This window comes from Corvus cornix, chromosome 5 (genome assembly GCF_000738735.6).
Source record: "Corvus cornix cornix isolate S_Up_H32 chromosome 5, ASM73873v5, whole genome shotgun sequence".
Lineage (NCBI taxonomy): Eukaryota > Metazoa > Chordata > Aves > Passeriformes > Corvidae > Corvus > Corvus cornix.
The window spans coordinates 44,773,258-44,892,574 of NC_046335.1; the positions used below are offsets into that span (position 1 = coordinate 44,773,258).

Below are 119,317 nucleotides of genomic sequence, written 5' to 3' on the forward strand. Positions count from 1 at the left end.
GAATAAATATTCTTGTTTTGAAGACATCAAACACCCAAACTGGAGTCTGTTTCTCCCAGCAAGTCCGTTGCAAAAGAATATTAATATTTCTTTCACAAGAATGTAATGCTATAGTGACATCAAAATCTTTTATTGATACTGCAAGGGAATTCTTGGTTAAAACACTGATCTCTCTAAACAAGACATGCTTCATTTTAAGTACTAGAATCTTTGCAGTGATACCTGTGGTTTACCTCAGACTGGTGCTTCTGTGGATGATTAAATAGTAAGTGTGCAGGTAAGGTTTGATGATAATTGGAAGAATCTGTTCAACCCCTGAATGTCTAAAATGGGCTTTTTTTTCTAAGTGCCAGAGCGTAAAAGGTGCTTTCAAACAGTGTCCTGTCTGATCTGCTCACAAAAGAGAGGCAAAGAAAAATGTTGCTCCATAGATTTCCTACATTGTGGTGCAAGGCAAAATAGCATCTGGAATTTTTGCCTGTTTCTGGTCCTCAAGGCTCAAGTCTGGTTGGCTCCTGTCTTTCCTTTGCATATTCTGATTCCAGTTCAGGACAGTTAGGAAGGGGTCTTCTCCTAAGGCCACCTGAACCCAAACTGCCAAGTGGGACTGCACCAAATAATACCTGGGAAGCTGATTAATTAGTATTTGAGCCTTCTTCCCATGTGCAGTGTACATAAAGGAACAGGTCTGTGGATTCAAATCTGCCTCTAACATCAGCATTCCCTGCCTATGGAGAGATGTTCTTTGCAACTTAATATCTTAAAATTCTTGAGTTTTTCAGATACGAATTCCATAGGTATGTGCAAGATGAGTTACAGAAATTCAGGTTTTTCATGAAAGATGTTTCTGAAAGGCACTGGAATTTTGTAAACAGGATTTTTAAGGTTGCCTATTCAGTAGCCAAAGTGTGTATTGAGAGCAGCAAGGCTTACTCTGGAAGTGTGACTTGGGAACATGACACTGTAATCATAGAATCATAGAATATGCTGAGTTGGAAGGGACCCCTCAGGATCATCAAGTCCAACTCCTGGCCCTGCACAGGCCACCCCAAGAGTCACACCATGTGCCTGACAACGTTGTCCAAACACTTCTTGAACTCTGTCAGGCTTGGTGCTGTGACCACTTCCCTGGGGAGCCTGGTCCAGTGCCCAGCTACCTCTGGGGAAGGAGCTTTTTCCCAGTATCCAACCTAAACCTCCCCTGACAGAGTTTCATGATGTTCCCTCAAGTTCTATCACTGGTCACCACAGAGAAGAGATCAGTGTCTGTCCCTGCTCTTCCCCTCATGAGAAAGTTGTAACTGCAATGAGGTCTCCCCTCAGTCTCCTCCAGGCTGAGCAGACCAAGTGGTCTCAGCTGCTCCTTGTATGGCTTCCCCTCAAGGTACTTCACCATCCTCATGATCCTTCTTTGGACACTCTCTAACAGCTTTGTATCATTTTTATATTGTGGCGCCCAAAACTGCCCCAGCACTCGAGGTGAGGCCGCCCCAATGCAGAGCAGAGCAGGACAATCCCCTCCCTTGCCCGGCTGGCCATGCTGTGTCTGATGTACCCCGGGGCACGGGTGGCCCTCCTGGCTGCCAGGGCACTGATGGCTCAGATTTAATTTCCATTAATGAGTTGATGGATTGGCAAGGTAGGTGAAAGATTGGTTTTCAGTAAGTACAAGTGGCTCCACATCTGTTGGTAGAATGCCACAGCACACAGTTGTTCATTTTGGAACAATCTGATTTATGGTACAGCTGAATTTGCAGTCCAGTTTCAGATGACTTCTTCTTACTTAGAGTAATTCCCAATTATCCTCAGTCAATTTATATAATTCAAGATTAGGTCTTTTTTGACATATGTCGTTGTGACTATTGCCTAACTTCTTCAGGGCCATTTAGAAATAAGAGGGTGCCTCCTGGTGTTGAAAATACTGAATGCCATTGTTACTGTGAAGTATGTTACTGTTTATTGTCATTCTTTAGGAATATTTTTACTTGAAATACAAGCAAAAATCATTCTGCCATTGACAAATTAACTTCACAGTGTTAAATCTGAATAAAATCCTTGCTTTATAAAGCATTATTTATGTAGAAAAATTAGAAAATGTATTGTGTCTCTTTGGGATTTAAAGTAGATTTTAAAGCATGCCTGTTAAAACTTAAAACTTTCTATTCCAGGCTGAGGTAAGAGAGGCAGTTACTATTGTTACTGAGAATCACTAAGACACAGCAATTCTTCGGAGTACAGATGTTTATGAGTCTGACTGCAAGTTATTAGCATTGCACAGTGTAGCAGAGGAATCCAGATGTTCACACAGAAATCATTCCAACCCTCTGGTAATTACATGCTGTAACTGATAGCAAAATTATATGCTAGAGAAAATGAACTAATTTGTACCACACTAGCATGGAAAGTCACACTTAGTAAGTGTCATATCAAGAATAATAAGGTAGTTCCTTGCACTCACAATCTGAATTTTATCTAGCTATACTGCTACATATCTATATCTATATAGTGCTGTTTTATATATAAAATATAATTTTATGAAATTATAAAATATATAAAATATATATTCTATTTAACAGCTGGAAACAAAACAAACAAACCTATGTGAAGATTGCTTTATCCGAAGCAAAACTCTAGATTTATCAATCACAATTAAATAAATGAAATGAGCAGTTACAATGGCATGTTAGGGAGCTACAGTTCGAGATCTCAACAGGTGCTTCCAAAAATTAAGGGTGAAAAAGCAAACATCTTAATGCACAATGATGCTTTTTTTTTTTTGAGACGTTCCAGTCTGTGATTATGAAGCTTTATAGGATAGGTGGTACTCTTATGAAAATCTTTATATGCTTGGAATTACAGTTTATTAGATTAAAACTAATCATTAGTTACTCATTCCAAGTTATCTGCCAGCTGGAAGTAGGTACTCAAATACTGTGTATAAACAGTTGTGGCACACAGAACATAAAATCAGTTCATTTAATTCCTGAGTATCGTGACCAAAGTAATTATCTTCAGTCAGGTACAAGAAAAACGAAAATTTTCTCTAGATAATTTGAAATGCTATAGATAAAATTTTTTTTTTCTTTTTCTAGATAATGTACTGCCAGATATTATATCATAGATTGTTGATTTGCAGCTGCATGTGTTTGTGTTCTTAAGCAGCAACAGGGCAGATGAGCCAAAGGTAATGGAGACACCACCACTTATTATTTCAGTTTATTTTTTAACTGAAAAATTTCTAGACACCCCGGGGACATAAGAGTGATGGAGATGTTAAAATTATTGCAAGTTTTAATACAGATTTCTTTCCATATAAAGCACATTTGGCACAAGCCACTGAATACTTTTGCATTTACCCTCGTTTGCCACCAAGGGACACTGTTTGTCTATAAATGAAGAGCAGCCTTGACGGCTATGGGATTTTCGTTAATCCTGGGATTCTGGATGCCTCAGTAGTACTTAGAAAATTATGTGAACTTGAAATGCCATCAAGTTGTTTAAAAAAAACCTGGTTTTTGAGGTCCTAAAGTTACTGCTATTTAGATGGAGTAGCAAGTTTTCATCTAAGCAGCAACAAAATGTTTGAGTTTTAATGTACTTAAGTGTTTCTTTACCTAAATATAGCTTCCTCAAAATATTTTTTACATGCTTTATTTCATTATTTAATATTATATTTTTATATGGTCTTTCATTTTGACGGAAGTTGAAACACAAAGCCTTTTCATATTAAGCACCATACAAGCACAGCACTCTTAACAGCGACAGGTGCTGAGTGTGGACATCTCTCAGCAAATGCTCCAAGTATGGAGCCTGTTTGCTTTTGTTTGTCAGAAGCCATCAGAAGGATAAAATAGATATATTCTAGTTAAAGGTCATGTTCCTCTTTAAAATTCAAATTGTCATTTATTTGCTGTATTGGAAGGGAATAAAAACCTGAGGAGCAGCGTGCTGAAATATGTTCTTTAGTTTTTATTTGCTTGAGCTTTTTTATGTTCTACTCATCTTCACAGCAAGTACAAGAATTAAGACAAATTAAAAGTTTCTAGGGACTATTCTCTTCAGCTTTTGATTTGTCCTTTGGTTCCCTTTTTTCTTCTTCTTCTTTCCTTAGATGAGATGGAATTAAATACAAGTTCAAGACTCATCTTGTAATCTTACAACGTTAAGTACAACATACCTTCCTTTTCCTCTTTTTAAGATGGGTTGTTAAGGCTGTGTTACTGGAAAGTAACAATTGTACATATTTTCTAAGTGGTTTAGCTAGCATTCAGTATACTTTCTGCATATAAGGGTTTCTGGTTTCAACAATTGCTAGAAGTAACACCAGAATTAAAAATACCGTTTTCTATAAGAAAAATACATTTATTTCACTTGTGAACCTTTAAATTTGGTATTATATAGATTATGCTATTTCTGAGAACCCTTGTAAGACTCTTTTGGGGTGAAGAAAAGCACATTGACGTTTACCAAAAAGAGGAGAATATTTTCTTCCATTAGGATTTTTTTACACATTTTTCTTCTAATTCAGGTTTCTTAGTATCAATGCAATTGTGCAGTTCATTTGCCCCAAAAACATTTCATTATCTTACTGAATTGATGTGTTTCTAAATCTAATTAGCATGTGTTTATTTTTAACACTAATGATTTCCTTTAATAATACTTAATTGCAGATCATTTTTAAATAAGAGGCAGACTTGTTAGGTAGCAGCAATTTAAAAAAAAAAGATAAACCCAGTATTTATTGTTTCAAAACTATAGAATAATTTCCTTGTATTTTTAAATGTTTTTTCTCTTTTTTTTTTTTTTTCCAACCTGTGTAGCTTACCTTTTGTTTTAGTGGCTACAAATTCCAAGAAACCACGTTAATTGGACAAAATCTCAGTACCTTATATTGTAAGTAAGACTTTAACAACGTTTAATGGGTACTAATAGCAGTGTGTAGTTGAAAGGACAAACATACAGGACACATACTTTAAGAAAAACATTATGTTTGTTATGTTAAAAATTATTCATCTGATATTGAGCTAGAAAGATCCACAGTTGATGCAGATTTGTGTCACACAAGCTCAGAATTTCCTGCAGGGGTGTAGATGACTGCATATAATCCATATAATGACAGCATGAAAACTAAGAAGTGGATCTGGAAGCATATCTGGAGGCTCCTATGTAGAATGCAAATGCTGTATACTAAGATAAAATTTCACTGTCTTGCTGCTGCTTTTGTGCATGAATAATACACACAGAGATGTATACATTAAATTAAATTTGATTCTTTAATGGACTAGGTGTATTTTACCAAATGTAAAATTGATAGAGAGAAGCTCTGGGTCTAGATTTGAATGTGATTAAATTACACAGTAACAAACCTTTTTCTGCAGTAGAAACTGAGCATTCTGCCTAAAAGTAGAACTTAAATTTCAAAACTTAATTTAAACAAGTTTAAAAAATTTTAATGTTATTTTACATGGTTAGTCATACATACTGTGATTGCTTTCCCAATGGTGATTTTTGCACCAACTGCAGTAATTGTTACAGCAATTGAGTTCATGACATCGAGTGATTAAAAGCCAGTAAAGTAGAAAAAAGAAGAATATACAGTATGCACTGGTATCAGCTTCATGTATAAAAAACACAGTAATTTTTTTTCCATTAGTTACAGTATTTGAAATATGTTATTTTTAGCCTAAACAAAGCTGAGTGTTGCTTCTGCATTATTCTTACATAAAGAAATTTAAGGATGTCATTCATTCCCTTTATAGAATTTTGGATTAAAACTAGTCATGTGATGACTGAAGGATAATTTTTATTCTTTGAAGGAAGTATTCTACCCCAAATTTAATTTCAGAAAGTTTTTTACTTGAACGAAAAGACAGTATCCCAAAGTCAGACAATAATTAAAGGACATGAGGCAGGATCTGACTGTTGCATGCAGATGGAGTAAGAGTCTTGTTGTTTAACCTTTCCCTGTCTGCACCCATTGAGCAGAACTGATATAGTTTAATTATGGAGTGAGAAAACAGTCTTCCACGTGATAAATTAGGAAAAACTCAGAAACAATCTGTTAGAAGCAGAAGCTACTCAGTGTAGAAGAGAAATACACTCCCTAAAATTCCCAGCATGATTGAGTTTCAGTAGGATTATTACCAGTAAACAAGAAATTAGGGTTAGGACTAGTGACATAAACATGGATTAAATGTAGAAATTAGGAATATAAATTAAAAATGAAATGTAAAATTACTGGGAGGAGTAGAAAAAGAGAAATACCTTTTAAGATGAACTTAGAATTCTTGAAAAACTGAATTTCATGTAATACACTCTCATCATCAGATGCATCTTTATTTGAGAACACACAGCAGGGGACAATGCCATAATATAAAGTGTCAAGTTATTAAGTTCAAAAGAGAGATGAGCTCAAATGATGATGGGGAAAAAAATAGGAATTTTGACTAGTCAAGAGGTAAGAAAAGAGTAAATAGGAAATAATAAATAATAAAGAGGGAAAAAATTAATAAAGAGGAAATAATAATAAAGGGGATAAATAATAATAATAAAGAGAAAAAAATCACAGGGAAAATTTAAAAGAAATAATACAGAGAATTAGAATGCAATCCACTCCATGAGATATTTACACAAAAATTGAAAGCTGCTATGAGCTGCCCTCCCTATTAGTTAGGTTTGGAGTTAATCCCTGCTTGATTAGACCAGGTGTCATCAAATTTAGTCAACTATGCTTAAGGTTCTTTGGGATTAATATTTCCCTTTCAATGTAGAGATTGTAAAAAATTGTAGCTCATTCTGACAGGAAACCCCTTCTCTTTTTGCACTACATGGTCCACTTGAAAAGCTGACATACCTGGACAGAAAAAGAAAAGGGTAAAAGTCAAAAGGGCCCAAGTTTTACTAAAAAGCAGAATGCAGAGGAACATGAAAGGAAATGGAGATATGAGAGACACACCTCAGGAAGAGTGTCAGCTGGAATAGAGTAGCAAGATTTGAGAAGCAGCTTCTAATTCTGTATTAGTTCTGCACTGGTTTGAGGCAAGGGGAGGCGAAAAGAAAGATGTGAATTAAATTGTGAACCATTGGCTACCACTATTTGTTCATATCATACAGCTATGAAAAAGCTTTATACTATTCTAGGGAACATTAGAAAGTATATTTTTAGTAGAGAAAGGAAGATGTTTGTAGTATTTTATAAAATGCTGGTAAATCTCCGTTTGGAGTACTGTGTACAGTTCTGGTCATCTGTGCTCACGAAAAAGAAACTTGATTTGGAACAGATGCAGTCCTCAGAATCTCCTGGGATAAATGAGAGAATGGAATATGTGTCTTTAATGGAGAGAACAGAGGAGTTTGATTTAGTCTAGGCAAATTAAGTCTGAGAAGATATATGCTTCCTCTTTATAACTGAATTCAGGAGATCGATATTGAAGAGGACTAGAAGCTGTTAAAAGGTTACATATCACTTAAATTTAGAATGGAAAGTATGTTTTCTTAACTGTTCAAGGAGTAAGGTTCTGAAATGTTCTTCCAGAGAGGATAGTGTGAGCCAGGAACCTAAACTATTTAAAAATTGAGCTTCAAAAATTGTGTAATTAAAACAAATTTCCTGGAGACAATAAATCTCTGGTATAAAGTTTGGGTATCTATACATATTGGTATATTCAGGGGATTCTGAAAGGAAAGACACTAGATTATACCATTTTTCCTTGCATGAATCTCATACTTCAGGACTTTTACTAGTCACCCATGGCATCCAAAAAAATACTTCTCCTCATTGATATGTCATTCTTAGAACCACTAAGTACTGAACACTAACAGATGCTGAGGCAAAATGCAGGTAGTGTGTGTTCACCTTCCTGGTGAATAGTCCTGTTGAATAGTTGAATAGTCCTGTTTAAATGCTTAAGCTTGAATTGGCCAAACGCTCTTCTGGATCATGAAAGAATTTTCAACTACAAAATAGGAGTGGTTTTTTTGTTTGTTTCTTTCTGTTTTGTTTTGTTTTCTTTGATGATTCTCTGTGAGGATTATCTTTTTTTAATGTTCTGCCAATTTAAAGTCTTAATTGATGCTGATGCTCTCACTTTCCAGTTCTTTCTGTGGCATGGTACTGGTTTTAATCTCTTGATCCATGTGTGAAATAGACAAAAAAGTGCTGGCAAGTGTTTGGGGAATATGAAGCCAGAGTTCTGTGCTTTGTTCCAAATAGAGACAGATGTTGCTTATTGTCAATAAGGGACTGGGTTTGAAGATGAAACCCTGTGTGCCTGAATTCCACAGCAGTGAACTGCAGAGTACCTGGGCAAGCAGAGCAGAAGAGCTCTGCTTATTGTAATAAGATCTATTGTAATCTACACTCTGCTTGTTGCCAGATGAGTCCATAGCAATGAGGGAAATGTGATGCCAAAGCAGGAATTCCAACCAGTGAGCGAGGAGCAGCAGGGGATGTAACCAGGCACGGATCTATCTGTGAAGCAGCTTGGGAAGGAGCAGGGTCTGAGTTTAATGCAGCTCTGGAGTGAAGGGAGGAGGCCACCAGCAAGGCTTCCTCAGGCTCTTTCTCACACAAGTCTGACCCAAGGCTGCAGGGATGCCTTTTCAGAGTGGGCTTCTGGCACAGGCAGCCAGGCCCCAGGAGGAGGGAAGGAAGTTTCAGGGTCTGTTGATGCCTTGGAGTCCTGAGAGTATGGCCAGAACCACAGGTTTGTTGTGCTGCTCCAGCTTCTGCTGATGAGGCTGAAACATGTAAAGCAGTTGCACTTTTTTCTCCTTCCCTAATAAACAGCTCATCCCTATTTTATACTTCTAACTACCTGTTTTATTAGGCTTTGTATTTAGTTCAGAGTTTGTTTTCTTTTTTGTTGTTGTTTGAAGGGTTGGGGGGCAGGGTGTTGCATCCTGGCTTGATAGTTTTACCCTTTTGTCAGTGACCCTAGTCAGTTTTTTCATTCTTCACTCAAAGGGAGCTCAGGATAGTCCCTTTCAGTATTTTTAATCTAGAAAGTTTCTCCTTTAACTGTTGTTTTAATATAGCCCCACATTGGCCAGCTTCTGTTACCTGCAGTATCTGATTCTTTCTCACAACCTGTTGTGTTAACCCTGGCCAGGTCTGGCCTTCTGTATACATACCTTTGTAATTAATATTGCTGAAAGTGATGAATTTTGTACTTGATATAAAATTATTATATTCATCTCATTCTATTATACTGCACTATTAGGGGGAGCAGTCATTTCTTACTGAATGACAAAACTCTACTCTCATTTAATCCCCATGTTTAGGTGATTTTGGTTTATGTTTTTCAGTTGCAGGAATAAGCAAAAAAAGGGAAAGAAAGGATTACCATGGCTGCTGTAGTGACAGTTCTGTGTGTGTTTGGTACTCTGGGTGTGTCTGTGTTTGTGTTCCTGCAGTAAAGCCGTGGTAAGTCAGCTCATCCTTTAGAGCTCCTTGTGATCAGTTGATCTTTACCCAAATGCTCTTCATTCCATCTGTTGCAGTGTGGCAACCTGCTGTGGCGTATTTTATGCTGTTCATTCATTATGGTGCTTTTTTACAATCACAGTCAATGACTAATTAAGCTCTGTCAGGCCTTCTGAGAGGTGCTAATAAGTTTAAAAATTTATTTGTTATTTGCACACAACAGACAGGGGTTTGTGGCTAAGGAGCCAAGGAGGCACTTTAAAGAACTGAGTTCCCTTTTGCACTGTGTCACTGCTTCTGGGCTGGTCTTGAGATACTCACTGAATTTCCATGGCTTTGACTCAGGAAAATATTTGAGTGAATGCTGAATAATAAAGTCAGTCATGTTGTTAAGGGCCTTCTTGAGTTAGGACTCTCTGAAGTGGGCAAACAGGCCCCTACCTCCACCTAGTTTTCCATTTATGAATCTGTAACTCATCCAAAGTCTCTCCATTTACTTCAGCAAGCTCTGAGTTGGGCCTTTAAAAGAATAAGGAATACCAGATCCTGACCAGGTACCTTGCAGAAAGGCACCTGAGCCCAGCTGGGGTCTCAGAATATAAATATTCAGAACTAGAATATAAATTATATGTTTGGAAAAAGGTGTGTAGTTAATTTGCAAAACCCAGTAGCTATCCTGTAACTACGTGCCAAAATAATGCTTTCATAAATCTTCATTACAGAGTGGATATTTGCCATTCAGTATTACCCACTTCAGAGACCAAATGTGACTCATTATTAAATTACTTCAATCTGTGCTGATGTAGAAGCACCCCTGACACATCTCTTTGTGAGCCATTTCTTCAGAGTAATTGCATTAGTAATAGCCGATTACACAGCAATCTTATGTTCCTACAAAATTAAGGTAATTACTGTAGCTAAAAACACATCCCTCTGTATTCTGTCCTAGCAAGGAAGCTGGTAAAAGGCAGTGTAATGCTTCAATTCTTTGTAACAAGAGAAACATTAGGGTATAATTACATTATTGATGCGGCGTAGGAGAAGTTTTCATATTTGAAAGGAGCATGGAAACAAAATAAGAGTTTGAAGCTATAAAATCTTAGTCTATAAAGGGAAAAAAAAAAGATCGTTTGCATTTAGATGCCTTAACAAGTATGGAGGAAAAGTATTTGAAATACCTGAATGAGTTTGTGTTCTGTACTTTGAAAATATTACGTCTGTCTTTGAAGTAGATTTTATTATGCAAAAGTGCATTTTTCTTTGAACCAGATTCCAGAGAAACTGATACGGTTATACTTTTATACAAACTAAATAGGTATTAATTCTTTAATTTAATTGCAAACCTCCTGAATGGTAGGGTCAGATTCTAATTAGACTGCATGCTATAGAATTTGATTTGTATTTAATTTTCACCTCTCTTTATGTCTTTGAGGGAAACTTGACATTTCACATTTTCTTTAATACAATATTAGAAGTTTAATATAACAGCTGAGGGAGAACAGACAGGACATTCCCTGTAAATGTAGCTAAGTAATTAAAACTTGAATATTCTAGAAGAGATATTGAAAAATTAATCTCTTCAGAGACATTATGCAGTGGCAAAATTCATAGACAGAGGATACCACTAGGTCATGAGAGTGGCAGCTTGTGTTTGGGTGGGGGCTGATGAGAGTCTGTTGCATGATAGAAGTTCTCCTTGCAGATTTTCTTTCTGTTGGATCAAAGTGCTGTGGTTGAATTGCTGATGGCCCTCAAGTAGAGAAGAAATGTTCAGTTCTTGCAATGTATGATATGCAAAACTCATGAAATTAACACGGTGCTCAAAACTGTTTTGATTACAAAGACAAATCCCAGAAACTAAATATGGATTGTTCAACTGACACAGCAGAATATGAGAATGTGTCAGGTTAAATTAAATTCCTTTTATGTAAGTATCTTAGCAACTCTGCTATATATTTTGCATTTATTAGGAATATTCATGGTGAATGAAGGGGCTCTTTTAAAACTTTTACAAATTAGAAATCTTACGGGATCAGAGTAACAACTTCAGAAACGTTTTTTGCAGGAAGAGAAATTCTGGAAGAAAATACTGTGTTTTTCTGTTACACACCAACAGCACTGGGGACAATGGACAGCATCTACAGCAGGAAGCTATCCAAAGCCACATTTTTAAAGATAATGTGATAACTTGCACAGGCTGTGTTGTAAAAGATATTTGTCATCTGTTATGTTGTGGGATACAATGTTTACATGGAGACACCTCACTCACTTCAGCAGCCAAGCATGTGGGAGTGATAGGCCCAGGAACAGAGAGAAGCTTCATACAATCATGGTGTTGAATGAATATTGTTGCATCATAGGACAGGTTTTGGAAGGAAGTGCTTTGAGGACAGCAAAGACATGTTTATCTGATATTTTGAATACTGGTACTTCCCACAGACAATTTTGGAAATGATAAGGGGAACTGTAAGCTTTTCATTTACTTACACTGTCTCATGCATAATGTAAGGAGAAGAAAAGATGAGTCATATTAGTAAGCCTTTAGCTTTCATAACTCTCAGATGTAACTTTGATGAGGTAAAATGAAGTTTCATCCTGGAACAAATTGATTTAACACTTTCAGGTCTTCAAAGAAACTTACACTGTGATTTCACAGTAGTTACATTCAGTTGACTTTTTAAATTATTAATTTTCAGCATTAGGAGAGGTCTGCAGCAAACAGCAGGGAAACTTTGTTTAATTAAAAGCAGCTTATGTATGTATATTGTTCTATTAATCTTTTGATGTTCAGAATGTTCATTGGTATTGAACTCAGGTTGTTTTAGTCTAAAGCCCAAATCAGAAAAAAACCAAAAATGCATGTATTTCCTGGGCATTCTGCAGAGAGCAATGCTTGGTATCTGTGATTAATTTTCCTAACCTATTATTGCTGCACTGAGAATAAGAACTTTCCTCTGACATAAGCAGGTGTTGGGTTTGGGTCCTACATCTGTACAGCAGCTGCTGCAGATGTACAGCTGTTTATTTTACAAGCCTGGATTATTGTTCCTGCTAAGCCTTGAAAGCATCTACTTGTCTAGTCCCATAGCAGGAGATGAAACCCAAAACATTCTGTTATTCTATGATACTTACACTACTTCACCTTAGCTAGTCAGGGCTGTTTCTGTTCTCTGCTGTTGCAGTTCTTTTGGGTGTGGGAAATGCATTAAACTGTTTTCAGCCTTTTGTCTACTTCAGACATACAGAAAATCACAAAACTTCTAACTTGGTGGGGGTTTTTTTCCAACAAATAATTGAATTCTTAGAATACCAATGGTTTTGGAAAGAGAACAGCACAGTGTTCTTAGTGAATTATGCTCTTAGAGGACCCAGATTGGCACCGGCAGCAGAGACAGAATAATTCTGACCACTTTGAAAAATCCTGACCTCCCTCTGTTATCCTGTAGATTTAAATCAGCATACCAAACCAAGGAATGGATTCTCTTGGGTGTGAATAATCCCATGTAGTTAGAATAATTTACACCCTCAGAAGAGTATTTTACTTTTAAAGTGATAAAAAGCAGTGGATCTGTAGCTAGTATACTGGTAAATTATGTGGAGTTTTTCTTTTGAAATTGCTTTTGAAAAGCAAAACTCCTCCAGAATAAGCTTGTAATATTGTCCATCACTATCAGAGGCACATCTTCTGCCATCTAGTATAATGGGAGTAAGAAACAAACAATTCAGGGAAACTATTCCATCAGCACAGCACCCAGTTCAAGGCAACAGGTGTGAGACTACCTGCTGTTGGACTGCACTAGTTTTCTGCCAGCACAGAGGATTCAAAAGTGTGGAGAAGACATAACTTGCTGCAATTCCATAAAGTTTTTCTGACACCTGGGGGACAACTGTGGAAGAATCATTTACTCCTTATCCTGGCATTTACTGTTCCAGTGAGAAAGAAGCAGCTGGAATATGGCATTATTAACATCTTAATTCTAGCCAAAGATTCTCCTGCTTTGATGAATAATCCCATGCTGGTTAAATTCACCTCAGGATTAATGTATATCTGTCTTCAAAGTATTTTGATTTCAAGTTGAACTGCTCCAAGATCATTGTAGTAATGTTTTAATCTAGAATAAAACTTCTTAGGCAAGCCTGGCTTTTGAAAAACCAGAGGATATCTAGTATTACAGGGATGACTCCTGGATCATCACTCACTCCTTTAAATTGTCCCTGAGATATTGTACATAAATCTTAAAAGTCAACAGTAGGTCAGATATAATCCATGGTCTCCAGAGCAAATGCCACCTGAATAATATCTGGAGTAGGTGTAGCATTCTCTGTTCTTTAAGTGACTTATTAATTCAAATGTCTTGGTTTCAAGGATATTTGTAGAGGGGCTGCCGACTCAGTGACATTCTGTTTTCAAGCAGCAGCAAACTTCACATTCCACTCAATCATTACTCACAAGCACTTGTCTTTTTTCAGTTATTGTAATAATATAAGAATCTTCTTAATATAAGAAGAAGATTGCATGCCACGTAGGTTCCTCTAAGTGTCAGTAAAAAATAAACTACCTATTCTCTACATAGCCTTAAAAATCCTCAGAACTGGTGTTTAAAACCCTGCAATAAGGTGCATAGTTCTGTTTCCTGGTAAAAGAACAGGTAATTATGTTTGTCTGTTTCTGAAAGCTTGACTACAAGCAGAAACATAAGATAAAAGGTAGGGTTTAGCTGCATGCTAATGGTAATCTTATAATTCTAACACATCTGCTGCCACTCCCTTCTGTGATTCAAATAGTGGCCAAGTGTTTAACCTGTAAAATAGTTGAAGATCATAAAATTTATAAATCTCATTTCAGTTGGTCACGGTCCTTTCCAGCCCTCTGTCTCACACTGTTTGTGTGCAGATTTGTTCGTAAAAATTAGGTATAAAATACTAACCTACTATTGTGATTGACGCTAGAAAATTATGTGCCAGGCTCTGTTATATCAGGGTAATTAATGATAGGTGACTCCAGGAGATCTGGAAATAATCTGTACCTGAAAGAAAAAGAATCACAACACAGAAGTTGACTAACTGTCAAGCATCCTCAGAAGGTGGTGCAAACATGTGATCGTCTTCTTTGGCCCTTTCTTCTACTACAGCAAAGAATGGGCTATAGGAAGGGGTTTTTTGAAAAAGGTCTCCTTTCTTAACTGATTCCATTTATTACCTGTGCAGTTTTCTGTCACATTATCATTTTCAGTTTCTATTAGTTCAAGTTCTATCTGCATTCATTGCAGCCATAATTTATGTTTATATTGTCCCCTAGCTTGTTATATAAAAATACATTCTTCCACTTTTTTTATTTCTATTCCTGTTTCGGGACTTTGATAGTTTGATTGCAAAAGCAATGCCTGTATGCATTTCAGTGATTACTCGAATGGTGGAATTCATTTGCAAAGTAGCTTGTTCCTGTTAAAAGTCACCCCATTGTTCACATAGGACCAATAAAGGTAATTGTGCTGTTATTGTTATGATTTCTAGATTTAATAATGATGAGAAGAAAAAAACCCAAGAAGTTATTTAACATATTGATCTTACATAACTCTTAAAATTGAAGTGTGTTTCAACCACAAAAGAATAATTGCTCTTTGTATAACTATATATGCGATATATATGTATAACTATATATGAGTTATATTAAAATATGCTTTGTTCAGTGTTTCCCAGGGGATCTCATCCACTAATTCTTTAAACAGCTGGAATTCACTGTTAAGTTCGGGATCCTGACTTTACTGTTTGCCAGGCCTGTGTTCCTCAAGATCACAACTAGAGCCTGCTGACTACAGCCCAAGCTGCCTCCACTGAGCTCATCTCCATTTGTGAGCACCAGGTCGACTTCTCTTCTGGTTGGTTCATCCAATGCCTGGAGCAGGAAATTGTCCATTACATGCTCCAGGAGTCTTGTGGATTGCTTACAGGCAGCTGTACAGCAGAAAGGCATCAGTTAAATCAGCAATGAGCAGGCATTGCACAACTTCTTCTCTGTTGTAGATTGTAGAAAATCTACACCTCCAAAGAGGTGTGTGGACTATCACCTGGCATTCCTTCCTGCCCAGAATGGGATTAAATTTAGCAGGTGGATCTCACCTCTCTGTGCTGACTGTGACCTGCATTCTGGACAAGAACCTAAACACTGGTTGAGGTAGAACACATTTATTCTTTGCACAAGTTTCTGTTGTTTACTGAGGATCAGATTATGCACACTATGTTTAATGTTTTGATCAAATGTTCATTTTTTGTTTGAGGGGATAAATTAAAAGTTCTGGTTTAGGACATAGCTGAAATAACTCTGCAACAGAGGGGTACCCCAGGTAAGCACAGACTACTAAACACTGCACTTGTTATGGAGATCAAAGGGATACATTACCCTAAACTGGGTTCTTCCACCCAGTGTGCAAGAAATCAATCCACACCTGGGGTCGAAGTGTGTGTGATTTATTTACAGCTCTGCACGGAAAGAGGAGTTAGGTGGCAAATCCACAAAGCTACACACGAGGCACACAGAAGCAGGCACCCTTAGGGGTTACAATCTTTTAAGGTACTAGCATATCTCACTTGAGTCACTGTTTGGCTATGTTCCTATTGGCTCATCCTTTCCCTACTTCAGTTTCAAGGCATCAGATCCCAAGAAGTCACGGCATATGTTCAGTCTTTTGACTGAAAAGTCTATGATCTTTTTGTGGTCAGGGGGGTGCCTGAACAAGGAGTGTGGTTTTTTACTATTATAATGAGCAAAAGTTCATTGCTAGGGCAAGTTCTCACCACAGAACCAGTCAAAACTGGAGAGCTGTAACTCATCACAAAGCATCCTGGATAAGAAGGGTATTACCTATTTTTGGTTTCCCCTTTCAAGGGTCTAGGCCATCAGTTTTGTCTCCTACATTCCTGTGGTTTTTGCTTCCATAATTTAATTGCTATGTTCTTTAGCTTCTTTTTGGAAGTTTGCTCCTGTTATTCAGCAGCACCCCTCCCATAAGTGACTACTTTAAGGTATCCCTTTGCTTTATTTACAGACTCCTGTGCTGCACCAATGTGGATCACACTGAGAATGCAGGGGAATTACCTGTTTTCCCATGTGTTTCAAGGATGATGCATGCTGAGGTACAAGGTGACACTGTGCAGTGATAGAACACTTGTAAATAGTGAAAATGGGATCACTTTCTATGTCTTAAGCTCAGCAAGTGAAACTTAGCACAGCTTACATTTTTGTTTCTCTGTTAGCAGGCCTGGCAACAGAGAAAATACCAAAGGTGAGGGAAATACAGGAGTATCTTCCTCCCAAACTTTCCACAAAAGTGTTGTCTAGTGGAAGTTCTGAAAATGAAGAGTAGAACTTTTTTTTCTTTCCTGTCTTTTCTTCAGCAAACTGCAGTGATCTGTAATAGCTTGTCCAAACAAGCTCCCATAGGTCATTTCAGTCACGGCTTTGATAATTTATTAAAAATTTAATCTCATTTAAATCCATCCCACACACTAATGATAACCTAATTATTACATGGAATTGGCAGGACTTTCCTCAGTACCCACTCATAAATTCTTCTTTAGGTTAGTCCTCTTTTGATACTCAATGCTGGATTGAAAGGGGGCTGATTATGTTACTGTGATGAATACAGAGGGAACATCAGATGAGTTATGACAAAGGAAGACACAACTTTTTAAATTGGTTTCTGTGAACTAGCTGTTTCACAGCATCTCTATTGGGATGAGCATTTCAGGACAATAAGAACTCTAATAACATAATGTAGCACAATACCAGTGTATTCACTGCACAGAAGAAAGATGTGGCATTTACTCATACAGAATATGCTTTTATAAGGGAAGAGCCGAGGGCACCCACATCCCCTTTAATGTCTGTCAGAATTGTTGCATCTTGAATGCACTCCACAGAGCTGTTGTTCAATTTAGCCTTTTCCAGGTAGCCTAATTTGAGTATGTATAGACACAGTGAGGAATAACATTTATGTTAAAGGAGAGGCTGCTACCTGAGCAGTTGCACACAGACCACCACAGACTTCACCCGCTGTGACCTGAGTCTCTTTGCAGTGAGAGCTCCATGGGTGTCCCTTTGGACTTGGTCTCACACACCTTCACTCTCAGGTGCCCTTCCTCCTACAGATTTGACCCTGGGTCCCCAGTAGCAGAATCTCAGGCACTGGATTTATAAAACTAAATAATTTAATGGTGTGGTACAGCAGCAGGTCAGCTCCAGTTGGGTGCCTCTGTAGAGGGACCCAGAACAAAGCAGTTATTAAGACAATTATACCCTTCTAACTCATGTTATACCCTTATAATCCACCCCTCATCTGCTCTTCAAGCACTTTGCATGTACATCTTGGTCGAATGGTAATTTTTGGTCTGGGGTCTTTTAATACCTTATTGGATTTTTTTCCCTGTATTCATGCAGGCAGGTTCATACCCTATTCTTGTCGTGTCAAGTTGTAGCTTCTGCTGATGGTTATAGCCTCCTTATCTTCTTGTTTGTGCTTCTGCTGCACCTGGTAGAGCATGGGAAACTAAAAATGCCCTGGACTCAAGATAGACATTACTTAGCAACAGCCAAAATGTAAGTATGTTGCCAATTTCCTTATACTCAAGACAAAACACAGCACTGTACCAGATAGTGGGAAAATTAGTAAGAAGATGAACTCTATTCCAGCTGAAAACATATCTAGATGTGAGCTCACAGCTTGCAGCTTAAGTTTTCAGCAAATCCAACTATTCCTGGTGAGCAGGTAAAGTTAAGCAGAGAACATACTAAATCACGCAGTATTATAAATCTATGTAACTCATTCTACTTAAAACGTACTTATGCTCAACATTTTTTATTTCTCAACATGTAGGCAGCTCTGTCTTATTAACAGGCAAAGGGATCATATAAGCTCACTGTTAATAATAGCAAAGGACTGAACTTGGTGGGCTAAGAAGTTTTTGTATGGTCCCATCCCCGAAAATAAACCCGTGCTGTGCAATTCTGCATGCCCATTGCCCAGTACTAATGTCTGACTCTGCCTTGACCTATCTAAAAGATGCTTATTCTTACTGCAGCTGGCACTCTTGAGGACTAGAGGTCCTTGTTCTGAGAACCAGTCACAGAGTTCAAATTCACGTGCTGGACTACCCCACAGGTAGTCTAGTTTTTCCCTGTTTATGGGCTTGAAGGCCACTGCATGGTTACCTCTTTTACAGGAAGAGGTGTGGTAAACCTTAGAATGGTTAAAACTATGATCTTTAAATGGCTCAATGAAGTCACAAGAGAAAAAAGTTACAAAATTATAATTAAAACTTAAATATATTGTTGAAGAGAAACAGCATATGTGAGATTTTTAAGGAGATGAGGAGAAAAAAGAAAGCCTTGTGACAAAACAGACTAAATGCTGTCCTGTTAAATGCTTAAGTGAGAATCTCTTTGTACCAAGACAACAGAAAATTGCTGTGGGTCAAGGTAGAGTGATTTACTTTTTTTTTCCACTGCTACCTTCTGCAGAGATGACAAGCATAAAAGTCACATCATTACAAAGTCAGTTTCTTCAGACTAAACGAACTCCTTCACGAATGGGCAGTGATTTATGAGTGGAGTCCTTTTGGTGAAGGGTGTGTGAAGAGCATTCGCTAACCATGGATTAGACAGCCAGAAGATAAGTGAACTATTACTCACATGATTCAATGATCTAAATATCACAGGCAATTGATGCAATCATTCTTCTTTATTTGGTCAAGGATAAAAGGCCTGATTCTAATGCTTTTAACCGAGGTAATATCTAGCTGTGGAAATAGTGCCTGGACTTTACGTGGGATGACTTAGAAGTCTGGACTCAGAAGTGATGGTAAAATTTAAATTAATAATTTTCCTTTTCTTCCACACAAAACAGCCTGTGTAAAACACTATGCTGTAAAGCCTGTCATGGCTAGCAGGGTTTAAGTGGAACACAAGAAGAATTACTGATCCATTGTGAAAAATGTGCAATGAATTTTAAATTACATTGCAATAATGTTCTTCAAGTATATCTTAGAGTAAGTAAAACCTTGTAATGAAATTGCTTGCCCACGTAATAATTGCTGAGCTCTATGATTAGAAATTGAAGTGTCACTTTGCATATGCCATAGCCTTTATTCTGCATGAATATAACACACATCCATCATCTGAAATATTTTTTTCCTGCAATTTTAACACCAGTGTGTTCCTCGGAGACCACAGACATATGCTCTGTTTTAGAACAGTGTTCTAAATCAGCAATGTTTCTGTTGATTTATGCGAATGATCAGACAATTGATTTATGCCTGGGACTGATGCACTCCAAGCCCAAGTATCAAAATTTATTACACTCTGAATCAATAGATTTGCCTTACAGAAAATAAATATATATAAATAAATACATATCTCATATATATATATATATATATATGTATATATATATATATATAAATGTGCAAGCCCTGCTCAGCAATAACAAAAACAGCTCTACATTATCAAGCAGAAATCCAAAACACAGCTCCATGATAGCCACTGGGAAGAAAACTAACTCAGCTCAAATCAGAACAGCTATAATCTTACTTATTTCTAATGCAAAACTTGTAAGTGTTTTTTCCCCATTATTTCTCACGAAAACCGTGGCAATTTACCCAGAGAACCAATGCTCGACTCTTGTGGGTTTTATTACCTGCCTTTACTCCAATGGTGCTCCTTATGTTTGTCATGCTACTACAAGAGCATTTTTTAAATCACAGTTTACAGTCAGTGTGTATCACTGAGCCAGGGCATTTCTCTCTTAGCCAGCACACGGTGTTCTGCTAGAAGTTTTCACTTCCTCATTTCCAAAGGCACCACTGTCCTTTGTAATTATCATTCCTAGCGAATCAGACATCTCTACAGAGTTAGACCTGCTCTGCTAAACACGCCCGAGCTCTCCCGTGAAGAGCACTATTACCACCTTGTGGCTATCTAGGCCGCCTATTACACTCAGAACAATAGTGCTTGAGCATATTGCAGCCTTCTAAACTGTCAGCCTTCTCTTCTTTATCTTTGCTTTCACCTGCATGCACAAAAGCTAGAGAACTAAAGCCTTAAGAGCAAACAGCCCTAACATGTGCTACATAATAATTTAAAATCAAAGAAAACAACAACAACAACAACAAAACCAACAAAGAAAGAAAGCACTAAATCTTGATCCTCCAAATATCTGAAACTTTTCCTCTGGAAAGTCTTACCATGTTTTCTCCAAAGTTTACCAAGTTGTGGTTGTTTACCTTTAGGGAAAAAGTCCAAAAGGGTTGTGAAACAGGGCATAGTAACTCTCCTGAAACATACTGGTTTAGTAACAGCAAAGGGAAAAATTATTCAATTTTATAATTTAAAAATTATATAATGTTCATGGTCAATAAAATTAGTGCTTGGTAGAAAAGGCACAACTGAACAGAAAATGAGCCCAGGAATACAGTGTACCTGTCCCCTCTGGTTGTGATTTTGCTGGGAAATGGCACCAGGGAGCTCAGAAGAGAAGTGCCATAATAGCAGGTAATGAAGAAAGATTGTGCGTAGAGGGCTTCCTGGCTCTTGTCAGAACACACATGTATAGTCAGTGTTCATCTTTTTATTCATGCTTTCCTTCTTCTAAACGAAGGCACTTCCTGATGCAAGCCATAGTTTCATCTTTTTATGTGATTTTAGGATTATTGATCCTAACACAAATTGAAAGTTCTGCAAAAATCTTTCCCAGGCTGGATAGAATAAGGGTAAGGTTTTCAGAAGGTGATGCAAGTCCCCAGCACAATTTTCTAGGACAATTTTAAGCATTATTATACCAAAGCCTTATAAAAATTCAGAGGAAATTTAGGTGATGCCTGCATCATCCAGGCTTCTGTCAGCAGTGAGGGCCCCAGGCACGGCCATAGCACATCCACACCTGACTGGCTGTATTGGCCACTTGTGTTGGCCCAGAACCTGCAATTCTGTTGCTGTGGACTTGGCTTGACACCTTCATGGAACAGTTTTCGCCTTGAGATGTTGGTGAGTTCATCCTTATTTGCTGGATAACATCACATTTATGCTGAGAAATAGGTAAACCAATAGTAACTAAGACAAAACTTTGGTAGTGTAAGTTAATAGTGTTCTCCGTGCTTCCACCTATAGAGAGAATTTTGACATCCTGACATTTGTATAAAGCTGGATTTATAAGAGCACATAAGTTCTTGCTTTAATAATGGTTCACATTGCATATAAATAATTAAAATTTCAAATCTTGCTGGTAATTCAATACTTCACTTCCTTGCATGGTCCTATAAATCCAATAAAGGGTGTTTCTGCTTCTCAAAATAGGTTAACACCTCAAAAAAAAAAAAAAAGTCCTCAAATGACTCTTGAAAATAAAGGATTAAAATCCTATATTGCTTTAATTCTTCTGAGGAATATATGTCAAGTCTGTCAACAGATGTGATTCCACTATCAATTCACAAAAAGTAGCATGGTAAAAAATATTAGGGTTTCTTCCCTACGGAAGAAAGCATCCTTTCTGTCTGGCTGAGGTGAAGAATAATGCTTATGCTTAATAACTACTGCAAATGACAGAAGGAAAAAAGTTACATCTTCTTCCCTTTATCCAGTCAACAATATCTGGCTTATCAACTCTGTCACAAATATTAATTATTGGTAATTACTATGTTTTGTGCTAATACCTAGCTAGAATGGGAAGAGGAATATCAAAATAATGATTAACATTTCAAAATTATGTCTAATTAAGCAGATGTCTCAGGACTCTGGTGAACAGTAAAATACTGTCTATAATGTGCTCTGCAAAAGGAATTCAAACAAAAATGGACTAGAAGGCAAAGAAAAATGTAAATATTTGGGGAAAAAAGTGCTATATAGTTTGAACTACATGCAATTAATTAAAATTTCACAGATGTGGGGAGTATAATTTCTTTAATGGGTAGAATCAGTAGATGGTTCTGATGGCACGAAGTGACAGAAGGAATCCATGAATAACATGCTTTGCAGCAGGTAGGAAGGAGGAGTATTGTGGAATTGATGGAATAAGGGTGACTATAGTTTTATTTCTGAAATAATTTTTTACATAAGATCTGAGATTTGTTAAAACTAATTTCTTTTAATAATGTTGCTCCACTGGATAAAGTCAAACCTTAGCTGATATAAATAAATGTACTTTCAAGGTCAACAGTACCACTGCACTTAGTCTCACAGGTCAGGGTTTAGCCTTTATATGTTGTATTTGATGAGCTGTATTTTTAAACAGTGCCTAAGTGGGTAATCAGCAGGAAAGCCAAGCAGGCACAATTTGCAAAACCATGTTTTGCAAAGTCATACAGAAATGTAACGTTGAGCTGTAAAAGCACGGTTATTTTCCCTGTCTGCTTCTACTGGATCTCTAAGCCTTGGGGCCTGGGCTCATTCTACTTGATTTGAAGGAGGCAATCCAAACACCTAATTTAAAACTCAGAGCCAGCACCCACGCTCTGCTAGCAGGCAGCAGATTCAAATCTTCGCTTTGCCCTCTTCAGTTCCAGTGCCCAGAGTGCCCCTGGAGAGTCCTGGAAGCAGTCACTCAATAGAAGTGTCCTCAAACATTGATTGGCAGAAAAGATGCATGAAATTCTTACAGAAATCTCTGGAGAATACTTTTATAGGTTTTTGCTTGCTGCAGGGAACAGTAGGTATGAAAACCATCAGAAAGCTAATGATTCCTAAATCTACTATCTTTTAGATTAGAAGTTGAAGAAGAATCAGATAACCTTATCAAACTGCAAAAAGATCTCAGGGAAGTAGATTGTCTTTCTACAACACTTTTATCTGAATAAATAGTAAGCAAAGAATACTCCTTTTGAAGATATGACATAGGAACTTTTATTGATGTAAATAATTGAAGCATCAGTTTTAAGTTTTGTCAAGAAATGCTACCTTTAATATTGATACATGTAAATAATAGGCATGACATTCATCAATCTGATCAGTTATTTTCCAACAGAATGATTTTTAATGAAATAGAATAATTTCAAGGAAATGCATTGTCTCATGAACATTTTGAAGGGGAAATTATTATGTTCTGAATTAATTATATCTATGTTGGTAAGTGGTAAATAATCAGTATTTCTTTTAGAAACTAAAAAAATCCAACTGAATGGTAACAGGTATTTCAGAATTCCTCCTCAGGTAGACATTCTGTATGAGACTCATGTCTCCCAGCACTCAGAAAGGCTGTATGATTTATAGATACTTAATTAGTAGAAAACCTGTGGAGATAATGAAATTAGAAATGCGTAAGTGGAATCTCAAGGGAATTTGGTAAAGTTTTTGGGAATAAATTTTTGATAAAGTTTTTTTCTCTTTTACAAGCAAGGAGATAAAATAATTCTCATCTTCAATTTAACTCTGGCTTTTAACAGCTCATTTCTAGGAGGTTCTGAGTGTGGCACATGCATTGACAAATGTCCAGTGCTCTGAGGTATTAAAAATCTTAACAAATTGATATTTGTATAGCCAGCTACTGAATCTGAGTAGTAAAGGGACCCATGAGGTGCAGTTTTCTATGGCTGGGTCACGCTCAGTCCTCATGGAATTAAGTATCAGAATTATTATTTGAATTTATTTAAAAACAAGCGATAGAACACAGAATAGTGACAGAAGCACTGCACCGTTAACGTACTCTGTGAATTGGTGAAAAATTGTTCTGCTAATAACACTTGGGTCTAAACTTCCTTTTAACCCTTTTAGCCTTAGAAAGCTCCTGAGGTAATCTTGCATTCTGAACAAACTGCAAAACACTTCTCTAAAAGGCTTCCATTTTGTGTCACATATCCTGAAATAATCTAAAAATACTTTTGTCACTTTTTTGGGGAGTTATTAATGTCAATATCAAGCCCCCTCAAAGATCCTCAGTACTCTGAGTCCTATCTAGTTTTTCTAATGTCCTATGCTAATGTTGCTGTCTGACCTTTACAGGAGTAGACAGGTGGGAAAATACATGTATCCTGTCAGCTCCCTAATGACTTCCTAACCAGAACAGACCCTTCTGTGCCAGCTGTGCCACCCAAAATTCCCCCTTTTACACTGAACTGATTTGCATTTAAAGAAGTTTTAGTGAGACTACCTGACAGGTAGGTGAAACACTGTATAAAATTATAGGGGTTTTTTTGTTACAGGTAGTGTTCAGAATTCAGTATTTCTCCAGAATTTTTAGCCAAATACATGTGATTTCCAAGTTTCTTTTGTAAACTGTCATCAAATGCTGTGCAGCTGAAGGAGTCCTGTTTAATTAATCCCTGGATCAGGTTCTAAGGTTTCTTTATAGCTCTGTGCTCTCACGTCCCTAATTCAGTCTAAAAAAATTTAATTAAACATTTGAGCCTTGAAGGACTTTTCTTCCATGAATATAAATGCTTCAGAACCTATGGCCTCCACAGAGTCCTGTGCCACAATTTCATCATGAGATGTATGGAAAAGGCCTTCTGTTTCTTTCAGGGTGTGGAGTTTAAAAGTGTTACTTGATAATTTTATCATCATTTAGCGTTTAATCATTAAATCTTGGGTGACAAGAAAAAGTGAATTTGCTAAGCACTTTTAGCACAACATTTAAGATTCTCATCTCCCACCTATTTAGTTTCTCTGTGTATAAAAATCATTGTAAAAATATTTGTCACCTTCCCCTATGGCTTTTCTGGCCCAATAGTGCTTTTTTCTTTGCAGTGAACTGCCCAGAACTGCTGTTGGTATCAAAATTGGGAACGGTACATTTTCGTTGTAATTCCTGATGTTCCCTTTGGCTTTCTATCCACTGTTGAAGTTTAAAAAAGCATTTTTAGAGGACTGTGTACAATGAGTCTGAGTTATGTTTCCAGACATAATTTGGAGCACCAGTATGCGTATGTAAAATTAGAGTTGTTTTTCTCTGCGTACATAATTTGCTTGCATCAGCATTTAATCTCATCTTCCATTTTATTGTCCAGTCATTCAGCATCATGCAAGCCTTCTGCTCATTGTCAGAGTTCAATTTGCATGAAGGGTAATTTCATATCACTGGCAAACATCACAAGAAAGTTTTAATCTTTTTTTTAAATTTGACTTCTGTCTGTTGTGTAAATATAAATTTGAGCTAATCCTACACAACAGTGGAATGTAATGTATACAAATAAGCAAGTAAATGATATAATGAGATGGCAAAAGTGGGATTTTTTATTACTATTTTCTACTGAAACTTATCACATCCTTTTATTGTCCATTTGCCCTGTTGAAACTTTCTGTTTTCAAATTGTGGTTTGAAGGACATTTTTATCAGGTGTTTTTCCAAGAGGTCGATTACGGAGATGTTATTCCAAATATTTGCAGAATTTATGTTTGAGATGAAGTGCTTTAAGACATACTTTAAATAAAATGAGTGTTAATAAAATAATAATGTTACTGAAAAAGTGAAATTGATCCAGAAGAATGGCCCTTTATTGTCATTTTCCCCCTTCATATTTGCAAAGGTAAGAAGTGTTACAGGGTAAAGAAACAAGCTGAAAATTTTACCTGTCTCTATTTCAGAATATTATCAATACATGTTTGAATGCAGAAATTATTAATGAAAGTATATGGACTGCTTTTGGTAATTAATTTATAATAATCTGATTTCTATAATACTTACGTATAACAGTGCAGCACAATATCAAACCTTGTGAGCCTCCCTGCTTAGACAGTGCTGTAAATCTTCCTGATCCTGTGAGTTTTCCATTATTTCAAATAATCTCAAATTTCAGAATTTCGAATAAATATTCTAACAGGATGAGTCCAACTCTAAGGAGCTCGGGGTATGCTAATTTGTTTAAAGTAATAACTGTTTACTAATTCTATCCTATTATTTCTAATTTTTTACCCTATTTCAAAAAGAAAGAAATTCAGTGCTAAGTTGAAATTCCTTTTATTCGATCAGAGATTCAGCTGCTTTGCCAGAGATGGTTTGCTACTGAGTTCTTCAAATGGATCCTGGGTTTTAGCAGTCCATGAACCAAGGTCCATGTAAGTCAGTGAAAAGAAAACCTCTTGACTTTAGTGAGCTCTACTTCAGGGTTGTGTGAGAAGTGTGGATATTACTAGTGGGAATGAGAGTTTGGACTTACTGAACTATACTAATGTACAGAGGTTAAATTTCACTCTATTCTTTCTTCACATTTTGGGAAGCCCATAAATTTACCAAAAAATGTTGAACTAGCAGCATGTATATTAGCAGTGTATATTTTTTTCATTACTCTTAAAATAAGGAATCCAATAAAACATAGTGTGGAGGGCTTGCTCAGAAGCTCACTGGATCTGATGAAAAGTGTACTTTTCACACTTTGGAAAGGAAAACACCAGACATGAGATCAGAGGCTTAGTGATTATCAAAGGAAGAGCACAGCCTGAATGACAAGGTGGAATAGCTGTGTCAGTACAAAGTAGACACTAGTGGCTTGGCTTTTAGAATTCTGCTATGCTAGAAGTGAAAAACAGATTAGATAACAAAGGTCTGCAAAATTTCTGTCAGTCTGTGCACTCCAGTGCACGTCAGCATTTTGAAAGGATGATATTTCATTGCACTGTGCAGAGGCTGAAAGTCATCTGAATATGAAAAACGTCTCTAAGGTTCTGTATCATCTCAAACCTTTCCTCAGTCTTGACATGACATTTATTGTGTGCAGGCCTAGCATCCTGGTCCAGTATCAAAGCTATTTTGCATGGATTAAACATGGATCCAAGTGCTTTGCTAGACTCAGAATAAAGCATCTCATAAAGTGTATTTTTAACCTTGGAGCAGCCAGGAGCTTTTCTTCATGAAGGAGCACAGCCCCAGTGTTCTTTCTGACATGGGAATCCTACAGGTAAGATTTGTGTAACCCTGCACAGAACAGTTAAATTGGCACTGCATCAAGATATGCCCCAGCCAATGGGCTGGTATAGTACAGGTGAATAATATGAAATTTATTATGAACATGAGTTTGTTTCATGTCTATGAAAACAGTGTTTCCTTGAAGCACAGAAGTACAGACAGATCTGTGACCTAAAATGATTCTGCATGGCAGCACTTTGAAGTCACTGTTATTTTTCTGTTACCTTAAGCAGACAACATATAGTATTTATGTTTTATTTTGCTCTAACATTGCAGAGTATAGATGCAGTGTAATCTTCCAATTAACCCCAGGCTTTGTATATGATGCACTGTGTGCTGATACGTATGCAATTTTAAAATGAAACAACTTAGTTGCTCTTTATTTTTATTTTATCATTTACCTACAGAAAAATTTTACCAAAGCAAAATTATACACTGTAACATTGCAGGAGAGGGAGGGAAGGGAATAAAAAAGCAAAAATAACCCAACAAACCAACCAAAGGGCAGAATGCTGTTTACCATTTAGCAGATAAATGCAAACAATTCTTCTTAACTTCAGGTCATTCGGGTCTTTTGTTTAGAATTCAGTCTAAATCTACACTGCAACAAAATAAAAATGCATTCTTCAAGACTGGTTCATTTCCTCTGGTGTAGGTAGCTTGTCCAGTGCTCCCATCTCTGCAAAATAGGGGGAAAAAAAGTAATTAACACATGTGTAAGTATGCATATTTATCTTACCAATTGAGTAATGAAATCCAGTTTCAGTAATAAAAATTATTTTAATACTTTTCTCAACTATAAGAGGCAAATCTTTGAACTTTTCATATTTTAATTTATAAAATACTGGGTTTTTTTCTTTTGAATGTCAAAAATATCTTCCTGATATAATTTCAACATTTTAGAAACAGCAGTGACAGAACAATTAAATTATATTAATTTTATTATGTCAATTGATATTGCTGGATCCCAGCATCTCAAAAGACTTAATATTATCTAATTACAGCTGCCATCCTGCATGTTGCTCTTTATGAGAAGCACTTAAAGTTGGAGGGAATAATTTCCAAAAGAAAGAGCTGAAGGCCACTTTTAGTTATCACCAAGGTACTTTTTAGCAGTAAAAAGACTGCCTTTTTCTTGCAGATTAGTATGTGTGTCTAATCTGAATAACTATTCTCTGAATCTGAACCCCATGAGTGGGATTTTTCCGCCTTCCCCAGCAAGGAACATACCTAAACCAATGAATTCAATGTAGTAAGGTTTCATTTATGTAAAAGTATTAAAGGATTTCTATCATGGAAAAAATACGGTTTTCACCTGCTAGATCTACAGTTCTGGTTTGTGTAAGAGTTTGTACTAAGCCTTTCCAATAACTATTGTTAAGAGATAACATGTGATAACATTCTGTGTCTGTTGCAACCTGAGAATACAAGAACTATGTCTGTGTAAAGCCAGACCTGGAGATCCATTCTTTTGTTTTTCACAAGAACATGGTAATTACACCACCTTTTCTGGACAAAAACAACTGTTTGTCATCACAGCCCTAAGAAGGGAGCCTTTTTTGCTCCTTTGTTCCAGGGAAGAAGTAATCTGTAGTTCTGTGAGATGCATTTTGTTTTCTTGTCTGATTTGGCAGCTTTTAGCCTACTCAGAGAGTGTGTGCTTGAGCTTAACTTCACACCCTTTTTGTTGTGTCCAAATATTGATTTTGCCTCCTAGGCTCACACAGCAGAGTAAAGGAGTGTTTTGGGCTCTTTCTTCACAGTGGCACAACAAACAAACTACACTTTGTCCACAGTAAATATACATGCTAATAATCTACTTTAAGTATATATTTGAATTATTTCACGCCCTTAAGACTAGCTATAAAGAGGTTTTGTTTTCAAATGCAAATTCAATTCAATAAACATTGAATTATTTTCCTTGGATGGATACAAATAATTCAGAAAACAATGAGTAAAAAGCATCCCAGGTATGCAGAAAATGAACAGATCTGTTGAAAGTCTCTTTTAATAACAAAGTTAAAACACAAATGAACACACAGTTCTACAGCATACACTTACTACAAAATTGCTCACAATTTGTTGTATACAAATGCAAGAATATAGAAGTTACTAATTTATTGAGTTGTCTACTTTCTGAGACAGAAAAATCCTCAAACATTTGCAGTACAACAACAACTTCCTACCTGTTGTTTTCTTTGCAGCTATACATTATGGTTTTATACATTTTGTAGACAATTTTAGAAGAGCTGAAGAGGTTTTTAAAAGCTAAAAACCATGTTTGTTTGTGGTTTTTTAAAGCAAAACTAGTGAAAACTCAGAAGCAGACAAATTTCTTCTTCACTGAATTCCATAGTGAAGTTACCATTCTTAGAGAACCAGCTGTAAGCTCAGTATTACAACTCCTGTCACAACTGTGAGGCTGTACAGGGTTTTTACTTAAGAGCATTCTGAGCTGTTTGCCAACATTCAGCTAAGTGTTGTTGCAATTTTATCATGCAACTTTATTGTAGAATACATGCAAAAAGGGAGATGTACTTCTTTTGTCAGTAACAAGTGATGGAATGGGATCAGAACTCTGCTACATCAGATCTCCACTGAGGTGCAATTTTGCAGGATCCACCTGCACTCTGTGTGTGTGATCCCAAAGGTGCTGTTCAAAGTCTTGCACACTCAAATCTGCAGCAGATGTGTACATTAAGGGATAGTCTTGTCTCCTCAGTAAATTTCATACCCTGTGAAATATTAGAAGGTATTCACTAACCTTTAAGATGCAAGTAAGTCAAAAATTCAATTACTGTGCGCACAATGTTTTCATCAGCCACGGGTCTTCCAAGATTCCCTGTAAAACAAGCTGGGTGTTACTGAGAGTTAACATGGCTCAAAGATACATCATGTGAGATATTGTGGCTAAGTTTATGAGTACTCTGGGGAGGGAAAAAATCCCCCAAACTATCTGAAATTCCTTTTTCCTTAAAATCCTTGATGAAAAACCTCATTTCATGGAAGAGTGAAGCCCGTATAAGGTAGGTAACTGCAATTCTCAGAATCAAAATCACCCAGCTTTGTATGCCATTGATGCATAGCAGCTGCTATGGTAATGGTATTGTGGTCTTTGGGTATTATATTAAGGAAATGGTTGTGGTCTTTGGGCCTTATGAGATCTGTTGCAGAAGAGAGTTACCCTCTGTTCCCAACTCTCTCCCTTGTGTCCACCTGAGCCTGCAGGGATAGGCTAAATTTTAAATTTAGCCAACAAAATCATCAACTTTACAGAACAGTTAAAAGCTCTTCATATAGTTTTTCAAATGATATAGAAGTGATTTGTAACCCAAAAGCTAGGCCTGCGTGTTTTTCTAAAAGTCCAGAAAGATTATGTTTTTACATAGGAATCTAATCCAATATACTTGTCTTTGATCTTGTGAAAATAGCTTTTTGATGCTATTTTAATGGCCTAATGGGTGCTTGTTATTGTACTTTTGAGAAGGATGTTTTCTGCATCTGTTAATGGGACGAAAAAAAGGAATTAGCAGGAGGTTGGAGGAAGACACCTTGATGTTTTTAGGAGGATGGAGAACTGCTCTCTATTAAGAACAAATGGTAAGTAATTTCCCCAAGATTTTTAGTTCTCTGCACACAGACATGGGTACCAGAAGGAACAGTCCATTATTACATCACTGAAAACATTATCAGATGGGTCAGAAGGCAGACTGAGCTCTGTAGCACAAATTAAAAACATTGATGAGGGTTGTAAGGGACACAAAGGTTTCTGGTACATGGAGAATAAGCATTTAAGAATGCATTTAATATACCTGCACCTAAAAATCTTGTCTTCCAGTCTTTGAGCTGACACAAAGATGTTACTATTATTTGCATTAGTAATACTCTTTTATTTGAATTTTTCCTTAACTTTTATTCCCACCTAACCTGTTATGGATTTTTGTTAGCATTGTGTTAGTCACTTTCCTACCCAGATTTTATTATCTATGTGATATTTATTGGATAAATAATTTTCCTCAGTGACTTGGGAATATTGTACTCTGCTATTGACCGTAATTCTGCACATTCAATAACTTGCAGATTTCAGTAAAGAAATCCTTATGATCTTGTGATTTGAATATTTGACTAATTATTTTCATAGATGGTTGTAGTTGTGGTTTGGTTTTTTTTTTTTTTTCCTGGCCCTAGTGTTCAGTCCCTAATCAGCTTACAAATTTTTCTAGGTTATCTGGAGAGCTTATGAATTTTGCAACATTCCTTCAAGGAGAGCACAGTCCTTTGCATGAACTCTTATATTAATAAAATAATATGTGCGTATATTGCCATTTTAAGGTGGTTTTGCAAATAATCAGGAAAATCCTTAATTTTCAATTAAAATAAGATTCTGATTAACTTATGCATTTTATATATATATGTATTTAAATCTCCTTTGGGTAGGAACTCTGTAATAAACTTCAGCTTCAAAGAAACTTTTGGTAAGGGAAGAGAATGAAGTTCATAGCAGAGGCAGCTGTATAATTTTGAAGTCTCATCCTGACAAGTTTGGTTGGGTTTGCCTGCAATTGTAAAGGCACAACAGTACCCAGCAAGAGAGTTCCATAAATCTGTAAGTTCATATTCCTGTGACAGACCTGGTACATGCACAAATGGCAACGTTGCAATGTGCTCTCTACTGCTGGATTACAAATCCCTTACTTTCACATTGTCTCTGAATGGCCAAATATTGTTTTTACATCGGTATTTGAGAAAGCAGGGTTGGGGTTTTTTTCCTTAGAAACCAACAAACAAAACCAAAGCAGAGCACCAAAAAAATACCACACACAAAACCCCACTGTATAACTGTGTACCAGACCTGAACTGACAGTCCTTCAGAGAGTGTCACCAACTAGGAAAGGTATTCATGTTTCTCTTCTCTTTACAAAGCACGTACGTATGAGATTGTAATTAAGCACATTTCCTTTATTTATGAACTCATTTAGTGTTAACTGCATTTGTGCTGTTCTGGTTGTATTTAAAATAGGCTCCAAAACCTTTGTTTTGCCCCCATTAGTGCAGTGGTCACTTTTATCAGCCTAAGGATGAGATTCATCCCAGCTCACTTTAGATGTCTGCAGCAGGTTTAGTTTCATCCTCAGGAGATAAAATGGGTTTTTCTCGAAATTTCTGCATTTTATCCTGAAATAGGTGTTCAAGATAAAGCCTAAAAATTGTCAGCTTCTTTTCATAAAGGGAATCTAGACATATGTTTTAGAGGCCCAGCTTTGGATGACAAATCCAGAACAAGGCTGGTCCCTTTTCATTGCCACTTATTAAATTCTGACGGATGCAACATCAAAACAGGTTGACTTCAGTTGTGACCAGGTTTTCAATCTTTTAATGAAGATAATCCACCTTGCTTAATCATAGGAAATACTGAGACTTTGTATTTTCTATAGCCTTCATTAGTGAAAGATGCCTATATGCACCCTCTTTTTTGCCAAAAAACAATTAACTCTGGAGTGGCTGGAGTGACATTTGAAACACTTATTTGCACATATGAAAAGAGAAAAAAATCAAAGTTTTTTCAAAGCAATATGATCTATTCCACATTTAAAGAAACAAAATTATGATACATTTTCCTAAGCACTTAGATGTTGTAATCTGTGACCATACAAAGATCACACCATATGGCCAAATGTCTTTTTTTTTTTCATTTCATATGTTTATTAGGATTTCTGCTGAAATGCAGAAATAGTTTTGTATCCAGGTAATCAGTTAATTCAATAGTAATTAAATTACTAAACATATAAAATAAATCAAAAAGGCTGGTTTTCAGATTTTCATTACCTGCTTTAATATCCTCATCAGGTGGTATTTCACGTTTACCAGTGAAACCATGCTTGTCATTAAAAGATCTGTGGTTATCTACTGCATCTGATAAATAAATTAAAAATCAGAGGAGTTAATTGACTTAGCAACAACCTTTCCTTGCTTTTCATGGATTTCAACGAAAAGATCATGATGGCCAGTTTTGATGTACAAAATTACAAGGAAGAAGTTAACGTGTCATTAAATACAGTAACCTTTCTTCTAAATTTGTGCTTATGATTTGTCTCAATTACAGACCCAGTCCTGTGCTACAAACTTGCTGAAGCTATTACTGGATTTAGAAGTTGTAAAGAAAAACTGTGTGTATCTGCATGTACACTGGGAAGCTGTTCTTACTACTCTTTCCTCTGTCTTTAAGAGAATGCTGCTGGTGAGTTTGCTTAAAAGAAAACTGCGGATCATTTACGTGAATAACCTTCAGAAACTATCTTACATGCCCCTGGTGCCTCTTCTCTCCCCCTTGCAATGGGCATTTCCTTTATCAGTAAAAGCTGATCAATACGACCTGCAACAAAGGATGATTCCTATTATCCAGTCTTAGATATAAGATACAAGTCTTTGACAAGCAAATTTCCCTACTGTACTTTTCCCAATTTTCTTAGATCTGCTTTGGGCAAATATACTTCCAGACATTTACAGAACCAGTTAATACATTTAAGATGCATTAAACTTCTTTTCTTTTTTTTTAAGTATCCTTACTGCTAGCTAAAAGAATGAAAAGTGTCAAGAGTAAGCATCTGTAGTATTTGTCTGTGTGTTACTGAGACTGAAAATATAGAAACTTTGGTAATGAATGTTACCACATTCATGAGAATTAATAGTAAAAAGAAAAATATTTGAAACAGCTTAGTACTGCATTACTTTTCTTACAACCTGCATTTGTTATCTCCACTGTAAGCCAGTGCTCCTGTATTTTGAACACCTTATATATTTATTTTTCACATAGTGATCTATCAACAGTCTTGAGTTTGCAAGTTACTGTTTTATTTTGCTTCAATTAAAAAGAATGTAGTATAATAAAGTCAAGTAGTGAAATATTTTGTAAAAAGATCTAAAGGTGAAATCTGAAATACATGGAGAAGTGCCAAATGCCACATTTTGTCATTCTGCCCTTGACATCTAAGATGCTCTAAGATTTTTTAAAACTTCTGGTGGTGACGTATTTGTCGTATGACAATTACAGTTCAGAAGCACAAAATGTGAGCAGATGAGTTTGTGGACATAAGGCCTCCCATAACACTTCTTTAGAAAAGAACAGCTGTTGTCTAAGATAACTCAGTTCTATGATAGCCATGTAACAAACATCTAAACAAGTGTTTTCCCAAATGAATTTCTTCAGTCTTGCAGGTTTAGACAAAATTGCTATACTCAGAGAAAATAACACAGTTTCTGCATTTTGAAGTAATGAAAAAAAAAGTGCCTCACTTACGTGGCCCAAGGAGGTAACCAGCACTATTCAAAGTCCAACCCCTTTTGTCTTTTGCCTTAAAGAAAAAAAAAATGCAAGTATGTTATTGCACAACCTACACTCAAAAGGACATTCTCTTAGCAGAGTCTTCTGAAGGCTCAAAATCCAGAAAAAAATATTTTAAAAATAAAGCAAATCATACTGAAGCAAATAATCATGGTGAGCTCTCACCCTCTCCCTAAATCTATAGTGCTGCTATTGACATCCCTGCGATTTGAAGGTTTCACACCACGTAAGTGATCACTGCACATCACACTTGGGAGGCAGAAATTTCAACTTTATACTTAGTTTATATTACCACCTGATAGCCACCTTAACAAACAACAGTGCTTCTTTTTATTGCTTGGATTTACCTGACAGCTTCTTCATAAAAGAGGTCCATATGTACATCATCTTTCTGAGAGAGGTGGGACACCCATTCAACTTTGGTCTATCAACTAGACATTCTTAGTCATAGTATTTGCTATAAGGGATTTTAGTATTTAAAATCTCCAAATTCTTAGCTGGGAAAAAAAGAGCAAACTGTTTATAGCCCGAAATGGTTTTGAGTGCCGCACCCTTTGCAATCCCTATACCTCAGAGCAGTGTGGATCCCCGGGAGGTTCCCAGTTCCTTGCCAGCTGAGACACAGATACTTACTGAGAAAACCAGCCCGAGTGTTTCCGAGAGGGTGGCACAAAGGATTAAAGACAGAAACAGGAAAGTGGTGCACCTCTGCATCTGGAAAGAAACCGCAACGGGGTAAATGCTTTGCGTGGCCCGGGGCACGGGCGGCTGGGTGGGCAGTGGGGGCGAACCTACTCCCCAGGGCGGCTGCCAGGGCTCGGCTGCCAGGGCTCGGCTGCCCCATTCCCGCTGGGAGCAGGGCCGGGAGGGGGTACCTTGAGCTGGGGCGGTCAGTCCCTCGCAGTGCTCCCGTGGCGTGGCGGGGGCCGGTCCGGGCTGGTCCCACGGCGAGCTCTCACTGCATGGCCGCGGCCGCGCCGCGCTCCCGCCGCGCTTTATGGGCAGCGGAGCGGCCGTGCCGCCGGAGCCGAGAGCCGCCCACCGCCTCCCCCCTCCCCCGGGCCATTTCCCCTCGCCACCCGCCGCTTTAGGAAGGGCAGAAATTACGGCAATCCAATTAGAGGCACTTGGAAGCACGACGCAGGGAGCCCGGAGCTGCAGCGCGGGCGATTAGCCCTGCCCTGCCCTGTGCCCCTGCCTCCGCCCGCCCGCGGGATCGCGGCACAAGGGGGACGGGGCTGCGGAAAGGGAATACACGCACTTTTCCCAGACTCCGGTACGGCAGCAGCGCTAAACACACGTGTCTGCGTGTGCTGCTGGCGGACAAGAGGCACGGCGTTTGGGGACAGCGGGGACTTCACACAGCTCCGCTGTGCTTGCGAGCCCGGCAGCGCCCTGCGGTTCCCTCGCGGCCCCTTGAAATCCCTTTGACTCGTGTCCGGTGCTCCAGCATCAGTCAGAGGAGCGGCTAAAACTCTACTTCCTGCCGCTCTGTATCTGAGATAGCACTTGTTGTAGGGTTGTATATGAAAGCCAGCGGTTTAGCTCTCTCCAGTGACTAAATTAACCCTGGCCTGTGCGTCTACAACCAGTGGAGTTTCACCAGTTTGCTCATCTCAGTTGTGGTTACAGCTGGCATCGGGATGTGCGAAACTAAATTACAGAGCAGAGATTCCAGTATTACTTCCCTTTCCCCCCCCTGGCAAATTGTATTTTCTCTGCAGCAAATTAGTTTATTCACTGCAAGTTCTCAAATTCACTTCTCTTTCAATAAGAAAACATGTCAGATATTGCACAGGATAAGTAATACTTACAGGTCCTTTTTCAGAAACTGCTAAAAAGTCTCTGCAAACTTTTGAACAATTCACTCATCATTCACTTGTTTAAAAGCAAACGGTTTTTACTGCAATGTAGCATAATGTTCATAATCCAAGCTAGAAGCAGAAGCTGTGTCCCCTATTTCTTTTTCCTACCCTCTTTTGTCAGATGCAGTAGGGTTATAGGAGTCTAGATTTGTCTTTGGGTGTTTGAGCAAAAACTGCTGGGATAAAGTTTATTTTATGCAATTCGTAAATGCTGATGTACATACATGGGAAGCTCAACTTTGCAGATTTTATTTGATATTTTTTATCATTTGCTGAAGCTGTTCTCTCAGCCATTGCATGATCCTCACAATTCAGATAAGATAGATCTGGAAACAGCAACATAATTTTTGCAAAGTGATGTTTACCTTATCAAAAGTGCAGTTTTGACTGATATTCCCTAGATCTCAGCTGCTAATTGCCACTAAGTAATTTTTGAAACTTGAAGCTTTTTTGTGCCACAAAATGTTCTATGTTATTTGAATAAAACCACAGAAGTTACATGAAGAGATGTCCAATTTTGCATTCAAGAAATGTTAATTCTGTGAGCTTTGACTACAGTTTTACTATTGATGTTCCTGTAAAAAGTATTTGAAATAATGTTTTTGAACCTGCAGTTTTTATTCTGGTTTTTCATCCACAGTACTTGCACCTTCCTGTCAAATTAGAGTGAAATGATCTCTTCATCTCCACTAGAGTCAGATGCAAAAGAAAGCCTTCTTGTATACCGAAAAGCTTAATCCATCACTTGCCCATCATACTTTTGGTCTAAATCTATCTTTATGTTAGTGTCAATTAAATAATTTTATCAGTCATTCCTACAACTGATGTTCTCATTCCCTCAATTTTCTTTGTCAAGAATGCTATTAGTCTTTTTTTTATTCCATAGAAATTTTAAATCTCACTGCTCAGACAAAAAAAAAAGAGCATTAGTCTGAAGCCTGCCTTTCCTAGCTTAGCTTGACTAATGGCCATCTCTGTGACTGCACAGCTTGTTGTCATTGAGGAGACCCTTCAGTCTATTCCTCTCTTGATTTATTTGTTGTCTGGTTAATTGTAAAGGCTAAATGCAATTTGCAGATACTGTTAGGTTATGCCTAATCCTCACTAGAGGTCCATCATCAGATAAACTCACCATGAAGCTCATCTAAAGTTCACTCAAGTCAGTGGAAAGATAAGCATTGATAACAAAACTGTCTCTGATGTCTCTAAGCTGATACATGAGAGACAGAATTGGCTGTCTCACAGAGCAACATGTATATGTATTTTATAGATGTGATTGTAACTGCATTTCAAAAATAATTAAAAGAAAAACAGGGAAGAATACTGTTTGCAGCCAGAGGAAAAAGCTTTGAATTTTTAAGGAAATTATAATAGGAATTAAATAAATGACAGTATTGAAAGATTGGACTTGGGAAAAAAAATTATTGCATTTTTGTCACTGAAGATTTCATTTTGAGAACAAACAGTAAACCCTAAGGATTCTACCATGTATTTAATGGTAAAAATGTCTTTGTTATACAATTGATGAGGTAAGATGGACTCATTTACCTTTTAATTAGCAAAAAACATAAACCATACAGTATGGCTATCTTTCATAGTAGGAAAAACACTGAGTAGAAGTGGATTTTGCATTATATTTTCAAAGGGTCTGGAGTCTGCAGTTGACTCCCTTCAGTGTTAAGGGTGCTGAGAGAATGAATGAATGAATGAATGAATGAAGCAAGAAAAAGTGTGTCTGCTATTTCTGTGTTGAAGCTATAGAGCAGGGTTCTTTTCAGCAACTCACCAATGAATATTAAAATCAAATATTAGAAACCACTTCAGTCACAGTGATGTCCTTCCGCACAAAAAATGAGTGAGGTTTTTTCCTACTTCCCAGGCAACATCAAGTCTGAACATACTGTTTAAGACCTTTCTCAGGTATGTACACAAAATCTCTAATATTATATGAGCAATTGTAATGAATTATAGGCTTGGGAGATAAATAATCAGAAAAAAATGTCTCCCGTATATGAGTAATTCCAGTGAAATAATGACATTACAGAAAGTAATAGCTTTATTGGAGGAGTGTCAGCATCCAGCTAACTAGAAATTATTGGTTGCAGAAGTTTCAAGATGTCTACTTTGAATCCTATTCAGTATTTACCAGGAGATCACTAAAATGCAGTGACACCAGTAACTGATGTTGCTGTCTTCTGCATTGGAAACAATTTTAGATTTTTGAGATCAGTGTTCCCATCCTGAATAGAGCGATTTATCATAACTGAGCATGGAGAACACAAATGCAAGACTTTCTGTGGCTAAATCTGAGTGGGAAAGGCACAAACCTCTTTCTAACTGAGTATGGACACTGCAAGATCTGAGTATCCAGAAGCAAGGAGGCATTCCAGTTGCCATCAAGGCTGGGAATTGCTTCACTGATCTAAAGATTTATTGCTAGTCTTGTGGTAAATGAGTCTGGGGGTAGTGCCACAGAGCTGAAAAGTTACTTGGAGTTTTTCTTTCAGCTCAACACCGTTACCTCAGCCCTCAACATTTGCATCTCAGCTGCTCATTGTTAATCTAAGCAGAGATAAGTTGAAGATGATGCTGTCTGCATTTATCTGAAGATGACAGAACTTCTATATGCAACTATCATTTTGTATGTAAGTAGTTTGCTCTTAAGTCTTAAAGAAACCTCCTGATTAGTCTTTCCCTCACATGTATAGAACTCCTTCCTTCTTTAATGGAGGGAGAACAGAAAACAGGTTGTTGTGTTTGTTTAAAAAAAAAAAAACTAGTAATAAGAGAAGGGTCATTTCCTTCATCCTTCCAAGCCCTTTGCTATTGTTTTCTTCCCATTTTGTAATTTCTGTGAAATGTAGGCAATTTTCACTGAGTGAATCTGTTGCACATTTTGCCATCTCAGCATCAAATAGAACTAAATGTTATAGATAACTTCTGAATGAAAGGCTATTTTCTATTCTGAATTACACTGGTATCAACCAATAATTTCCTATCATTACATCATTCAGTGTGCTACCAGAGCTATTACTCACAAACATATATCATTGCATCAAAACTGTGACTACCACACGTTAGATCATCTCATGTATTTTTAAAATGATTTTTGCTTCAAGAAGCAAGGTGATTTTTAGACTAATTGTATATATATAGAAGAGAAACCACAGAATGAAAACGTCAGAGAAAAATTCTGAAAGTTAATTACTATATACATCAATACTACTGTGAGAAATGATAAAAAAACCACTTAGTCTTGATTCCTGCTACCTTACAGGAGAGTAATGTATCCATTAGGTTAAGATTGGCCAGTAGGTTCAAACATATCAAGGACAGATTGCTTGCCAGCACAAAGGCACAAGCTTCATTTCCTGAAGAAGTCAGACAAAACCAGAGGCTCTCCTGATGACAATTTATCTGAGAAAAGCACTGAGGATTTGAAATATTCTAAGAAATACCATTTTCAAGTGTTTCTGGTACTAGTAGTAGTAGATCAATACGGATTGCACACCCTATTGCCACTCCCAGGTTATGCATCCCCAGAACGCTTCTATTTGGGCAAACAGGATATATATGCAGAAGGCTCCCTGAAATTCCAGGAGACCCACTGCTTCAGCTATTTCCTTTGTAGGCCAAGGAGAAGGATGGGTCAGAGGCACTGCCTCTCTCAGAGGCAAATACAATATCTCAGCTCTGTAAGGGGCTGAGTTTGGCACTCAGCTCCTGCTAATATTAGACAGAGCTCAGCTTCTCTGACTGTGAGTCCAGCTGGGAACAGCTGGGAACCTCTGACTCAAAGGGCTGATTCAAGATTTATAGTTGTAGAGGCTCCTTTACCAAACTCTGAATTCTGATGCTTACCTGAAGGAGGCTGGTTCTTGGCTTAGTTTTCCATTTAATTCCTTGCTCACCAATGGCTTCCTCCTCCTTTGATCAGCTTCAGGAAGCTCACACCTACCAAACACAAGAGAGTTTCTGGTCCTGCAAGATCTCAGGAGGAATTCCTGCCTACCCAATCCCTGTAGGGCCCCATGCTGTTTAACATCCTCCTCAATGGTCTGGATGATGGGATTGAAAGCACCTTCAGCAAATCTGGTGGTGGCACCAGACTGGGTGGTGCATTGAACATGTCAGAAGGGACATCTTACAGGGAGACCTGGACAGGCTGGAAAAGTGGGATAGAAAGAACAGTATGAAGTTTAACAAAGACAAGAGAAAGGTTGTGCCCCTGGGATGGCATAACCGAAGTTCCCAGTAAATGATGGAATCTGCCCATCTGAGGAGGAGCCTTGGTGAAAGGGATCTGGAAATCCTGGTGGACAGGATAACATGAGCCCACAGTGTGCTGCTGCAGCAAGGAAGGCAAATTGGATCCTAGGCTGCATCCATGGAGCATAACTAGCAGAGACAGAGTTGTGATCATCCTAGTCTAGTCAGCATTTGTCAGGCCACACCTGCAGTACTGTGCCCAGTCCTGGTATGCACAGTTCAAAAAAGACACACTGGAGAGGGCTCAAAGCGGGGCCACAAAGGTGATTAAAGAGCTGGAGAACCTGCTCTGTGGGGAAAGACTTAAGGAGTTAGGTCTTATCACCCCGGAGAAGAGGAGGCTCAGGGGAACCTCATCATAGTTTTCTAGTTCCCAAAAGGCAGTCACAAAAAGCGTGGATGCTCTCTCTTCACAAGGACACCCATGGAGAGCACAACCAGCAAAGGGCACAAGCTGTACTCAGAGAGGTTTCATTTTGATGTAAGAGAGGAATTTTTTTGGACTGAAAACAGTCAGTGTCCCAGGGCCTTAGTGGAGTCCCCATCATGGAGGTTTTAAAGTCAAGCGGTCAGGGTGCTAAACAAGAGACGATTTTTCAAGGTTTGTTCCAACCTGGGCTAAATTATAATAAGTGCTTTACCAAATTATGTGTACTAAAATGAGAAGCCACAGGAAAGCAGATCAGTGCTTCCACGGCTCTTATTTTTTAACAGGACAGCAGTGCCAGCTGCTTAATTAGCAAGTATGCTGCAATATTGTAATACAAAAAGCCTCACAAGTAGGCACTTCAGACGTGAAATGCGTTCACAGTAATTCAAATAGGAACTACAGAATAATACTTTCATCAAATATTTTCCAAAAGTATTTTTATATTAAGTTCACTTAAATGTAAAAAAAAAAAAAGGCAGAATGTTAAAAGATAGGTATTCAGCTACAAAATTCACTTTTTTGTATCTTGTTTGTTACTGGGTTTTATTTTGTTAAAGCACAAAATAGAGTTAGCAGGATGATATTACACAGCCTTCATTATTGTACTGTAAATGCACCCAGTTAGTCTTTTTCTTCCATGATAAGAAATAACCCATTCCATCTTACAGGCTCACTGTGTAATCTGAAAACAGGTTTGAGAAAATTGGGTGGAAAACCTTTCTTGTTGCCCTTGACATCCCTTACCAGAGGACCTGAGCATTGCTCATCACGTCTCTGCAAACTTTGACGACATTCTTATGTTCCTCCCAAACAGCCTGTTGCTTTTTCCACATTTCCTTAACTTTCTTCTTCCTTTTGGGTTTTGCCAGAAGCTCCTTGCTCATCCATGCAAGTCTCCTGCCCTGCTCTGTGTGATTTCTTCTTCATAGGGATGCAGCAGTCTTGAGGTTGGAGGAAGTGATGCTTGAGTATTAACCAGCTCTCCTGGACACCCCTACCTTCCAGATCCCTAACCCATGGGATTCTTCCAGGTAGATAGTTGAGGACGCCAAAGATATCTCTCCTGAAATCAAGGGTTCATTGCCCGGCTTCCTCTGTGTAGGATCCTGCACTCCATGGTCACTGCGGCCAAGGCTGACCCCAACCTTCACATGGTTAATGGTTGGACTTGTAGAACTTGGAGGTTGTTTCCAACCTTAGTGATCCTATGATTTTATGATTCCCAGCCAGTCCTTCCTTGTTTGTCAGTGCAAGGTCCAGCAGCACACCTCTCCTCGATGGATCCTTCACCACCTGTGTCAAAGTGTTACCATCAGTGCTGTGCAGGAACCTCCTGGGCTCCTGTGTGCCCACATGAGTTGTTTTTCCAGCAGATATCAGGGCAGGAGTTCCCCATGAATACCAGAGCCTGTGACTGTGAGGCTGCTTCCAGCTGATGAGAGAATTCCTCATTGACTTCCTCTTCCTGACAGGGTGGCCTGTAGCAAACACCCACAGCAGTGTCACCCACATTGTCCCTGAGTTCTTACCCATCAGCTCTTGTCTTGTTCTTCACCCAGCCTGAGGCAGAGCTCAATAGAGCCCAGCTGCTCTCTCACACAAAGAGCAGTTCCACCACCTCCCCTTGCTGGTCTGTCTCTCCTAAAAAGGTCGTAGCCATCCCTGACAGCGTTCCAGTCATGTGAGCTGTCCCACCATGTCTCTGTAACTGCAGTGACATCGTGCACACAGACCTCTCATTCTGCCTGGTTTTTCCCCATCCTGTGTGTGTTGGTCTACAGGCATTTCAGAGAGGTAATTGATACTGCTGCCAAAACACTCCCATAAAAACCACTTTGGAGTCTCCTCAGAACACACACACAAAAAGAAGTTAACAAAAAAAGAGTAGCAAGCCCCCACTCAAAGGCCTGGTTTGCAAGACAATTGCAGGAATTGATTTTGTTCTACCTATCCTCTCAAGACAAAGCACAGGATATCCTAGATGTGCATGGACCTGACACAATATTTGATCAAGGAGGGGCTTAATCTGGCTGCTTGCAGAGCTACCTGGACATTTGTGCACAGAAACTGTATGCTCTTGTCTTTGCAGTATTTATGAAGGGGAGAATTTCTCAGGTATTGCAGAAATGTTAGAGCTTTAGCCTAGTGAATCAGCACTGCTACTTTACATGAGCATCTTGATTACACGCAATTTTCAAAACTGTCTGTTATTCTTGGTAGCCAAACATGAATTAGCAGGATTCAAATTGAGTGTTTCTCCCACTTCTATCCAAGGAAAAGATATGTTTACCTATATACAATCTTATCAGATATTACTTCAAAGGACTTGAACTTGCAGAAGAAGATGACTCATTTGTTTCCAATGCAAGTTAGAGATTTCTATTAGCCACTAGCAAATAGTTGCAGACTCTTCAAGAAAAAAAAAGGCAATATCTCATTGAGTCCTTTGGATTGCCATCTTTGGAATTCCCACACACATTTATTATGTAGCACCAAGTAAATCCAGATGAAGCCTGCATTTTATTCTTTCTATTTTCCCCATCTATACCCATTTAATTCATTAACGTCTTTTTTTATGGGTAAAAAGGAATAAATGTGCAACACTTACCAGAGGAACATGTCACCTTATTTCTGGTTGCTGTCTTCATTCTGTGTGTCCTAGGAGTTACTTGGGAATTTTTTGTTTTTACATGAGGGAAAGAAATATTTATTTTATTTTTCAAGTACAGAAAATTATTACTTGGTTGAACACTTCAACAGGACTGTAAAGTTTAGAAGCACTATGGGTGTATTTTAATCAACTTTCACTTCTTTATTATCAGTGTAAGAAGGCCATCAGAAGGTTTTGGGATTCAAGTTTTTACAGAGTTTGAACCAGCAGGTAATTTTTAATTTATTTTGCTTATACATGTAAACGTGTATAAGGAAAAAATATTGAATGTAGTATTTACCAAGTCACCCCCACTGGACCACTTTTGTATGTTGTAACTCAGAGTAAAATTATTACCATCTAGTCAATGTTATTATATTAATTTGCAAAAAAACTAAAACAAGAAAGCTTCATACCTCTTTTGGGACTATTATTTCAAACTATTTATAGGTTCAAGAAGACATCATTGCACTTGTCCTGTATTCAGAACCTAACATTGCATTTTTCAGGAAATAAGTTTCACACCATCCAAGTTCAGGTGTGTAAGTACCTAAATTAGGGATCAGTGAGGTCTCAAGAAAGGGATTCTGAGTATTTGCTAGCAATTTCTCTTTCTGCTGAAAACACATGCAACTAAGAACTTGTATTGAGTGTCTTGGTTAGGTTCTAAAGATCAATGGTGTAAATACCTTTTTATTAAAAGAAAAAAATTACACTTGTCCATATTACATAGAAGCCTTTAAGAAAATATTTAAATTTTTTACTAAAGTTTTGTTCTTCAGAACTTCAGCCACAAATACCTGACTTTATAAGCCGGTCTTCACTGCAAGGTTGTACTTCTTACATTTTTACAAATAGTAGAAGAAGTTCATTATTCACCTAAAAATGTAGTTCTCTAAATGTACAAATGCTGAGGTAAAACAAATGGGTAGTTTTTCTTCAGATTAGTTCAAACTTCTCTGTGTGTTTATTCTTTCTTTCTTTCCTTCTTTCTGCACAGCAGTTCAATTATTACTGAAAATTTACAGGCTCCATTCCCTAAATAACTGAATAAAGCAAATTAAATAAACCAGAAAAAAAAATCAGAAATATGCCTGTCAGGCAAGTAGCTTACTAGTTTTCTTGAATAATTTAATAATATTTATCAAATAAGCTTTGTAGACAGTGAAAAGAACAAGTATTATAAACTGTGAAAATACTTGCCTGTTCTTCATTAGAAATCTACAGAAATTTCATAAAGGTTTCTGTAATGAACACTTGTATCAATGTAGACTTTCCCAGCATGATAAAAATAGGAGTAATTATGCTTATTCTTTTTCCAGTTGGTTTTTCTCTGTATGTCCTGGGTATCATTAATAAATCATTGCAAAAAGAATTAATATCTGCAGCTGCAGACTCTGGTGTGACCCACATGTTAACAAATAAATGAAGTAATATGGGTGGTCTAAAGCTTTGCCTCCATTGTTGGGTAAAGATAAGCACACATGTATGAAATAGACCTTTGCTTTTCCATCTGTTATTGACTGACCAAAATGGCTTTTTCTAGTCTTTGAAAGTTAGTAAATACAGGCTCCAGTGAAGGTTATAAGGAAATGTTTCATAATCAAAGTCCTAATATTGAAAAATTACACATTTTTACAGACAACTCAGCTGCAAGATGATATTCTGTGGCAAGAAGAGTGTTTTCCCAATAGGAGGTTTTAAATTACTGAGGATTTTAAAGGTTGTATCCGGTATTTTGAATTAGGAACAACAGGTAGCTGAGGAAAGGTGGATTGGAGCAGGGTAAGAAGGGGTAAAGCTCTCTTTTTACTTGCAAATGTCTCTCTAGGCTACAGAAAAAGATATTTAAAGAGGAGTAAGATTTATTTTGCCCACCTCCCTTTAGGCAGCTGTGCTGAACTGGGCAGTTATCTTAGCTCCATTAAAGAGACTGCTTCAACATGGCCATGGGAACTTAGAGCATAAATCCATCTATCTGTAGATAACTGTGTACCTCAGGATGAGATGTATCATCTTCTCCTCTGGCTCCTTGTCTTTCAAATATGATGACACCTTGAACAGCAAGTTCTTATGTAAATACCTACAGGGTGGGCATGGAAAATTATTTATTTACCCAGTGGTGAAAACAACATGCCAAATATAGTTACTTTACGGAAAATGAGAATACCATGCTTGTTTATAAGGGGAGGACTTTTGTACTCCACCAGCTTTAGGTTGTCTATTCTGATGTGTCACCTTTGTAGGTGAACTGGTTTGGGCTGGGATAGATTTAATTTCCTTCATAGCAGCTCATATGTTTGAAAGCACACAGTGTTCCAGCTATTGCTGAAAGGCATCTGCACAGCATCAAAGCTTTCTCTGTTTCCCATGGGAGTGTACAAGAAGCCAGGAGAGGGCCCAGCTGGGATAGCAGTCCCTAACTTCAATGTATGTTCAATGTATATCAATATTCTCAATATCTGATTGGTGTGGCAGACTGTCTGCTCTGGCTTCCTCACTGACTTTGTCAGAAAATTTGTTTGTCATGTAAATGTAAGCCTCCTTTCAAAAATTTATGCTGGTAACTGGTACTCTAGGCCCTTGTAAGTAGAATCAGTACAGCAGTCAGCTGTGATAGGAAGTACACTCTGCATGTCTTGTTAGTAGGCATTTATCCTCACTGATGAATCCAAGACTGAGGTGAAATTGGACTTCAGCTGAATGTGGAGAAATATGATGAAGTAACAAATTGGAAAAGAATGTTGTCACAATTTAGCTTATTATCTTCCAAGTTTTTTGTACGAACATTAAAACAGTATCTAGAGTCCCAGTGGCAAACAGCTGGTAAGGGCTTGCTGTTTGTATTTTAAGAGAGAAACTTGAAGCATTAGTGGTTGGAAGATTTCAGTGTGTGCTGTGGGGAAACAAAGCAAGTGCTTTCTCTGCCTTATTAGCAGCAGACATCTTCTGAGTGACTGGAGAACTTCGCTTGACCTTCCTGCAAAGGAAAAATGAGACACCCCCTTTTCCTTTGCTCCTCTCACATAAACCAAGATGCCTCCGTTTTGAATTAGGTCATTCCAGGTTTCCACTGGGAAAAATAAATGCTTCAAGAGGAGGAACAGAATGGAAGAAGGATCATTGTCCCATCTGTTAAGTGGCACGATGTCTTTGATTAGACACTAATCAAAGTGATCGTGTTTTCCTTATTTTATTCCTTTACCAGGCAAGCAAACGGAAAATGCAACAATAAGTAATACCCTTGCCAAGTGATTCTGAAAAATATTATTTTTGATTAATCCTTTTTCTGTTACAGATTTCAACATGAAGAAAACTGGTTTGTTAATAAAATGAAGCCCTTAACCATTCAGTTGAAAAAATTCATTTTATCGTTTCCATTCATGAATGTAGTTCCAAATTTCAAACTGTACTTGTTAAAATGTGGTTTTCCTTTTTCACTTGTAAGCCAGGTAAGAAAAAGTCAGAAAATGGAAAAAAAAATGCTGAAAGGTTGTGCATAAAAGAGCATAACACATATTAGAGCTGGTTTCTTTATTGCAAAGGTCCTGTAGATACTTTGTGCATAATACCTTTTTAATGTATTTACTGTCATTTTTGAGGGCTAAGAAAAGACTTACCCTTTGAAGTGGCAGTTCTGTTTTTTTCTCACATGAACCACAGATATTAGAAATAGCTAGATAATTTTCTATTCTATGAATTCTGTCACCACAGAGATCTTCCTCTTGGTTTCTTTAAAGAGCATCACATTTTTCTGTCAGTTTTCACTGTGTGGCCTACAGTTAGAAAATGACATTCATGGTTTATATAAATGAAATTTACTCATTTTGTGTATATTTATGGTTAGCTTGCTTATTTTATTAGCATTTTATTCCTGCATTAACTCCTATTTGAAAAATGTATGTGATATTTAGGGAAATTTTAATGCTTTGGAAGACATTTCAATATTTAGAGTTGTCTAGAATATTTTTTATTAGACTTTTGTAAACTAAGACCTTTAAAATGCAATTGGTGTCAACCATGAAGACTTGTGAGTCATTCTGGGCTATTAAGAAGCAGATTCATCTTTTCTCAATGCAGAATTTTTAAAACAAAGTGCTAATTCATAGAATATTCAGAAAATACTAAATAGCAAAATAGTCCTCTCATCTGCAAAATCATCCCACTGTAAGCAATGTGAATTACATTTGGTTTTGTGCACTTCCATGTCTCCTGATCACTCTGTTTTCTAGATATTGCTTTATTGTTCAGTCTGATTCATTGGATATTTTCCATATTGAGTGTTGCTGAAGTAGTTCTCACCCTTTGCCTTTTTGTTTCCCTTTTGTTTGTTCTGAACTTCTCGCTCCCCACTCTGCAACCCCACCCTGGCAATGAAACTGCTCATAAGGCTTCAGGACTTGGCTGTATTAACACTCCTGGGGGGTGTAGAACTCTTGTCCCAGTCATACATCAATCAGTTATTTTTAAATAAGCCTTACCTTTACAGCAAATGCAGTATGGGGAGGTGTTAACCTCCAGCCTTCTTTATTAAGCCATGTTCAAATGCATTTTTTAAAAATAGGTCCCTAAATTTAGGGTTCTAACTCTGTATTAGGATACTTTAATATATTATTTGATTACCTGTGAATTCTAATTAGCCTCTTTGCATGAAATACTATCTTTTTGTAAATTTGTGATGCTTATTCTTTGCACATTCAGTTGAGATGGGACCAAAAATGCCCAAACTGTCAGCCTATATCCAAACTTATTTAGGAAACATCTCCAAGCAGCTTCACCTTATAACACTCATCAAGCACTTATAATTCATGCAATTTAAAACTGCTACAGTCAGATCTAAGAAAAAAAATGTAAGATTACTGCTCCTCCCATAAATACTACTTTGGAATGACACCCATGGGAACAATCTCCCATTCATCCTCACTTACCCCTCCATCAGAGATTTTTAAGACAAATAAGGAAGGGTGCCTTTAGTTGTTAGCATATGTAGAGTCATGAAAATTAATATGTATTTTCCAGTCTCAGTGACTGTTGGGATCATTCCTTTGGCTTAGTTCCTAATTGCTGCATTGTTTTCAACAGAGCGTGACCACAACTTCAGTGCCACTCCATCCGTTGTTCCACATCTCCCTTGTCGTGGTACACAAAGCTCCCTCTGTGTTTCTGCTCCTAAGGTGTGCAGACAGTTTGTCCCTGGTGAACCACAGCCAAAACAAGCATGCCCTCTCACTGAACTTTGTTTTTCAGTATTTTACCCACAGCTGCCCAGAGAAGAGGTAGGAACACCACTCCTGGAAACATTCTAAAAATGTGTGAAGGTGGCACTTGGGGACATGGTTTAGTGGTGCTGGTGCTGGGTGAACAGTTGGACCTGATCATCTTAGAGGTCTTTTCCAACCTTAACAACACTGTTGATAAATTGCATTCACTGGTGTTGCTTTATTGACCATGCCATTCACTGTGATGCAGCACATGAATAAAAGTGCACCATTTCATTTGTATCTTTGTTAGGCTACTGACAGCTGTATTGGAGTAAAACCAGGAAAATTGGGATAAACTGTAATTACCCAGACTGGCCTTTGAACACAACACAGAAGTCTGTGGTGCATTCATGCAATGAGTATTATGAGATGTTGATGAGTGCAGGCGCACAGAACAGCTCGTTTGGGAACCCAGCCACAGGAGCTACTCCTTTTTCAGTGTCTGTCCAGTGCTTAGTGCAGCCCCAGCAGGCAGTCAAGCTGTAGCTTTTTGCCTTGCAGTGGGGGTCAGGTATGAAGCTCTCCATGTACCTTTACACATTGTGCAGGTTATATGGTCCTGACTTCCCTCCAAGTCATTCAGCTGTATGACAGCCTTTCTCTTAAAACTGCCCTTGTCCTACACCTTTCATTTTTTGCTGGATATATTTCCCTTTCTGTAATTTTTCATTTATTCTTTTGCTTGGTGGGTTTTCCATTATCTATGTATGTTTTCAGCTTTGCCTGTTCTGTCGTAGACATATTCCTGTCATAGAGGTTTATCTTTACTCTGTATTGAATAAGTAAGGATTTGGATTCAGATCCCCTTCAGGGGCTTTGAAATTTAGGAAATTAAAATGTTGTTGGTACACATTGAGAAATACCTTTTTAAACAATATCTTGGGATGTAAAAACCAACAATCCTTGGCACCAGTACTGAACCCTCTTTCATTTTCACCTGACTTCCTGCAACTTGTAACCCAAAACAGGCTGACATTCCTCATGGCTATGACACGAGAAGGGCAGCATTGTCCATCCACATGAGCTTGTAACAGATACTACTGACCAAGGTGGTGGCTTATGGCAAGATCTATATTCTATCCATTTTCTATGAGTAAGCCTCATCACAAAATAAAATCTACAATTTTGAAACTGTTCCATGATGAATGTCCACCATTTGGGTACATAAAATGTAGCAGATGACAGCTTTAAGGAATAGCTTTGTTATCTCCAGTTCCCAACACTGTTGTACCTCTTCCCAGATCTGAACACACAGAAATCTGGAAATGCAATTATTCCATCCTCATTGTCATCCATTTCATGGCATGCCTGTTGGATGGCTTATGCAATTAGGGAAAATGTTTGTGGCTCTAACCCTCAGTTACTTGTTGTATCTCATGATGAAGTTGCCAAGTGAAGGAACAGCCATGATCATTTCCTTTCTATTTTTGGCTTGAAGGCTACATCTTTTAGGCTGAGAATCTATCAGCCTGATTAATGCAATGGTTTATAACCAAGTGTAGCAGTATCCACTATCTGAGTGCTCTGCCTGCAAAAATCTTCTTCTGTGGACATGGGTGTATCATCAGAGTTAAACCTTCATGCAAGTGTAATCAAATCATTGACACTACTGAAAAGAAACTTGAGCTGGTGAATTCAGTTTTGTCAGAAGGGGAAGATCTGAGATGTCCTGGGACTGAAGGGCAGACGTGGAGCACTATGCACAGCTTTGCACAGTGCAAAACAATGGCATAATCTGTGTTTGTGCTCTCAATGTAATGACAGTTCACAGGAGGTTTGTTGACACAGGCAACAGGAAAACCAAAGTGTTAAGTCACCTGACCTCTGTTTAAGCAACACTGTGGTTAGAATCATAGAATCACCTAAGCTGAAAAAGATCTCCAAGATCATCTGGTCCAGCCATTAACCCAGCACTTCTGTGTCCCCTGCTAAATTACAGCAAATGCTGCATTCACACCTTTTTTGAACACTTCCAGGGATAATGCTTCTACTACCTCCCCAGGCAGCCTGTTACAGCAAAGAAATTTTTCCTAATATCCAATCTAAACCTGCCCTGATGCAATTTGAGGCCATTTCCTCTTGTTCTATGACTTGTTACCTGGGAGAAGAGGCCAACTAACCCCCACCTGTCTGCAATCTCCTTTCAGGCAGTTGTAGAGAGCTGTAAGGTCTCCCCTGAGCCTCCCTTTCTCCAGTCTAAACACCCCCAGCTCCCTCAGCTGCTCCTCTCAAGACTTCTGCTCCAGATCCTTCTCCAGCTCTGCTTCCCTCCTCTGGACACACTCCAGCACCTCAGTGTTCTCCCTCCAGTGAGAGGCCCCAAACTGGACACAGAATTCGAGGCATGGTTTCACCAGTGCTGAGTACAGGAGGACAATCACTGCTCTGGTCCTTTGGCCACACTGTTCCTGATACAGGCCAGGATGCCATTGGCTTTCTCGGCCACCTGGGCACTGCGGGCTCATGTTCAGCAGCTGTTGGCCACCCAGCTCCATCCAGCCTGACACTTCCGCATCTCACTGCAACCTCTTCCAGGTCTCATGAGCCTTACCTGGTTACACCACCATGGGCAAGCCAGCCTGTCAGCCTTGCTGGCCTTTACTCACCTGCTCCTTTTTCATCCCACAGCAGGAATTCGCTGCACTCAGCAGAGTCCATGGCTGATTATGTGTGGCCATGCCACAGAAGCCCACACAGCACAAGCCACTGACGTTACTTCCTCTAGCAGTACTGCTTCTGCAAGAACTGTGGATGAACAGAAGAGTAACAGCAGCACAGAAGCCAACAACTGCTAAGGACTCTCTTTAAGACCTAAGTTAATTTTTGAACAGTGAATATCTTGTCCAAAACAAGATTTGCAACAGAAGGATTAAAAGAAAGATTGCAAATAGTTATTGTAAAACATGGATAATATGATTCCTGATCCAAGCTCAAAATATCTACAGACATAAAATATAGGAGAGGTATGTTCTGATTCTTGAATCTATTACCTTTTGAATTAAGAAATATAAATTTCTGAGATATTTTAAAGTCTTACGAGAAACTACAAAGGAAAAAAGAAATCTAATTTTGAATTCTTGCTTCCACAACACCATGATTTTCATTCCTGCAATAGTTTTGTGAGGCAGTGGGGTGGTGCAAATGCAATCAGGTCATAATGCAGCTCTGTTTCATTTGCCATAGCAATTTTGAGTAACATAATTGCACGATGACTCTTTTTGCATTTTGCTAGTGAAATGCTGCATCCTCCGCCCTTTGAAGACTGTATTCTGATATGCAAATTTTTACCTATGTCACAGATAACAAATTTATCTTCACATAATATGAAAAGGAGAAAATAAGTTTCTTGTGCAGCTTGGAGTCTGTATTGGGGTTTTTCTGTCCTAGATACTTTTAGCCTTATTTTTGCTGCACACTTTTATAAGATTTTTTTTGCATTGCTACCACCTAATGGTCATAATGTCTTGTCTTAACTCTAATGGTAGTAATTTTGTCTCACTCATGTCCAGCTTTCAGACAGAAATCATACAATAGCTTTTGTCTTTTTATAAGAAAGTAAAATAGTAGTAAAATACTAAAATTACTGCCAGACTTTCATCATCCATTTTTTCTATTTGCATGGCAAAGTCTTTCTTCCTCAGTGTTCCTGAAATTCTAATGATAAAGAGGGTTGTGATTAATTTTCAGGTAGAATAACCCTTTTCTAAATGCATACTGCTCAATAAATGAACAAGCTGCTTACAGTAATTAAAGTAATGTCATGCTGTGCTCAAATTGCTTGTGCTAATAAAGCTAATTGGCAACAGCAAGCATTAACTGTGATTAGTCATATGCATCTAATGTCATCACCAGTGCCTATAATTTTCTACACAGAGGGAATTTCACATCTGTTTTAAATCACTTGTCTGTTGCCTGCATTGGTGTTCTTTCCGATATTGTTGAAACAGAGATTCTCTTACTACAATAGATGATAAAAAAAGTTGATTTTCTTTTTTCAAACAAAGAACTGCATAGTAGAGAATAAGATATGAAGCCTTTCCAAGTCATTTATTCTGAAATAAGTGCTTGATTTCAGTTAAATTAGAAATCTGCATTTTCCTTCTTTTGTATATAGTCTGATATTCCCTTCAACAGAACATATTTGTAACAGAACATTCATTTTCTCAATTTAGACTGCACACTGTATTTCCCCATAAAATGGATGAGTCAAAAGATCCATTTTGTATTTGTTTTGGAAATTTGCAATAAATCATTTTCAGGAAGACAAGCTTTTGCACCATACACTAACTCTTAGCTGTAAATAGAATAATAATTATTTTCTGTGTCAATCCAAAAAGATAAATGTTAAATTATCAAGAATCAGGGGGCTGAAAATGGACTTTTAGAGACCAAAATTATCCAATAATTCATACAAGTGTTTTTCATGAGTTACATTTACCAGACCTCTCCAATTTGCATAGCTTTCTCTGTCGAAATGGGTACATTTTTCTAGAAACACAAAAGTGTTCTCCAGTTCTCCAGCTGCAGTTTTTTCCTGTGATGAATGGAGTAAATATTTCATGTGTTAATCTGTTTGCTACAGTTCTTAGTTTGCTTTTGTCCAGCTGCTTGGATTTATTGATTTATGTTTAGTTGATGTTTGGCCTTACAGCTCACAGTTTCATGGACTATGTAAAACGGTGGAGCTAGCCTGTCACCTCAGGATCAGCAAAGGCAAACCAACCCATCCCAACTTAGAGAGATATCTCAATGAAAGGGAACATGTGCTCTATGAATAGCTCTAGTGATCTCTCTTTTTTTTTTTTTACAGCAATTTTCCTGACTTTTTCCACTTCAGATTTCAGTTCTATGTCCATTATTCAAAATGTTACCTAGCTGATTGCAATTTCTCTTTTTTATCCCATTTCAGAGTATGATAAGGTCATGACTTTTTTTCATTGTTTTTCATTTTCTAAGTTCCAGATGTACTCATAAAAATCCTCATAAATTTGGGATTTGACATGATTTTACTCATATGCATCATATGCATCACTGTGACCCAGCTCTGTGGTTAATGTGAGGATGGTATCAGCACTCTTTCATAGAAGAATCTTAAGTTTCACAACAAAACTTAATTGGAAAGAGGTAAAGAGCCTGATCTTTACCAATAACAAAACATCCAATTCTGAATCAGCTTCAATTTCTTGGACAGTTTTTGCTTATGTAGACCACAAATGGTTTCATTTTATTGGGGTTTTTGAGAGATCCAGTAAAAATCAAGGATACACATTTGAAATCACATCTAGAACTGCAGGTATTAACTTTCATTTTACCAGATTACAACATCAACTTCATAATATCTTTTTTAAATTATCTAAGCAACTTGTTTGTGAGCTCAGAGGGCAGTTTTCACATGGCTCACTTTTACCTATGTGAGTGAGCAGCTGCATGGTATTTAGTTGCTGGCTGGGGTTAAGCCATAACAAGTCCAAAGACTCTGGAGTTTTTCCATTTTTGACTTGGAAAACTTTGCAAGTTCCCAGAGCCTTTGTAACAACAGCAGTACTTGTATTTTAGGAAACAGTAATCCTGTTTGCTTGGGCACACAAAATCAGTAACCTACCTCTGCAAAATCTCTAAAAAAACCCCCAAGCTTTTACCCATGTGTACCCAAGAGTACTCTGCATTTGTTTTTTGAGCTCATCAGCACCACTAAAAACCAGTTCACTCTTTCTTTCCAATAGAGTGAACTCAGATACTGACAAACACTGTCCAGGGAGCACAGTTAGGACTCCTGGTCTTGTGGGTGACTGGGCATAGGTGGTTAGGGAGAGTGTTTTATAACTGAAGACTTCAGGACCCAAGTTCAGATACTCTCTGCTACAGAAGTTTACTATGATTGAAAAGAGAGTGCACATGATCATATACAATGCAACCACAAAAATAACTGATGTTGAGACTGATTATGAAGAGAAACCACGTAGTCTGTAACCAAAAGAGAGACTGCAATGACAGGAACAAGTTTAAGTTTCTCATGATTGCTTTCAGGGAGTTTGGGTGGATGCTCTGCACTGGTTAAGACAGTGATGTATTTGTTATAATCTGCCTTCAAGAGGGTCAAAAGTCCTCTGACATCAGTGCTGCCTGTCAAGAGCAGAATAGAGAGTAACTGGTTTTGGTTGATAAATGCTACTTTGTACTAGAGGAGGGGAAAATCACAGAAATAGGGCCTATTTTTATGGGGGTTTAAGGATACCAAGCTAATAACAAGTAAGCATAGGTTGTAATAAGGAATAAAATTAGAAAATAAATAGATAAGTGCAATCTTTTTTGGCAAATGTGGAAGGTTAAAGGGAAGTTGTGCCCCACGAACCTGTGAGATTCAGTATTACAAATGGGATTGTGACCTGTAAAGCTAATCCTAACAACAGAAGCAGAACACACATTTAAATTAATTTTTTAAAACTACTGATCAGAATTCTTATGTATCTGAGGCAGTTGATTCATATGGTGCTACTTTAAGATGTCATAGGATAGTTAGTTAACTCCTTTTAACTTTTCTAGTCACTGATTCATCTTGTTATCCTTTTCAGTTTGAAAGCTTTATGATTCTTGCCCTCACTTTGGATTTTGCATTCTACAAAGTTACTTACCAGCCTAACAGGTAGTAGAGCACTAAGGGGCAAGCTGACCTACCTGAGAAGGAAATGCAGCACACTCCTTCTTATGTAAGTGCTGTTCAGTGTTAAAGAATATCACTTAAATTTTATTTGTACTTAGTGTTCTGCTGACTAAGAAGCAGGAAATTTGAAAGTATAATTATGTAGCTGGTCTTTCTCTTGCCTTCCCCAACACAAAGTCAATTTATTGTCACAAGGATGGAGGAATGGGAGCATTCTAGGGAGAGAAAAGTTGTTTTTGTGAAAGGACGGTCTGTATTATTCCATTTTAGTTAACGTAATTACATCATTACACATGCCAGCTATTTCCCTAGGCATTCCTGATAACCACTGGAGAGACAGGTTCCTCTAGAGGATCACTGTGTTAGTTTTACATGGCTTGGTTCTTTGGTGGGAGTGGGAAAAGCCACAGAGGTGGCTTAGTGAGAAGCTCCTGGAAGTTTCTACTATGTCCAGCCACGCCAACCCCTGAAGGCTCTGAAGATGGCCATATTGCTGGTGCCCAATTAGAGAAGTCGGTAACACCTCTGTTATGACACATTTAAGAAGGAAAAAACATGCACAGGTCTCTTCTTTTTTCAAGGGGTGGGGAGGTGCCACGGCTGGAGCCCTCCTGGCACTGGGAGTGGCCACGTGGCCATGTGCCACCACGGCTGCCAGGGACCATCTCGGCGCAGCTGCAGCCATGTGTGGCCGTGGCCATGCTGGGTGTGGCCACGGGGACGTGGTGCTGCAGCCAGCACCACGTGTAGGGAAATGGCTGAGTGAATAGGGACATGTATACGTGCGCAATCCAAGCTATATTAGTGAACTGTCCTTGACTAGGGAAAAAAGAGAGGAGCAATGCTGATGTGGCAAGCAACAGGATGTTGGGGAGGGGGATGCTGACCATAGAAAGAGAAAGACTTACGTTAGTTAGTCGCGTGCATATGAATCTGTAACCAATCGCTTGCTATCAAAGGCCGCGTGAACAGTAGCTGTAACCCAATAGTATGGAGCTTGCTTATGCGTGCTTGGGGAATTAGGGTATAACTATGGGTCTGACAATAGAATAAACGGAGTTCCATCATATCTCTATGAGAAGTGTGGTTCATCCCGGCAGATCTCTGGCTATTGCCATGCCCGGCACGGCCCACAGCAAATTGGGCCTGCCTAGCTGCTCCTAGCCAGTCGTGCTGCGGGCAGAAAAAGCAGGAGCAGTGGCAAGGCTCACGTGGTGCTGGCAGGGCCGCATGGCCAGTAGCGGAAACATGGTGAGCGACTCCTCAGCGCGGAGCACAGACGAGATCAACCTTTTCAGCACAGTGAAACCCTGTAAGAACTTCTCAATTGATAGAACTTGAGAACAGAACTTGGAATTTTCTTCCAAGTCAGGGAAGAGGAAAAAGTGAGGACGTGTGAGGGGAACCAACATGGCGGCACCGAGGTCAGTAAAGAAAGAGGGAGAGGAGCTAACACTGGAGCAACTGGATGCTGAAAAGCTGTAATCTAGTGAGAAACTCGAACAGAGAGAAGACCCTTGTTTCCAGAGTTAGAGAGCCCTTGCTTCCAAACTACAGCAGCTTCTCCTTAAAAGACTAAATGAACTAAATTGCCCATGACGTACAGTTTTGGGAAGACTGCACCTCCCATGGGTTACAGCAGCTCAGGCAGGACTGTTATTTGTGAAAATTAAAACCATGCTAGAAAAGTTCACTGAGAACTGTCTCCCGTGGGAAGGACCCCACAGCACAACAGAAAAAGGAAACTCCTTTCCCTAAGCGAACTGAAGAAAGATTTTTCAAGTGAGAAACTGACTAAAAAATCCCATGTTTCATCTCCCTGCGCTGTCAGTGGGAAAGAAGGGAGGGGCTGGGAAGAAGAAGGCATTCTAAAATTTTATTTTAGTTTTCATTACCCTCTTTCAATTCTGTTAATAATAAATTTTCTTTAGACTGTTTAAGTTTGAACCTATTTTGCCCTTTATAGTGTTTTTTTTCCCGATCCTTAGCTTATGAACCCTTCATTACAATTCTTATGGGTGCCTGGCTTTTAGCCAGTGTCAAACCATGACAATCACTCAGGATCTACTTCGTGCAGCTCAGGAATACTGCCTTCTCAAACATAAAAACCAATTAAGTGACTTCTTTCAGATTAAATAAATATGACAAGGCACTAATAGATGGGTATAGGCAATCAAGGTTTTAGATGTTAGAAACACAAGTTAGTCTTACATCAACTAAAAATGTTTGCTGATGCCAACAACACACCGATCATTCACAAAAAGTGTTATCCTGGTCATCGTTCAAATGTGCTTTCTGCAGAAAACTTTTCACCAATACAAAAGTGCCCAATTCTCACTAAATCTCAGTTTAATAACTTGTCAGAAATTTTTAATTTTAACATTTGGGGAGCATTATAAATTCCCTGGTGGTACTTCATTACTACAGCCAAAACCGCTAATTTTTTTTTTTTTTTTTTAATTACGGAGTTAGTTCACAGTAGTAAGATTATTCTGGTGTACTTAATTAAGAATTTTTTAAAAATTTCTTGAAAGATAAAATTGTCCATCTTTTTGTTCCTTATTCTTTCACAGCCACAACAGTCAGATTTTTATTAGTGATTGCAGTGTGATGGATGATATGTGCAATTGAGGAGTTTTACTATTCTGTTTACTGTGCATGCTCAAATTGTGAAAAGGCTCCATTTTTTCCCTTTCCTGGTTTTGGAAGGACAGCTGTGTCTTTTAATATCACATTAACAGCTATTGGAGAACATGCCACTACTACTGATTATCTGAAGTTGTAAATAGCTATAAAACTTGATGAAAATAACAAAAGCTTTGATCTCAAACCCATTTAAGTGTTCATATTCTTAGTTAACAGCTCTAACCTATTCCAAAAAAGTTTGGATCTTTTAACTAAACAAATGCCTTCCTTTAAAGATACTGACAGTAGTAAAATGTATCACAGGAACTGATTTAGAAACATTTAAATACTTATAAAGTGTGCAGAAATGCATAGTGGGGGGAAAGAATGCCATGGGTGGGATGAGTGGTCATGTTTTCCCTTCTCATTGTACAGCAACTTGGCTGTGCAGCTCCAAAGGTTCTGAACTATTGGCTACTACTATCTAAGCCAACTGAACTGTACAAAGCCCCACTGAACTTCATGTCATCCCACTCTAGTTTATTGATTTCACTTCAGTTCAGAATTTTTTCTTTTTTTAGCATTTCATTTCTTCAATTCCTCCTCCTGTCTCTTCATTTACCATTCTTCCCGGCTTTCAAGAAGTATAATTTTGGAGAGTTTCGGTCCTTTTCACTGCACTTCATTTCATCCCAATCCAACCATTAGGTTGTAGTCACTCCATTTCCAAATTTTCTTTTTTTTTTTAAATGGCATTTGATCATATCTCCTTTCCAGACTGTTACATTTTGTCCTCTGATTTCAAGATTTCAGTGAGGATCCATTCGGCAAGCTTTGGTCCATTTGCCTGCACTTCATGTCATCCTAAAATGGCATCATTACGGGTGCTGCTGAGAGTGGTGTTAGGAGTAGCACTGGAGGCAGCATGAAGGGGGGTCCATGCCAGAGGGCATGGTGTGCAGGAGCAGGGCTGTATGAGGAGAGGGGTGCTAATGGGCAAGGGACATGCCCTTGACTCCCAGGCATCGACCCCATGACCTCTGACCCTGTGACCTTTGAGGTTTGACCCTTGACCCCAGGCTCTGGAGCCTGGACCCTGACCCTACTCTGGTCCCTAACTAGTGTACCCTATCTGTACCCATACCTACTCCTGTGTCCTGTGCCCCTCACTCCTGCTGTGTCCCGCTCAGCCGCCAACCCCTACCTGTCACTCTCCCGCCTGTCGCTGTCATCCCTCCCTTTTTGGTGTGGTCTTGTCCTGCTGTGAGGATTGCTGCCTGCTGCTGCTGCGAGGGCTAAAAGGGAGTCCTTAGGAGCAGTGCAACTTTCTACTGCTGTTTTTTAGTTTAAGCTAGAGAGGAAAAAAAAACTTCATTTCTTATTTTCTCACTTTATTTAGAAATAAAGTGAGAAAGAGAGAAATACAGTGAGAAACAGAGAAAGAAGAGTGAGGAAACAGAGAAACAGAGTTAGAAACAGAGTGAAAAACAGAGTCAGAAACAGAAACAGAGTCAGAAATAGAAATGAAGTTAGAAATAGAAAGTAAATGAGGACACACAAGAGACAAAAAATGACTAAACCACAACAAAGAAAGACAGGAACCAGAAAGGGGGTGGGTAGGGGTGTTACCTTTAGTTGGGGGGTGGATTATCTTTATTAGGGTTTATTCAACTTTATTACTTACTTTACTTACACTTCAGCAAAACACACGGAAACAACAATGTACACAAACACAAGGCAGTAAAATGCAAAACATTATCTGTGTATACTGAATTTGCTTCAGTTCTCTAAAGAAATCTATACAATTCCGAACCAGAAGGCAATACAAGTAACAAATACACTCCCTATACACACTGGTAAAAGTACAATTTACCTACAGAGCGATACATGGAAATGCGGCGGCAAATTCAGAACAATACAGAGCAATACAAGCCAAATACACATCAACACAATATAACCATTTTTCTATTCCTGGAAAATTTAATAAATTTTATTACAGCAAACCCAAAACAAAAAAAAAGCCCACAGAGAACATAACACTCATCCACCACACACACCTCCTTCAGCTTAACACACCAACCCACCTTCGCTCTCATGTCAATCGCTCCGTTACTCCGCACCACCACGGGCCATCAGCGCACATTCACAGCACTCCATGGAGACACAGATCCTGGGAGCCTCAAAACAAATCGTCCTGCCTGAAAAACCCCAGCCCCAGCACGGTCTGCACCCAAACCTTGGCAATGAACATCACCTGGCAGACCGGCCAGGAACAAGAGAAAAAAACCCAGGTGAGAGAAAAACAAAAAAAAATAACCCAGCTGTTTTTTTATTCTAATTTTAAAAATTAGTTGAAAAAACTTACCAGCAAAAAACAAACACACAAGGTTAGAACCACTCAACACAAACACTCTCACAGGCACAGGCAGACACAGACTGACTCAGTCAGACAAAAGCAGTCAAACACACAAGCCAAAAAAAGTTCTTCATTTCATGAGAGGAAATGAAATCTTGCAATTTCAATGAGAATACATTCTGCAAGCTTCGGTCCATTTCCCTCCACTTCATGTCAGCCCATTTGCTTCTACTGCTTTCATTTGGGTCCAGAATCTTCTTTTTCTTTGAAATTCATTTCTTCAACTTCTTCTCCTCTCTCTTCATTTCACTTTGTTCCATGATTTCAGGATTGCAATGTAAATAATTTTGGCAAGTTTTGCTCCTTTTCACTGATCCTCACTTCATCTCCATATATTTGGTCATAGTCACTCCATTTCCAGATTTCTTTAGTTTTTTCAATTGCATTTCATTTGATCATACCTACTTTCCAGACTGTTTGTTACACTTTGTTCTCTGATTTCAAGGTTTCATTTCCTGTTATGTAAGGAAATTCTTCATTTCATGAAAGGCAATAAAATCTTGTAATTTCAGTGAGGATCCATTCCACAAGCTTCGGTCCATTTCCCTGCACTTCATGTCATCCCATGCGCTTCTATTGTTTTCACTTCGGTTCAGAATTTTGTCTTCTTTTTTTTACCATTTCATTCCTTCAATTTCTTCTCCTGTCTCTTCCTTTCACTTTCTTCACAGATTTCAGGATTTCAATGTGTATAATTTTGGCAAGTTTCGGTCCTCTTCACTGGCCCTCATTTCATCTCAGTACATTTAGTTGTAGTCACTCTCTTTTCTGATGTAGTCACTCCGTTTCCTGATTTTCTTTTCTTTTTCCAATTGCATTTCATTTGATCATACCTACTTTCCAGACTGTTACACTTTGTTCTCTGATTTCAAGATTACATTTCCTAATATGAAAATAAATTCTTCATTTCATGAAAAGAAATCTTGTCATTTCAGTGAGGATCCATTCCACAAGCTTCAGTCCATTTCCCTGCACTTCATGTCATCCCATGCACTTCTGTCGTTTTCACTTCAGTTCAGAACTTTTTCTTCTTTTCTTTACCATTTCATTTCTTCACCATTTCATTTCTTCAGTTTCTTCTCCTGTCTCTTAGTTTCATATTCTTCCCTGATTCCAGCATTTTAGTAAGTATTATTTTGGTTTTAGTCTTCTTCAGTCTCCCATGGAGGAAAAATACATCGTATTTGGATTTCTAACATTTTGTCATTTCTCAAGAAGTGTGAGGGCAGGGAGGATAAATAGAGTAAGAATTTAAGCATCAGTGATCTGTAATTATGCTGTATGAAGTCAAGTTAAACTGAGCTTTCCACAGAGCATGTGACAGACCCAGAGTTCAAACTGATCTAGAATGAAGTGAAATTCTAGTCTTTGTTACGAAGATTTGTATAAGAGATATATTTAATTACCTTTCAGCTTTTACTTAGCAGCCATCACATCTATTTAACTTGTAACGTCTATGAAAAAGGAACTTTTACTTCATAAACACCTATGTCTTGAGTATGTGTGGGTTTTGCAGTCCTGATAACTGTTCATTCTATCTTTCCACAATCCCAAATTGTTCTGTGAAATCTTCCGTGAGACATCAGGCAAAAGGGAATGACAAATGCAATACTGCCCGCATTCTTAATGTAGAGTAAGGAAGAGCTTCCGGTAAATAATTCAAAACCTGCAGACATTTATCTGTCACCCTATTTGTTATTTTCATCCTTTGACTGTAGAAAAAAAACCCATCTCTAGCACTGGTTCCTCTTCCTTGATTTCTGCAAGAAATTATCCTGATAAAGCACTTGGAGAAAAAGGATACAAGCCTCTTCTAATGAAAAGGGTTGGGAAGTACTGACATGGATTCTGCTCTCCCCTTTGCTTCTTAAACTAAGGGTGGTTTGTTTCAAAGTTCAAGTATTATTACTGCAGGATTTCATCAGTTCCATCCTCAGCCACCACAGAAGCTGCTATGGCAGCAGCAGAGAGTGACTCAGACACAGTCAGTAAACTGAACACCTAATAAATGCCTGTCAGCTTAGCAGTAAGCCTCGCTACCTTTATTTCTCCTCAACAGAAAGCTGTAGCTAATAGAAAACTTTATGCTTATTTTTGAGTTTCTAAGACATTCTTAGAGGTTTGTAGCACATACCAAGGCCGTACATTGTTTATAAACAAGTCATTCTTGCTCCATTACCCTTTCTGCTCTGAGGTCAAAGAAGACTTTTTGTCATAAAAACATACAATGAAGATTGTCAGAGATAGCAGTATTCAAGCAGTGAAATACTGTTTTGTATCAAAGCTGGAGCAAATCAAAAGTCCAGAGGCCATACTAAGTCCTACAGTCAGATAAGTGCCTGTGGGTTACCTTGATGACACCCATGGCTGGACATTAAGATAGTCACAAAAATAATCTTAAAAATGAACTAGTTGCTCTTTCAAATGCCATCATATCTTTTATCAGTCATAGCTTTTATGAGGAAATGAAGACTAAATTCACAGGCCTCAGACCAAGTTTAGACAGAGGAAGGTTTCATAAGACAAGTGATGTTAACACAAAGCCTTCTAATTTTGTCTAGCAGCAGCAATCATTCAAGTTTCTGAATCCTCACATTCCAGAGGGTCAGATGTCACTACATAACACACAGCCACACCATGAGCATAAATTCTGACTTCAATCAACTTATTCAGATGATTTCATTAGTGCGTATTTTTTCCTCCTATTGCAACTCACAACTTAAAATTTTTTCCCTTCATGAATAACATGCCACAGGCATCACTGCCATGAACTATGAAAAAGAATTCTCCCAGGAGCCCAAGGCCATTTGAGGATTCCTGTTTAGAGCAATCCATCATTTCATAGGCAGATAGCCAGCCAGAAAGATTTCACCTTTTTCTAGCTCACTGAAGCATTGCAATGACCAAAAAGTGAAACGAGACCTTGCCTGAGATTAAGAACTTCAAACTGCCTTCCCCTGCATTCAAGGCTTTCCCATTTCCCTGCTTTATTTCTTTCAAGCCAGTATCTTGATACTTGAAAGTAATCACCTTTCCATTTGAGGGTTGCCTACCTATAACCTTTTTGCACACTTGTGAACACGAAGACTTCTTGCTCCCAATAAATATTTTAGTGTGACGAGATGATCGAGTTTCTGTACAAGTGTCACACTACACCACCATCTCTTTCTTTATGCCTTTTCAGACACTTGGCACAAAAACATATCCGGAAGTAGCATCTACTTCTCTCACTGAAGGAACTGGTTAGTCATTTTACACATAGTCGATACCTTCTCATATGACAAAAAAGGATATTGGAGAACAGCCCAGATGGAAGAGCACCAAGCATGCACATGTACAAATTCATGCTTAACATAACCCTTGCCCTGCACTTAGTTTTGCAATCCAAGTCCCTTCCTGAGTTATTCCATTCTAGATCGTAATTGAGATCGTGAAAGAGACTCCCAGTTGGATATGCCTTACCACAGGCTCAAATATTATCAAGCAGCTGGACTAAGAGAGCATCAGAGAAATCATCTGACAAAAGCTGAAGTTTGCCTCAGACACCAGAGGCAACAGTACCTCCTCCCATCAAGATACCTTCAGGCTGTGAAGAGACCACTGACAATGTCTGCACACACAGAGACACAAGCCTGAACTGCTTCAGAATGGGCTGTAACCTGTGCACAAGTATCTCTTTGTTCTTCCCGGTATTCCACAGTTCAGTGCACTTCGGAAATGCACCACTGGCACTGCACCAGCCATGTTAAGAGAATATATCCCACACACTGATGTGCATGCACACAGGCGTGAATCTATAGATATTTATTTAAATAGTTTAGTTAAAAATTATTTGAACTGCTTGTACATAGAAGTAAGTATGAATTCCATATGAATTGTGTAACTAAAGCTTGAAACAATTTACTTACCAGGGAGTCACCCACCACTTTCCAAGTTCAGAGATTTGTCTTTGGAGTATTTCAAACTAGACAAGCAAAGTACCAGCATTAAAAGGAAAGTGGCACATTTTGTCAGCCCTTGTATCTTTTCAAGCTACTTTATTCTGAAGGAACTATAGAGAAACAGTAGGGCCCTACAGTCCTATGAATATCTTACAGTTCCTTTTTACTACCTTGTCTGCCAATATGCACAGTCCACTATAGCTCATTCCAAAGCAGAGCCCTTCTCATCTGAAAGCACATCTCAGAATTTTAAGTTTAGCAGTGACTCAAGAAAAACAATCCTTTTTAACAAATACAGCATTAACAATTGTTTATATAAACATATAGGAGAAAAAGTGCTTTGGAGAACTCCCAACAGAAACAAGGTCACTGGAGTTTTAGCAGTCTTAGCTTATCTTAGCAACATTGTGCCTCTGTCTGATGTGAGAGTCAGTAGAAGACAGTCAACAATTTTTATCTTTCATTTGAAAAAATAGCAGAGGGATTTCCCAAACACTCAATTCTGTTTGATGTAAGGAAAAGCAGGTTTTATTTGCAATGTCTGCAGTCAGGCTTCAGTGCCCTGGCAGAAGAGCCAGGTTAGTGTATTACCCAGGATGAAATTGTGACAACCTTTGACAGATAACTGGTGTACATAACAGGAATGGAAGAACCCCTCCCAGGTAAGAAAGTAGTAAGTGTGGCACATAGTGGAGTTTAAAAGCAAAACTAACTGATCCGTAACAGGTCCAGGTTCCATCTGAAAAAGTGATGTCTATTAGACTCTTGAGAATCAAACACCCATCTACCTAAATATCATCCACAGATCAAAGTAGTGAGAAAACCAGATAAACTTTCCTTGTGCAAATGGGTAAGCATTAAATCTCAGGAGACATGAGCGACAAAATCTATACAACCTATACACAATCTATACAAGGCAAGGTGTAACTTTCTTACTCTGGGAGGCTGTATACAACAGACAATCATGATCTAAATTACAGTCTTCAGAATCATCATTTGAGACACAGAAAACACAGATCACAGGAAAGCACCCACACCATACACAACTCAAATCCAGAACAAGGCCCTAGAATCAGAATTACAGTATTTAAGCTATGACCAGAAAGATAAAGGGAATCCCACCTCACTTTGCAAGGTACTTAGTGACTTAGAGAAGACGGAAATACAGAAAAAGTTCCCCTCCCCAATAAAAAGTACACAAACACTAAGCCCAGACTCACCTAAAAAAGAATTCAGAAAAATGCCATCAGCAAAACACAAGGCAAAGTCTGGGTCTTGTTAGTGCTTTAGCTTGTGGCAGCACATTAAGAAGCATACAGATTTCCTTTGGATATCATTGGAAGCGTGATTAGACACAAGTCATTAATCAAGACTAAACAGAGGACAAATCACAATTTGAAACAAATAGCAGAACAAGGTCTGAGCAAGTCCAAAAAATGTTGTGAACTGTCCTACCTAAAGGAGACAGAAAAATGCCTATCTTTACAATAAGAGTATTTTTTATTTTAATTTTACTGTCTTCATCTCCTTCCATTCTCAAACAATAATGGAATAGGAAGATGCAGAAACTAAAAGACAGATGTTAAGAACTTTACCAAAAAGGGCATTTTGCTGCCGCAGTAACAGCCATTTTCCATCCTGGTTTGGGAGGCAATACAGACACTTCCATAATGAAACTCAAAGCACTTATACTACACTGGAGAAAGCACTATTTATTCTGAGACAGTCAGAAGTGATTAAGTCTATTAATAGAGCCAGTTATATACAGTAAGTACTTCCTGATGTAACTGTATGAGACATATGTCAGAAAACAAAATCTCCGAGGAAATTAACACTAATTTGAACAGAAAGGTAAGTTTATAATGACAGACAATAAGAACCTGATTCATCTTCCTCACAATTCTCCTCAATGGATTTCACACAAAGAATGAAATGTCACAGTAAGTTTCCACAGAAATATGCAGATGACAACACAGAACTCACTGTTTTCAAGAGGTAGATACAAGGTTTAATAGGTGCAAAAATGTAGACCCCACTCAAGAGCATGGTCACACGGGATTCCATGTACAATGACATAATGAGATTGTTTCCACTATCCTGTTATCTTTTCAGCAAACTAATAGCAATGTTAGTCAAGATGATGGCTTATGCTTTTAGAATAATCTTGCTATAAAACTCATACAGGGCTTACACTTAAAAATAATGGTTTCACTGGTCAAGAAGGCATGATTCATCCACTCTGCCAGCTGGGAAGAGGCAATGAGCTACTACAGATATTACTTGTCTAGCCAGTTTTGAAACAGACTGTTGCTTGAGTAAAAATCCTTTACCAGAGAAATCCCGAGGGTTAAATCCACTGCCCACTGACATCAACTGACATAAATATTCCTCAGTTTCAAGTGACTGAGCCTCTAGTCATTTCAAAGAGCATTGTGGAATGTGGCAGTGGACAAGCCTTTCAAGGCATTTTCATCCTTATTGCTGCTAAAAATACTGTAGGAACTCAAACCTGTACAAAGGTATTAGACTTTAGTCCATGCTGCAAAATGCATTAAAATACCTGTTCATAAAGAAGACTCAAATTCCATTGCATGCAAGTCAAATCTGATTAAATAGGTTGGGTAACAGCTGTTCAGGATTCTCCCAGTACGTTCAAACATTTGTAAGGCTACATGAGCAGCGTATCAGCAGCAGTGTTGATAAAAGACAGCAAAAGAGGCGTGTTTACACACACCCATACACGCCCCTCCCCCCCCACCCCAACCACACCTCCAATGCTTTCAAGTTCAGGATTCCTTGTGCAAGTAATAGAGTGAGTGGGTAAAACACACCCTACACTTCCTCAAAACAGTGGACTGATAGGACAGATCACAAACAGAAGGACAAGTAACTTTGCTGAACTGAAGGCAACAGGGCCCAGACTGAACTTCAACTACTGTGTTCTCCAGTTTTCATGGCTACAGAGCTAGATAAATCAACTTTTCAGCAAGTGACAAATGGCTCCGCTGGAAAGGATTCACGCTCCTTACAAGCATCAAACTTATGCAAACCAGCTTGCTGCTTGCCTGCATTTGGAATTTCTGCTTGACTGCAATTCATGTGTCAAAATGAGCAGTTTTGTTTCCAAAGCTGCTTTTTCAGTAACAGATCAGAAACTGAGGACAGCTGCCAACCTTAAAGCTAACACACAAAATAGTTTTGGTCAAGCTGATCTGAAAGTAATTTTGAACTGAGACAGAAAACTTAGAAACTGACTGGATCCCATCACTTATAATGTATAATAAAAGGGCAACCATAGTTACCAATTCCTATGACATTGTGGTTTTACCCCTTCATTTTCACACAACTGATCAATTTGCAAAAATTTCCACGGACAAGTGCACTGAACGTTGCAGAAAATGCAAAAGAGAAAGCAATAAGGGCAGTGACATACATGTGTGTTTTTTATTTCTGTATGCAATGTAATGTTTAGGCACGTTGCTTGGGACGCCTTCTAGAATAAATCATTGGCCATTGTTTAGAATATCCTTTTGGCTTTAAATACTGGTCAGGAAAACAAATGATGTAAAAAATAAATGAATATAACTATTACAGAAACAAAAATGGTTTTGCGTCTAAAAGTGCAGGAGTATTTTAACCCTTTCACCAGACAATGTGGCAATATACAGTATATTGCTTCTGTTTGTTTGAGAAGGCTGTTGGAATTTTACACTGACATAGAAAATTATAAATTACACAGAATTAGTTTCCATAATCACTATATATATACACAAACCAGCTGTGAAAAAACTGGCTTAGAACATACAAATGAAAGCCTCACACAGATCAGTACAGTGAAATTAACAATTAACATGCTCTGCTGCCAAAATTTGTATTAAAAACACTATTTACTTTTAAAATGCATGTACTGTAATTACATTAGCAGCACGGGCATTTCTTTTACTTGACTTGTCTAAAAGGATTATAGCGTTTTAAATACGCAGATTGTTCTGAAATGTTCCATTGTATAATGCTTGGTATTAAACTAAATCTTGGTGAACTGTTTAGAAGGCAGGTGAACCACTTAAACACAACAAGCCATGTGCACTCCAAATATTCTAGTGTTTCACCTGGAAGGTATTGTTTCAAGCAAACTAGACTTAACAGAACATATGGCTTTACAGTAACATCAATTTGTCAACTAAGCTGTTGCAATAAATACTTAAATCTCTACCAATAGACTTACATTTTTTGATCTGTTTTGAACAATACAGAAAACAATTACCAATTAAAAAACCTGTTGTAAAATGTTGAACACCAAAAAATTCTTATTTAAATCACTTTTGTAAGCTAAAACAACCAAAATAACATTTATAGGGCATTTCAGTTTCAGAAAAAACATGAATTTTCTTTTTCTTTTTTACAAGGTGAAAAATGTAAGAAAACTGCTAAATACTTTGGTCACACTAATCGTCAAATAGTTATGTCTCAAATACATTAGATTTTTGTATTCACTTTTTTATAAAACTATTCTTACAGCCATTTTAACTATAGTAACACTACTGTCATCATTACATGGGTAGCAGGATCTTATTTCACAGGCCCCCATTATTTAGAACAATACAATATAAACATACGCAAAAATTATTGGTATTTCTCAATGTGCAATATTTTTACACTTATGAATTTCTGTACAATGTCTTAAAATCTAGAATATAAATGTTGCTGGTCCTGATTCCTTGCGAAATTAGTGCAGCAGTGACTGGCTTCAACAGGGTCTAGATGATATCCTCAAGAAACACTCAAACACCTGGACATCAGTTCTTTCTCTTCAGCCAAGGTAGTAGACATCACATATCATACAGGGCCATTAACAGCTGCCTCTCCTAAATGGGTGTGTTGATCAGTCCTAAGAGGCCAAAAAAACCAAATGTAAATATACAGGAAAGATTCAAAGCAAATTCAGGTAGGTGCAATAAAAACCAAACCAAAAACCAGCAGCCCCAGATCCTGCATAGCACAACCTGTGAACTGAAGGAAGGAAACGTGCTAAGAACATGCTCATCCCAATTATCTTCTGCAGTCCAGCATTTCTGGAGTCCTTGTTTCCTAATTCAGCGTAGCACTCAATTAACTGAGCACACCACTGAAGAATGCGTGATCTTCATTAACTGAGATACTAAGTGATCTCTAGAGATGTGGTATGTCAGAGAATTACTAATAAAGAGCACATTTCTGATACTTATCCAAATCTTATTCTGTGAGGCAAAATGTGATACTGGGAGTATTTAAGGTTGCACTGGAAAGCCAGCAGCTAAGACACAACAGGAAAAACAACAGCGTCTTAAAAGACTGCTTTAGTTACTAATCTAATCTACAAACAGCCTTTCACAAACACTTCGAATGTCAGTCCATTGGGATGAAACATTCATGAAGTATGGAGGAAAATGGAGAGCAAACCTTCCAGAGTGAAAACAGTAACGGTATATACATTTCTAGATGGAGTTTAGTATAAACATGGGCTTAATTGCTCTAGACTAGCATGAAGAGATCAAACCAATGCATAAGGACATTAAAAATATGCAAGCAACAGAGGCAAAAAAATCTCAACTTCCATTCAGTGCAAGTCCATGGAATACATCTGAAGATTCTCTAAAAGAATGCAAATACTGCTTGAAACTACAGATGAGGAAAGTTACCTGTAACTCCTGTTCTCTGATGGTGGACATCACAGAGAAGCCACTCTGGGGTCCGTGCTCTACATGCACATGACCAGCAGGAGCCCCCTAGCTAAGTCTTTGGCTGCTAAGCTCTAAAAACACTTTTTAAAAAACATACGTAAACATTAGAGAGAAGACAGACAGCACTAGACAAAGGCAAACATTTTTTAGAGAAACCTGGAAGATAAGAAACAAATGCTGCATGGACAGGAAGTGTGACAGTCTGCACAACCGTCACTCACTTATTAACCAGAAAAAAGTCCATGACATAACAGGGCTCCTAGCAGAGATTATTCCTGCTAGCCACCAGCCAGAGACCAACCTAGGGGACTCCTTCCACTAGTCATACATACATGGAGCCCCAAAAGCACCATTATGTTTACCTTGGTATTTATCCTGTACTTATGAGGATCTACTGTGACAGCCACCTTTAGAGAAAGTCCTGAGATTTGCTGAAGCCAGCAGGATTCAACGAAAGGAGTTCCTTGATATTTCCCACAACTCAGAAGCAATCTAGCGAACTGCTAGCTCTGACAGCCCTCTATTGGTTCAGACAAGCATCTTTACTCAAAAGGTAATCACCATTACCCAAGGACTTCTTCCCGACAATTTAATGCTTATGAGCATCAAAAAAATATTGTCATCTAGATAAAGACAGTATCTCTAGGAGAGGCTGTGAAAGAGTTTTTGGGTTTCCCACTTTTAAGTATTTTCTGATTAGAATCCCCTTCTTGATCAAATTTGAGATTTATGCAGAGAAGAAAGTTAAAAGAAAGGAGCTGATTAAATACTGGCTCATAAACAAGTCTTAAAAACCAGAATCTGTATTTGTGAAACATGCTTACATCTTTTTAGTCTACATACAGTATAATCAGAACATGCAGTAGAGTTCTGCGCATCAATTCACTATTCTAACTTGGCAACGTATTGTCACAAAACAGAATGGGGATATTTACAACTCTCTGCAAAAAAAATAGATTTTTGATGACTCAGTCTTAGAATCAACAGAAAACTCAACTTGTAAGAATTTAATAAAATAAACGCAAGCACATTTTTAGATCAAACTAAACTCAATCTCTTTAGATCAAACCTATTACAAAAGCACACAGCCTGCTATTTAGAGAATTGAAAGCATCCTTGAATGCAGTTACCTCTGCTCTGGATTGCTGTTAGTACGCTGAAGACCTGAAGGGACCTCTTCTGCAACCTCTGTATTCTCTTCTACTACATATTTACAAGAAGGATCCTGCGAGGTAGTCAATTTTCCTTCCTCACTTAAAAAACAAAAGAAAACAAAGGCAAAAAGTTATTTAATGTATTTAACTTTTAAATTTATTTATAGGGAATTTCAGGCAACAGAAGAAAACTGAGACAGGTCCATATTTCACATGCAAATGGATTTTAAGTTATGATTGCAACATGAAGATCAAGCACATGGCTCTAGACTTTACAAACACCTAATGATGCGCTGGTGTTTACATCCATTAAAACTTTACTGGATAAAAGGGCAGGAAACACAGTGATTGCAAATAAGATCAGAAAGGAAAAAAGGAATGTATGTGATGCCTGAAGTGATAACAATCACAGTCACAATCCTTTACTATACATACCGATAGGATTTCAACACTCTGAAGCCAGAAGTATGCAAAAATGGAAGAAAGTATAAAAGAAATTCAAGATTCCCTCAGAAACTGGCATTAATAAAGTCTGTCCATGAAACATATCAGCAAAATCATTAACTCATCACTATCTTGCATAATAAACTCCCTAGTAACTCCACAGTGAATACTATGTATGGTTTATGGAGTACAAAGACTGCAGCTACTTCCTCTTGTAGACAAAATCAAACAAAGTTCAGTGAAAAAGCTGTACACGCACACTATATAAGACAGTACATGTAACCAGGCAGCCTCAAAAGTCATTAGCAAACAAATCTTCTGGTTTGCCTCTAAACCCAAACTTTTCTGCCTCTCTATTCCACCCTCTTCCACCTCAGTCACACCATTATCAGTGCACTAAAATACAAATTTGAGCGTATATACCTGCAAGAGATAGTTATAAAGTAGCTCTGAAGTAGACAAACATCAATCTTATACCTCTGTGGCAACAAATCTATTTATTCAAGAAGTGCCAATCTCCTCTGCTGGTTTTCTTCCTATTCTCACAGTTCTCCTTTCCATGGATCCTTTAAATTTCAATGAATCCTTCTCTTTTCTCCTTCTATCCTGCAGAGCCTGCAAAAATACTGTCTTTTGCATTGCAATCTCTCATCAAGTTTTCCCCATCTAATCTCCCCATCTCATTTGCGTTGATAGTCTTTGCATTCCTTCCAAATAAAATATTTGTCACCATCACCATCAGAAGTGGTGTCCTTGGTTTATTTATTTTTTTAAAGAGGCAGTCTCTGCTAGCATTCTTCCTTCTTATTCTCCACTCTGAACTAAGTTCAGAAATCACGTTTTTGTCCTTTGTAGCTTTCCACAAATTAACTACTGTGCTTATAAATCCCCTCAATGCTGACTTCGACACCATCAATTTTTCTATTGACAGAAACCTAGATAAAGCTGATGTCTGGAAGCATCCACTTTGAAAGGCAAACAGGTCAGAGTAGGACTTTCTCTCACTACTCTAACTGTCCCTTAATTTAGACCTTTTCCCAACAAGCTGGTTTTAAAAATGCCACTTGAGCATTGACTCATTATGAAGTTGCACATCTCTATCAGAGCAGAACAGTCTCTACATGTAAGACCTCATCTTTGAGCCCCCTTGTATGTTTCTTCAACATTTCCCTTCCAAATCAAGATCCCAGAGTCCCTATGACTAGAAGTTTTCAACATACAATTGGACAGAGTGCCAGGTAATCTCATCTGGGCTCTATTTCCCATAAAAGCTTGGACCAGATAAACTTTCAGTGTCCCTTCTGACTAGGGCAATTCTAGAATATTGCCTTCCTTTGCACCTCTATGTCCTTTTAACTACAGTTCCAGCAGGTAATTCCATGAAGGTAGGCAGGAACTGTCACCAGATTCTGCCTCCTCATGTTAGCTCTTGCACCAGTATGACAAGTCACACAACTTGAAAGTGCATGTGAGCTAAACCAGTAGTTTAAGGAGAAGTTTAAAGACACCATGGATAACTAAATCAAATTTGTAAACATCTAACATCTAAGAGTGAAGACCATGTAAAAGCATTGTGCAAAAGACCGAACAAACTGCAGAGCAGAAACATCATTTGCTAAATCAGCAATGCTCTATGGACGGCTTCATGTCATATCAATCTGCACAGAGTCCCACTTCTCTAAACTGCTTTGGTTCATTCCTCTATCAAAGCCATTTGATTTAGAAGCACTGTGCAGTCACAAATTTTCCCTCCTCTGTGCTGAAAAACCATCAGAAGTTAAGTCACTCAGAGAATCAAAAGGATGGAAGCAAGAGTGACAGAAAGCTGTTTGGTTTTCAAGGTCTGTTCATTTTGGATGGCTCAGGAATTATCTCCTACCACTAACAGGATGAAGTCAAACTAATTTAAACAACAGGCAATTAGGTAAGGACTAACACTGGAAAAGTTTCTTATACTGAAATCAGGGTTGTTTTTTTTAAGCAATTTTCAAGACATACTGACAATTTCTTTTCAATATTTAAAGCTAGAATAGGGACAGATACTAGGAAGTTATTCTAAAAGAATGAGAAGAGGGTTGCATGTCAAAATGCTCTAGCAGCATGTTCCAATTTGTAAACATCAGGGTGGAGGCAGGACACACCAGCTTCAAAGAAGGCAAAGTTTTTGCAGGTCAGACTGTTTGCAGCCTTTGTTTCCCTACAAAAATATTTGATACTAAATAAAAAACACATGATCATTAAATCTGAGATCACAATATCTTAGTAGATGGGATGGAGTAGACAACACTGAAATGTGCTTTATTCTCATAAAAGGATCACAATACATATAATATAGAATTTGACCATATTGTAAGACACTTATTCCTGAATCTTTGTATCAGAAAATAGCAAAATTAAGAAGTTGTTCTTCCAGTTATTCTGGAATTCCATGTGCCACCTGTAGTCCAGAATAGATTTAACACCATCATGCATACCACCAACAGTGATCACCCCAAGTGTCTGATGAGCTACGCTCAAGAGCAGTGCCTGGCTGGCCTTCAGCTTGTGTCTTCCATCCTCCTGGATGAGAAGAATGAAATTCCAATCCAACTCTAAGAATTCTGTGCAAAATTTTAAAAGCTTAGTTTTGATGAGCAATGTTAAAAAATCGTACATGAAAAATGCACAATAATGCGCATCAGGGACAGAAGCTGCGTCAAGTCTTCCACTGAAACTAAGGCTTGATAAGGCATGTTACAGTAACTAACTAGAAGAAAAAATTCAGAACAATTACTTTGAAAGGTCTCTAGTTAAAGCCTCAGGAATTATCACTTAAAAAGAACTCTCTGATGACACAGCATTCCATCAACCATTCCATCATTTTATTTACAAGGTGGGAAGACAATAGATAGGCATTCTCACCTTTTGAAAACAGCAGTTTCAGTTTTAGCATCTACAGTTAGGCTCAGTGTCTCCTTCATGCTGCCATTCATGACTGTCTCAGTCACCTTGTCTGCATTTTCCACATCATCCTCTCCATCTGAGCTGGCCTCCATAGCAACACTTCCTGGGGCTACAAGTAGAAATAGAAGCAATTTAGCACATGGCCGGTTATGTTTCTATTTCATGTGCAAGCACATAAGCCAATATAACAAGAACAGTATTTCTGCAGTTTTGCATACTTCTTGAATTCTTCCTTACAGAGAATGCCACCTTTCTGCAAGTGCCACATATAGAGAGAGCATGAGCATTACTTACAGATAGCTTAAGAAAAAGGCGCAGTCTGTAACTTTTTTTTTCATTTTGACTGACAATGGTTACTGCAACAGTTTTGCCTAAACAAGGCCTTAGTAGGATTACAGTGATGAATTATTCTTCTGTACAGTCAAATCCATGACAAGTCTACACAGTACAAATTTGACACTAAGTTTCCAAGTACTGACAAACCTCCGGGATGTCCAGTCTGCCTGGACTTCTCACCTGCACTTCTTGCTCTGTCTGGTAATAACAGATACAAAAAAAGCTCATTAAAATACTTTCATCCTTTTAACCAGTTCATGCATGTAGAACAAACAATTAGCGTGTGCATAGTGAAGGTGGCTTAGAAAGGCATGAGCAGGAAGGAGAAGTTTGAACACATTGAGGCTACTGGCCTATTGCCACATAGGACAAGACAGGAACCTACCATTCTTTATGGGCATCAGCTCAGCTAAATGCTGACACAGGTGAGAGGATTCTCTAACAGAACACACTTTGTTTCTTTGTAATGCTTTGCTGTTCATGATCTGCAGACTTCTTAGAGGCAATAGTAACACTGGCTCTTGTTTTAAATGGGAAACTAACTAAAATAGTTTAGAAATTCTTTGACCAGTCACTTTTCTTACCTGGTAGAACAGCAGCAGAGCCAGAGAAGAGTCTCTGGAAAACTAAAACTAAGGTACATGGAGATTTTTCTTATGTACAACTCCTACAATCAAGCCATTTGCATTTGTGAATGCAGTTTACTTACTCTCTAGCTGTGTTGTAAGAGTAGTTGCATTTGCACTCAAGGGATCACCCGGATCTGTGTTTGTTTCCATTTCCACAGGAGAATTACTTCTTAAGGAGTCTTTTGAGCTTCAAGTAGAATAAAAGAACTTTAGAAACATTTCTGAATAGCAAAATGAAGTGTTCTTAAAACACCTATAAGGCCTAGAACTATATGAAAGCTATAAGGCCTAGAACTATACTGAAACTGAATTACAGGAAGTCTGTTTCTGAGAGTCCTGGAAAGACATGTTAAATGGACGTTTAGTAATGCAAAATGCACCAGAACAGAGCTGAGGATGTTTGATGGTCATTTTATTTTCACTTGTTTGATTTTGTTACACTACAAGTAGTAGTGGACATGTCCCTGGTAAGTAAGGCCTACAGGTAATCACCAGCTCCTTGCAGTGTTTCCAAATATTTTTAACTAATTTTCTAAATGCATTTTTTGAACTGGATAGCTCTCTGTTGAGACTGCCAATGCAGTCATCAACCACTACAAAAGTGATTTCACTACTTATATACTGTACAGCTACAAGTTTTTCATTCTAAAGGAACTCAGACAACAAGATTTGCCCACTTGAAAAAAGTCTCACCATTCACAGAGTGTCTCTTCTATACAGTAATGTGGCAACTCCAAGTCTTCATTTTCTAGGCCCTTAATCTGATTATCAATTTACCTGCCTCAATCTTGAAACAACACTGTTGTATGTTAGAAAAAATAATACTTTTATATCTGAGCTGTTTTAATGCCCAGACAGAAAGTCAAAAGCCAAATGTATAAAAGCAGTCTTCTAATATGAGAAGGAATCAGTTCTTAACCGCCAGTATTTGGCAACTCAAAATTTACATCTATTTGATTAGGTACATACATGACTTCAGCTGAGTGTAGAGTTCAATCCAAAAGAAACCAGCAATATCTTGGATGTTCTCAAAATAGTGCAGAACTGCTTAACCTAGTTATCACAGCTGCATAACTATATGAAATTAAAAAAAAAAAAAAAAAAATCCCCAACCTATTTGTTTTATAACATCCACAGAATAGCATCCACATCTTCAACTATTTTTGTAACCTTTACATTCAACAGTTCACTGAGTTCAGTCTACACTAAAAAATAAATAATAAAAAAATTACAGCCCAAATTTTGGTCAGAGACCAATATGAAAGGACCCAGATGCTCATAAAAACTCTTAAGAACAATGACACTAGTACCCACCCATCCTGGAAAGGGAGTTCATACAAACACATGCCATTGGAACGCATGGGACTCTTCAGACACTTTACATACACCTTGTATTTCACCAGAACACCAGCAACACAGGCTTGTGTAGAGATGGACACACCAAGAAAACCAAACTCACCGTGAATAACTGACATCCTTACCTCAAAGAGGATGTGAAGTCAGAAAAGGAAGCCCAGCCAGTTTCTTTAGCTGGCACAGGTGCTTCAGTACTCCACACAGCAGAGCCAACAGAATCCAGACTGGCACCATGTGCAGTCTCCATGGGTACATCGAAATTCGCTGACCAGTTAGGTGCTGAAAAACCATCATGAAGTTCATTAGGAACAAATTTCAATAAAGAACATGAGTGCACATATGCCTAACACACTGATTCTCTCTATGTACATTCCATAAAGAGAAGCAAAATTCATAACTAGACTTCAAACACATGCAGAAAAATCCTGTACATCAGGTTAAAAAATAAATGTATTCCCTAGAAGGAAAATTCTGCTAATAAGGCAGAATTTTAGGATCAGTAACTCAGAGTACTCTGCTAAAAAAAATGTATTTTATCTGAAGAACAAAACTAATAAAACATATTAGATCACAAGTACAATCCCACTTTATCCTTTAAATTAACCTCAATATTTGTTACCATTTTTCAACTAATTTCTATAATAATGAAAATCTTAGGAGTTTTCATCCCTTTTTCAATTTCTTCAAATAATTTCTCATGCACTAACACCACTGCTAAGTTTCAGAAAAGTTTAAGGCTTTTTACAACTTAAAATATTTATTGATATTTTTAATTTGGGAGCAACTGTGAATAGCATCTAATTTAGGATAGGTCAATTCAAAATACTTCACCTACCCAAGGGAAACATGTTTTTCATTAACACTTACATACAAAAAAACAGGCTGAAAAGGAAGCTCTGACTAGCAATTAGAAATTCCAACCCAGGCAGATATGGGAGGAGACCCACATGGATCAAAACTTGTTTGACACACAGATGCCAACGACACCAATCTGACAAAAGAAAAGAAAACCCTTAACTTTTCCTTCTATTTTAATTTAATTCCTTACAGTCTAGATAAACACAGGGTTTTTACCTACAGACATCGCCAGTTTAACAAAAGCCAGTTTAGTCTGACTTGAATGTGAAAACTTTTCAACCATCAGTTACGATTCCACGTAAGAGTCTCCTGATGTGCATTTTTCATTGACATTTGAAACCAGAACAATACAAGTTCACTTAGCTTCTGTAGGAAGTCTTTGAAAAGAGCATTGTTAGATGAAAAGCTGGACTGAAAGGCTTCCAGTAAAAATACCATCTTTTGGGTTTGGAGATAAACACATTAGGTTTTTGTAGCCACTCAATATTTATAAATGAGTACATTTAATTCTCCCCTTTCTGATTATTCCTCCTTTTTTAATTCTTGAAGAGTTGAAACACGAATTTTAGAGAAAATAAGCAACCTAAGACATGTAAGGAATTCAAACTTCCCAATACGTACATGCTCTGTGGCAAGTGAGAAAGACTACTTTAAGACAGTTGGAATAAAAGCAGTAAACAAGGAAGCTCCTACAAAATCAGGCTGCTAGAGCTAACCATTTCCTATAACCCAAAGCAGCAGGGAAAAAAGCTACATACGTTCACTTAAGTCTACTTCCATTTTGTCCTCTGTACTGGTGTGGGATTCGAACAAGTCTTGTTTAGTTCCATCCTCTTCTTCAGAATCTGTACTTTCTTCACTGTCTGTACTGCCCGAACTTCAAATACAAAGACAGAGTTTACATTCTGTTTTTAGTATAACACTCTGGGCACAATGAAATAGTGCAGAGTTTCAGGCTAAAGAGAATTACAAAATTATTTCTGACAGATTATCTGAGGTATAATTTTTAGCTCTTAGTATTCCCCTCATTTCTCTCTCAAAAAAACGAAGTTTAAGATTTTTCACTTGAGCATACAGAGAGGCTTTCAGTAGATATCGAGGGAGGCTGCACAGCCCTGAGTTTCAGGGACTAGATGCTCCTTCCACTCAATGCATTTTCCTATGTTCACAGCCACACTGCTACTGTAGAGAAGAGAGCCAAGGTCGAACAGAGGTGTGGAGCTGGGCTGCCTTGTCCAAAGCAAGGACAGCTGGGCCAGTTTAAAAGCAGAGGGAAGGAATACACAGCAGGGAGAAAAACCAAAACCAGCAAGCTATAAAAGCCAAAGTGCATCTTCTGCAAATCATGGCTGGAAAACAAAGCACTAAAGCCACATCTCCACTTATTTCTCCACAGAATGGAAATACCAGTTCTTCTGGACAATCTGTACTAACAGACAGACTGAACCAGAGGACAGGTTCACTGCAGGCTCACGACACTGCTATTTGGATGAGAAACGCCCTTCTCACCTGGAACGCCTCTGGGACTCTGGTGTAAATGCAATATGTTTTTCTTCCCAAATGTCTTCTTCATCAGAGCCACCGTCATCAAACTGCTGTATCCGCTCCTTACAGCATGCCTCAAACAAGGCTATATTGCCCTAAACACAGCAAAAGTATAAAATCCGCGTTACATTAATAAACATCTTAAAAATATATGACTATTCTGAAGAGAATCTTTAGCATTTCTCTAAAAGCAGCATCAAGCCAGAATGTCTTAATTTAAAGCTTGGCAAGCAAATATGCAGTGCTGTTTGTTTTACTTGGCTACTAACAAGCTGAGTGGACCAAAGAACACTCAGGAGCTTCCATCATGTTTAAGAATGGGATGCAGGAGTGACCCCAAAGAGCTTTCCAGATAACCAGAGCACGAAGTACTCCAGCTTTATTTTCTGTAGAGGTGGGTCATTCTAGCTCAATCAACAAATAGTATCGAGGTTCAGAGTCTCCATTCTTACTTTCTGGTCACTAGAATCTCACTGAAGATTTAAGTAACTTCTAATCATAAAACACAAGTGTGCAATATGCACAAATCAGATCTACGCCCAATCTTAAACCCAGCTATACAAATCAGACACAATTCTGCTTAATACTGGTCAAAAAGAACAATAATCGTGTCTTCCAATTAGCAAATCTCATGATATGGGAATAAGGTAGGGTAATTATTTTCCAGTGATTTCCACATAAAAGGAGTAAATATAACCACTGCCAAAACTGAGGTCATGCTAAAGTTTAAGAGACAGTCATTTTTCTGATAATACTGGAACACATACTTACACTTTCATTTGTATTGAGGGTAAAGTTGATGTCCGAAACCCGATCAAAAGAAACACTACAAGAAAAAAAGAAATGTACTCAGTAAAACAACATTTTCTATTGTGACATGAAGACATTTAATTTCTCTTTGGTTTCTTATTTTCCAATAATCTAAAAATAGAAGATAAAAGACAAAGTAGTCTCCAACACAAAACAGTCAAAATCACACACCGAGGAGGCCTGGCATTCCTGTGATATTTCTAACTGTTAAATCTTTTAAATACAAACAGAGAACATTGCCATCTACAGTTAGGTGTAAAGATGCAAGAAGCCTAAACAAGCATAATTGAAACTATATACCCAAATCTCAAATACTGTATGGGAAAAAACCTAGGCCTAAAGGATGCCTAACCTGACTATGGTCTACCATGATACAGCTCAAAATCCTGCAAATATCTGCATTTGCAGTTCTTATATATTTTAACTCATTTCACCCTTCTATCAAATGACCTTTTCAACACGAAGGGACAAAATAAAAATAATATCAAATTCTGTTTCCTAACAAAAGAACCCCATAAAGTTGTTTTTTAACCAATCACTGAAATATCTTCCCAAACATACCATTATCTATTAGGCTTGACACATCTTTACATATCAGAAGAGTTAATATATTCTTTGTCTAGTCAGCAGTGCACTCAGCAGAACACATACTCCTCCTCCTCTAATATTCACTGCATTACAAAGTAAGGAAAAAGGTAAGTGGTCTAAAGGAACCCAAGCTGCAAGTGTGACTGTATTACTATGCAAGCCACCATCTGAATTATGGTACAATGGTATGCAGGTAACTTACAGTGTAACTGATTCTTGCACAGAAGGCATAACCTTAAACTAACTTCACCTACAGCTCAATTCAACTCGCAAGTACATCATCAGTGTACCTGTCACAAATCTTGAGACCTCTTTACATAAGTAGTCATCTTCTTTCTACCAAGACAACAGACTTCCAAAGGCATGAACTTAAAGGAACTCTAACTCCTATCCTTGCCAAAATCCACTTGCTTCTAACAAAGTTAAGGAGTATCCTGTGTTACTTCCTCTACCATCCTATCTTCATCTCTAATCTCAGCAGGTTATGTGGTATAAAAAGGCAGCAATGCTTCTTGGATGGAAGATACAAGCTTTAGTCAGACACCACTTATTAAACATGTCTTACAGAAGAGCACTGAGATTATTATAAAAACCATCTTCGAGTAATGCTTTTTATTCCTTGCTGCATGTTCTGGCATCCCAATCCATGAAATCTCACAAAAACCATGATCAACTCTACTACTAGCAAGAACCCCCACTCTCTCCTTTTCCCTTTATTGCATCAGTTTATTTATGAAGAAAGATACCAGCTTTTGTGAGGGGTGTTTTCTACTGTGTGCTGGTTTTTGTTTAGTTTGGGTTTTTTTAACCTGACCAAGACTGTTCTCATTGCCTCATCTTTCACCCAAGACTCTTTGTAGAAGTAAATTTTAACTGCCTCGACCTTATAAACAAAGGCAGATTTACAATGCCCTTCATTACTCTCCCCTACAGAAAAGTATACTCAGAGTCATGTTGTTACTGTCATCTCTTCCAGGAAAACTTAGAAGTAGAGCTATTCATCTGGTCATCAGCAGGGGAAAAAACCCACTTTGAGACAGAGAGAAAGTGAAAGTGACCCAAACAATATCAGGTCAACAAAAAGCCATAGCTTTCAAAAAGCAGAGTTATAATTCAGTTTTTTATTCACAAGCACAGCATTCTCAACATTGGCACAACCAGGAGATTACAAAAAGAAGAGAAGCTGTTGCTTTCCTCTCTTCAGGGAGGCTTCTATCAATGCACACAGATGGGACAAAAAGACAGGACTGATTGGCAACTGCTTCACATCAGTAAATGCTTGTACTTATCAGCAAAACCACAGCCAAAAACACAGGAAGAAAGAAAACTCACAAGACTATATCCAAATTCAGTGTAATGTTATACTCACTTGCCAATGTCATCTTGATCAGCAAACTTCTCATCGTTGAAGCCAAACTGGTCAATAAAATTGGACGTCATTTGTTGCATCTGATAATCAGAAAAGGCCTGGCAACCCCAGGACCAACGACAGTGATATAATAATTCTACTAATACTCTAAAATCTATTTGCCCATTTTGCTTCAAAGAAATAAAAGTCTATCTAAACTAAACATAAAAGGACAGGAAAAGGATTTGCCTTAACCTCTGAATTTTGAAAGGCAGCATCAACTACAACCCTATTTACATTTCCTGACTTGAACGCCAATCTAATAGCTTTCAATAAAAAAGTTAAATCTGTAGTTTAATCACATTAACCAGCACCTTTCCAAATGCACCCCAAACAAACAGGGAAACACTATATATAAGAAAAAGCTGTCTTTGCTCAAAATAACATGAAGTTATAAATAGTAAGAACCAGAAAAGTAAACTATATATACATACTAAAGCACAGCTGCATATTTATGATGCAGGTATCACTAGCAATATCAGTCTAGGGCACACACCAGAAGCATCTATTAAATATCTAGAAGAATGAAACCACTGAACATTTTACATCTCAGTGCAGTGTCACTGACACAACTGTGCTGTTTTTTAAATAAAGATGCCAGTGTCAACTGCCAGCAGATGGGTATATACACACTAAGGTACATGTGGGCATCATCTATCCATAACAATAGCTTTTGTCTCTAATTTCCCAGCACTATAATTAAATTATAAATTATTACACATCATCTAGGGACTTTTAATAATGTTATTTCCATGTGTAAAGTCAGCCAATGCTAAGGTATTATAGGAAATAGAGTAATAATAAAGCTGTCATGTCAACTCTCTTGGTTTCTTGCCCAGGTAGCTGAAGGGACACAGTATGGTGATAAAGTTGAACAAAGTGAATATGGAAAGAGACAAAAGAACAATCAAAAAACCCCAAGTTTAGATTAAGGCATTATGAAAACTTAAGGAAAAAGAAAATATATATATAAAAGGAGGAGGTATACAGCAAGACAAACTTGAAAGAAGCAGCACTGGACCATCTGCATTTCTCCAGATTAACTACCTGGAACTGCTGGGATTGCCTAGGCACAGCAGGTCACTAAGGGGATGCATGAAAAGCACAGAGATATTAGAAGATCTTACTTTCTCACTAAAGCTGCTACAGATAGCACCCAACTTATCAAGTTTTTGTATAGGTACACCTTATAGGTACAAAAGCACTTAATCAGATAAAAATGCATCAGATCCTTTAAGCTTGAGCCACCACCCACAATTCAAACTTAGACAAGCAATTACTTATTATAAAAACTATAGAAAATGCATAAAATACCAAAGCCAGTCTTAAGACTAGGTAGTTACTACATAACTGTCAGTGTGATCTGAAAGATTTTGGTTAGTAACCCAGACAAGTAATGCCATCTAATGCATCTGATTCCATCTAAGTGATCTGTTGGCAATCTTGTGCCACAAGGCTCCCACTCTCTCACTACCAGCAAAAGAATTCAAAGAGATGCATATTATGAGTTTGGTAAGACACAGCTGTGTGCATGCACACATCTAAGCTTTAATTTAAACCTTCTAGATTTACATTTGCTTGTGAGAGTAGACAAAAGTTCCACTGCTTTTTAAAAAATGTCGTAATTTATTTTTACAGAAAGAGCAAATTAAGCTGTTAAAATAATTCAACTCACCTGCTGCAAAGAAGAATCCTGTGAGAAGCCAGTTTCTTTAAAGTCTATTTCATCATCACTGGAAGAATGAATGTGGCAGGTAGTAACCTATACAAAGAAACTGGGTCATTGGCATAGTATATAATGTACTCATTTATTTCAGATAAAAGAAATTGTTTTAATGCTTTGTATTTCTGTTCTACTGAAAACTGTGTAGTCTGGAGATAAGTTTTCAATTAAGTTTTACTGTTATTACATCAAGTACCTCCAAGCACATATTATGTATCCAAAGAGCCAATTAGTATTATTTTTATAAGCCTAAAATTCTTCATCTTCACATGATCTTTCTCTTGGTCTTTACCAAGAAGTAGTTTCTACCCAGAGGAAAAACAACATTTATCTGCAAGCACTACACACTTCTTTGCATTCACAGGCTCAAGAAAAAATTGGTCCTGTTCACAAGTTGCAAAGTTTCAGATGATTAATTTCCTATTGCTTCTATTGACACCTGTTAACATTATGCTCCATTTAATATTTATGTTGAAATAGCAAATTCAGCAATTAATTAGTCTTATAGTCCAAATAACATAAGATTAGCACAAGTTAATGAAGCTACATGCAAAGCACTGCATTCCTGGAGAAGTCAGGTATATTAAAATTCATTAATTGGTCTGTTGACATCAGAAACTGCCTCTGCTTATTAAAGTCTCCAAGTGATTACTCTTAGACTGTATTTTTGACATGATTACACAAACCTCTTCTGCCTGAGTTTAGTGTTTTTCCAAAAGTGTAATCACTACAGCTGCATGCAGAAGAAATGTGGCAGGTGCACAAGAGTATGTAAAGTTACTTAAGCAAGGTCAGTAACACAGGCAGTGGAATGCCGGTAGCAGTCTTCTATTAAACTTGTACTGGGTCATTTACATCCTGTAGATAAAGCAATCAACACCAGCTCCTGAACTTTTTAGTTTGTACTCTCAAGCAGACAGGAGTTTTCAAATACACTACCCTGAAAAAGTAAAGAAATCCTCCTTCTTGTAGATTGCCTGGGATTAGCTACACTAAGTAATTAGCTATTACAGACTGATCTTCTGCAATATGCCAGCACAAATATTAATGATATGGCTTTGGCTGAAAAGTAAACTAAAGAATTATCAGTTCCATAGCTCAGCAACTTGAGGGACTCCTTACAAGTACACTGGATTTTGGAAGACTGATAATGCTGCTGACAAAAAGAAACTGTCCAAGTAAAGCAACAGCAATTTTCATACCTTACCCATCACTACTTACCAGATCCACTGTATTCCTCTTGTTAGTTTCTCCTAAAGAGTTTGTGCAGAATGTTTCCCATCGCTCTCTGACTTCCTCTGGAAGCTCTAGCACAGGAAACAAAAACCCCAAACCAATTAGAAACTATCAACAATGAAGCATCACCTAATTTTCAAATATTTTTTTCTGCTCTACTAAAAATACTGGTCAGAACATATACATCCTCCTAAATTCATACATGTAACTCCATCTAGCAAACAAGTCCAAATTCAGCAGGTCAGCATCTCTTTGCAGCTATTTCAGGGAGTTTTGACACTGTTTGAAATGAAAATACTTAAGCATTTGTTTAAGGATGGCTACTTTAAACTGAATGCTTCAGAAGTAATCCAGTTATTCTCTTCTTTAATCCAACAGCTGCCTTCTAATTTAGGTTTGCTTAATTTCCTCAGCATTTGATAATGAAAACCCTGAAGATAAAGTTAAGACCACGAATGAATACCTTTGATGAGCTGCTGGACTAGTGTGCTGTTTGGCCCCTTATCTGTGCTGTGCACGATGCAGTTTGCTATCCTTGTCAGGTGACCCATGTAGCCATGCCTTCTTCCTCCTTCAGCCCTGCAAGAGACAGAGTTCAACTGCCCGCGCTCAGAGTGACTCGGATACTGTATGTTGTTATAAAACACTGCCAGAGTCAAGATGTTACACAAGACAAACAACTGGGGTTCTTAAGTTAGAGTCGCATCCTAAAACCACAGGTTCACAACAATACTCAAGAATTTAAGGTATCAACTGGTTTGACTACACTGTTTACATTGGCCAGCTGAGGAGACTTAACAAGCACATAAAGTACCAAGAAGGACGTACAAGTGTTTGTACTGCTTGTACGTGTGTGCGTGTAGAAAGCAAAATGCACAGCATTAGCAAAATAATGACAGAATTAGCAACAGATTCAGAGTTTTTAGGAAATTTCTGTTGCTGAGAGCATTTTGCAAAACCCCGAAACACCAAGTATTCCCTCAAAGCTTTCAGCCCATGATCAAAAGGAAAAAGCATTCTTAAGTATGCTTTAGTATTTCAAGGCTTCTTAGTATTACACTTAGCATACCCATCTAAGTTAGGGTCATTGCTTTCCTGAAATTTAGGAATGACATTTACATGCTTACTAAAGATAAAATTACAATGCCATTTAAATATTTCAGACAGAACTGCTTCGCAGAAACAGGAATTACCAGATGTTAGAGCAGAGCTCTGAACACCTACTGCCAGTTGGAACCATTCTAAATCTGCCCAAATAGCAATCATGAGAGGTCCAACTTGAACTGATTCTCTAGCATTTAGCTGCAAGCCAACCAAGCTTTTGCTGCACCAGTTTAAGGTTTTGTATTTTAAATAAAAACCAAGAAAGACCCACTCACACAGCTAGGCAAACTTCCCATGACTGAAATCTCTGTAAAGTGACTGCAGCTCATGAAGTAACTTACGCTATACAAACACAGATCACATGATTTTATTTTCCACCATCATCATCTAACAGATGAGGTAACTGAAATTAAGTTATGTCTACGCAAGATATCATGAATAAACTACCACACTGTTTACAGAGTGCTTTAGCGACAAGTACATTCTAAACAATCAGCACACGGTGATAGCAAAGGTTATAGTTTCTAATACAGAATATGACACAAAGTGCTTCTATTTGACAAACCAGACTGATTGTCATTGCCTGGCCAGAAAGTCTGGAATACAACTGTATCTTTTGTTAGCAAATGCTTATTAATCCCAGTGCACCAAACAATTTCTACTATATCAGATTTTTACCAGCAGAAAGCAGTCACCCTTAAGCTTCTAGAGCTGCTTGAAATAACATTAAGTGATAGAATACAAAAGGACTAAAAAAAATACCCATTTCCTGAAACAGCTAAGCTAAAAGTACCCTTAAAGATTTATCTTTTCTAGCTGGAGCCATACCTGTACAAAATTGGATAAAGAAGTGAATTAATTACAACAGTCTGTTTCCAGATAAAAGCACAACCTAAGGTTTGAAACACTATTTTCTTCATTAATATTCACAAACATAAGACTAAATATTTAATTAACTCATTTGTGTTGTAAGCACTGGACCAAGAACAGTCTTATCCAAGTAAAATTTAAGTTTTAGGTTGGAGTAAGAGAGATAACTTTTTATATTTCTCTCCTATGAGAATCTAATTGTCAGTAAAGTTGGCAATTCTCTATAACCTCAGGAGAATTGATATAAAATGGAAGACATTCAGGAGAGCATGTTTTCTACAGTTAAATTTAGCACATTCCTTTTTTTATTACCCCGCCTCTTCACCATCCTTATTTCCAGGTCAGTTAGCTGTATATTTACTATCTGATTCACTTAAGATAGGAATAGGAGTATTTTGGGGAGTGGAACTGTCTCAACATACCACCAAACCAGCAGCACTACCCCAGCTAGTTAATTCAATATTTTGACAGGTCAGAACTAACATTTACTGTTCAGTATCTCCTGAGCTAAAATTATGTACAGGACTTCAGAGAACTTTTTACCACCTCAGATAATGACTGAGGATTTTTTTCTCCTGCTACAAAAACAGTTTCAGACAATGTTAGCTACTTGAAGCTTACATCCTTTCAAACACAATTTTAGAAGGTACTCTATTGCTGAGGAATTGGCTTTTACTATTTAGGTGTCCAATGCTCCCCAGTACGTGATATGCTTTGATGTGTTCACAAATAATTCTCAACTGCTTACTGGGAAAAAGTATCTCCTGTCCTCTCTAACCTTATAGTATGTTTCTGTACTCTAACACAGGTAAACTTTAGAGATCACAGTAGTATCTTACACACGGCAAGAATGACAACTCTTGCGTTCTTAAATGGTTACAGGAAAAAGAATTAGAATGCTACCAAAAAGTACAAGAGAAAGCTTTAACCCAAATATTAACGTACATGTGATTTTAGAACTGGCTAGATCACTTCTGAATTGGTTATACATTCATTTCACAACTCAAGTCTTATTTAGACAATTGCAGGGAATGAGAAAACTAATTACTCACTGTTTTTTCTCATTCATCTCCCACGCTTCAAGTATTCTTTCTATTAATTGGCACTTAAGGAAGAGCTGTAAAAAAGCAAAATATGCTTAGTAGCAGTAAAGTGGAACACTATTTATGCATTTTACAGTTGATACTAGAGTCTACAAGACAATTAATTTCAGGTTCACTAAAGGGTTGAATGCCCAGCAGTCAGATAACAACCACAAACCAAAAAGCTAAACCTGTATTAATCCTACTGCCCTTTCTAAGTGCTGAGTTGCTGTAGTAGCATAAAGCTACTGAAATAGCAATTTTAAGTCTCAAAAATAGGAGGAACTTCAAGGAAAATAAATAAATACTTGCATTTCCTCACCGTGCTCGCTTTGGAGCAACAAAAAAAATCTACTCTATGGCAGTTTCAGGTTTAACACCCTAAACTAACACTTTAAGTAAAACCAGAAAGACATTCTTTTTCATTCTATACATTAAATAAAATTGGGGTATATTTTATGTAAAATTAACTGTGTGGGAACAGGAAAATTCAAGAGACTCACAAAACACAACTTACATGTTTCAGTAAGAGATTGTCCCCAGTGGAATCCTGATCTGTAATTGTGCCATTTTCCGTGTTTTCAAGAGGACTCGCAAGAATCAATGCAATACAGATTTCTACTTGACTATGCAAAAAGTTATTCCACGTATACTTAAAAAACATGTCCTGAAAAACAAATTCACTGAAGTTTACACAAACCAAGATCTTTTCATTAAACATAACCAATAGTCTCACCCACCTAATCATTTGAATTACTACACTGGAGGAAATTCTTTAAGTTTTTACACTAAGTATTATTGTGCAAGAGAAAATTTGTGACCCACAAGAACAGTAATTCTTGTGTTTGCCATTATCTGAATGCAAGGAATACTATACTGGATCAAAACAAGAATGCAACTCTAACTGGATTTATTGCAGGGGTCACTAGTAATGCACTTTCAGACTATGAAGATGGTGAGAAATAATGCTCCCCACTTACATTCCTTCTGCCAGCTGCTGCCCAGAAAGTCCCAGAGTCAGAAGTGTTATTTATGACCTTAGAAGTCCTTGACTTTTTTCAGTTCACTTAACCTTCCTGGTATCTATAATCTCCTTTTGTAAGTGTGCTCCTAACTTCAGTGAGATTCCTTACAAAATTGTATCTACCTGTTTTAAACCCACCATCCACTAATTTTATCCTCCTATTACAGAAAGCTACCTCAGATAATCTAGACACAGTTTAAGATTATTAACAAAGCACAAGACAAATACTGAGGTTGAGATACAATACACAGCATCCATTTAGTCACGTTCCTGCTTCTCCCCATTTTTTCTCTTAAACATAGGAAAGATTTTCTTCAAGCCTAGTTATTTTAGGCTACTCACTGCAAAATGCAAATGACTGCTGTCACTGGCAAAATGTAATGAGTTCTGGAAAGATGTGCAGTGATTGGAACAGCATTGAACAACTTTAGTCTCATTCAAAGTACAGCTAAAGGTCTTCAATCTACCTTCCGTCCTCCTAAACTAATGGCATTCTCCTGTAACTTTTCCTAAGTCAAGTCTGCACAGTAAAACATGTGCTGTTTCAGCGAACAGTAGGAAGCACCAAGGCTTCTATGGCTACAATTATTTTTCTCCTTATGTAAAACCTGCAACAGAAAAGTGTGTTCAAACCTCACTGAACTTAGTTTACAAAATAATCTATTTACAAGAACATGCAAGTATTCATAATGTGTATGTTCCCTTAGACAATGGATCTAGGAAAAACATCAGCTACAGTGAAGTCAGCTATTTGTATAAAAGTTAGTACCTGTCTGCAAACCCAATTGCCAAGAAAATTTGAGATGAAAACATTTCAATCACACTGTATTAATCAGTCACAGGAAAAAGGGGTTTTGGACTAAAATCAGGAAAGAGAAGATATTTACACTTTAAGCTTGCAATTGCCAACTTGGAAGTTTACATATTGTTACTCACAAACTAGCTTAAGTTCTACATGATTTGCTAGCTATCTTTTAATCAACCAGTATTTGGATTTCTTGGGTGAACCTGAACACAAAGAATACATCTGCTGAAGTGGAAGTGTGAGGTAGGAAGTACTCAAAGTACATATTCACGTTAGCACAGTTAGGTAACTGAGTTTGCTGTACACCTCCATGCTTCGAAGTTTGAAGGAATACAAGCTACCAAGAATAACTGTTCCTTTAGAGGACATGGCTGAGATACCATTTTGTAGGCCATATATTAAGTGAGGAAAAAGGGCTTTGAGGGATCAACTTCGGAAAAAAACTGAAAATAGCAATGAAGCCTTGAACAGGGCTGAAAACCTGAGAACATCCAATTGAAAACAAGCTTATTAAGAAAACCACATATTTATGAAGGTATAGCAAATAAGAACCATTCAAGTGGTCAGAGGAAAACGCTGACTTCAGACAGATGGATTAACAGTAAAATCCAATATTAAAACTTCTTAAAACAAGCAATAGACATCACAGTACAAAGGTGCTGAAAAGTTACGCTGGAAAACTAGCTGCAGTGTCAGAAAAAGCAGACAAGATCTTAATAGCAATCCATAAAAATAAAGAAGACAGCATTAAGTTCTTACCAGTATTACTCCTATGCTGTTAAGTTCTATAAGCTCCTGATTCACACTGCTTGTATTTGTCTGTAAAAGGCTAGATATTAATCTAATCACATTTAAACGTGTGTTTCCCACAGGTGGATCCAGTACACCCCAGGTTGTCTTCATGACGCTTTTCTGAAAAAGAAAAAAGTTTAATACATAAACCCATTAAAATATCTTTTAAAAAAATCAGCTCATCATTACTACATACAATGACTGAGTAGTGCTTAAAAATAGACACATTTAGTCCTTGAGCAACTGTCTTACCTTCATCCTGCAAAAAAACCCTATTTTTAATTCCAAATACTGTAGCTTATCTTAATTCCACAGACAGGAAGCATTAAAATCAGTCACATGAAAGCAAGAACTTTGTAAAAAATGATTGCTAACTATAGACAGGATCTCAAAGTAGATGAAGTCTACTCAACCTTGAAAGGAATTAGGAGATAGTTCCTAAGAAATTCTTCTCACTCCCTAATCCAGCTATATTCTGCATTACTAAAGTATACAGAGAACAGCTCGGCGGACAGTCTAAATATATTATAATGCCTCAGCAACCATGACTTTGTATACTTAAAAACAATTCCGTTTTCATTTCTCTATTAAAATCTGCAGCACCCAGTTCAGGGTGCACTGCTCCAGCTGAAATTCTGCAAATGAAAATAAATGTGAGTAGAAAATACAAATGGATCACAGGTAAACCCCCTATTTATACACTTTTTAACTTTTGCAAGAGCATGACATAGGTAAGTTGCTTGAATCAGTTAAAAAGCCCAAGGAATTTAACATGCCTAGAGCACAGGGATGTGTCATGGAGCTGGTCCACTTGGGTCCCAGAAAGTCAAGAGAATTGCACAAGCCTAATGTGGACCATTCCGAAGTTCCAAACACCAGCAGCATCTATAGTCTGTGTTTCCTATCCAGATAGGATTTCCAAGCAGAAAATAGGACCTGTCTTGAGAATATATAGCAAATCTCTTTTCGTTGCTTTCAGAAAGAAGTAATTGCTTCAAGGTCACTTTGCTAATTAAACAAAGTTTGTGCTGGAAAAGCACAAAACACTGCTGTTCATTATTACTGTTTGCCTGAGCCAAAGCTCACAACAGGCTAGGAAGTAGCCTGGGCACTTGGCCTGAAAGCTGTCAGACTGGGTTTTGGTTGTTATTATAGTCTACTTAAAGCAGACACATGGTGAGTGTCGCTTCAATTAATTTGGTAACGACGCAAGATTTCACTTACTTTTGGAGGCTCAAGTAGGAGCTCATGGAAGGATGAAAGTCGAGCTTTTATGGCTTCTAAAACACTTTTGTTGACAGAGTATGTGGAATTGCTCATGCCTGGAGGACAGATCTCTATATGGCCTTCAAATCTAAAACACACATAAGCAAAAACTGATAATTAGTATCAAAACTAGTTGTAATCCATCTCTGAGATATGTAACAGTTCTGAAAGGATGCAAGATGAAGAGGCAAAAAATGCAAAACCACAGGGTTACAAGTACATAAAATTTAAGTGTTACATAATGGTTGAACAAGAGATTTTCCCAAACATTAGCCCTAGCATTTCTACGTTTATTGTGCTTGAAATCCCCAAAATAGTTTTGAGAATAAAAATTACATTTTGATTTGCTTTATTGAAGCAGATAAAGAGCTTCATTTGTGTATTCCAAACAATGTACATTGAATGTACCAGAGAGATCTGCTCAGCAGTTTCTCCAAATGAAGTTGCAATAACATTACAAATAACTTTCTGAAGGTCAGTATTCAGTCACTGCACTGCACATATTTACTCTATTCCTTGTATCCAGGAACAAACTGATGAAATGTATCTAGTCTGATCTGTCAATTGGTACTTACACTAGCTTCTAGAAAAAGCTGCAGAAAGACCAGTCATTTGTTGAAAGTGTAGTAATGCCAACCACAATCACTTGATTTGCATTTTAACTCCTCCAGTTGCAACAGGTCACAGAAATGGTTTGGTCACGAGTACAAAGAAGGCATTTGCTACAGCATAAACCAAGTGAAATAACAACACTTACGTCTGTCGTCTTGTCTCAAGTAAGGTCAACAGGATTTGGATTGCACTGACTATTGCAGATTCATTTTTTTCTTTATGAAAAATATTAGACAGAAGCTGCTCTATGATTTCTTGTCTGAAAAGAAAAGGATTTGCACCAGATGACACCACTTCAGGATACAGCTGTTAGCAGAAGTAACTACTATTTGCCCACATTAAAAAAAAAAAGGAGAAGGGAATACAGGAGAAATCTTCTCTGGCAAAAACATACACTTAGATTAACTTAAGTAACAGAACAAAGCCAAAGTCTCCCATATTTAGCCTGCACAGTATCAAGCTGACCTCCACATGTAAGATCCCACTCAATTGGCAGCACAGGAAATACTTTAATGAGACAACTCCTCTCCCACATTCCCCACTAGAAAATCCTCCAGGTCTGCTCTGCTTACTTGCCAAGTTATTTTTCATTACACAAACAAAAGATGGGTAGTCAAGAAAACTCACCTGAAAAGCAGAGCTTGCCATTTCTGAAGGTTTTCAAGGTCAAAAGTTAAAAACTAGTTTCTTATGAAGTGAGAATAAAATCAAAAATTCAAACCAACTTACTTCTCTAAACTTGCAAGCAGTGGATCTGGTTCTGAGCTGTTCTGTACTTGTAACATCTGATCTCTGCTTAGACGAATAATTTCACAGAGTGACTGTGATGCATTTGAATGCCTCTGAAACAGAAAAACAGTACTTTTCACTACAAGAGTAATAGCATGCTGAACTCTAATTCTTCAGTTAAAAAAAGGTGAAATCTTCAACATGGACAAGAGCTCTCCTACCCAAAAAACATTCAGGCAGTAGCTTTACGCTATAACTAACCCTTAACAAAACAAAAAAACCCTTGAAGCACAAGGCAAGAATCTATTTCCAACATTAAGGTGGAAAAATATGAGAGCTGAATCTTCAAACAACTCCAAGTATGCCTAAGGCTTCAATATGGATTTCAAAAAGGGGGCAGGGAGGTGAACAAAACCACATATCCTCCCTCAAATAACCACACTTAAATACTGAAATGAGCTTACTGAAAAAAGCAAGCAGAAAACAGTAAAACTAAAAGTTCTAAGACCATATTGTACAGATGAACAGACAGACCCAGGAGAGTGTCACACCTATACTTACATCTTCATCTTGAGACGGGTGTACAATTTCCACAAGCCGCTGGATAATTCTCTCCTCATTTAGCCACTGTAAAAATGTTTGTGGATGTTATCTAAGAATTTTTCCCAAGTGAATGAATTAAATGAATTCACGAAATTGAAAGTAGCCTTTTGACAACTGCCACAAGTCATACTGTCAATACTTCTAAATAAGGATTAACAATACTTCAGAAAAAAAGCAAAATTATTGTTTCTGAGCCATAGTAAAAAAGAAAGCCTTAGGTTAATTTCAGCAAACTTTGATGACAAAAGTGTGTTTGGTAAGGTCCAAAACAATTTTAAAATTGCATCTGTCAGGTATAAGTTAGGTATTAAAGATCAGGGAAGAGACTAGCCACTCGGGTTCTAAGTTGTCCCCAGAAGCACTGGGGCTTCACTGGAAAAGTATTGGCAGCTCAGAAAAAAACCCCCAAAACAAACAAAAAAACCCACAAACCCCCATACATCTAATTTCAGCATATTTAAGAAATAAACTTAGTAAAGCCAGCAGAAGTTAAGCCAGCTTAGAGTTCACACATGTCAGACAAGAATTCTGAGACATTTTACTTACATTTAGCACTTCTTGCCGGGGCTGTGGAGGTTCTATGCAAGTCAGTAGCCTGAGCAACAAGTCCATGATAGCAGAGGTCCCTATGTGCTTAATAATGAGGTCTACAAAATCATGCTTCCTCTTTAAAAAATCCACAATCTGGAAATTAAAAGTAAGCTTATATTTGCTTCATGTATTTTACATGACAGATTACATCAATCACGTTTAATTTCACTCTTCTACCAAACTGGGAAAACAGATGAGAATTTCTTAAACACTTCTGCCACTTAAAGCCTGCAGTACAAGACAAGATAAAATAATACACAGGCAGAGAACAGCAAAAGTGGCACAGGGCAGATCCATACTACATGCAGTATGTCCTGAGCCTCCTCTCAAACCCACCTTGCTGACCATAACCTACTTATAATCCAGCACAGTCAGGTTTTCTTTTTGATAAGAATTAGTCTCAGCTTGGAGAGCAAAGCTCAACACAGCAAAATTCTTAACATAATACAAACAGTATCTCAGGTTTGAGAGTCAAGTCTTTGCAGCTGCTTGCAGTATTGGGCCACATGCACTGAGTACAAGAGCATTTCTGAGCAAGGACTCCAAATGTTTCTAGCTTTGTTCTAAATAATTCTTCACATCAAGTCAGACTCACCATCAACTGATTCAAATCATTTATGTTTGCTTCTAACAGGCATAAATGCAAATACCAGCATATAAAACACTGAGCTAAGCTAAGCCAAAACACTGATTGCATAAACAATCAAAAGCTTAGGCAAATCTGAATCAAATACATCTTACTCATCCAAGTGTATTTTTTAATCCTGTGCATAACAGAAAGGTGTCTTCAGCTAGCATGGAAGCTGAACACTCTCTTTTGACTCTGCTGCTATCCCTCAATGGTGTAGTCTTAAAGTAGAATTGCTGAGTACTACAACTTTATCAGAGCACTTCTTAAATTGGTGAGTTTGCAAATAGTTACCTGTTCCGGTTTTCTGCTGATAAGAATACTTAACACCTTGCTGAAGAAACTGGCCAGTAGAGGGTTTAGAGGAGATTCATTTAAGAGGAAGCTGTACAGTTTCAGGAGTAAGGATTCCTCTTCTCCCAACCGATCATTGATCTGTGAGACATCTGATGTAAGCAGCTCACATGATATGTTTGGGTATCTGGGGAAAAGAAAAAATTATCCATCATTCATACTTCAGAGTTCTCATCCTTCCAGCTCTGAATTCAGAACCCGATAAGGCATCTGACCAAATTTTCAAGCAAGGTTGGCCTACAGTAAACTAGCAAACTAACACAAAATAATAAAACTGCACATTCAGCCTATAAGCTGTTTTCATTTAAGAAGTTGACTACTTTGATCTTCAGTAGCAACAGAATACCAGTAGGGAAGTTGAGAAAGGAAAGAGCAAGCATGTATTTTAGGATCTATTGTTATAACCATCTGTTCAAGTACTGACCTCTTATTTGCTTCAATTTCCAACTCTACTAGAAACATTTACAGGAGGCTTGGTTTACCAGAAATGGTGAAGTTTAGCAACTAAGAGTGTAGCTTATTTCACATTATTTTAACACACCATTTTAAGAAAAAAAGCAGCTTTCTGTATGGACAACACTAAAACAGGCCAAAAGCAGTAGAAGTGCTTTTATACAAATTGCTACACAAATTTTGAGTTTGAACTTCCTCAGCAAGCCAGAAGTCATGGCCATATCCCAGAAAGAAAGACATCAGCATTTAGACCCTAAGGACATTCTTTCAAGGAGTACCACAAATCTTCTAAAAGGCATCTTTAAAACATCTTACAAGTCAACAAAACAAAGTTAACCATGGAGCTATACTACCCAAAAAGGGTTTTTGTCCTTTGGACATGAACTGGTTTTGGAAGCATTTGTGGGGAAGAAGCTTCCATTTGAAAACTATGCATGTATTAGAATTATTTATTTAGAAGTTCCATGAAGCCTCTTGAAAACAGACTTAATCTAAAACACACCAACATTGTACTAGACACCAGCACAAAGGGATTCACACTATCAAATTAACTATCAGATTAAGTTAGTCCTCTTTCCACCTTCCGAATCTTTCCCAACCCCAAAAGTTTTCCTACTTATATCGAATTTTTTCATCCATGTCTTGAGGTGGCTCTTCAATAATAAATGAAACTAAGTCTTCCAAACATTCTGACTTCAGCAGAAACTCTATAAGTTTGCGATTCTGAGCCTTGCACTCCTGCAGAACATCCTCTTCATCCATCAGTTCCTTCAGTGTTACATCTTCTCTCTCCAGAAGTGTATCTATGTGCGATGACGAATGGAGATCAAATTTCCAAAACATGCTGGTCTGTGTAAGAAGAATAGCAGTATATTAGCAGCAGCCATTATTCTAATATCCAAAGATGAAAGTTAGGCAGGGTTTTACTTACATGAAAGGAACATGCTAATTTGCATTAAAGAAAACAGTATAAACTTTGGTTTTCAATTTACTAAATTTGCTCTTCCCATTCCTTGTTTTTAATCTACGCATTGAGTCAGAGATTCAGAACAATTTGCTCAGCAATTAATAGAGCTGGGGGAAGATGAAATGGACAGAGCATAACTGCCCTGAAGTACCACCCCCACCATGGAAGAAAACACTTATAAAGGTAGAGGAATTAAAAGAATTTTAGTTTGCAGGCAGCACACTTTAGAGTGCAGGAGCTAATTTCAACACTATGCTGATTGTACATGCCTCCACAAACCTGACAGAGGAGGAACATCAAAGGACAAGATGTGTTACACAAATATGTCAAGGGCAGTGGCCCCAACCACTGAAATACTCTAAGAGGCTGTAACAGATGTAGAAGAATGAACAACTTCACCTTTTCCTATAAAATGCTTTGGCACCTCTATATTAATTCTGTTTCTCTAAAGACACCTTGTGAACAGTTGCTATTGAGACAACTGTGCTACCAGAAAAGAGTATTTCAGTCTACAATATATCCAATAAATTCTTGCTTTCACCTCTCACTAAGCTCAATACAAACACTCACTTCATTTCCCTCCAGCCCTGAAAACAGGGCTTTTACATGACATTTTACCTCTGAAACAGTATTAACTGGGCTTGAATGAATGCAGATTTTAAGTGGACTGAAAAGAGATACCAGAGATACTGGAACACAGTAAGAAAAACCTTCCCCTCCTTACAAGTGAAAGCGGCAGTTTTGAGCAGCACTCTTAAATGAAGAAACACTCCTTTTGCTCCCTTAGGAAATGTTTACCAAATGTGAAAGACTAATTCAATGTATTAGTTACTGCTGTGCATTAGGAATATCAGCTGTGAGGACATGCAGTTAAGGCAGAGAATTTCAGTGAATAGTAGTATTTTAGCAAGGACAATTCTGTAAACTGTAGGCTGTATACAGGGGCAAGCTAAAAGGCAATAATCCAACAATGCTGTTGTCACACTCAAAACATCCCATAAAAATTAGAATAGAAATATCCAAATCTTTTGCAACTAAGAGGCAGCATTTAAGCACTTCTTTTACAGCTACATTGAACAGAATTGTGTCAAATTTAGTACTTGAGCAGTTTGGAAACAGAAACAACATCAAGGATCTAGCAAAACTTTTATGTGCACAATCTTTCCATTATTAGCATGACTTCCATTATTCAGCATAAATATTGTAAAGCTTGGTATATTCACTATAGAGACATTTTAATTGCTTTTAGGGTTTTAATTGTTGCTTTAAGCACTACATACTGACCACGTGATCTCTCCTGACTCTGCTTAACCTTTTTTCAGAAGTTGTAACACACATAACTGGCCCTAGATTACATAGTTTTCTGTTTAAAGATATGGGATTCAAACAAAATCAATCAGGCAATGTACAGATTTATTCAATTGCAGTATTGGTGCTTATCTAACATCCCATGCAAGTATTAAATGATTAGGAGGCAGAAAAAAATTATTTTGGACTAAAAGTATTAGTAAACTTACAAGCAGGGTTTAACACACCTGATCTCACAGATCAGCTTAAATCAATTTACACTGTTATGAAAAACACTAGCTACACAGAAACTTACTGTGAGGAAATGAAACTAGTGCATTATTAAAGTCAGAGAATAGTTTTTGATTGGGATTTTTAAATCTCTAGAAAGTTGATCAAATCCCTCCCCTTGCCCCAATTAGTGAAAGTACCATTCTTGTAAGTAACCACCATCAATGCTAATTCCAGATGTAAATACCTCTGTAGTAATTAATGCTCATTTCAGTATTTCTCAGTTAGTTATTCCAAGAGAAATTCAACAATGGAAAAGAGCAATAACAAAAAAAGAGGCGTACTACTGCAAACATGTTACTGCGTTATTTCACAATCTGTCTCCCAGGCAAGCTCTTTTAGGGGCTGCTCCCTCAACATGTCAGGTGCCGGCCACAGATTATTCCATCACTTCTCAACAGGAGCCCAGGTCCTTTGAAATAAGGAAAAATAAACAACATAAACTGTGCCAAAGGGAAAGTCCAGGAACCCTGAAGAGAAGAGAATTTTCTTAGGCGTTATAACTAACAATAATCTAGAATCAGCCTAGCATAGTTTTGATTGGAAGTCTTAAAATCAAAACATGTCATTGCTATTTTTCTCAGAGCCTACTGTTCTACCCTCCCTCCCAAAATTTACTAATTCTGAAATTCTGAATCATCATCATGCTTTTTCAAATTTCAGTCCCATTAACAGAGTTGGCATAAGGCCTTCTGTCAAAAACTCGTATGTGTGCTCCTTCCAAAATTTCAGTACCTGCACATTTACAAAAAACTCAATGGGTCAAATGGGTTGTATTACTCCGAGCGCTACTTCACTTTCAATAAGAGCAGAAAAAGACATCTGGATTCAATGCAAGATACAAAAGACTTCCAAATATAAGACATGCTTAAGACTAGAAACTACAAGAAGCAAAATAATCCAGGATAACGTTAAAAATTCTCACATGTAAAGACAAAATGTGTTAAAGATGGTAAAGATGCTGCATGTATTTGACTGTCTTTTGTAACGTGTTAGTCTTCTATAATCTCTGAAAGTTCCCAGTAAGCAAGGCTAACATCCAGGTCATTAAACAGTACTTATGAAAGTTTACATCAACTTGCTGATGCACAGCTTATGACAATTCAAGATCTTGAGCAATACCCAATACCCAGAAAAAATACTGCTTTGTTTTCTTAATTAATATTGTTAATGGATTCTTCTCTGAATGAATGCTGAATAGCATTCCATGTAATAAACACTTGACTTGAATCTGAAAAGAAAAAAGCAGTTCAACAAAGCAAAGAAAGCCTGCTTTCAACTGCTGGCATACAGGTAACTGAAATTCTCACTTTTATTATCTGCTAAATGAAAGAAATAAAGCTTAGAAACAATTCTTTCAGACCAAGAAGGAAAATTAAATCTTCTGTCTGTTACAGGGAAAGAAAACCACACAAGTATTTTTAACAGTAACTAATCAGTGGTTCTTTCTGGAGGTCAAGTGCTTAAGTGGCATTTCCATCAAAAAAAGCTGGTAACAGTTGTATCACAAAGTCTCTCTGTAGCTTCAAGTGATAGTAACTGTCACACATCTTTCCTGAATACACACATTCCTGTTTTCAAGCTACCAGACTAAGAGGGGAATTCCAGTCCAGTCAGAGAAGCACATGGTTTAATTTTGGACAACATCTCCTATACCAAACCTTTTACAAAATAGAGTAACAAGTCTTTAAGGCATCCAGAAATCTTTTCAGTAAGTAAGAAAACTAAAGTAAGCTGCTCCTTTGAGTTGGAACTTCTAAGCATCATACTTAGGTTAAACGAACATGAGAAGGGTGTTTTTACACCGAGTTCCTTCCAACTCGGTACCTCAGACTTCCACATAAAAGTTGAGCATTGGCAGCTCCAAGAAGACAGGGGCATCTAGACTAGTGTAGATGGAAAACTAGAAGGGTTCCAGTAACCAGCTGAAGGCTCTTTCACCTGACAGCTACACAGATGTCAAAAGCATATACACAGAGCTTCTGGTAGGAACTTCACAGATTTTACTGCAATGCCCATTTTCACTTTTCAAGCAAGAGAAACTTAAAGTGTATCAGTGTCAAGCTGAAGATTCTGTAATATGTGAAATTGTGGGAAATGCTACATATAGAGTTGTAACAATTATTGCATTATAAAAAAAAAAAAAATCAAACTCAGAATCTGTCACTTTTCTTTGTGCACCATTGCATTTTCTAACTATAGGGTTCAAGTACACAGATGGAAAAGAAAACCAGTTACTTTTGCACCAACAGTTTCCATGACTGAAACACATCGTAAGTGATGCAGCCTACTTCAGCAGAACAGGATTTACAAATTCTGTGCAGCAGCTAGCAAAAGCCAACCTAGTTGTTGGATGTAAGGAGAGCAACCACCAAAGGAGTCCTGGATTTTAAGATAGTCTTGCATTTCTTAATGACAAAATCATTTCCAATGCAGAGAATCCCCTGCCTCCTAAAAACCATGTAGGTAGGTAAGTTTAAGGAAGGACAAATTAATGATGAATTATTAAGTGTTTATCATGAAAAATCTTGGTAAATTATCTTCTAAGACCTTTAAACACATTAAGAAATTTATTTCAAATGCCGAGCATGCTCTTCTGCCAGCTTCACATAACCTCAACTAGTTACTGTCTAGGTATGTTTAGTTAGATTCCAGTTTGGGGCGGGGGGGGTTCCCCTTTCTCCAATCAATGGACTGTAATAAGACACTGCACTAACATTTACAAAGGGCTTAATTTGACACTGAAAGTGGACCATCTGTTCAAAACAAAACTAAGCACTAATGCATGTCGGAAAAAAATTTAGAGCTGAAGAGAATTACCAGCGACCCAAAATGACAGAAGACACTCTAGCTGCTACTTTTCACACTGCCTGTTGTACTCAGCAGAGCATCACCCATTGTAAACTTGCTGTCTACAACTGCCTGTCCTAACCTATTTGAAAGAGATTTATTTTCAATCAAAGCAGTGAGGTTCACTGAGTACTACTAGCTAGAAAGATGTAAATTGCTGTTCAAAGCCCCTCGATTTAATTACAGTACTTTACATTACACCCAGCAATCAGAAAAAAATAAAAGCAGTAATAAAGGACAATTTTCATTGCACAGCTGCTACATTTCTTAAACAAAATGTAAGATCAATTTGACATAGAATACAAGTCTCAAGTGAATACAAAATAGCATGTAGCTGTTTCTTCAGTGCCAGAACAGCCTGTTATGTGACAAATGTGAGACCTAGGGGAAAAGAAATACTTCATTACTTACGTTACAATAAGCTAGTGAAGTTTCAAAGAAACTTTGTGGAGAAAGGAGTGAATAGATGGTTTGAAATTAATAGGAATTAAGTAGATCAGAAAATAGAAACACCTCTACTCAACAATTTAATACATACATCTGATACCATGCACATTCCTTCCTAGTCTCCAGGCATAACAAACTAGAAGAGATACTGTAAAGGAAACAAAACCAACCAACAATTCCTTCACGGAAGGCTGGGAGATCTCACGCAGGCTGGCTGCACTTCTTTCCTCACAGCAGGATTTCTGGATGCTTCACCCTCTCTTAGCCACTGCTGGGCACAGGGGGCTGCAGAGTGGGATGTTACCAAGGATCTCTGACCCAAGGATGAAGAGCAGGCTGAAGCTTAGGCATGAGGGAAGGCAGACGGCAGTCCCTGTGCCCAAGGAATGGCAGGAACAGGCAAGTGATCCCTGAAAAGGGGCCCTCAGTCTACCTAAGCCGCCTCCTCCCCCATGAGGGCATCTCTCAGGCCATAGCCTCCCCAACTCCCAGGATGGCCATACTTGGCCACATACACTGCCACCACAGTGGTCTCCTGATGTCATGACAGGATTCTTCCCAGACACTATACTGATTTACAGCACACATGCTCCTCTACTAACTACTACTACGCTTTCTGAGGGTAACTACACCCTCTTGAGAGAAATGCAGGAGATGCTATGTGGCAGTCTTTCCTTGACTGGGAGAAAAACACACCAGAAAACTGTGTGAAGACAGACAGTGATCTCCCAACGCGCTCTTTAACAACGTGCCACCTCCTACTGAGTCAAGTTATTAAGCACGGACTTTCACACCCCCATCAGACATGAGGAGGAGGAGCCTGCTATTGTTACAGAATACGTAAGAACTGAAGTGAAATCGCTCTTACCCGTATTTATCAACCTAGTCTTCCTTATTTATGAATGCTGGCTGCACTCCTATCTAGATCAGAACTACAAAAACACATTTGTGGATGAGTCAGCAGTGTGCCCTTGTGGCCTGGAGGGACAATGGTATCCTAGGGTGCGTCAGGAAGAGTGTGGCCAGCAGGTCAAGTGAGGTGATCCTGCCCCTCTACTCAGCCCTAGGGAGGCCACATCTGGAGTGCTGTATTCAATCTGGTCTCCACGGTTCAAGAAAGACAAGGAGCTACTGGAGAGGGTCTAGCAGAGGCCACAAAGATGGATTTGGGGTCTGGAGCATCTCTTATGAGGAGAAACTGTGGGAGCTCTGCCTCTTTAGATCAGAGAAGAGAAGACTGACAGGGCATCTCATTCTTGCATACAAATATCTAAGTTGGGTGTCAAGATGATGGTGCTGGACTCTTTTCCATGGTGCCAAGCAACAGGATAAGGAGCAACGGCCATAGACTAAATGACAGTAAGTTCCACCTCAACATGAGGAAGAACTTTACAATGAGGGAGGCAGAGGCTGGAACAAGCTATCCAGGGAGGTCATGGAGTCTCGCTCTCTGGAGACATTCAAACCCCACCTGAGTATGCCCACGTGTCACCTGCTCCAGGTGACCTTGCCTTGGCAGGGGGGTAAACTAGATTATCTCCAGAGGTTCCTTCGAACCCTAACTATTCTGTAATCCTATGATCTTTTACATAATATATATATCTACACATACACGCATCATGTGCGTATACACCCCCCCCTTATGACTGAGTGCCCCAATAATCAATAGCTTTGACACACTGAAGTGTGTAAATAAATCCAAACCAGTTAAAGTTTACTCCAAGACATCAATCCCCCAAAATTCAAGAGGTCATAGCTGTTCAACAGAAGCACAAAAATCAGGTGAAATCTACAGTCTGCAGTGAATTTAGAAGAGCAATTTTATACCAAGCAACAAGTATATCCTCATCAATTCCTACACAATCTCAAACCACAAGTTACTAAGTGTTAACAAAGATCTTAATTACCTGCAATAACTACAAATTAGACACTAATCTCCCCTGCCCAAGTAGAGAAGATGAATCATTGTCTAGTAATTCCACGCCAACAGCAAATTACAAATTTAAAATATTCACAGGTCTCAGAATTCAGTTAGACTTTTCCTATTCTGAATTCTCCCAATTATCTTCAAAATGAAAATGAAGGTATCTTTGCACTGAGAAAAGCGCATGACTTAAAATAATATAAAATGCAGGCTAAACAATGCATAGCTACCCAGCAAATACTTTTGCATTGAAACAGGAAGTTTAGTACCAAAAAAATCAATTTCAGAAGACAGTATTACTTCAGTTTAATAATCTACAGTGCTAAACATCACTCATACCTATTATATGTCACTTCATGAACACATTTGCTTTGAAACTGTTTCAAAAAGGTTGGGCAGCAGATACACTTCCTGGCACAAAAGCAAAGCACTGTAAAACAAACAGAATATCTGCAACAGCGTGTCTAGAACACCACTGATTGTCACAGTAAACCAAAGCAGGGTGAAGAAAGAAGATAGTGCAGGAGCATGGTAGGTTAAAAGACAAAGTTAGAATCAGCCAGCTAGAAAGTAGTCAGAAAAAAGATGCAAGAAAAGGGAAGGCATGGCCACAAAGCCTGAACTGAAGAAGGAACTGCAGCTTAGAAAGCGGTAAATGTGAACCTAAAGAAATCAGGTGACCTTAGCAGACATCAGGGACATGAAAAGCTTAAAATTTAAGTGGTTTCTGAATGCTTTAGGATAAGGCTTTATAGACGCACAAGCTAAATCTACTGCTGTAGGTGAAGTTTAATAGTTTCTTACCTGTTAAACACAAAAGTTTTTAAAAGTTAAAAAATCAGTTTTGTATTCTCTCAGGCTTCTTGCCCATTACAGGGTATCCTGGCAACAGCAAAAAAATCTTTCAATCTACAGTACTAGCAGATTAGCAGGACTGAATTAGCATTGAATTAGATGAAGGAGATTTCTTCCTACAACGACAAAAAAAAATTGTATAATTTAATATTGTTAATAGGTTCTATTCAATAGCTCGACAACTGCACGAACACTAAGGACTGTTTTGCAACAAGTACAACACATGAACAGAGGAAGGAAACAACTTGCTAGGAAGAAAAGTGTCAGTTCAGCGGAGCATACACTGAAAATAAAATCAAAAGCAGCATGTCATCTGAAATACTTGTTTACTTTTAAACGAATTTTAATATTTCCCTCCATTTTAGGGAGTCAAAGGAAGAAACTAAAATGAAACTGCCTTTATAGTCTGCACTTCACTGAAATCTAACACAAATCCAGAATTTTTAAAAAAACTATTAGCAATTTCCCATAAAGTAACAACTTCAGATCTGGAAGATCCAAAATACCCATTACTAGAGCTTTCTGCAGTAGGTTTTTTCCTATCTTCATAACTATTTCCTTATATTAATACGTCATTTATCCACAGACCTGCACAGAAATAAACTAAGAAGCATTAAGAATGCCTGTTATGTCAGCACAGGTCTATACAGAATTCAGCCAGTTTCAATCTGAAAGCAGGCCAACTTGGAAAAAACCAATACGGACCACATCGAGGCCTCCAATGCAACAAGCTGAATTAAGACAGCATTCAGTCACCATTATGAAAATCTCTACTTTTGATAGTTTAATGTTACTTTGCTTTACACTGGAGGAACTAAAGAGCTCGATTAGATATCCTTAACTCTCTTCAGAGTGACACTCACCTGTCTGTGCTTTAGTCCACACCAAACAGGCAAGAAAAAGCATCCTACCAACTGATTTTTCTTTCCAATTAGCTGTTTGTAGTAGTTGCAGGAAGAATTTCTAAAATAAAAATTCACCTTCACTTTCCACCACTTCGAGGGGCTTTTTGATTTTGCTTTTTAACACAGGTTTCAAGCCAGACAATACTTTGGTTTCTTTTGGAAACATGGGTAATATTGTTTATAGAAAATGAAGTACTAGCAACTAAGAAGGGGAACAAAATTAGTAGCACGTTTATTAACTCAGGTCAGTGACTACCCAGTGTTTGGCTGAGAAGCTCTGCTATCAGTTTGTCACAAATACATCTTCAGCTAAAAAACCCAAACTATTCACCACAAAAGGATTTCAAGTATTCAGCCAAAGAGATTAGTGATTTCATTTTACACCTTCCATGTTAAAGATAAGGAGCTGTGTCTTCGAAGCTGGTTTTTGATCTTTGCAGGTGATTTAACAGATGGTCTCTGTCAACCTAAAGATCACAGATTCAAAGAATAGCTTGGGTTGGAAAGGACCTTAAAGATAATATCTCAGGTTATTTTAGTAACCAACATACATATGAACTGAAGCTCAGTGTAATAACACCAACCATAATTCTCTTACAGGTCTTTTAAAAGCATTTTTTCACCTGCAGACCTTCAGGTCTACATGGCTGACAGACCTGCCAATACCCTGTGAGTCAAGTGATGAACTAGAGCAGAAAAAGTAAACAAGTTTCCTGGACTCAGTTCACTTGACTGAAGTTTTCTAGGTTATTGTTTCTGCATTTTAAAAGTGTATCTATATTCCTGAGCAGAGCTCCAAAACTGGAGAGAACATCACTTCCTCAATTATGTCACATGGAAATAATGAAGAAGCCTGCTTAGCTTAATGCACTTTCAAAAGAGTTCACACATTCTTAAGATCCACAGATTTCAATTGCTAGTAGAACTATCTAAATGAAAACCACTATTACCCCCCTTACAAGGATGTCTTTGTTATTTCTCTACCCTGCTTTCTGTTTGAAAACTTCAGTCTAAATACCATTGTCTAGCACCAGAACAGGTGGCTTCTGAATTCAATACAGTAGGATTACATAGTAAATTAGAGACACCAGTGTAATCAAAATTAGCAAGATACTTAGAGTGCATGTATCATAGCATACCCTATGAAGGGTGTACCACCAGAACCCTGCTCTGGTCAATCAGGACTTTTATCAGTCCACCTCAGAATCTGCAAGAATAGAGAAACTGGTCTAAACAATGACTTCCACTTAGTGGTACAGATGATTTATTGGCTCAGACTGTTCCTCTCTGCAGCACAGATTAGGTATTGCATCATGAAAAAAGGGAAAAGTCCCCGCCCCGCCCCCTCCCCCCCCTCAAACCCACAGGAGTTCTTTCCATAAAATAATATTTAAAAAAAGGAATCACCTGACTGGATAAGGTTCAAGTCTATTTAAATCTGACTTTCCTACATCCAGGGATGGCTTACATTCAGCAAGAGTTCAGCCAGGTTAATACGGTCCTGTCATGAAGAAGTATCACATGGAAGTCAAAACTTTAGACCTGAAGGTAACATGCAAAAGCAGGATGAAGTATTGTCATGTGTATGTACATATTACATTCAAACACAGAACTATGAAGACTCATCATCACAACTAGGACCACATCCATGTTCATGTTTATCTGATATACCCAGAATACAAAGCAAGGCACAACCACCCAGGGTAGGATCCACCTTCACAGGAAAAATTCTTGGACTTGTTCTGGCCCAGAGAGGTGACAGAAGTAAACTCTGTTTTAAGTATTACCTAACAAACTTTGTTTACACATTTTTACATCAGAGAAATTAACCACTATGTGACCAGTTGCCACAAAGAGGACTAAACTAATTTTATTAATGCTGCATGAACTGGGCCATGTCGGTTTCTAAAACCATTCTCATGCATCTCTATTGGCCCAAACACTGAAACTACACAAGTGCCTCTACTGATAGAAACCAATTTGTGCATCCTGGTAAAAAAGTGCAAGAACTGCAAGCTGCTGAATAGTGCTGCTCTTACAGTAATTCACTGCATGCATTAACTTATATAACTTACTATATCTGAAATAAAGTTGTTACATAAGCTTGACAAAACCACTAGCAGAACACCAGCATCTCCTCTGGAACAATAAGGGTCTGGACTACAATTAATAAAGGGAAGCACAGGGCATGGTATGGGTTAGTCCCATCACCTCTCCGGGCCAGAACAAGTCCAAGAATTTTTATGCAACATACATGCAACAGCTGAAGAACAAAATAGTAGATTTTTTTCCCTTCTTGCACTGGCTTACTGGCCCAGAAAGACCCCCCAGTGAAATTACAGTCTAGCAATATAAAGCTGTTTAATGTTATATTTAGGCAGAGCACTATGAAACTGGAATTTAAGACTCAGCATTGTTCCTTACCACAACTCTTCAAATGTCAGGTGAGAAAAATCAAAGTAATGTGCACTCCTTAGAACACTCGTGTCTTACACAATCAGAAACATCTTTTTCCAAAAACTTTTAAGTAACTCCTTGGACAGACGGTTCTCAAACAAACTTGACCTGGAAGTGTTGTCCACAACCATCTATTTGGTAGTGGTGAGAGCTGAAGGGCCAAGACATTGCTGCATCTGAACTAGTCTAGAATTCTCACTTGTTAACTAATTAAGTTTACAGAAAAATCTTCATGATAACCAAGGCAATTTTTAAACACTAAGAAGCATCTCAAGTCAGGACTTACTTAAACTTTGAATGCTTTGGCTGTCAGTTCCCAACACCTTGCTTAGAGGATACATCCACCATCCACACTCAGAATGAGGATAAGGATTGAAATTCCTCACGCTCTCTCACAGGAGTGCTTTCGGATGCTAAATCAGCTTATGTAAAGCAGCTCAGTACTACCCCTTGCTGTGCAGTCTCCCTCTGTTGGCTCCCCAACACTGATGAAACTTCTGCCAAGACATTTCCAAATGAAAAAAACTACTCCAAAAGTGGCAAATGCAGGACGAAGAAGGGGAAAGAGGTTTTTCTGCCATGTCTATGGGCTGAAACAGCTCAAAGAGTCTGTCAATCACCAGGGCCAGTGCAGCCAAGGAAGAAGGAACACCCCATTAGGGACAGAGCAATCAGGATTTGACTCTTTCGCCTTTGCCCTAAATTATATCACCTCAAGCCTGCTCAGGATTGCAGAGTAGAAGTTCTCCTGAATCAGATAAATGGGTAATGTTGAATTTGGACAATTCAACATCAGTTCTACTGTTGCCTCAACCAGCTGATAATTTACAAGTGTAAATGAGTCCTGAATTCCTGTACTACTAATTTGGAAATGCAAAAAAACCCCAGTAATACTGACTCATTGCTTTAGCAGTAAACTTAACCTTTTCTGTTTGAACATTTTAGAAACAACTACTGCAACTTAAAGACACAGCTTCAAGTTGAAAGGCATGAATTTCACCAGAGGTTTCTTTTATAAGCATGTGTTCTGTTCACTGCACTAGTTCAAAGAGAGCATGGACTTGAATTTTTTTTTCCTCAAGTTCATCCTCCTATTCCCCTTGTGGATTAGACCTTGAAAGTTGGACACAAATCAGATTTTGAGGCACATGAAAAATACATGGAGGTAAAAGAAAGCTACTTCAGCAACTTCTAACCAGGACACCAGTGCTCCTTCTGTATAGACAGTGCATTCATGTCTGTTATTTGCTTTCTTTTTTTCATGCAAAATCCCAGTCTTGTTAAAAAAATACTTAAAGACCATTTACAGTTCAGAATGGAAGTCAGCAGCTTGTAGGAGCACATCAATGTTTTGCCTCCTGAAGTCCCACTCAGCTACAGCTGCTGCCAGAACTGGACCATATTCTTGCATTAAGGTAGCAACATCAAAATTAAAGCCAAAGCAGTTTGTAACTTCTTGCTTAACTCTTCACTTTCATTAAAGGTTTCTGGGACCTGTTGTTCAGGTAACACAAATTTTCACTGCAAGTTACGTGAACTACACTAGTTAAAGGCTGTGGGCAAGAGTATCTTCCTAGTTTTCCTCATACTAAGCTTTACAAAACAATTAAAATAAGTTTTGACAGCTGCAAGTTCTCAAGTTCTTTTAATTAGGATATCAAGAAATGCTATCGTATCCTGAAAAAGCTGACAGAACTATTCAACCCACCCTACACGCATACAGAAGCGAAATATTCCCCTAATGACAGTATCATAAACATGTTTTGCTTTTCAAAATGAAAGTTAGAATCCCTAACACTCTTCAAAGTGTTCAGAGCCAACATCATGAAATGAAAAGTAGAAGACATTTCTTCTTCTAATCTTTAATTTAATGCAGTTAAAACATCTTTTATTTTGATTTGCTCTTGGGGAAATACTACTATTTACCAAAGAGCTTAAGTCCCATCTATATTTTTTTTCTAGAATCCCAGTATTTTCAAGTTTAACAATACAATCCCTAGGACAAAAGTAGAAAAGTACTTCCAGTGCCAAGCAAGAGAAATAAAACACAGAAGCAGCACCTAGATACAAGGGGAGTGATGCTACTTTAGCATATTCACTTCTCTAGATTTTGGTATCTGCATTTAGCAAAATGCTTTAGTGCCACTTGGCATCTTCCCCAGCCTAGTGCCCATCTTACAGCTTTATTTGAGCCTTTAACCAACCAAGAACACTCTCCTTTCCTTCAAAAAACATACCTCTACCTATTCAGGGAAAATAGTCTATACAACAATTTCCCCACCTCCGCAGATAACCTGAGGATGAAGGCAAGTACTTAGAAAAGAAAAATATTTTAATATATATGAAATGTCAATTAAGTACTTGATGCCAAACAGTCAGATTAACTTATCACTCAAAGACTACGACAGCTGAATAGTGACTCAATATCCTCCTCCTGTAATATAGAACGCTGTGAAGACAACAGTCCAAGGTTACCTAAACAACGAGCATTAAAGAAGTATGACCAGCTTTACTTTTCTGAGAAACTCATCCTAGAAAACTAAGAAAATACTGCTTTGAATGGGAAGATTCCACCAATTCTCACCTACGTAAGTTTAATGAATTACTATCATTTTTATTTAGGTGCATGCAAAAATATGTTCTAGAAAAGAAATTAGAAAACGAGCAAAATCACAAAATTTAAGTGCAAAAAGCCTTCCCAGTGAAGTCTGAAGTGGCTATTAAGCTAATGCTATCTTTCTTTCCCATTCCCCAGTCCCCCAGGCAATTTACATTCTGGAGACTCCAGTATTGTGAGTTTTGCCATGCTGTGCTTTTACAAACCATACACAGAGAGGAATTACACGACATATTTTCAGGCACAGGTGACGCTGGTGTCTCAACTGAACAGAAGTAATGCTTTGATCACGGAACTCTTCTATTTTGCTGGACAATACCACAAAAACCAAGACCGCCTAACAGAATAAGCCATCTTCTTCCAAGTGCAACACTCACCCTAGTTTAAGGAAAAAAAAGCTGAGGTTCCATAAAAAAAATGCCAAACCAACTATTTTCTCTGTTATCTTCAAAATAATCTTTTTTAAATTCTACTTCAATGCTTCTCTCTGGAGCATCAGAAGAGTACATTTGTTGGACTGCCTTTCAGAATTCTGCCGCAGTTGCAAGTGGCAACTATGGGGCAAGTCTGTCTCAAAGATTTAGCAGCAGTTCTTAATAATACTGTTTCCAAAAGGTGATTAGTCTAAATTTTTACACTGAATGATCATCAACTGTGCAATACCATAAGTACACTAGTATGTACTTGCAAACAGAGTTTAAAAAAGCTGTTCAAGCAATGTGCCATAGTTAAGGGACACAGTGTCCTTTTGAAATGATCCTTCCTTCAACTGGCTGTTTTCTTTTTCATTTTCTTTGTGCTCTTTCAAGAGAAGGCTACCACACAGTAACTCACCACAATACTTTCCGCATCCATTCCTTCCTACAACTTCTTTCTCTTAATACCAACGTATCTGCCAACAGTTTTCTCTCGCTGCAAGAAGAGCCTCAACTCTCACCAAGTGTTACTTTACTAACTAGGAATTACTAAACACACACTGTTAAAACTAATCCAAATGCAAGACTGAAAACAGCACCGATAGGTTATAGTTACAGAAAACTACAGTGATACTTCTGTACCTACGCCTACTCAAGGGATTTCAAGCATAAAGTTTCAAAGAAACCAAGCTACTTAAAATGCAAGCTCAGAATTTAATATGGTATTTATTACAGCATTACATGATAAAGCCCTAAAGAGAAATACCCCGCTGAGCTGAAGACTTAGAAATCAATTTACTTAAGACCTGAACTTAAGTCTTCCATCCTTTTCAGTAACATTTAGGGTTCCACACAGACCTTTGTCAAGACAGTCTTATTACCATTCCAAAAAGTCAAGTTACTACTATGCCAAGTGGCACAAAAATTAACTTACTTTGAAATGCCTTAAAGTCTAAAACAAGACTTCTTAGGTGGTTTTGCTCAATGTTCACTACCTACAATAATTTTTTTTAACAATTATAGAGATTTGGATAACCTATAATCCTTTCTTATGATGATGAGATCAGTACCATATTACAAATTTTTATTGTCTCAATAAATAATTTCATTCCTGGCTGCATGGGGCTACAACTTCAACATGGGAGGAAAAAAAACAACCCCAGTGCATTCTGATCTCCAGCCTTATGGCTAGAATTGCAAGTTAAACTGATGACTTCTGAAGTACAGAGGAGAGGAAGACTGGACCAGTGCATTTCAAAGAAAACAATCTTGTACAAGTATTAACATCATTGCTTTCTGTTATGCCCTAAAAGGCATCCAGTTTCCCATAGTGAAAAACACCTGCAGGTGTTTCCTATATGAAATAAATAAATAAATACATACATACATAAACCCCATGGGTTTTCCAGACTTTGAATCTTTCTTCACAGACACCCTCATACATAAAAGATTCAGAATTATTCTTGTCTGCCTTCAATATCCTATCTCTCCAATTCCAAGCTGGGCAACTAAATTCCCTAGTCAATAACCAAGGCATTAGGGATTAATTTATATTTATAACTTGCATTTTTGAAAATTATAAATTTGCATTTTTGAAGAAGAGCATCCAAGCCAAGTGTAGCTGGTACTCAGTTCAGCTATGTTAAAGTTCTTTGGTTTTTGTTCTCAAGTAATACTTAAGTACAGCAGGAGGGCATATTGTAACAGGCAGTCACAGGAAAAAAAAGTGCTCATCTATGACTGAAGTCATATTAAGACAACTGCACCTGGCACAACTACTGAGTAATTAAAGCAATCAAGCATTAATGGGTTGAGAAGAATAAAGTCGCAAGTTCAGTCTTCAATCACATATTACTTGCATCAGAAAAATTTGTAAACTTGTATTGTGACTCTAGAAGAGAGCCTTTGCCCTTACAGTACAGGCAAGCAGCCTGAAAAAACACAGTTTTTTATGTTGATCATTAAGAAATGCAGACCTCTCATTAATGTTACCTTTACCATCTCCTTTATCAAACAAATTTCACTAAATGCAATGTTCAGTGAACAATTCTTTGCTATTTAGATGTGGCTTAAAGCTGTAACAAAGAGCCCATCATCAGCATCAAGTACACACAGAGAAGGATCCTCTGATGAATGCTTGCTAGTCACAGCCAAGAGGAAGAACTGATATTTCATAGCCAGCTCACTGTACCTTCTACAGCTGCCCCTCAGAGACAGGAAAAAACACGTACATGCCCTTACCCCATAGAGCTGCCATGAGCAGTGACAACCTCCTTCTTTGTAATAGTCAGAAAGAACAGAGGAAGACAAACATGGCCAATGGGAACAAAACCCCTGTGCTGTTGCAACTTCTAGGTGCACTTCCATCTGGACTGACCAACAATGAAATGGATGTTGGGTTCCTAGAGAAAGGAGCTGCTTACATCAGTAGGAACCCCCCTATCTAAAAGTGGGTCTGTTCGTGCCACCACCACAGCTTTTAGCTGTCTCTAAACTTTCCATCCTTTTCCAAGAAGTTTGGTAACAACAGCTAAAGTTGTCAAATGTAACCTACTACTTTTTATTTTCTAGAAGACTTAGCTTTCAGTTACATGGACCTCCAGCAAGACCGTCAAGACAGTAGCAGAAGAAATAACATGAATTCAAATTCTGTAGTTCAAACCAGACCTAAACTTTGCAGCTGAACTCTTAAGATTGGGGACTGGTCAAAGTAGTAGGTACATGGTAAGCAGGAACAGAATATGGAGAGCCCCACTTCTGCATATCACAGAAAGAAAGAGATTTTTCATCAATACCTAACCTATGATTTTTTTAATAAAACTTGCAGTAATTGAAAAAACCAACCAAATAAAAAAAACACCTTCCCCTCCCCCCCCCAAGTATATTGGAAACACAAGACTTGGTTTCCACTATGCCTACACAAAAAAGCAAACAGCATTGTATTTTCACCATTTCTATGAGAATCACTAATTGTATAAGCACTCTGCTACAAAGATGCAAAAATCCACCCTGTGGAGGCAGCAGCTTATATTCATTTCACAATGCAAATGGTACTGAAATAATATCAACTTGTAGTGAGGCAAGCCTTGAGAAATACCCATTGTTTTCTGCTCTAACACAAAAGCTCAAACCAGTTACAGTACAATGGAAAATGCAGTCATACCTGCACTAGCATTGCCTACAGCCACTGCATAAAGCACTACCTGAAGCTTTTAATCTATCAATTAGGTTACTCCCACAAGAGAAAAATGTGCAACACACAATTGAGGATTAGGGTCTTAGGCTTTGCTCTTCTAAAGGAGCATCATGTACATTTACAGAACAGGTTGGGAAATAATGGGATTCACTTCAAAAACTCACAGCAAAAGTTAAATTTGTACAACAAAATCTTATTTTATATACTGGTATCCGGTTACAAATCCTGCCAATAGTCACTTAAGAAGGGAACTCACCCACTGCATAACAGGGCTGGGAGGCCTGGGATTCACTTTTGTAATTAACAATCAGAATGCTTTTAGTACTGAAACAGCTCTTCTAGAATGTATTAAATAAAATCAGAAACTACTTTTTACTACAGTATTTGACATTTTCATCCTCCATCCCAACTATGCTTTGTTACCAAACTGGAAATGCCATGGCCATTTCTCAAGCCTCACGCAGGACAGGCCTGAGCATCATAAAAAGGCATTAAGAGATTTCTTCACGTTTAAAAGCATCTTTTTGGCACAGGTGACAAGAGGCGGCCTATGGTGTTCCAGTGCTCATTTTCAAGAAGGCCCAATGGACACAGGCCAGAGACCACTAGGCCATGTACTACCACCTCCTTACAGATGCACAACTTAAACTGCATAAATGTTTGGAATCATCTCATTCAAAATGAAATAGGATAAAGTTTTAAGAATGTTCCAAGGAAAATAATCAATCCCCAAATCTCGCCACTCGGCAGTTTCTGCTTGTGCACATATACATTTTTTTACTCTCCTCTTTTACTCCCCTCTCCTTCATTAATCAAATCCCCACTATGCATTTCCTAGGCACTCCTAGCCATTCTGCCAACATGCCTAACAACATAAATCTCCCCCCCAGTGGAGTGTGTTACAGCATCACTGGTCTATAAGGTTGTATGCTGAAGTGCTTTTGGTATTCTTTTCCACAGCTGGCATGCAACACATCCCACAGATTTGTTATTGAGCATTTCAAGTTTAAGAGGAAAAGATACATCCATTTAACAGGATTAAGAGATGACTATATGAACTAATGGCAAGAAGAAAGAAAAGTCAAAGGGTTAGGTGGGAACTTTTTCACCTATTCCAAATCACATATACCATTTCAAACGTGCTTCTTGACATGTTATGGAAGCTATTAAATAATCAAGGGTCACGAAAAGTCTCGTATTTCAGACCAACAATTTTTTTGCCAATAGTGTGTGAAGAGCTATTCCATAAACAGGCAAGCTTAAACCACGTCTTCCCAATCTTTTCAGTCTATCCCATTTCCTAAGAAGTGTCCCAAACTAGCTATAAAGCTACATATAATATCCAAGAGTAGAAAAATATTTTACTTCAGTTGCTTAGTAGCATATAGTTTCTAAAACAGATGCTGGCACCCTGACACACTACAGAAACAATTAAACATGCTATGCAGAGCTTTCAACATGATGTTCACATTCTCTGTGTATCTTGTCCTCGATCTTTTAAGGCTTGCTTCCCACCCTGAAAATACCAGGATCACTAGTTTCTCAAGTTCTTTGCTCGCTTCCTCCAACTTACCAAAATAAGAAAACACAAGCAAGATATTATTTCTCATTTACCTGTACTTGTTTTATTGTTGTGAAAAGTTTTGACAAAAATAACAGCTCTACATCCTGCTCTTATGATAACCCTATCAGACATCTGGTCTTCTAGAATTTGGACTTCAGATATTAACTTGAGGTAACACAGTATTCCTAAACCTGGCATATGAGATAGTAGAATACACAGCAAGCTTAAGGATCACAGGTGAAGGTACTACTACAAAAGACTAATCTAGAGGGCAGACAATGTGCTTAGGCCATCCTACCTTACCACAGAAACAGATCACTATGCTCATACCAGCACCTCCTCTGCCCAAGCACAAAATCCATGGCTTCCATCAGAGCTTCCAAAGGCCATAAATTAACTCAGTTACCCGAGAAAAGTGAATACAAAAGTCTCCCACCTACAAAGATGTTGTGTAGTATGCTGAAACACTGAAGCTAAAAAACAGCTTATTGCAATATAGCTACAAAGAGCAATCTTTAACTGTGGAGCTAAGTACATGCTTCAAAGCTTTTTAAGTACTTGGACAAAACAGGACACTAATGGACAGAAAGGAGAGTGGCCCAAACAATTCTTCAACACATTTCTCCCTTCTGACTGTCCCAATCCCATACTGGTTGGTTTTGAGCCAGCTCTTTAGCATTTCACAGTACATGCATGCCAAGCTAAAGCTGAGTAAATAAGCAAAGATGTTGAGCCATAACAACAGAGCTCACTCTCTAAACATCTGCCAATACTAAAGCCACATACACAAATTTCTGCTCTAATACTGCTAAATTCAGGTTCCATTCTATTAATTCACTTGAATTTCATTCCTAGAACACGATCTATACACAGGCTATAGCATCACCTCCTGTAAGTGCAAGACAGAAGCACTCTGACGGAAAAAGTCACTTTTGCTCTTCACCAACTCAGCAGAAGTGAGCAGTCTGCAGGCAGTATTGTGAAGAGACACATAAACTACCCAATAGCTTTAATTCCATAAGGGAATAACGGCTAATTGATTTGTATTTTTAAAAAAATCCAAAGCTGTGATGCTTACAGCAATTTACATACAAATCTAAGTTGCTTGTAAAGAAGCTGTAATGCACTACCCTACTTAAAGGCATTCCTGTTAAACAGGCTGCTTGTCCGGAATTTCTAAACTACAACTTTCACTTAACTCAGTGTTTTCCTTGTTCACTGTAAACAGACCTCATCAACAGATCTTCTGGCCAAAACAGTAACTCCAAGTAGTTTTAGAAAATAAATTCCTTTAGTAACTCAATAGAGTGCAGGATTCAATACCTATGAATTCTGCTTTTCACACAGAAAGCAAATAAATGTTCAAATAAAATCATAATGGACAAAATATTTAATTTAAATGAACCTAAACAAGCACTTAAAAATACAAATTGTCAAGAAAAACATGCAGACTGGATATCACTTTTGCATGACATCTCATTAACAATTTACACATTGAAAGATAATTCTGCAGTGTTCTTTTCTATTTGTAAAATAAAAAAACGCTTGCAAGCTTCACTTAGTCCATGCCTTGCTACTGAAACATATATAAAACAGAGTTAAGTAATCAGAGTCTTATTAGAATGTCTGTTGCACTGGAAATAGATCATGCAGTTCAAATAACTGCAGCAATCTTTCTGGAACACTGAAAAATAGATAATTCCCACCTTTCAGCATTCCAGAAAAAAAAACCACACAGGTATTTGTGCAATCCAAAGACGAGTACCTTTAGACTCACTCCACTGAAGGACATTTTAAACCTAAGTAATACCACCAGCAGTAAAATAATCTTTCATTTTTAAGTTGTCAACATCTCAAAGAATCCCTTCCAAAAGCTATCCACCTACTCCTAAGTTCTTCTCTCCACTCTTCCACTCAGAACACTTTTTTAAAATAGCAACACACCCATTCAAAGTATCCCACTGTTCTGACTTAAGTAACATTTATGCTGACAGAAATGATCTTTAGCCTCAATTGCACTTATGTCATACAAGATAGTCTCATATGACACTAAATAGACTAAAACACTAATTTCCTCTTACACTTTGGAAAGTTCTTAGCAACCAGTACAAAACAAAACCAGAAAAACTGGCAGGTTCTAAGTGAGATTTTGCCAAACGTATTTAACAGCAGTTAAAGCTTACCCAAACAGTGCTACGCTCCTAAAACACCGTAATTCAAAGAAGTTGCCGTGTTAAAAAATCCAAAACAACCCAACCGTCCCATCGGAGAACCCCGCGCGGGACCCAGGGGCAGAAGGGGCGGCGGGCAGGGCGGGCTCCGAGGCGCGGCCCGGCCTCCCCGCCGCGCCCAGGCCCCCGCGCCCCGCAGCCGCGCCTCGGGCGCTCCGTGTCCCGCGCTGCGGGTGCGAGAGGCCGCGCACGGCCGGCCCCGGCAGGCCCCGGCCCGGTGCCGCCCGAGCAGCGCCCGGAGCCCCCGCACGGCGGTGAGCGGGCGCCAGGCCCGCGCCGCCGCGGAGGAGCCGCCACCGGGACGCTGCTCCGCTGGAAGCGGCGGAGGGGAGATCGCGGCGCCGTCCCGGCCGTACCTCGGCAGCGCGTCCCCCGCCACAGGCTCCAGGTGCCTCCACTCAGGCGGGAAAGCCTCCGCTCGCCACCATCACCGACGCTCCAAGATGGCGGACATGGCAGCTCCGGCGAGCCCTCCTCTGCCTCCGCCCACCTGCCAATCACTTCGCCCCGGCACCGCCCTCCGCCCCGGTTCGCGCCTTCCTATTGGGCGCTGTGCGGAGCTCGGCCTCTCACTGGCCGCCTGGCCAATGTCAGTCACTCGGCTACGCGCCTCCGACAGGGTGGGACGCGCATGGGGGCGGGCTCTCGGCTTCTCGTTGGCCAGTCAGCGCATGGGGCGGGTGTACCTCGATTCCCACCTTCCCGGCCTAGCAACAAGGTAACGTCACGCTGACAGGCGTCTCCTTTGACCAATAGAGAAGGCAGATTCCTTTTAAAAATAAACCCGTTCTGTCCAATCCGGAGCCGAGGTTCTCAGAGGCCGCGGCGGGGGGCGGGAGCCAGCGGTGCCGTCCGTCCCGCAGCTTCACCCGCCGCGCCTC

The 119,317-nt window shown here is 38.1% G+C and overlaps 2 protein-coding genes and 3 long non-coding RNA genes across 18 annotated transcripts; 3 read left to right on the plus strand and 2 right to left on the minus strand.

Annotated features, from left to right (window-relative positions):
• The first annotated feature begins 3,703 nt into the window (after window positions 1-3,703).
• LOC109143694 lies at window positions 3,704-15,058 on the plus strand. The gene is made up of 3 exons (XR_002044009.2): window positions 3,704-4,893; window positions 9,307-9,424; window positions 11,490-15,058. It is a non-coding gene; the product is annotated as an uncharacterized LOC109143694 (long non-coding RNA).
• An 86-nt stretch (window positions 15,059-15,144) lies between these two features.
• LOC109143696 lies at window positions 15,145-19,803 on the plus strand. The gene is made up of 3 exons (XR_005602056.1): window positions 15,145-16,558; window positions 17,862-18,020; window positions 18,942-19,803. It is a non-coding gene; the product is annotated as an uncharacterized LOC109143696 (long non-coding RNA).
• Window positions 19,804-19,943: 140 nt separating this feature from the next.
• Window positions 19,944-56,853, plus strand: LOC109143693. Of its 3 annotated transcripts, none has more exons than XR_005602088.1 (8): window positions 19,944-24,562; window positions 26,374-26,459; window positions 27,119-27,298; window positions 30,794-30,906; window positions 33,410-33,544; window positions 38,393-38,433; window positions 39,021-39,158; window positions 51,752-56,853. It is a non-coding gene; the product is annotated as an uncharacterized LOC109143693 (long non-coding RNA). The 3 variants fall into 3 exon arrangements; XR_005602089.1 differs by lacking the exon at window positions 51,752-56,853 and adding an exon at window positions 44,035-45,666; XR_005602090.1 differs by lacking the exon at window positions 38,393-38,433.
• GAL (galanin and GMAP prepropeptide) lies at window positions 27,675-35,693 on the minus strand. 2 transcript variants are annotated; one of them, XM_019282030.2, is made up of 7 exons: window positions 35,524-35,693; window positions 35,282-35,362; window positions 34,604-34,658; window positions 33,608-33,679; window positions 33,133-33,219; window positions 30,071-30,148; window positions 27,675-27,985 (listed from the first exon to the last, which is right to left on the minus strand). In XM_019282030.2, the coding sequence occupies exons 2-7, from the start codon at window positions 35,360-35,362 to the stop codon at window positions 27,933-27,935; spliced, it is 426 nt and encodes a 141-aa protein (XP_019137575.1). In that variant the 5' UTR covers window positions 35,524-35,693; the 3' UTR covers window positions 27,675-27,932. The 2 variants fall into 2 exon arrangements, with proteins under 2 accessions (XP_019137575.1, XP_010404076.1); XM_010405774.3 differs by lacking the exon at window positions 33,608-33,679 and having other exon boundaries at window positions 35,524-35,687.
• Window positions 56,854-66,458: 9,605 nt separating the features above from the next.
• PPP6R3 (protein phosphatase 6 regulatory subunit 3) lies at window positions 66,459-118,919 on the minus strand. 11 transcript variants are annotated; one of them, XM_039551852.1, is made up of 26 exons: window positions 118,793-118,912; window positions 105,000-105,166; window positions 99,259-99,386; window positions 97,046-97,278; window positions 95,917-96,103; window positions 94,950-95,087; window positions 94,362-94,427; window positions 93,801-93,913; window positions 93,217-93,330; window positions 92,418-92,547; window positions 91,161-91,313; window positions 89,090-89,239; window positions 88,543-88,607; window positions 85,980-86,095; window positions 85,502-85,587; window positions 84,233-84,319; window positions 82,519-82,565; window positions 80,523-80,577; window positions 79,716-79,846; window positions 78,965-79,083; window positions 77,474-77,627; window positions 76,073-76,179; window positions 74,986-75,136; window positions 72,076-72,093; window positions 71,617-71,739; window positions 66,459-69,654 (listed from the first exon to the last, which is right to left on the minus strand). In XM_039551852.1, exons 3-26 carry the CDS (start codon window positions 99,268-99,270, stop codon window positions 69,603-69,605), a joined length of 2,607 nt encoding a protein of 868 aa, XP_039407786.1. In that variant the 5' UTR covers window positions 99,271-99,386; window positions 105,000-105,166; window positions 118,793-118,912; the 3' UTR covers window positions 66,459-69,602. The 11 variants fall into 11 exon arrangements, 10 of the variants coding, with proteins under 10 accessions (XP_039407786.1, XP_039407780.1, XP_039407781.1 ...); XM_039551846.1 differs by having other exon boundaries at window positions 82,519-82,616; XM_039551847.1 differs by lacking the exon at window positions 118,793-118,912 and adding an exon at window positions 107,363-107,464 and having other exon boundaries at window positions 82,519-82,616.
• Between the last annotated feature and the right edge of the window lie 398 nt (window positions 118,920-119,317).

What these genes read in the sequence shown, in the direction of transcription:
- GAL (XM_019282030.2), bottom strand. Translation starts at nt 35,362, where the DNA reads ATGCAGAGGTGCACCACTTTCCTGTTTCTGTCTTTAATCCTTTGTGCC. An exon ending in TGATGAGGATATTAAAGCAG is followed by an intron (nt 30,149 to 33,132) that starts GTAATGAAAATC and finishes CTTGTTTTACAG; the next exon opens with GGAATCTTGGAAGACCCGTG. An exon ending in GACTTACTTGCATCTTAAAG is followed by an intron (nt 27,986 to 30,070) that starts GTTAGTGAATAC and finishes CCTATTTTGCAG; the next exon opens with AGATGGGAGCACTGGACAAG.
- PPP6R3 (XM_039551846.1), bottom strand. An exon ending in CTTGAGACAAGACGACAGAC is followed by an intron (nt 92,548 to 93,216) that starts GTAAGTGTTGTT and finishes TGTGTGTTTTAG; the next exon opens with ATTTGAAGGCCATATAGAGA. An exon ending in TCCTACTTGAGCCTCCAAAA is followed by an intron (nt 91,314 to 92,417) that starts GTAAGTGAAATC and finishes TTTCTTTTTCAG; the next exon opens with AAAAGCGTCATGAAGACAAC.